A 138,626-nucleotide genomic window follows, 5' to 3' on the forward strand; every position below is an offset into this window, starting at 1 on the left:
ATCAGACGTAACATTACAGTATTTAAAATCCATAAGGTGTTGTACAGAATAAAGTTGTCATTAGTATGGGAATGCTTCATACCAAATTAGTAGACCCCTCACCTGTTTTATATTAGCCCCTGTCTTGCATAAAACATATATGGTGTTCCTGACACATCTAGTAACGACGATATTGAAGTTGCCAAATGCAATGTGAAATTACATTAAAAAGAGATGTAATCACACAAATACATTTTATATTGCTATTATGAGTCAAGACTACTTTAACACCTTTAAAATTGTGTTACTTGAGTCAATGTTAAATGTTAGTTTCCTGACTGCTGTGTATAATGGAAAGTTAGAGTGGGCACGCAGCCCCCCTGTTCTCAATAATTAATGAGACGTCATCGTGTCATCCTAAACCGTGCCTTCATCCCTGTGTGCAGAAATGAGGAACGGTTAATTATTCATATCAATTCAGCTGACATCAGATCAGTTCCCACACAACTCTGCTGTGTACACTGGCTGGATACTTGGACATGCTTGGATATTTCACCTATTCCTAAGAAGTATTTTTTTAAGCAAGTTTTCCTGTGATCCTTTCCATCTCAGACAAGACAGTGGATCCACAGGTGCCATGTCACCATGGTACTCAGACTGTTACGATTATCTAATTTATCCATAATTATTTTTCTACTCTCTCTCCTGCAAGGTAAGATGTCATAATCAGGTTTCTGTCTGAATTCAGACTTCAGTCTTGACTTTACAAAAAAAAAATTTCTTTGAGTTTTTCCCCTCTAATTGTATCATACAATAAAAAATAACTAATTTACAAAAGTTTGTAGAACTAATGACTAGACTACAGATTCAGTCACTTGCTTGCAATGCTGTAGATGTCAGTTACATGTCTCTGACATGTAACAAGCATGTTGCTTGGATATGGACATTTGAGTGATAAACATTATAAGCAGCACCATTCTTCACATAAAGGCTTCACTTTTCCCACATTGTTGTTCAGTCCACTTGTATATACAGTCTGTGATTGAAGTACATAGACAAGAGAACATAAACTGTTTCCCTATCCAATTGCATAAAGACTGTTACAAAGACTCCGACTTACTGGTGATTTGAACTTGGACTTGCTTATTAATCGCTGGCATTGGACCACTGATAAGTTGAGATTTCATCTAAAGACTGAATAAGGTGATTTGACTACAGCACTGCATTCTTGAAGGATGTGGTTAAACTCAGTAGGCAACGATTAAGACCTCAGATTAACCCTTACTCCTGCTGTACTGCAGGTTAGATGCTTGACCCTTTACACAATGTCTTGATAAGTTCATGTCAGTATTGTGCTCTTAGGGCAGAACATCACAGACCCTGGAGCAGTGTTGTACAGAGAATCCAGGACCAGTGAAGTGGTAGAACGTCGAGTAACCCTGGAATGTGGCACCACTCTCCCTGATATGTACATCTGGGGCTTCACCAAACCAGGCACAGACAAAATGCGAGTCGTGGTGTACAACTTTGGCAAAGGTCCAAAGTTTCAGCAACTGGCTAAAGATTTGGGTGACCTTAATATCATCAGTAACACTTCGTCTCTGTCCATTGAGAAGCTCCGTCTAGCTGCAGAAGGCCTGTACACCTGCCAGGCCATGTATGACACTGATGAGGGATTCAGACTCTTCTACTACTACATGTACCTACGGGTTCTAGGTTAGTGAGAGTAAGACTCTACATTTACACCTCTACTACTACTACTACATGTACCTATGGGTTCTAGGTTAGTGAGAGTAAGACTACATTTACACCTCTACTACTACTACTACTACTACTACATGTACCTATGGGTTCTAGGTTAGTGAGAGTAAGACTCTACAGTTACATTTACACCTCTACTACTACTACATGTACCTATGGGTTCTAGGTTAGTGAGAGTAAGACTCTACATTTACACCTCTACTACTACTACTACTACTACTACTACATGTACCTATGGGTTCTAGGTTAGTGAGAGTAAGACTCTACATTTACACCTCTACTACTACCACCTGTACCTATGGGTTCTAGGTTACTCCTATGTGTTTCTATGGGTGTTAGATTAGTGAGAATATACCTCTTCTACTAGCCTACTATGTATACCTACGGGTTTCTAGGTTAGTGATAAGTGCTCAGATCTGCCAGAACTGACAGGAAGGTTCTAGAAGTGTGTGATGGTGGGTGGCTCAGGATGCATAATGGTAATAAAATAGTGCTATAGTAATGAAATAGCAATTAGTGTTTCAATGTTTCTGCTCAGTTAACTTCTTAGCGTAAAGTTTAAATAAAACATATTTACTTTAGAATTGCGGTTATAATACATTATTATATAATATTAGATGAAGCACTAGATTATGCACATTCAGTCTTTACATGTCATTGTTGTCTTTTCCATGGCTTGGCCTACAGTGCCAGTGTCTAAACCCTATGTTTCACTGGGCGAGTCCTCAGCAGTGGAGGGTTCAACATTTTTGATGCGCTGTGGTCTGGAGAACGGCACAGGTCCAATTCACTACACATGGGAGCAGGAGAGTTACAGTGGGCTGGTCACCACACTGGCTGAGAGCAACAGCAGTGTACTCATCATCACCTGGGTCACCCGCAACCACACCGGCTGGTACAGATGCCTGGCCAGGAACGAGGTCAACCAGCAGCGCAGTGACCGGATCTGGGTAGACGTCTTATGTGAGTGGGAGCTGTTATACTTGTAAAAACTGTTGCCTTGTGCAGAAATTGCAAAGGGCTTTTGATAAATGTGGTTTCTGCATTGTTGTCTTCATTTAATCAAACCTGTGGTTATTGAAGTGTTCACATGATTAGACCAGCAAAAATTAGAAACAACAGACTAAAAAATCTGGCACTCCTGGTATTTGATTCAAAATTGTTTTATCTAGTTTACTCCATAGTCTGCCATACCTTCTTTATGGACACCTAAACACACGTGTTAATCTATAGGTTTTCTCAAAAAATTTTGATCCACTAACAAATCTTCAATATTAAAAGATGTTTTAAAGGTTTTTACAGGTTGATTTGGCTCATATATCACATGGATGTCATCACAACTTTTTGTTCCTCAGACATGACACCAACACAATGGTCCTATCATTTCAAACATTCCTAATGTACATGGCTCTTCTGTATTACAAGATGTCACTCATAAAGTGTGTGATATCACTTAGTTCAGCAACATGATTAAATAGTGTGCACAGTAGTATAGCATCGATCAGGAAAATACATCAAAGATAGAAGCACAGTGTGATAGGTACTGTGATTAAGTTATTTAATATAATGCATTATCTATTGTTTAGAATTTAATTGTGGGTTTCATGAGTTTAAATTTCAGCATGCACATTGATTTTCTTTATTTAGTTGGACCAGACCTGCCTGAAATACAAGCCACCGCCTACTCAGTAACAGAGAATGGCTACTCAGTCCTGGAGAAAGGGAATGTTTCCCTCAGGTGTCAGGCCTCCTCTAACCCTCCCAGCCAGTATATCTGGCTTTACAACAACTCGGAGATCTATTCTGGACCAGAGGTCACCATCATCATGGCCCTGCGCATGCACACAGGCGTATACGGCTGCACTGCTAAGAACATGATCCTCAACACCTGGTCTAAGAAAACTGTCACTCTCACCATCTACTGTGAGTGCAAACACGCCATGTTGTCCATCATGCTTCAAAAAGTATTTTCCTTTATATTATTTTTTTATCATTCCATGTCCTGTCATTAATTAACATTCTGATATATGCTTCCTCCATCACATACTCCTGTTAAGTCATAATTAAAGTTCTGGCACGATAGGATTTTGCTGCAAGTTCATTTTTAAATATGTATTTATTTACATGTTTAGTACTACAAACATTTGGGAGGTGGTGAACTTTGATATTTCCAATCACTGAAAGCAAACATGGAGTGTATTTAAAATTTCTAACTTTATTTTCTAGATGTAAGTAATGGAATATACAATATTATAAAGTAAATATCAACCAATACATTTAGGATATGTGGTCATATTGATCTACCAATACTGCATGCCAAACAACGACCAGATGGCATGTTTGTTAAGAAGTCTAGGCTCATAGGCAATAGACTATACCCATAATCTGCATTCAGCTCCTGCTCAAGAATGCTGCTCTGTAGAACATCCTGCCTCTCCGTTGACAGTCATCTTGTCATCACACTTAGTCACATTTTACTTGCAAATATGTGCAGCTAGTGGTGGGTCATATATAACTTCCATCCATATAAATGTCGTATTTGTTTAGATCCACCAGATGGAGGTCCATCATGTTCCATCCTCCCAGTGAACAACTACACTGATTTGGCCCTCTTCTGTTCCTGGGTGGGGGGATTCCCCCCAGCTACTCTGAACTGGAGTCCATATGTGAATGGAGACAACAGAGAAGGAATCGTTAATGTGACTCGGATTCAGCCAGGCCCTGATACGGCTAACAACACTGTATTCTTCTGCTATGGTTCACACGTTGCCCTAAATGTAACCCAGAGTTGTAGCACCCGGACATGTGAGTATAGTGTGTTTGTATATTTATTACTTTAACTTACAAATGAGTCCAGACCTCAAAATAATGCACAAACTAATAATCCTAACATAATACACGAGAGTAAAAAATGCTATATGGCATCACAGTCAAAAGGGTATAGATAGCTACACTCAGGGTATATATATTTCTGTTTCATTTTCTCTGCTGCAACAAGCTCTAGCTTTGAATTAATCATTTCTTTCCTAGGGCTGCCTTATGGAGAACCCCAGTGTTCTGCAAATTCCAGCAGTAATAACGAGTACCTGATGCTGTCCTGCTCCTGGGAGGGGGGTTTTCCTCGGGCTCTGCTGTGGTGGGTCTCCAGCTCAGGGGACACGCAGGGCACATCTGAGGAGAACTCCAACATCCTGGTTCTGCGCTCCAGTGCCAACTACAGTGGCAAAGCCTTCGTGTGCCACGCCAAACATCCACTGGCTAAGGAGAGCAAGCGGTGTGTGGTGAACCTGGGTAAGACCTCCTCATTAAGGATCAGCATTTGCTTACTATTATTACACGTTTGGAGTTTAAAGAACGATGCAAAGTAATGGACTGAACTGTTTTTAAAAACATTTTGGCTCCCTTTCTATTCAGCAATCTTTGATCAACTCAAGTGACATATTCTGACTTATACTGCTATATGCCGATCCTTTCCAGATGCTCCAGTATTAATAACTCGAAACAGAACGGTTTCAGTTTTTGAAGGCACTGATGTTCAACTCACCTGCTTTCTGGCCAAACACTACCCTCCAGTCTTAGAGATCACCTGGTACAACAACCTAAAGCAGAATGTGGGTGACACACCAATGAAATACATCCTGCAGCAAGGAGCAGCCTGGTCCAACCTGACCGTGCGGGAAACAGACAGCAGGGTGGACAGTGGTCAGTACTGGTGCTCTGCTGCTAATGCTGTCGGAGGAACTGAGATCCCCATCATGCTGCTGGTGATGAGTGAGTGTTTCATTTCTGTACTCAAGCACAATTTGCTCACCTTGTAGAAGAACGAAAGAGATTCTGGCAACACCAAGATCACTGTATATCAAAGCATCGTGTGTCAAACCTGTTGTCACACATACTGCAAACTACAACTCAGCCTAATGTAACTTGCTTTATGCTGCTTTTGCAATATGTTTCAGGAATAATGTTCTTTTTATATAGTATTTCTATTTTTTGTCCAGTTCCTGTGTGCACACTGACTATAGTTCAGCATTGAGTGCATTAACATAGGAGGCAATAAAAATAAAAGGCAATAACACCACTCAAATATGCAGGTTTTAGAGGTCCGTGTCTCATCTTTAACATATGAAGAATGTAGTTAGAGCGGGTGATGGGTTGTGGCCAATCCAAAATAGTCCATTAAATGTTTTTTAAGGTACTTGGTCATATCTTATACATTTTTACCATGAATTTGGAATTCATTTCCCCGAAACCCCTAGTTGCCACTATTTTTAAATGTAATTTTCTGCATAAAATAGTCATAATTATCATATTGGAGTGTATTTTAATCTGTTGTAAAATATTTCCTTCTCGGAATACAACAGTGGTTCTCAAACTTTTTCTATTATTCCCCACCTCAGAAGAAGGGGAAATTCCATGCCCCACCTGTCCCATATCACCCAAACTAAATGGTAATAAAATACATATGGGGGGTGGCGAACGTAATTTGACCGGTACAAATTCATTAAAAGGCCGAATCTAGCCCTGGTTCACACTGTTCCGCAGACATTTTAAACATCCGGGGTATATGAAAACCCTGTTAAAACGTTAAAAGGACAGGCTTAAAAAGGTTCATTTCTTCCAATTGCTTGCGCCCCACCTGCAATACCCATGCGCCCCACACTTTGAGAAACACTGGATTACAATAACAAATAATAAAATGATTCAAATTGCAACTGTCTGATGTAGAATACCCGATGCCTCCAAACGTGACCGTCACTAAGATCACATACAGCAGCCGTCAACGGACAGATGTGAATGTGGAGTGGCAGATCCAGATGGATGGTGACATCACTGGCTTCTTCATTGAGATTCAGAGGCTCTCTGGACCTGTAGGGAGGAGTGACATCGACCCTCTGTGGCAGAAAGTGGCAGTAGATCTGGAACCCAGCACCCGCAGCTACCAGATCAACAATCTAGATCCCACTGGCAAATATGCTTTCAGAGTCACAGCTGTCAATCAGCGCACCGTCGGGAATCCATCAGAATTAAAGAGTCCAGGTGAGAAATGACAATGTGGGCTTTTTACTATATATACAGTACATATATAGTACCATCTGCTAAACATCAGAGTGGCACTGACCATTTGACAGTGCCAGTGCCAGTATCCAAACCCTACATTCTGCTGAGTGAATCCACACCAGCTGAAGGCACAGCAGTCTGGATGAGCTGTGGTCTGGAGAACGGCACAGGCCCCATTCACTACACATGGGAGCAGGAGAGTTACAGTGGGCTGGTCACCACACTGGCTGAGAGCAACAGCAGTGTACTCAACATCACCTGGGTCACCCGCAACCACACTGGCTGGTACAGATGCCTGGCCAGGAACGAGGTCAACCAGCAGCGCAGTGACCGGATCTGGGTAGACGTCTTATGTGAGTGGGAACTGTTTTAGATCACACATGGTCTGCATAAATTCATAAAGATTTTGTCTCATAGATAATGATGTTAATGATGTTTTTCAAATATGAGTAGAATCAAAATATTACCTACGATAAATATTTAAAATTTGTTTGCATTATTACTGGTCTCTTTTGTTTAGATGGACCAGATATGCCTCTAATACATGCCACAGCCTACTCAGTAACAGAGAATGGCTACTCTGTCCTGGAGAAAGGGAACGTTTCCCTCATGTGTCAGGCCTCCTCTAACCCCCCTAGCAGGTATTTTTGGCTGTACAACAACTCGGAGATCTTCTCTGGACCTCAGCTGACCATTATGAGGATTATGAGAACACACACAGGCAACTATGTTTGTCAGGCTGAGAATGCTAATCTCACTACCCGCTCAAAGAAAACCATCACTCTCACCGTCTTCTGTAAGTGCTCCCACTGATTTCATAATCATAGGTTATGAGTGCCAGACCAGACCAAAGGGACTGACTGGTGTATTAAACTGCACCAACAGTAGCTGATGCCATTCCCCTATAATATCCACCTATGCCTATAACTCTGGCATAGGAATCTGGAATGTCCATGTGTGTAGATACTGGCTAACTGCATCATTTGAATCAAGGAAGGGATGGTAGGATGGAACAAGACCTTTGAACTATTTCATGACTATTGATATTACAGCTATCTGTCCACAGCAGTTTGGACTGGTCACATTGTCTTTGAACATGCAAGTACTTTACATGAAAAATGATGTGGTTGGACATGTTGGCACACTGCACAACATGTTTCCTGGTGTTGTAGAGACTCCACACAGCACAAGAGAGAGAGATCTTGAGTGGACGATGGCTCATGTCTTTCGTCTTTCTAACTGAATACAAAAAGACATCAAGTTGATTGATTCTCCCGCTTGGAGAACGATGTTAATTCTTGAGCATTTTTATACTAGAAATGGTTTTATGTGAACAGTACACTGCAGTGCAGTCTTCAAAGTCTTGCTGCATTCTGCCTCCCTGCTTGTTTGGTGGAGATTTTGATTGTCAGCACGTATTCCCTCAGTAAACCTGCTCTGTGATTCTTTTGCCCGGCTCTTTGGTGACACATGGCTTGCTGCTAAGAAGGTATATTTGCTTACAAAAGATTATGGAAGAACAGAATACCATGCCATGGTAAAGCAACATGAAAATGTAAGCAGTTATGTAGCAAGAAATTTGCTTGCTCAAAAACACAAACTAGTGTGCTAAAACTAGCAAGTAGCAAGCAAGATAACTTTAGCTGACATTGTTTTTCCCGTGTTTTGTGTCCTGTCTCCAGATCCACCAGACGGTGCTCCATCGTGTTCTATCCTCTCAGTGAACAACTACACTGACGTGGCCCTTTCCTGCTCCTGGGTGGGGGGATTCCCTCCACCGACCCTAAAGTGGACTCCGTATGAGAATGGATACAACGGCAGGACAACCACTAACATCACCCTGATCAGACCAGGGCCTCATACTGCTAATAATTCTGTATTCATCTGCTATGGTTCACATGTTGCATTAAATGTCAACCAGAGCTGCAGCAGCAGGGCATGTGAGTGAAGGACCTCTGACCCAACATTGTTATGGCGTAAAATGTGGTATTAATGTGACATTCAGACACTCATATCTGTAAATTACCATTTAAAACTCCTTAAATCTTTGAATGTTCTGTTTTTTAGGGCTGCCGTATGGAGAGCCCCAGTGTTCTGCAAATTCCAGCAGTAGTAACGAGTACCTGATGCTGTCCTGCTCCTGGGAGGGGGGTTTTCCTCGGGCTCTGCTGTGGTGGGTCTCCAGCTCAGGGGACATGCAGGGCACATCTGAGGAGAACTCCAACATCCTGGTCCTGCGCTCCAGTGCCAACTACAGTGGCAAAACCTTTGTGTGCCACGCCAAACATCCATTGGCCATACAGAGTAGCCAATGTATAATAAAGCTGGGTGAGGAATACATACATAAACACATTTCTAAAATTAGGTTATTATCAAAGCCATTGTGTACAGTATTAACAACAGTAGGTTATACAACAGTGAATTGAACATTTATATTAATGCCTGTTTGTAACATCTCTATATTCTGTTGGTCCTCAAAGCTTGTTTTATTCAAAAGAATTTGGCTGATATCATCACATTAATGTAGAATACAACAAAAATATATAAAGCAAAATTTAGAACTTAGCCATTCTATAAACCTTTCTCGATATCTGCCCCTTAGTCTAGGTAATGGAGACATTCTAAAGTGCTATTTCATATCTTGCTTGCTTCCAGAGGCGCCAGTCCTAATGACTCAGCGCAGTGAGATTTCAGCCTTTGAAGGCAGTGACGCTCAGCTTACCTGCATTCTGAGCAAACACTACCCTGCAGTCAAAGAGATCACATGGTACAACAATATGAAACAAAAGGTTGGAGACAAAACCAAGAAGTATAACGTACAGCAAGCTGCTGGTTGGTCCAACCTGACGGTGAGAGAGACGGTTGGCACGGTGGACAGTGGTCAGTACTGGTGTTCTGCTACCAATGCTGTCGGAGGAACAGAGATCCCCGTCACACTGTTGGTGATCAGTAAGTTCACTATGAACTAATGTGCAGCCATTAATGCAGACATGGAAATGTACACAAATAGTGGGTGTTAAATATATGGTGTAGATAATTAAACATATCTCCTTAAATACTTACTTGGCACATATATACACGTATATTTTACATTTGAAATAAGTATTCATTAAATTAGATACATTTTCATGATTGCCCAATGCTCCACTAATGAGATCCAGTGTGTCAACACTACTGCTTGCCTGACATTTAGAAAGCTGATGGTGAAAACGTTGGGTTACCATGGAAGTGACAGTTTAGTGAAATCTGGACCTGTCCTAATCGCATATAAACAGTTACCAAATCAACAAAATTATAAGTTGTAGAGAAAAAAGTTAGTGGTTTCCTCACACTATGCTTGTAATGCTGGTTTTGTAATCCTGCATTTGTCTTGCAGTGCCAGTGTCCAAACCCTACATTCTGCAGACTGACTCCTCACCAGTAGAGGGCACACCAGTATGGATGCACTGTGTTGTAGAGAACGGCACAGGCCCCATTCACTACACATGGGAGCAGGAGAGTTACAGTGGGCTGGTCACCACACTGGCTGAGAGCAACAGCAGTGTACTCATCATCACCTGGGTCACCCGCAACCACACTGGCTGGTACAGATGCCTGGCCAGGAACGAGGTCAACCAGCAGCGCAGTGACCGGATCTGGGTAGACGTCTTATGTGAGTGGGAACTCAGACTTCTAATAAACGATATTCCCCTTTGCAGTTCATCACAAAATTTTACTGGTTGTTGAATGACCATTAAACACTGAAAATAGCCCAGATTAACTATTTGACATGTCTGATAACGGATACTTTTCCTGCTGATAATCAGAAATATCCATTTCAGGTCTTGATTTGGTAAATCTAATTATTCTGAAGAGGTGTGAAAAAGTCACAATGTTTATAATTAAAGTAAAACTAAAATGACAACTGAAATGACAAATTGTAATTTATATATATATATATATATATATATATATATATATATATATATATATATATATATAGAGAGAGAGAGAGAGAGAGAGAGAGAGAGAGATACTATTATTATATACAGTATATACCATTTTTGCTTTTTCACGTATCATTATGTATACTTTTTGTTCTGTTCAGATCTGCATAAAGCATAATTCCAGTTTTCAAAATGTGACTGAATATGGATGTCCTCTACTTAGATGGTCCGGATTTACCTCAGATTGATGTCACAGCCTATTCAGTAACAGAGCGCGGATACACAGTCCTGGAAAAAGGCAACGTTTCCCTCATGTGTCAGGCTGAATCCAATCCTGCCAGTCGGTACCTCTGGTTCTACAACAACTCCCAGGTTGATACTGGACCGCAACTCACCATCACCAAGGTTCTGCGTGTTCAGGTGGGCTACTATGCCTGCTTGGCCCTGAACACTTACCTCAACACCCGGTCCAAGAAAACGATAAGTCTCAGCGTCTACTGTGAGTCCTGCCACAGTGCCCTGTTATTGCTCTGGGCCACCCGGACTAATCCATTTTCTTCTTACACGTATTCTAAAACACCCTGATTACCCATAATCCAGTTACACAGTGCTCATGATCTTACAGATCCACCAGATGGAGGTCCATCATGTTCCATCCTCCCAGTGAACAACTACACTGATTTGGCCCTCTTCTGTTCCTGGGTGGGGGGATTCCCCCCAGCTACTCTGAACTGGAGTCCATATGTGAATGGAGTCAGCACACAGGGAATTGACAATGCAACCCGAATACAGCCGGGTCCTGATACAGCTAACAACTCTGTATTCTTCTGCTATGGTACACATGTTGCTCTAAGTGTTAACCAGAACTGTAGTACCACAACAAGTGAGTATGGTGTCTTTGCTGAACATTTATGTCAGATTGTGTTTTTCGTAGTGTTTAAGTTTGATTAAGCATTACTAGCAATAAAACAAAAATAATGCAATATATGTGTATTATATTACATATATATATATATATATATATATATATATATATATGTCCTGTGCTCTTAAAATTATTTTTGGTTTCCAGGGCTTCCCTATGGAGAGCCTCACTGTATCGCATATACAACCCGTAATAACGAGTACCTGATGCTGTCCTGCTCCTGGGAGGGGGGTTTTCCTCGGGCTCTGCTGTGGTGGGTCTCCAGCTCAGGGGACATGCAGGGCACATCTGAGGAGAACTCCAACATCCTGGTCCTGCGCTCCAGTGCCAACTACAGTGGCAAAGCCTTCGTGTGCCACGCCAAACATCCACTGGCTAAGGAGAGCAAGCAGTGTGTGGTGAACCTGGGTAAGGAAAGGAAAAGTTTGTTTCTACATTTACAGTAGTTTCTGGGGACAAAAACAATATGGTATGTAGATACACCCTAGTGATTTTGTTACTCCACTGTATCTTCCAGAGGCACCAGTCCTGATGACTCGGCAGAGTGTGGTTTCAGTGTATGAAGGTAACGATGTTGAGCTCACCTGCATCCTGATCAAGAACTACCCTGCAGTCACAGAGATCACCTGGTACAACAACCTAAAGCAGAATGTGGGTGACACACCAAAGAAATACATCCTGCAGCAAGCTGCAGCCTGGTCCAACCTGACCGTGCGGGAAACAGACAGCAGGGTGGACAGTGGTCAGTACTGGTGCTCTGCTGCCAATGCTGTTGGAGGAACGGAGATCCCCATCTTATTGCGGGTGATGAGTGAGTGCATTGCAAAGTCATACATTTTTGCCTGTACCCTATAAGACAAATTTGGAGACATATACAGCATATGCCTCTCTGATGTAGAGTACCCGATGCCTCCAAACGTGACCATCACTAAGATCACATACAGCAGCCGTCAGCGGACAGATGTGACTGTGGAGTGGCAGATCCAGATCGATGGTGACATCACTGGCTTCTTTATTGAGAGGCAGAGGCTCCCTGGACCTGTAGGGAGGAGCGACATCGACCCTCTGTGGCAGAAAGTGGCAGTAGATCTGGAGCCCAGCACCCGCAGCTACCAGATCAACAATCTAGATCCCACTGGCAAATATGCTTTCAGAGTCACAGCTGTCAATCAGCGCACCGTCGGGAATCCATCAGAGGTCAAGAGTCCAGGTGGGAAATGATAACAGTACATACCAATTGTGTGACCCAGGTAAAACCAAAAAGACTTGCTAGACTTACTGACACAAGCGTCTACATACAGGTCCCTCCTAATTTGTGCAAATGTAATCACCAAAAGCAACCATAACAAGGAGCAAACCCACTTGTACAAACACGCACATCTGCTCTGCTCTCCTCCAGGTAACCCACCCTTCAGGGCCTATCCTGCCGTTATCGCAGCCACCATCGGAGGCATGCTTGTGGTGACGATACCCACTGTGCTGCTCTTCCTGTATGTTGTGAGGAACCGTAACAACATTCCACGTGAGTGTCCCTCTGTCTCCGTCACACTGTCCCCCTGTCTCTGTCACACTACTCTTTCTCCATGTTTATTCTCCATATTTATATATAATTTTTAAACTCATATATTAATATGGCTTTGTAACATTCGTACAGGTCTGCATGACATGCTGTTTGGCAGGTAAGCTTGTTATATTTACAAAGAGTGAAATAGAACATTAGAGAGATATCGTCAGTGCATCAATATTCTCACACTGTATCTTATAGGAGAACAAACAGGAAAAAACTGTTCATAAGCTTTCCTACTGATGTAGCAGACTTTGAGAGATGTGCCCTGATGTTTCTATGGTCTCTAAGGCAGAACAGCCAGTCCAGAGAAAATGTAAACATTCCTGAAGATGAAGTTGTTGAAGGAGGTGGAGCAGACTCAGTCCAGGGAGAGGGCAGCTCCTCATTACCAGGTTTCAATGCAGCCATTTTATTTTAGTGTTGCCTCAAATTGAAATCTGTGCACTTGCCTAGAGGTCAGTGACATGACACCTGACTGATAAAAATTCCCCTTTCCAGGACAATAACACTGCCAAGACACAAAGCAACGGCAACGTAGCCAGGATCCATGACCATCACCACTCAATCTACAAAAAAACACACCCCACATCCGAAAAACATTACTTCCTGCATTTTAAGCTGATCCACGCCCTGATTTCCTGGGAAAATGTGTCACTTCGTAAGATACGTTTATAGCAGAACATTTAAGATGCAAGCAGTAGCATCTGACAACTGTAGAAAGTAGACAACTGTAGAAGGTAGGTGGGATTTGTAGTTTAAAAGCCCTAAAGTGGAACATTACATTATTTACAGTAATTACATGCAGTATATTAAATAATGGACCAATTTATTATAAACATGTTTACCTTCACTGAAGCAGCATCTGTAAGCTGCCTATTTATTGAGAACACATTCTGTCAAGAGAATGGCTTTTCATTGGCTGTAAGCCATAATCATCAACATTAACATAAATAAACACTTGAAACAGATCACTCTGTCATGAATCTATATAATATATGCATTTCACTTTTTGTATTGAATTACTGAAATAAATTAACTTTTTGTTGATATTCTAATTTACTGAGATGCACCTGTATTTGGGGCATCACGATAACTACTTAGGATAGACAAATGAAGCATGGTGCAGTATAATTAGCAGTTGGCTTTGTTAGCCATGAAACTAGCAGACATCTCTAACTGGGATCCTTTTGTCATGAGGAGCGTGTAGAACTTCACCAGCACATCAGCTATGACTCTGGATATCTGCTTACTTTGAGCTCTGCACAAAAGTCACTTCTCGTGTGTGTTTGCTTTTGTGAGTGTCCACCACTGTTTGTTCCCATTACATGAAGCGTAACATGAGAATCTCATCAATGAATGTAGAGTGCTGTCGGTCTCATTTACCTGCTGAACACTACAGTGTCACTTGAAATAAGACTCTCTAATTGACACGACATTAGCATAGGAATGACCTCAAAGGGAGGGAAAGATTAGCCTTCAAGCGAGCAGACTTAATCAGCACCTGTGATTAAAGCACGTCCTTTCGTGACTTAAGTACTTCTTCCTTGTGACAGTAGTAAAGGATCTATATAAGCATCTCTTAAAGATGGATCTTTAATAATGGCCAGCAGCCAAATCAAATGACAAGATATAGAATCAAATTGAACTGATTTGTGATAAATATGAAGGAATTCATGATGTGAACAGCGTCTTTGTTTTAAAATAGATAAATAATGTGTGCCACACATTAGCAAATGAGAGCTAGGGAAATATAATGCGATTTGACAAAGCCTTTTTTAAACTGAGTTCTGCTTTAGTGAGTATTCTGCCTGTTGACTGTAATGGAAGGTTAGAATGGTCATCCATCCATGCACCCTAAATAATGGATGAGACACAGGTATCATGGCGTCACCCTAAACCCTGTCTCTCCTCTCTACTCCACTGCATTCCTGTAGGTGGAGAGATGGAGAGGGGGACTGGTGAATTATTTAAGCCAAATCAGTTTACAGTGACTCCATCAGACCCTGCTTCTCATTGCCTGTGTGTACTAGCTGGGATCACTGCTCGGGCTGAACACTGGAAGTTTTCAGGATATTTTCCTATTTTTTTCCATAAAGGACTGATTATTGGTCATCTGAGAGTCATGGCACCATGGTACACAGACTGTTAGGGTTGCCTGATTTCTGCCTAATTGTTTTTCTACTTCCTCTCCTGCATGGTAAGAGGTCATACACAAATGTCATTACATCGATATTTAACATTAGGTTTTTCATTTTCTGGTTGGTTGGAGAAGCATATTACAGGCAAATGAAATGATAAAAAAGCAAAATGGCAATGTATTCCAGCATTTTCATTTAAATATATTTACAATTATGGAATTTTTGCTGTTAAAATGAAAATTCTAATTCAGTAGTGTTTTTACATTTTAAATACTAACAGTGTCATTTTATTTACATAAGAGATTTGGGATGATTAGCCTACAGTGATTTTTAAATGTACTTGCCAATATTGTGATGAAGCTCAGAACATTTTCTTTGGGTGTTTAAATATCTAAATAAACAATAAGAAAAGCTTAAAAATCGCTATTTTATGGCATATACAATTTCAACATTTCAATCAAGACAATGGTTAAAAAAAGAGAAAATCAGGAATACTTCTAGAAAACAACACAACAAAAATACAGGCCATTGAAATGTTAGTTGATTAATTACAGAATTATAAAGAAAATTACACTGCATAAAAAATTTTTTGTTGCAGGTAGTTTAGTTTCAATGCATGAATGCTATTTATAAGAAAGGCATATGTCTTTATTGTCAGCATATCTCCATAACAGGAAAGTTATATCTCCTTGACAGGAAAAATATCCTACCATATTGTTGCACCATATTATTAAATTGTGTAAATGCATGCAGAACTCATCTTCTGTGTATGCAATGTGAACAGAATTCTTTTTGGGGGTGGGGGGGGGTGTCTGGTGAGCTTTTTAATATGTTTTCATCTCAGGTCTGGAGGTTTTGGACCCTGCGGAAGTAGAGTACCAAGACACCAGGACAAATGGTGTGATCAATAAAGGAGTGATTTTGGAATGTGGCACCACTCTCCCTGATATTTACATCTGGAGCTTCACCAAGCCAGGCACAGAGAAAATGCGAGCCGTGGTGTACAACATTGGCAAGGGTCCAAAGGTGCAACAGCTGGCTAAAGATTTAGGTGACCTGAATGTCATCAGTAACGGTCCTTCTCTATCCATCGAGAAGCTCCGTCTAGCTGCAGAAGGACTGTACACCTGCCAGGCCGTGTACGACACTGCTGAGGGACTCAAATTGCTCGTCTACTTCGTGTACCTACGGGTTCTAGGTTAGTGAGAATAAGACTCTACTACAACTGTTTGTACCTATGGGTTCTAGGTTAGTGAGAGTAAGAGTCTACTACAACTGTTTGTACCTATGGGTTCTAGGTTAGTGAGAATAAGACTCTACTACAACTGTTTGTACCTATGGGTTCTAGGTTAGTGAGAATAAGACTCTACTACAACTGTTTGTACCTATGGGTTCTAGGTTAGTGAGAGTAAGAGTCTACCACTACTGCCTGTACCTTTTATCACATCTCTCTGCTACTGTAATATATATGTCTTGCAGTGCCAGTTTCCAAACCCTACATTCTTCTAAGTGATTCTTCGCCAGTAGAGGCAACGTCAGTCTGGATGAGCTGTGGTCTGGAGAACGGCACAGGCCCTATTCAGTACACATGGGAGCAGGAGAGTTACAGTGGGCTGGTCACCACACTGGCTGAGAGCAACAGCAGTGTGCTCAACATCACCTGGGTCACCCGCAACCACACCGGCTCATACAGATGCCTGGCCAGAAACGAGGTCAACCAGCAGCTCAGTGACCAGACCAGGTTAAACGTCATATGTGAGTGAGAGCTGAAAATTGTGACAATTTCACCTTAACATTGTACACTCCATCAACTCTAAACACTTTCACTGAGATTGAGTAATGGTTTGGACAAAAAAAAAAAAATTTTTTACAATCTGTACATATTGACATTGATCTCTTTTATTTAGTTGGTCCAGACTTGCCTCAGATTGATGTCACACCCTACTCAGTAACGGATCGTGGCTACTCCGCTCTGGAGAAAGAGACTGTTTCCCTCATGTGTCAAGCTTCCTCAAACCCTCCCAGCCAGTATGTGTGGTTCTACAACAACTCACAGGTCTACGCTGGACCACAGCTCACCATCACCAAGATCCTGAGAATGCACACAGGCAACTACGCTTGTTTGGCCCAAAACACTTACCTGAACACCCGCTCCAGAAAAGCCATCACTCTGACCGTCTACTGTGAGTGTTCCAGACCACGCTGCCAGGACCACTGGGACTATAAGGCCATTTTCTATCTCTATTCAACATTTCCACTGAATACTTCTAGTGTGATTTAATCTAAACTAGTACTTGCTCTCATTCCTTAATTTCCTTTCTCTTACACCTTCTCTTGTTTCTGCACATGCATACACACATCCACATGCACATATATACACACATCCACAAAAGTGTCAGACATCCTCTGATGCGGACTTGGGGCTGTGCAGCAAAATATTTTCTACAGCCTGTGACAAGAATCTACTTGAGGTGATTTACATGCATTTCTGGAAACTACAGGTATATTTTCACTGTTATAAACAAGCTATGGAAGGCCTTTTTGTCCTAAACTATGACAAAAATCAACAACAATATAATTTAAAATATTGCTTTTTAATTGAGCTAATTACAGGAGTAGAAGGACAGAATGTCTCCCTGTATGCTGCATCTTTACACATTTAGTGGCATAAGGCCAATAGATTAAATCTCCACTCAGAAACATCACAAACTATGATGCCTGGTATCAGAAAGTGGAAATAGATGTAAGCTGTTCATAAAGATGATTAATGCCATGTTAGAACTTCTCCAAACTCCAGCCTTCTATAGCAAAGATATACTTTATTTGCCCAATTTGCCCAAATGGGTCTATAGTAACATTGTTCATCAAATGCTATCTGTATTGCATATCATGCAGGTATACACAAGTAATGCTGCATCAATTTCAATTTCCTACTGTGTTATGCAGTATTTCTCTTCCTACAGATCCACCAAATGGCACACCATCTTGCTCCATATCTCCAGCTAATAACTACAGTGACCTGCTCCTTGCCTGTTCCTGGGAGGGGGGTTCACCTCCAGCTACTCTGATCTGGAGCCCATATGTATATGGGGACAATAGTCAAGGAGTCACCAACATCACCCGGATCCAACCAGGGCCTGAGACTGCTAATAACTCTTTATTCACTTGCTATGGTTCACATGTTGCTCAGAGTGCTGTCCAATCGTGCAGCACCAAAGCATGTGAGTACTGTCATTCATTCAACTTCAGCAGTAGCTTATGATGTTAGTAACTGTTCTCACCAATCACATCTACAGCTCTAACCTTTTGTGTAAATATCTTGTGGTTTTCAGGGCTTCCCTATGGAGAGCCTCACTGTATTGCATATACAGTAACGAGTAGTAACGAGTACCTGATGCTGTCCTGCTCCTGGGAGGGGGGTTTTCCTCGGGCTCTGCTGTGGTGGATCTCCAGCTCAGGGGACATGCAGGGCACATCTGAGGAGAACTCCAACATCCTGGTCCTGCGCTCCAGTGCCAACTACAGTGGCAAAGCCTTTGTGTGCCACGCCAAACATCCACTGGCTAAGGAGAGCAAGCAGTGTGTGGTGAACCTGGGTAAGGAAAGGAAGTTTGTTTCTACATTTACAGTAGTTTCTGGGGACAAAAACAATATGGTATATATGTATAGATACACCCTAGTGATTTTGTTACTCCACTGTATCTTCCAGAGGCACCAGTCCTGATGACTCGGCAGAGTGTGGTTTCAGTGTATGAAGGTAACGATGTTGAGCTCACCTGCATCCTGATCAAAAACTACCCTGCAGTCACAGAGATCACCTGGTACAATAACGTGAAGCAGAAAGTGGGTGACAGTGACACACCAAAGAAATACATCCTGCAGCAAGCTGCAGCCTGGTCCAACCTGACCGTGCGGGAAACAGACAGCAGGGTGGACAGTGGTCAGTACTGGTGCTCTGCTGCCAATGCTGTTGGAGGAACGGAGATCCCCATCTTATTGCGGGTGATGAGTAAGTGCATTGCAAAGTCATACATTTTCGACCACATCATATAAGAAATAACAGATATAAGAGTTCAAAAACAGATTTAGACACTGGAGGCTTTTGTCTTGCAAAGGATCTAAAGTTAACTATAACTGAATAAAGAAGTAATTACTTTTATATACCTTGGAAATCATAATAGAATTAGGTAAAAAAAATATTAAGTTAAATTTAAAATTGGAGTTCCACAGGTTATCATATTAGGACCGCTTTTTTTTTTGTTTTGCATTTTATTCAAATCAGAAAACTGAAGTGAAGGTCTTTATGGAGCAGTGTTAATACACTTCTAAAAGCAGAGTCCATTGCTGTACTTTTAATACATCTTTTTAAAAGAATGTGGCTGCAATGGCTGTAGCTTTCGATAATTGATAAGTTTAGGAAAGAACAAAAAAATGGTTAACGGGGTATTCTACTGAAAAGGTGGTGAAAATGGTTGGGACCTTTCTGGAGTTCTTTTTGGAGCTGCACTATCCCCAGTAAAGAGTACAAAAACCTATTTCCAATTCTGCCTCAAGTTACTGATTTAAAATCTTTTTGATTCAGGCTACCCAATGCCTCCAAATGTGACCATCACTAAGATCACATACAGCAGCCGTCAACGGAAAGATGTTAACATGGAGTGGCAGATTCGGACAGATGATGAACTCACTGGGTTTTTCATCGAACACCAAACTTCTCCTTTCCCTCTGTGGCAAAAAATCGTAGCAAATCTGAAGCCCAGTACACGCAGCTTCCTGATCACTAATCTGGATCCTACTGGCACATACGCATTCCGCGTCACAGCTGTCAACCACCGCACTATTGGACATCCCTCAGAGGTCAAGAGCCCAGGTGGGAACTGCAGCAATGTTCCGCTCCATGTCCTGTGTTCAGATGGCCATAAGACAGACTAACAGACTAAGACGATTCTCACTGACAGCATGGCAAACTATCACTCCCCCTATCGCCATAGGAAATACTAGCCAATTGGACATGTGCATGTTTGATTGCTCGGCACTCTTCTCCATATTTCATATAGACTAGAGCAGGTGTACAATATTACTGCACATCCTTTACTCTACCAGTCTAGCTGTACTGCTTGCAGTTATAAATGAATATAAACAACATTCATAGCATTGACTGTGTTAGTTTAAGTGCTCTTGGCAACCCAAGAATGCCCCACTGTATTCATCACTGTTTTATTGAAACGTTTATTTTAATGCCCGGCAGTGAGCACCCTAACTTAAATGAATTTTTTTTGTTGTCTATGCAGGTGAAATTCACAATCATGATAGGATCACTTGACCACAACTGCACATTTCTATACAATCTTACCACGCTGTCCCTTTACATGATCTATCTGCTACTTTAGTCTTTCCTAATACTTTTGGACTTACTTTACTCTTTTTCGGTTTTCTAGGCAGTGTTAAGTACTGAACAAAAAAGCATTAATGAACAAATCACATTGTGAAAAATTTGTACTTTAATGACTTTTAGATAATCAAGTATCGTCCTTGTATATACATTTTGTATTGAGGTAATAGCACCCAATTTGCATGTTTAACTTTGAAGCTAAAGCACTCATACTGTTTCTCAGCTCTGCCAGGCTTCAATGCCTATCCTGCTGTAATCGGAGCCGCCATCGGAGGCATGCTTGTGGCAGCGATAGCCACTGTGCTGCTCTTCCTGTACGTGGTGAGGAATCGCAACAACGTTCCACGTGAGTGTCCCCCTGTCACACTGCAGCCAGGTTCCTCAAGCACTCAGAACAGGCAGTATATTTGACTTGCAAGTGCCCTTATACTTCATTAAGCACGTTTTAAAATCTTATTTCTGCAGGTCTTCACGATTTGATATTTGGCAGGTATGTGATGAGCTGAAAGGTTTTTCTCTTAATGAATGAACAAGATTAGGTTACAATACTATGTAAAATGCATTAATGTTGCTTTGATTTGCATATATTCAGCACTTTATCTGTGATCTCTCAGGCAGAACAGCCAGTCCAGAGAAAACATCAACTCCCCCGAGGATGAAGTTGTAGGTGGAACAGAGGGAGAGGGAGAAGAACAGCCAGCTCCTCCTACTAGTTCAGGTACCAACAGAAAGAAACTTTCAAATGCCCCAGTGATACCAGTATCAGTTTACTTGCCTATATCTAAAAAATGTACATTTCATCTGCACTTAACCAAACTTTTTGCCTCATCTGGTCTGGACTCTCTCAGCACGATTCATTTGTAATGTTTTGTGAAATTAAGAAATGTAAAAAAAAAAAAAAAAAAAAAAGTAAATGCAAGATTACCTTTCCTAGAGCCACCTGTTTCACTGCCTCGTCCCATTGCAACACCCACAAACCTGCCCCCAGGGGATGAACCCGTCAACGTCACCATAACCGTAATGGCCTCCAGCTAAAGCCCCACCATGAAATGCACATGCAATTTGTTTCATCTGGACCAACATCAGACAAAAAAGGAATTACGAAAGAGCACAATGAAAGGTTTTGTATTGAAATAATTGTGAAGTTTACTGGCTCATTAGCAAGCCACCCTCCATTAAACACTGTAAGCATAAGAAATTAAAATGCTTATTTACTTGCAAAAACCACATGCAGTGAAGCAAATTATTGTATATTAAATAAAGTAAAATTTAATTTCTGGTTCATTAAACATGTTTTGGAATAACTACATGAAGACTTCCAAACAAACTGATAAAAATAATACTCGGGACTAAAAACATCAAAATATCTTTTTTCTTATGACTGTGTAAAGCAAAATATTGGTATGTTGACAATGTAGCATTTGTAAAAAAATAATAATAATAAATATAAAGTTTTATGATTTTTTTTGTACTTTACCTTTGTTATTAATACAATCATACTACACTTTAGACTACAGTGTTTTACTGTTTTGGTTGTGCCAAAATCCTGGTCACAAGATCAGTTCCCTACCACAGGACCACGACTGCCCTGACTGCTACCATCTTAGAGGATTCTATTATTTTCTTTGTTCGTGTTCAAACTTTTGATCACAAACCATTTCCAAACAGTTTGTAAACAAATGTTTTTAAGAAAGTCTTTTTTTTTTAGGAAAACAATTTATTGTCAACTGATATGACCACAGTAAATTTGTACAAAGAGTGATGAAAAACAAGAGGTAGTCTTCACATGCTGCTTTAACATTAAAAACGGACAAAAGAATAGCCCAGTCCTTAAAATCCGGCGCGATGTTTTAACATCCCCCACTAACAAACTGAAGGTGCTGGTCATACTACACATAGTGTTACACGATGGGAGATACAAACAGGTTAAATGAGAGCTGTGTGCAGTTGCAGAAGTACAGAATGACACAGTCATTTAGTCTCGTTCAGGAGGCTAAAATGACTTCATGTAAAAGGAATAAGGGCCCTTTGGTTACTTATGACGTCAAACAGCTTCTGCTTGAATTTCAGGAATATCCTTTTGAATTCCAAACCATCACCCTGAAAATGAAACAAGTTTAGGAACTTGGTATTCAAGCAAAATCTCATAAGGGATAATCTGGTTTCATAGTTGGTGTGACAACAGGAATCCTGAAAATCATTTCATTCACTACTGTTTTCCAAAACAAACAAACAAAAAGGCTTGTTCTTACCTTTGATAGTCTGAAGTCTACTAGAATACGCTCTTCCATTTCCAGGAACTGCACTTTGAAGATCAGCTTGTTATTACGCCGATCCATTGTGGACACTGTTGCCTAAGATTCAAAGACAAATCAGAGAACACTGTTAGAGGTCCTACATCAAGTTGCTTTGATTGATGCATGTGGGTCATCTATACAGTACCAGGCTGGTGCAACTCGGTTTCCATTGGTAGCCCATAGCAACGCAGGCATCACGAAGGGCAGCATATGACGGCTCCGCCTCCAGAGTAGTGAAGAACCTGGTCATCCTCCTCACTAACCTCTGCCACGGGCTCTGAGAGAGAAGAGCATTTCATTTATGTAGAAGCATCATAAGGCAATGTGACAAAAGCCAGAGTATTAAAGTGAAAATTATTAAATGACCAATTCAAATTGATTTCACATTTCGTGCTAATTTCCACCAGACTTAGCAGCCGACAGAGACACTTATCCTCAATCTCACTCTCCACACTAACTTAGATAAATTTTTTTTTCACTAATGTGATTCTGAACAACCCTGTATAATCATCAAATGTATCATACTTCACTACATAAACATAAACTAAACAAAAAACACTACTGTTAGCATGTTCTCATATTTGGTTTTTATACAGCTAGTAAAATCTTAAAAACATCTTGCCCTGATAAAACCATATTTTTACAACAATTACTTCCAGAGCTCATGAACAGGGAAAGAACAGAAGGAGCTTTAGGTTTAAAGAGCTGCCTTGTGTAAGCGGAGTGTATTAGCACAGTCACCTGGCTAGCGCCTGGGGTGGCCAGCAGCTGACTGCCCAGCAGCATGTGGTCAGGACAGGCAGGCTGGGAGAAGCAGACCTGAGCTCCCTCGATGCCCAACACATCGCCCCGCACCTCCCACAGACCCTGGGGCTCGGGCTGAGAGCTGGAGATCTGCACCCGATCATCACTGACACACGCGCGCACACACACACACGCACACACACACACGCACACTTTTTGTCATATTCCTCTGTCGAGGCATTTGCTGAAAGTATCCCCACTACCTCGTTACTATGACTACAGGCAGACCTGTTAGCTCGTCCCAACTGCAGGCGCTCAGCGTCAGTCCTCATCATTTTGGCGAGCGGTCCAGGTACGTCAGCCTGCCGCTTCACCCCTGCGGCCGCAGCACAGATGCCAGTGAGCAGTGTGAAAGCACTGTAGCAAGACGTCACGAACACAGGAGCTACACAAGCACTTCAGCTCTAATGGTCCTAAAATGGTCACTTGACTAATTTATGACTCGTATTCAAGATGCAGAAATCATGCAATTTTTTATGTATTAATTTCATTATTGTAAATACTAGCGTTGCATAAGCTTAAAATGTATTCACATAACACTTTTCATACCTATTGGCAATAGGTGGAGACATCTTGTGTTACAATCTGTGATGTCTGTTGCTATGGGCTACCCATGGTAGCCATGGTAGCTCATAGCAATGCAGAGTTGCACCAACTAAGTACTGTACAGAGAGCTTTAAAATATCTTCAGGCCCAGGATCTGAAAACAGCACCTGATTTAAAGCTGTTGCTAAACCAGCGGTGCTTTTTGATGTCAGAAATGGTAAACCTGTTCTCAGGACTATGCAGCAGTATCTTCTTTAACAGACCTGTAGACCAGACAATAAATGGACACAGTGTAAAGAATTCACAGAAAGAACTTTGAAGACAAAGCTATTTTTCATATACAGAGTTAATATTTAAACATTACTTTAACTTGAAATTACAATGCCCTTTACCAAGAGGTATTGAATCGATTTTTTTCCATGGTGTTATGTAGATTTTGTTTTGCAACCAATCAACATACTCCTGACAGCTTTCACTTGGCTGGTCCCATGGTAACTCTGTAAAAGCAGATGTGAGATATAAGCAAAAAAGATAAACACACATAGTGGGCTGATGTGATCTATCTCAGAACCATTTCCACAAACAGAACCCAGGTGGATCCTTCTCACCTCCGGCCAGCATGGCGGTGAGCACGATCCCACAGGCCCAGACGTCAGCGGGTTGGGCGTGGAAATCTGAGCGGGACAGCAGCTCAGGGGCCACGTAGGGCAGCGTTCCGCACAGACGACTCAACTTGCGCTCGCGTCCACGGTGTCGGAACATCGTGGCCATTCCGAAATCAGAGATCTTCAGGTTGTCTGGGAAAGACAAAACCAGACAATTTCACGAAGAGCGTATAAACATCATGCTTATAGAAGACATTTTCGTTTCCGGCCCTCAAAGTAATCATTACCTTTGTCATCCAAAAGGATATTTTCTGGCTTGATGTCCCGATGTGTGATCCCAATGCTGTGGAGATATTCCTGCGAAAAGAACAATCAAGCTTCAAACAAAGCACTGCAAATAAATGAACTTTATTTAAAACACTGACATCTTTGGTAATGCCACAATACTGCCACTCACCACTCCTGCAACCAGCTGCTGAAAAAACCTGTGAGCCTCTTTTACTGGCATACCCACATCTGGCTCTGTCAAAGAGAATTCAGTTTCAATAACTCAGCTAATCTTGAGTGTGTCCAGCTCCCTGTGCACACATTAAATCAAACTGTCCTTACCTATTCGATCAAAGAGCTCCCCGCCACTGCAGTACTCCAGGAAAATGTACTGGACGGCTCCCTCGCTCCTATGTCCAAAGAATTTCACTATGTTTGGGTGTGTCAGCATCTTGTGTACACACACCTCTTTTTTAACATTTTCTATACAGTCTTTAGCACTGGCTGTATCAACTACTTTCACCGCTACTGCTTCCTCCGTCTTCTTGTTAACCAACAAGCGGACCCTAAAAATAATGCAAAGTAACTACAGGTCAGACCACAGTAAAAATGCTGAGCATAACACAGGAAAAAAGCTGGACTGATACTCACTCGCCATATGCACCCTCTCCTAGGGTCTGCACCAGATCCCAGTCTTGAACAAAAGGCACTGCCATTACCTGAACGGATACAAAATACGAGTCAGGCGGTCAGGAAGACAATCTTACAGTGACTTTTTAATTATAATTCAAGACAGACTATTGAAGTATGCGTATTAAAATTATTTTTACAAAACTGCATTTGCGGCTGTCCTTCTTTCAAAGTAAAATAAAAGCACATTATTTAAAACTGTACTTGTGAAACTGAATGCGTTTTATGTAATCTTCGTTTAAAATTTTATATGTTTTTCCAGTGATCAAAACATCTATTCACTTGATAGGAAGAATTTCTCAACTGCACATCAGTATCTGCAAATATTCCACAAATAAAAACAGGAATAATATTAACGCTAGGCAGAGACCATCAGTGGCCACTTTTCTAGTGTATCACACCGACATAGATGCCACTAGCGATGTCATGTTTTCTGTTAACCTACAATAACGTACCTTATTTACCACTGCTTTGTCAACGGAAAGTACCTATAACATGAACTTCTTCCATATAATTATAAAGGACGTGTCAACGCCGACAATACACAAAGACAAGCGTATAGAAAATGTTATAAAAGTTTAAAATGCTATAAACACTCAACGGATAAAATTAGCTAACCATTTGCATTACGAACTTTGGCGCGTTTAGTACAAATGACAATCCCCAGCGGCGTGAACCAGAAACGATGACAACAAGACAGGGATTTCAAAATTAAAGTCCCAACTGTAGGGGCGTGAAACTGCACTCAATGCGTTGTTTCTGCTCTACGTCACCTTTGAGTCCCTCCAATAATTGCGATAAACTCAACATCGAACGACATTAGCAACTAATTTAAAGTGATTATGATTAAGGATTAAAACATTTTATAATATGGATCTCTGACTCTTATTTTGAAAGAAAAAACAACAACATCAAACGAGAGAATATACGTTTAACTCCCCAAAAATAATTATTAAACAGAATGTTAAACAGAATGTGTTTTATGTAGACTTTGTTGAATATCCTTGACGGATATTTTTATTGGTTTGTTAAAGCATTAAAAAGGCAGCAGATTCTCGTCCCCTCTTGTTGCCGTAGCAACCGCGGTGTGGTTCCGTAAACCGATGTGGTCGGTTTCTTTCTCCGTGGACTTCAGGTGGTCAGTGCAATAATAAAACTACTGCTTTTGAGATCGAGGTTTGTGCCAAATATGTTGACCGGTCAGAGACACAGGACGCAATGTCGAGAATTCACCGGACCCACGCCCCATTCTGTGGCAGTGGTGAGCTGACACTACAGCCAACTTTTCTTCTGCCAGAGTAACGTTAGTTAGGTTGCCTACCTAGAGACCTAGTTAGGTGAACTAGTCACCTAGCTATAAGACAGGCCAGCTAGACTAACCATTTTCATGTCATTCTTACAGATCAACATAGTTAACTTAGTTAACAGCAAGCAAGGTGTAAATCAGCATGTAGGCTACTTAGACATATTTGCCAGTATAAAAATATATATATTTATGACGTTTTTCCCCTTTATTTAACCAAATATTTGATATGTCTTCATCTTTTTCAACTAGCATGCTATTTGTTGCATTACTTTTATTTATGATTTATTTTACTGTTATTCACATTTTCTATAGAGAGCAAAATATCCATCGTCCAGACCCTCTGATTACTTTATTTTGGAACGGAGGAAGCAGGAGGCTGCTCGGAACAATGTGCTGGAGTTTACGAAGGACCAAAGCGCCTGTGATTTCAGGATGCTCTGGGAAAGAAACACTGAACGGCAGATGGTATCAGCCACCATAGACAGGCGCGTGCAGGAGGCCATGGCTCAATACCAAATGAGCATTGATGAGAGGAGAGAAAGGTTTTTGACTCATTTCATTTTTACACCTGTATAGGACTGGCTCCTGCTTACCTTTAAAACACAGAACATTACCACTTGCGTATCTCCCCCTCACCTTCTTTTGCAGGTTGCGTGAGATGCTGGAATGTGAGGAGAGAGAATTACTGAGAGAGATGGAAGAGAAGAAAGAGACTGTCCTTGAGAGGCAGGCTAAAATGCGTGAGAGAGCAAAGTATCTGCAAGAGAAAAGGGAGAGCGAGAGACAGAAGATTGTTGCCGACAAGCTTGATCAACTATTCAGGTACTAAAAACAACCACTGATTTTTGATACACTTCAAATATCTATGTCCTTTTAACCTAAAATAAGAGCCACCAGGTGCATCACAGACTACTAAATACAGAAGAGGTGTCGCAGATTCCTAGTACTGTATGTGAAAAGGGATATTAGACTTGCTTTCATCAGACCTGCTTCATAATACTGTTCCATCCTCCTGCGTTTCAGGGAGCGGAGCGAGGAGTTGCGCACCGCGCAGATGCGCCGCAGACAGGACGAGGTGTGCGCGGAGCGTGCCGAGCAGATCCGCACACGTGAGGAGACGTGTCGCCAGCACCGGGAAGAAGAGCTGCTGTTCGCCCAGCTGTGGGAGAACGATCGTCTGGCCAAAGAGCAGCGCAACAACCAGGAGACCCAGCGGCGGCGAGAGAGCAGCCTTCAGCAGGTGGCGTTCCTGCGCGCTCAGACCGAGGCGGCGGAGCAACAGCGCCTGCGGGCCAAGCAGCTCAAAGAGGAAGAGTCTCAGCTGCTGGTGCGATTAACCTCCCAGACCACTGGGTCACGTGTCTGTAATGTATCTGAACCCTCCACGTTTGCTGAAGCCGAGTGTGCGCTTGTGCCATTTAGCGCGAGCAGAGGGAGGCGCTGCGTCTGGAGGAGCAGCGCGAGCGCGGGGACAAGCGGCAGAGTCAGGAGGGCCGGCGCCGGCAGCTGGACCTCTCGCTCAGGCTGAAGATGAAGCGCGTGGTGCGGGAGCAGCAGGAGGAGCTGGCCCTCGACATGAGCATCCTGGAGCAGCTGCTGGCACAGGAGAAGGACGAGAAAAAGGGGGAGACACTCAGGAAGGTGAGGTTGTGCACATGAGACACTAAGCCAAAGTGGAGACTGGAGTGGGGCATGAAGGCTTGAGGAGAGACTGGGTACGTAAGATGGGGCATGAGACCAGTTCAAGACACAGGCTGGCAAAGCAGGATCTTTTCATTTCATCCAGTCACAAGTTATTTATTACAAAGCCAAAAGAATGTGGTGTTGATGTTGAGAAATGTTGGGGTTGTAGTTGGAACTGCGAGAGGAGCAGCGGAGGTATCGGGAGTACCTGGCGGGGCAGCTGGAGGAGCAGAAGCGGCAGGAGGCGGAGACTGAGCAGGTGATGGAGGCGGAGCTTCAGAAGACCTGGGCCCGCAGGGCTGAGCAATGGCGACTGGAGAAGGAAGCCAGAGACCGGCTCATGAAAGATGTGCTGCACACCCTGCATTTACAAATCCAGCAGAAGTGTAAGACAGAAGCTACGTGCACATCAGATATCTGTTAAAAAACATGTATAGTGGCTCCATTTGCTTTAATCAGGCTTTTGGTTATGCCCTTAAGACTAGCCATGTTTAATTAAGTTTACCTCTTACAAGTTATCTCTTGCTATGTGTTGAGACGATTTATGTATTTGTTTTTTCTTTCTTTTTTGTTGTTTACTGTGCAGTGCAGTTGAATAATCAGAAACAAGCTGAACTTGCCAAAGAGAGAGATGAGCTGAACAGAAAAATTCAGGAGAACAAACTGTTGGATGAACAGGAACAAACCCGGTGTGTGTCAGTCAAAACCATCACCAGTCATTTTCTCTCATTCTTGCTGTCTCTTTTTTCACCGTGTGCACACACTCACATAATCACTGTTGTGCTCCACCGCTCCACAGTGTCAGGGAGGCCCGTCAGGAATACAGAGGTGACTTGTTGTCTCAGATTTTGCATCAGAAGCATCTGCGTGAGGCAGAGCAGGCTGAGAAGGATAAGGAGGTCCAGATGGGCCTGCTCTACCAGGAGAAGTACAATCAGAAGATGCAGGATATCCTATCCAGGCCTGTCTCCAACAACATCGCAGTCCACCCCTTCAGGAGAAGGGAGCGACCCACCTCGAGCTAACAGTGTCAAGACGGCACAATTAATTCTAACAATATTGGAATGGCTGTGGAAAGAGAACAATTAATAAAGTATTCTCAGCAAGATCTTATGCTTTTATTGTGTGATATTGCTAAGAAATAAAAACAAATACAGCAACAAAAATTCATATCAAAATATATCATGACAACTTTGTTGGGTTCAGCTGAGGTCAAAACAGGAACAGGAATTCTCAAAAAAAAAAGAAAAAGTCTGAGCACTGAGATTTTGTATTTATCTGCTGTATGTCTTCAGAATGGGATTGAGATTTGAAAAGCAACATTACTGATTTCCTTTGAGCCACAAGACTGTTTTGGTCATGTTAAAAGCAGCATTGACTGTCATATTATGTTGCAGTCTATTCATGTGTTCAGCTAAAGTAGCTATATTTGCTGAACTTGTCTGACTTGATTAACAAGACGTTGATAGGGTGAATTGTTTGGGGTTAAATTAAATACGCCTCATGTCAAATCTGAATTTCTTGAGACATTTTTATGTAAACGTCCTTATTTATTCAATAAGTTATTGTGTGCCTTAAGTCATGTCTTCCATAGCAACCTTTGCTCACTTTAATCTCAGTAATGTGTAGCAGCCTACTGTTACTGTGAGACAAGCCCATCCCACAGTACACAGAGTCTTACAGAAAGAGATCTTCAGTGCACACACTGCTAGACTTTAGTTTGATTCTTCTAACTTTGTTTTCATTCATTTAGAAATAGTTTCATTAACCTTGAAAAGGAATGGTATCACTATGCGCTAAATTATGTACCTAGGGTACATGAATCACAGGGCTGCAATATATGATGTAATCTGCCAATGGGCTTATCCAATAACATGCTTGCTCAAATGATTACTGCAAGTGCAACACCTTTTGTTTGTCAAGGCTTGACTATTCCGTGTCAGGTAAAGCATGTTAAAGAGTCCTACACCCCATACCTGATGAAGGTGTGTTTGGGAGTGGAGCAGTTTGTCTGATGTTGGTTCTGCCTCCCCCTCCATTTTCCCACACAGGCATGGGCAATTTTTACTCAAGTCCTTGTATGAGTCTCCAGTAGATGGTTCAGTGTCAGCTTAAGGAGCTCAGTCCTTTTATCTGAGCGCTCCATTTTACCCGTTTAAAGATGACATGAGTAGAAAGACAAGGCACAGTTGAGGCACATTTTCAATTTTTTACTTTGGAACATTTGTGTTGTGGAAATTGCTACGGTCTTCAGTTCAGAGAAGAGAGGATGGTGACCGAATATGAGCTATATGTCAAGGTAAATCCATCTGAATTGGACAAGACTATTTTACTATTGAAATACTCAGATTGTAACTGTGCTAAATGTTGAATTCAGGTTGGTGTGTGTCACTAATAACCACACAACTGCTTGTGTATAATGTATCACAAGATCACTGCAGAGATTGCAGTGCACCAATTAGCCTGAAGTTGTCACCCTCGATATCGGTACCTGCCGCGTTTGTTAGGTAGAAGCTGCTATACGTTCACAGTCAGTATCCAAGTCTGTGGACTAGGGAAGGGAATATAGGAACTTAAGTTAGATTTATGTTATATTGTTCTTTTTTTATCGAAGTAGCTCCCCGAAGACCCATTTACTCTTTGGTGGGAAACAAGTTTACTTTATTCCAGAGAGTGCAACAGAAAGAGAAATTAAATTAATTAGAGACAAATAAAAATACATGTTCAGGTTGAGAAGAAGTCCACTGTCTATAGCTAATGTTTGTATGTTGAGATCAGTTTACTTCATTCGTGTGCTTATGACAGGGGCATGGGGATTTTGACACGCTTATGGTTCCCAGCGCGTACCTTCTGTTCTCTCTTGCTTTGCAGATAACACAATAACAGAAGATGTGTTAAACTTGCTGAGAATGATTCATTCTTTTATGATTCCCCAAAGCAGTATACAACAAAAAATCCCATTAGCATAAGATAATATACCATAATTTTGAATCAAGTAGAAAGATAAAAGATAAAAAAGTATCTTTTGAATGACCTGCTTTATAACAGTGAACTCCACTCTTACAGGAGACAGTGTGCCTAGAACATATTTTAAACACTTTATGTATATATTTTTCTGTAACACTAAGATGAACAAATAACATAAGCAAAGACTTAAAGAAGGAAGAAAAGGAAGAAAAGGTGATTCATAAAAGTCTGTACCCTGGACTTAGGCTTAAAAACTATGCACCATATTAAGTACTATTTCGTTGTCATTATTTGAAATGACTATGACATGTACAACAACATTTTAGGGTCCCTATGGAAAATAAATGTGTAAAATAGGAGATTCTGAGAATAAAATTGTGTAATATTTAGACAATAAAAATGTTAAAATTACTACATTAAAGTGGCATTACTACCAGGAAGTTGTGGGAACTTGCATCAAATAAGACCATGTCAAGTGATGTCTAGTGAACCAATGTTCTAATGCTCTAATGCTCTAATGTTGCAGATTTATTGTGCAAGGTAGGACAAGTTTGTTGTGACCCACTGCCTTGTGTTAACCATTTCCTGCTCCAATACTCACTTCAGTGCACAGAGAAATTGATAATTATAATGAGCTGAAGAGGAATGCTTGACACTGCAGATCTGTGGGACCTCCGAGCTGAGGTCACTTTCTAAGAGGCTGTGTCCTGAATTAAAGTAAAACAAATGACGTCCTTATAAAATTAAACATCTAAATGACTTCGCATATGCAGTGTAGGCAAGGTAAAGGTTAGACAAAGTATTACATATACAAAATGTGTAATATAAAAGCAAAAGCAGGTGGAGTCACAGTTCATGGGTGGGAGCTAAGATGCTCCCTTTCGTCCGAATTTCTCTAAACTGGCAGCCTGTCCTATTATTGGCTTACTTTGTCCTCAAAATATTGCCACTTTGTTTTTGTAACGTGACGACTTTATTCCTGAAATCTACTATTCATTTATTTACTGGTGGCCCTAAAACGCCGGTGGCCCTTTAGAAACGTGACTTCATGGCCTACTGCATAAAATTGCTACTGTGAAGCAGTGTATTTTCAGCTCAAAACCCTGCACTCTAATGCAGTGTATTTCCAGCTCAAAAACCTACATTTTAATGCAGTGTATTTCCAGCTCAAAACCCTACACTCTAATGCAGTGTATTTCCAGCTCAAAAACTTACACTCTGATGCAGTGCGCCTATTAGCCTGTAGTCGTCGCCCTCGGTACCGGTAAAGACCCCGTTTGGCAGGTAGAAGCCGCTGTACGTTCACACTCAGTATCCGAGTCTGTGGACTAGGGAAGGGAATATAGGAACTTAAATTAGATTTACGTTATATTGTTATTTTTTTTTTATCGAAGCAGTTCCCCGAAGACCCATTTACTCTTTGATGGGAAACAAGTTTACTTTATTCCAGAGAGAGCAATAGAAAGAGAAGAGGGTAAGAGGTTAGGAGCAGGTTTCTTAACTCCTCAAATAATGGGAAAAGACGGAAAAGACACCTGCCACGAACAGGCGAGGGGCTAGCGCGGCTTTCTGTGGCATTAACACCGACACCTTTGGGATTATTAACGCAGACGGGATTTATGGCCCGGAATGGACACTAGACGTGTGAAGTGTGGCTTGTAGAAGTTGATGGGAATATAATCTACTGGATTTTAAGCGGAAAGGTGTGTAGTTATAGTCAGTGTTGCTAATGTAGTTGGAGCGGCACCATGTCCGTAAACGAACTCTTCACCAAGGTGAGTCTCTAGTTTCGCTAGGCGCTCCCGGTCACTTTACCTTTCCCTTTAATAAAAAGGTGTTTTATTGGAATATATGCCTTTGTTATTGTACAAAATGAAACTTTTACCAAACCTCGTCCTTGCATGTTCATAGCTAGCTAACCAGCTAGGATATTTATATATCCCGTGTGAGCTGTCTCACTAGCCAGCTGGATTTAGCTGTCCGACACACATTTATAACCCCAGTTTCTGTCCTACATTAGGGTACAGACACCTAGTTTAGGCTGGAAACGACGGACAGTTGAGCTTGTTTTCTCATTTTATTTTAGAAAACGGTTCTAATAAACCCGTTTACATCTGTAACAACTGTAACTTCCCTTTTGCAGCAGCCTGTGTTGTGAACAGGTAACCTACACAGGTAACGTTAAGGTGGTTTCGGTCTGTCTGCCTGTGGTGGTTTCGGTGCTCACGACAGCCTGTGTAACTTGTGCTATATCGGGCAGACTACTTACTACTTATTAGCAAATAATAATTCAGTTCAGGGGATAGGGGTATGAATTCTTATGTTGGATACCGTGTATTAGTCTATGCAAATGTTATATCAAGATTTAGTATTGAGTCATTGTCACAGCAGGTGGACTAGGCTAGTCCATGGCCATGATAAATGCTCATTGTAATTGAATGTCGAAGGTTGTTCAATATTGCTCTGCTACTCTTTTGTGGGTTTTGTGAAATATGTCAATAGCAATCAATTAATAAAAGGTTATTTTCAACTTTATTTTGGTAATCACACTACACACGAGGGCCTCAGTTTAATCAGTATAATATTTTATATCTAGAAAATAAATACAGTATAGTACTGCAATAGTAGTACTGCTTATGTTTATGTAAGGCTGCACATACTGTCCATTCTTGATCCATTCAAAATTGTTCCTGATAATGAGGAATTAAATTGAAATACATTTTACTTAAAGTTACTTAAATTTATAGTAATAATGGAAATACAGTCTAGTGTGTACATTCATTTTTAAATGCTGGCTGTAACTTATATTTTAATATATATAGTGGTTCCCTTGATGGGACAGTCAAAACCATAGGTGAACGGTGTGGAATTAGACATATTCATAATTTTGACCTGTAATTAATTAACTGTGAAATTATGTGTGATTAAGGTTTTCATTTAGCAATTAGTAGGCATATGTCTTTAATAACAGCAAAGATTAATCAGAGTAATTAGTCAGTATGGCAACCCTGGTGATGTTTATTTATAATAAAGTTGAGAAGCAACAGGTCTGTTACCAGGCTGCTGTTATTACACAAATGCCTAACCTTAGCTGAAGATGGCAGCTAGCTATAACCTTTAGCCAGGTTCAGGCAGATGTAAATGCTAAAACTAAAAGTCATATAATTTCTTCTCATGCAGTGCTTAATTATGGAATAATGAGTTGCTTAATAATCTAATCATCAATGGAGATAAAGAAGCAAATCCATAAATCTGTTTTGGTTTGAAGGGCTTTGACCAGCTGGCTTCTTTTAAACACACACACACACACACACACACACACACACACACACACACACACACACACACACACTTTGAATTAACACGGATGTGTATTTAAACAATATAATCACTTACTACCTATTATTGTGGAGTATTTTATGATGCCTTTTCAGTTTTGTTCCACTACTGGCCAATAGGACTAGTTTGTTTGACCGTTTATTGTTATTCCCCTTTGTGTTGCCTCATCATGTTCATACGGTCCCTAAAAACGGTTGTGCTTTGACACAGTTGTTGCTTACAATTTGGGCAAAAGTACAATTTGTGAATCTATTTTTTCATTTGTTAAGTTGTCATTGTTAAGCAAAAATGCATTAAATTCCAGTAGGGTGGTTTTAAAGACCCTGTTTCAAAGCCAAAATACAGAAGAGTAGATAAACAAGTAGTGTAGGTCCAGTGGGAGTGGAGCTTAGAGGCAGGTGTGTGTGCTCTCCCTCCCCCACTGAGGCTGGAGCTACCAGGCAGGGTGGAGCTTACGTCATTCAGGGCCCATTCATGCCCGAGAAAATGCTACACAACGTTACTTCAACGTTACTTTTTAATCGGCACTCATTTTGACCATGGTCCCTGTTCATATTGGACAGACACCTAAGCGCTAACCCAGCACATCTACATTTTTGTTCTTTGTGAGTACAGGTGGATTTGTGGGGTAACACCAGGGGGTGTGATCACTTCTCACATGCTCACGTGCTCATGCTTTGAAGAGTTGCACCTGAAGGAGAGATAAACGCTCTGCAAATGAGTGCTGCATCAGCTTTGCAGTCGGTTAAAGATTTATAGAACAGAATGTGACGGGGAAAAGGTCACTTCTACTTTCAGTGGGGCATGTGCTTCAAGGACGTTTGTGTGTGGGGGAAAAAAAGGCGAAAGATGTGCACCTTTGGCACATCAGCAGCAGGTTGGTGGTATCGCATTTCACCAGAGTTCACCACAGAGTCATTCCTAGGTGGTGGTCGCTCTGAAGATCAGAGGAGAAGAGAGTCAGCACTTCTGGGACACACCCAGTCTCTCTGAACCTAAGGGCATTGTCACTGTGCTGACATAGTGCTGGGTGTGGCTAGGGGAAGACAGGAGTGGAAACATTTAGTTTCTGTCTGGACATTCCCACCTTACCTACATGTAAATGATGGAATGCTAGTGTACATAACGAGCCATGAGGATGACTCTGAAACCTCATTCGTTCTTCTAAACTACTATTACATAATTTATTACAATTTCTTATTTGACATCATCATAATGTAACATGTAGTTTGTGTGCCCTGACTTGCTCTAGTCAGCCCTTTTTAAATTGATATCTCCAAAAGAGTATTATTGTTAAGGCCTTTACCTTTTAAAGTTTTATTCACATTCGTGGAAGTCTTGAGTCTGGTTCCTGACAGGCAGGATTTCAGTGTTTAAAAAAAAAAAAACAAACCTGTAGTGCAGGTTTCATCTCTGCATCTTACCAGCTACTTCCCATCCACAATATCAACGTTCTTGTTTTTATTCATCTGTGGCCTTGATTACTAGGTTGCAGAAGTGGTGTAGGGATTTGTGAGTCATGGGGTAGAAATTAAGACTCCCACTGTCCTCTTGACAACCGAACGTGGGTGCAAATAGATGGTTTAACGTGGCTTTTGAGCAGAGTGGGGGGAAAGTAGGGGAAATAGATGTGTGGAAAGATGCTACTGATTGTTGTTTTTAATTCTAGTGCTTCTAGTGATTGAGTATTTTTACATGAAGTAAACAATGTCCTGACGGAGACATTTAAACTGATCTGATCATAATCCCAAATAAAGAAACACTTCTGAAAATACCATTCAAAAATCTTCCTTGAATGTCTTTTACATGTCTGATAAATTCTGTCTGATACATGTAGAGGTTACACTATAGTAATGTTCTTAGGTGGCTCTTAAACTATCAGGGTATTCAGAAATATATAGTGTTTTGTGAGGCCTCTTACTGTTTGATAGTTGGAGAACTTGAGACTAGCAGGTTTTACTCACAGTCCTTGTGATGCTACATTAATTTTGCATAGGATTATGATATGATGAGCCTCACAGCAAGGTGGTCTGGGTTTGATTCTTGGTCCTGTCCGTTCTGTGTGGAGTTTGCATGTTCTCCCTGTGCCTGTGTGTGTTTTCTCCGGGTACGCTGGTTTCTTCCCACAGTCCAAAGACTTGTGTTAGGTTGATTGAAAACTCTAGATTGCCCGTGGAACTTTGTGATTGCAGTGATTACAAAACCATATTTGGATTCCAGGAGCAGATTTTGCTACCATTGACATAGAGTTTAGTGGATTATTTTAATGCCAGAAATCTAGAGGAGTCTTCTAATAAACGCTATAATTAATTAAGTCCTCTCACAGATGTCTTTTCTCTCATGCCAAGAATACATGTTTGTTCACATGCAAAAGCACTTACATTTATTGTGAGTACCTGGGAACCCTTTGTATACTTGCTCTTGAATATCTTTGTTTTTTTTTATGTCACATATTCTGTGCAACAACACAGCTGTCAGTCAGTCAGAAGGAGTTGCCAGTTTTGACCAGTAAAACTGCTACTGCTCCCATATCTTCCATTGAGGGAATCCAACCATAGTTCAGAAGTCCGATATCACATTTCAAGATGAAATTTGAATAGACTTCATATCCAGCAGCACAACGGTTCTGTTTCTCTAACCAGGGGGAATATTTGAGGTAATACCACCTCCCCTTGTCACCTTTGTCCTGCCTATATAACACCAGCTTGTGGCGTCCTGGGTGTGAGCGTGGTAAAAAAAAAAATACTCAAAAGTACTTACAGGCCAAGTAAAACACTATGAGCGTCTGTAACATTTGCCTGTATCCAAAAGATTCTACAGCTAATATGGCATAGGTAGCTGTCTAAGCATTTCTGCCATTATGCCGATGCATTGAAAACTCACTGTATACCAAACTCACAGAGCAGGCCTAGATTAGGCCTAGATGAATTCACTGTAGCAGTCAAGGTTACTGACCAGGTTACTATGTAGTAACATTAAAGCAGTTTACCAAAAAGTAGACAATTGGAAGCAACATTACAAAGTAAATGGTTTACTTTGGTACGTTTACCAAACATGCCACTACTAGGTGGCAGATTAAATCGGCACATTTTTTCCCCCCTTGTAATACATCTCACAAAGGATCTCTTCAGACAAACATGTACTACCACATAGTACTTGAAGTAATTGTTTACAGAAGACACTTGGACAGTGTGATTTGATGGCTGAGATTCTTGTCATTGGTATTGGGCTTTCCCTTGAATTGAGATTTACTGCTACTATGTGACTGCTACTACGTGACTACAGTACAATGGAGACAAAACGTGACAGTACTGTGTCTACCAGAACACATACGGGCCGGCCTGTTATAACTGTTTTAATCATTTTCATTCATTTATGCATCTCTGATAAGAATCAGGTCTGTTAAAATAAATGAACAAATGCTTCTAACTGAAATTCATATAATAGGTCTGAAGTGTTTTACAAAGGTTTAAGTATTGCTTTCTGTTGGTGTCCCCTGTCACTCTGCTGAAATTTCGGGAATTTGGGAATGAATGAAAAATTAAAAAGGAGGTTATGTGTCTTCATGTGAGTTAAGATTTAATGAATATTCCTAGAGCAGTCATAGCAGTGTGGTTCGATGTCAGAGAATGTGTTTTACAAATCAAATGAGCCGGTGCTGTCACAGTGGACAATTTGCATAAGACAAAACCCGATATGTGTACTCATCATGATATTAGTGCTGTCAAGTTCTCATTTAAAACCCTTAGGCTACTTCAGTAAAATAATGTTTACTTGTATAAAAAAGTTATAAAAGATGCTCTGGGTCAGTTATACTATAACAAGTGTTTCCTCTGAAGGTGCCCAAACTGGTTCTAAAGAGTAATTCTGTGACTACAAGCTTCTCATTTGGTTATCTCTCTTATATCAGTCCAGTTTCCTCCTAGTGTTGGAGGTTTCCTGAACTGAGGACGAGGGTGGGTGCCCTTAGTTCTGGTTTACCCATGTACATTGCCCAAATGTGCTGCATTAACATCCTATATGTTTTTAGCATTTCCTGGCATGTAAAGAGGCTCAAGTTGATGCATGTTCATTTTGTAATCTTAGTCAATTTCTTTCTTTCTGTATTTTGTACAATTTAGTAGTTGTAGAATTTTTCATGAGCTTTTACTGTGCATGATGCACGCTGACCCAGAACTAGACATGGTTAGTTCCCATGAATGTCTTGTATTAAGGCTGGGCATCAGAATCATGGGTGAATCCATGGCTCAATACACCTGAACAATAGAGGAAGAGGAAGTTGTTTGTCCTGCTTGAGCATAATGATGTTGCATGTGGCATTTGCACAATAATATGTAAAAGAGGAAGTAAAGCAAACCAAATGTTTGCTTTAACTCTGAAAATTAAATAACTGTAGATTTGGACAGTTTACTTCTTCTAATTGTTGGCAGATGATAAAAAGACTACAAAACTGTCTCCAGAACACGTGTTTCCTTGAATTCTACTAAACAGTCCCTCATACTGTCCTTGTTAGTCAAATCTTCCCAAAAACACCTAGAACTAATTTCTACAGCCACGAAGGAGAGCGCAGTACTTATGGTGTGTGTGGCTTTACCTTTGTGGAACTAGTGCAGAGGAGCTTTATGAAGATGACAGACCATCAACTCTTCAGGTGTTCTTCTCCCATTTTCTCATGTTGGTTCAAGAGGATCTTTTGCAGTGATTGTATTAAATTAAATAACTGACGCTTGTCTGCCAGAATGTGATGATTTACTATCAGCAGCAGTATCCAGCTCTTGCTCTGGTGATTTGACTCTTTACTTGATGCACAGTATACATATTACTTGTCCGTCTGGTATTTTTAAACTTGCTGTTTTTGTTTTGTTTGTTTAAACTTGTTTGGCAAAAGTGCAAACCTATGGGGCAAACCCATGGGGACTCCAGCTGCATGAAACTGCTACAGCTCAACCTCTCAGAGTTGGAGCCCAGAGCACGTGGTACTTTTGCTGTCTGTAGAGTTTAGCAGCTCCCTCTGTTCACTCACTCACTTGTCCTCGTTGTGCCAGGGCTCATAACTTTAATGAGGCTCAATCTAACGGGGAGCCACCTGCTGAGATCATGAGTTATTGAGATCCAGTGGCTCTCTGATCTTGGCATGAATGATGCGAGATTGTGATCTCGCTGTGGTCAATTCTTACAGATATTCTTCTCTTATGCAGTGTAGATGATCTGTATGTTCTGCCCTGGTCAAAGTTAGGAGTCAGATTTGTAGTTTCATATATTATCCGCAGTTCATCAAGCAGGGTGCTTTGATGGCCCTTTTAGATCTGTTATCATCTTTGGGAAGATGAGTAAAGTCTACTGTCAACACCTGTCAACACTCTCAAGTACACAGCATTGCTTACAAACTGTTCATATAATAATCTCTAAACTGCAATAAATGATCTCACTAAAATGTCACTAAAATTGTTGATTGGGAGTAACTGCTGTATCCTGGGGAAGAGGAAGGTACAAACCCAGTCTGTGAAAGGAGGGAGATTCTTCAGTTTGTCTGCCTGCACCTTTCTCAGGTGCAAATGTGTAGGCATTTCACACGCATGCCAGATGTTCCCCTCGGCCTTGAAGGAAGGTTCTGCTACGGTGATGAGTGTTGAAGCCAGATGCTCTTGTGTTCATGGTGGATGACTGGAGATTTAATGTCAGCCAACATTAAATAAAGTTTGAGAACAAGCAACCCATTTATTTTTTAGTGTCACTGTTTAAGTACAAGTTGTAATATCTGTGGCATAGTTTGTTTTGAGTAGTGTTTGTTGCCATTAATTTTGATTGTGTCTGATGAGGAGAAATCAAGAGGTTTATGGCATTGGTTGGAGTTTACCGCGTTTTTTAGCCTTTTGGATGTAAAAGAGGCAGCGGTGTTTTCAGGGGGATGGAGGGATGATGAGCACTGATTTATCATTCAGCGGCGTCCTGCAATAACCTGCCGCCTTTCTCACGGGGCTGTGCGCTTTTGCCTTCGTCTCCCTATTTGCGCGCGGGATCATTGTAATGTCGAGAGATTATAAGGATGCGTTCACTGACTATCCAGATCTCCTCAGCATCCGAACTTGGTAGCTGCTACATCAACAGCACTGGCTGCATGAACCACTGAACTGCCTGCACATTTTAAGAGTGTGTGCGAGTGGCAGGTGATGACAGTAGTTCTGTGAACGTCCTTGACGTTTCTTGCATTTTCATGAGCTGGTGGTTTGCCGGATTGCCTACCTGCTCCTGAAGCAGCTGTGATGGGCTAGCAGTGATGAAACATTTATAACGATGGAAAGTTCTCTTGTGAAGTTGTTTATGTGATTACTACACTACACCTGAGCATTGTCCGGTATGTCTAACGTCTGATAAAAAAACATCCTTAACACGTCTGATCCCTTGGAGAGAAACCGCTTGCAGGTCCAGTTCTAATAAATATTGCTGCTTGGGTAAAATTAATTAATAAAGACACATGATTGAAGCAAGAAACAAAGTGTGAGCATGAGCCAGACAGGAAAACCATTAAAGCTTCAGGAGATGTGTGTATGTGTGTGTGTGTGTGTGTGTATGTATGTGTATGTGTGTATGTGTGTGTGTGTGTGTGTGTGCGCGCGCGCGTGTGATCACTGGCTTTAGCTGACGTGTTTGAAAGGAAGTACTCTAAATTTTGGGCTCCCCGCCTCATTCCACTGGCCTGTGTACTGTAATGACTGTAGGTCTGAATACAGTTCTCAGTTGCAAGGCTGTGGCAGTTGGCAGACACACCACAGTACGGTTCATTTTATTATGTGGGTGTGCTCTCCTAGAGTTTTCCATTAACTCCTGGGCCCTGGGCTGAATCTCAGCAGTTTATGAGACCACATAATATGTGTAAAGTTGATACACCATTGTAGTTCTGACTCTTCATAATTTTTCTCTCCTTTAGCATATGTTCACTGAGCTGTATCTTAAATGGTGAGGGGATATGATCTGTTTTACAGAATTACTAATAGCACGAATTACAAGATGTAGAGGCTATAAAATCAAATCTAGGCACAATCCATTAATTGATAATGTGTTAATGGGTGTAGAATAGTATCTTAAATATCTAGTTACAATCTTTATACAGTAAGTGTGTGTGTATGTGTGTGTTTTAGTACACTCGGGTTTGGATCCCTGACCCTGAGGAAGTGTGGAAGCCTGCTGAGATTATCAAAGACTACAAAGAGGGAGATCCAGTCCTGCATCTCAGACTAGAAGATGAATCGGTAAGCGTTGTCCGCTCTCTCAGATATCTCCAATATAATTAGTAAATATGATTCCATTAGGCACAAGTTAAATAACTTCTAAAGCAGCGTTAATGCTGGACTGATGAAGTGTTAGTGCTGTTATATTCTAAACCAAATAAATAATTGAACACACTTCACCGTTGCCTGCACTGCTCACTCAGGAGAGCATCGTACTTCGTACCTGTGGGTCTCTTGTTTTATCGATCATGTTTATTCATCATTTATCTGAAATAAAATGATCTCTGCCTAATATAACAGGTGTAATGTTCACACACGCGACATGTTAAATGTGACTTTTATTACCCTTCAAATACGTCATCGCCAAATTCTCAGGGAATTAATCTTGACTAAAACGAATGTTCATTGTTCATAGCTACATTGTCCTCTCTTGCCATATTGTCGGTTCAGACGTTAGCATACCCGATTGGTCCCAAGGACAACCCACTTCCGTTCCTTCGGAACCCGGACATTCTGGTGGGAGAGAATGACCTCACGGCGCTCAGCTATCTGCACGAGCCTGCAGTCCTGCACAACCTCAAGGTCCGATTCCTGGAGTCCAACCACATTTACACGTATTGTGGTGAGTCTCCCAGATCCTCTTCTCATCACAGGTTGCACCACACTTCATTACAGGCATGCAATCTCTGCTTTATTCAAAGTGTAAATACTCGAATCGTCCGTTTGAAAAACTGGCCCTTTATTTTCAGTGCATGTTAAGTACTTCAGGCTGAATTGTGGCTCCTGGTTCTTTGCTTTGCGTCTTTGCTTTCTCTATTTTCCCCCTGGTAGCAAACATTTGATCTGTGGTTTCCTTCAATTTGCAATGCAGGGTTTAGTGAATGTGAACACAGAGGATGGCTCCATCATATCTGCTCTAGTCTTTATCATGTGTGGTCAGTGTTTTTATTGGTTTGTTCTTCTCTATAAAAACAAGCAAGTGGTTACTAAAAGGAGACGACACTCGTTCTAATTTTTCTACCACATATTAAGTTACAACCAAACAACCAATTTCAAGAATGCTGTTCTGATCAGGAGAGACACAGGAGTCCAATCTGTGATGCATAGGAGATGAGCACAACGCATAAATACATCAGCAAATAATTACACATTTGTCAGGTTCAGTTTGTTTTTGTTTATCCTTCTTTATTGTGTTTAATGCATTTTTACTTCAGTCTGAGCTGAAGTTTTATTTTTTTATGACCAAACATTTCCAGTTTATGGTTCATGTCAGAGCGTCTTCCTTGGTACAGTAGTTCCAGGTTTGGTGATGACCCCCAACCTCCTGTGCGCACACACACACACACACACACACACACACACACACACACACACACACACACACACACACACACACACACACACACACTTGAATGGTGATACCTGGCTTGTTGTTATCGTCCTTGTACATAGAGTCTAGGGCTGAGTCTAGGGCCGTCTTACCTTTTAAATATTAGTGTGATTTCATTGTTTCTAATGGCTTTTAAGTGTTTCTTTTCAGTTCCTTATTAATTAAATTCCCTGTCTATTCAAAATGCATTGTAAATAATGCTCCCTTCAGAAAGGAAGTTGCCACTGGTCCTTAATAAACAGTGCTTAATTGGTCTGTCATAAACCACTGGCCCTGTTGCCATTAATCATTCATTGATGAAGGCCCTTTAGAACACACTCCCCTGCAGCTTGGCCCCATGTGCTGTGGTGTCACTGTGATTTACGATGAGTTCTAGTTTTATTAGTAATGTTTCTCACTGGCTCACTCCAGAAACTCGACTTTATACACTCCAGAAACTACACACTCCAGAGACCCTACTTTAGAGTAGGGGGAGGCTGCATGACAAAAATTTAGGATTGTAATAAATATTGGGATAAATAGTACAATATTGGGACAAAATGTGTAAAAGGTTACCCATATTACCCATCTTAATTCAAGATAATTATTATTCTTGCAGTGAAAAGGTGTGAAAAGATATGTAGAATTGACCTGTAATATACGAACATATTGATTGCTGTGTGCAATATGTTGTAATATTTGTGTCATGATTATACATTGACAAATTGTTCATATGAATGCTGTGTGTCAAGCTACATGCTCTGATTCATGAGCACATGCACAGCACACAGACATTTTTACGGAGTGATCCTTTACATATTGCCACCTTCTGCAATGTTATTATTGAAACAAAGAATACATTGGGCAGGCCTAGTTCTGTTGGTTAGGTTGCGAGTTTTTGTATGTGCTATCAAAATGCTTTCATTTTTACATCTAATTAATCCTACCAATTTTCATAATGAGAGACCCAGCAGATATAATTGATCTAAAGCTGCTCCTCTGAACTCGTACCCATCCTCCCTCCATAGGTATCGTACTGGTGGCGATTAACCCTTACGAGCAGCTGCAGATCTATGGAGAGGAAGTCATCAATGCGTACAGTGGGCAGAATATGGGCGACATGGATCCTCATATATTTGCCGTGGCAGAGGAGGCGTATAAACAGATGGGCAGGTATGTAGAGTGCATTCAGACTGCAGACACACAAACGTCTTCACATCCAGTCATTACATCCAGTCTTTAGTCTATGAATGTCTGCAATAAGCTGCAGTGCTCACACAAACACTGGATATTGTCTTCATTAGATGAAGCAAGTTAAAGTGGTTTAAAACCTTAAAGTTTTTACATTTTATCTACCCTGCATAAGGGATGACTGGGAGACTGTTATTTATGCTGCATGTAATCAGTAGATGACCTCATTTGGTTCAATAGTTGGACCGTGAGTGCGAGGGCTTTGAATAATCTCAAAGTTCACCCTGCTGACTCAGTAATAGACAGAGTGGGTGGATAATTAGAGTGCTCACGTCCCCATTGCTGACGCCTTTTTGTTTTTTTGTTTTTTTCTGTGGGAAGCAAGAGCCAAATCCGTGTTCACAACAGGTTTGAGTTCGGCCTGTTTTGCACCCACAGAGCTACCGTGACTCCTCAGTGACATGCACAGAGTCACGACAACAAAGCAAAGCCAGGAGAGCGGTAGAAATGTCAGAGAGATTTTGTAGGCTTATTATTGCGAGGAGCATCATTATCTCCTCATTGTTGGGTTCTCTGGGGAGGACCTTTTTCTGCAAGTCATTAAGGGCGAGCTTGTATTTCAGCTGAGTTGAATTTACAGGTCAGTTGTTTAAGGGTTTGTCTACTCTAGTGACCTTTAGGCAGTAGTCCCATGGGGTATGGGTGTGGGTGTGTGGAGTGTGGGTGTGACTGGTGCATTGGGACTCCAGTTGGAAAAAGTCTTAGCAATGCTCTGATTGTGATTTTATATGTCAAAGGGAAGATATTCACTAAGCACACAGGCTTATCAAACACTCACATTCAGTCAAAGGGCTAGTCTTAGTGAAGTCAGTCAGGCAGGCAGAGTCATGGTCAGTGATCTGAGATTTCTAAGATGGCTGTAAAACTAGATTATGCTTTCATGCACATTGTTTTTAAGCGGTTCATTTCTGTCTCAGCAGCGTTATTATTCAGGGCCTTTAAGTGGAACATTTCAGAGTTAAAAGCACCCAAAGTTATGAAACACGTCTTTGCTTTGTGAGAACGTTTGCACTTTCCCCTGCAGGGATGAGAAGAATCAGTCGATCATCGTGAGCGGAGAGTCTGGAGCTGGAAAGACCGTCTCTGCGAAGTACGCCATGCGTTACTTCGCCACTGTGGGAGGCTCAGCTAATGACACAAACGTAGAGGAGAAGGTGCTGGCCTCCAGCCCCATTATGGAGGTACAGTAGATGATGGAACTTCTCTCCCAGTCTCACATGCCCTACTACAGTGCCGTAAGACTGCAAACACATTTCAGCTTCCGAGAGTGTGGTTATAACACGGTGTCACCACATGTCTGAACTGATGAGACCAAGGAGGCACCAGTTTGCCCTTTAGAAAGCCATTCTAAGCTCGGAAGAGAGCTAAATCTCTCACTCACTGAAGTCACTAAGTTGGAATAAGACCTGATGACAGAATGTGACTGTCAGGGTGCAGAAAAAGAGATTCCCCTTTCATTTTTAACAAATGATCTGTAACAACTGTGTTTTTGAACAGTAGATTCAATCACAAAGTTGATTGAAATTGATTTGAAGTAACAGTGTGAACAGGATCTTATGACTACGTGGAACACAGAATATTCCAATTAGAGATTAATATATTATGCATGTATCCACCCTTGCAAAAAGCTCTGATCCGTCATCTGATCTCACCCCCTTGTACTTTCAGGCAATCGGCAATGCAAAGACTACCCGCAATGACAACAGCAGTCGCTTTGGGAAATACATCCAGATTGGATTTGACAGGAGGTATCACATCATTGGCGCCAACATGCGAACATATTTGCTGGAGAAGTCCAGAGTGGTATTTCAGGTGAGTCCTGCTATGGAAGGTTCAGCCTTAATAGCAACACCAGCTTGTCAATTCACTGACATCCTTGGGTGAGCATAGCGTGGCTCCTTTAGCACTAAAGGCAGTGAATGTCTGCAGGCTGAAGATGAGAGGAACTACCACATCTTCTACCAGCTGTGTGCTTCAGCCTCCCTCCCAGAGTTCAAAGATCTAGCCCTGAGTGAGTAGCCCTGCAGCCCAGCACGCGTGACATTAATAAACATCTAGAATATACTGCTATTAAATATTATTTTCCCCCCACCAACACATGCCTAACAGTTGAAAAAGAGTACGGTGTACTGATAGTACAGTATATTACATTACATTGTATATAGTTTTCTGTACAGTAGATAGTGTGTACAGTGCTATGAATATTACCATGCATTCTTAACTCAAAGCCAGCGCAGAAGACTTCACGTACACCTCTCTGGGCGAGAACATCTTCATCGAGGGCGTGAACGACGCTGAGGATTTGGGGAAGATGAGGGAGGCTTTTTCACTCCTGGGTGAGGAGCTCATTTTGCTCTTCATTCGCCCCCCTGCAAGCTTCAGCATTTCATCTAACATTTCATCTAGCTTTGTCCATATGCTTCTTTACACACCTGTTATGTCACGCAGGTGTTAAGGAGAGCCATCAGATGAGCATCTTTAAGATAATTGCCTCCATCTTGCACCTTGGGAATGTGGACATTGTTGCTGAGAGAGATGGAGAGTCATGCCATATTTCAGTAAGTGCTCCTTAAGTGAATAGACCTCATTAACGGCCAGAGCATACTCGCGTCATCTGTCGTGAGCTTCTCTTAATTTAATTTCCTCTTTGAAGTGTATATCAGGGGCCTTGCTGGCTCTGCTGTATGGGTAAGAGGGATGGTTCTCTTGCTCTCTCCTGGGAGTTCTGCAGCGGTGCTGTCCAATCCTGGTCATCTGCCAGCTCATGTGTCTCCAGAACCGGGCAGTCAGCACTCTGCTCGCTCGGCCAAATAAGAGTTAAGCAGTTTGAGCAGAAGTGATGGTTGGCGTCAGATCTGGACTGCAGCATAGCCTCTCCTTTACTCTCCGAGAAGTAGTTGGGCCTATGCAGTAATTGGTAGAGGGCGGAGGAGATAACTGAGCAAAAATAAAATATGTTTAGATTTATACTCTTACCGCTGTTGTGATCTTTCTGTGCTCTTTACTGAAATTGCTCCTCAAACACACGGGCCTTGTTCTCAGGTGGGTCGTGTTTCGCTTCTTACGTCTTGTTGTTTTCCCAGCCGGACGACCCCCACCTGGTCCACTTCTGCCAGTTGCTGGGGGTGGAGCTGGAACAGATGGAGCACTGGCTCTGCCACAGGAAGCTGGTCACCACGTCCGAGACCTACGTGAAGACCATGTCCCGCGCACAGGCGTCCAATGCCCGCGATGCCCTGGCCAAGCACATTTACGCCTATCTGTTTGAATGGATTGTGGAGCACATCAACAAGGCCTTACACACCTCCACCAAACAGCATTCCTTCATCGGAGTGCTGGATATCTATGGGTAATTCCTCTGGGCTTCCCTAAAATGACTATTAATATGTAACAAAGTTGGTCATGCCAAGATGTAGAAATGTGTTATTTTGTTGTTGTTGTTAGATTATTTTGGTACTATGACTAGGCCGTGTGTATATGTGGGTGTGTATGTCCACATGAGTACATGTGGTGACCATATTTGCACTACTGCACAATTGACTGGGTGCTCTATGCAACACCAGCCTATTTAGCCAACGTTGTCAGCTTTCTTTCTTAGACAAGTGGCCCGAATAGTTTCCTAGAGAAGTCAAATGTTTATATATCAATACAACAACAGTGGGAAAGGAGATACTGGTCAAAAAAATGTGTGCTCCTTGGGTAGGTGTTAAATGCTTTTTTGCAGCTCTTTTTAGAGGTGTTCAGGGAAGTAAAACAATTGCCGGTACAAAGTAACCATTCTTATATTTTAACAGATTTGAAACATTTGAGATTAACAGCTTTGAGCAGTTCTGCATCAACTATGCCAATGAGAAACTTCAGCAACAGTTTAACTCTGTGAGTAAGAAATGTTCAAAGATTCGTCCCATTTTTCGTATCCTAACCCGTTCCTAATTCTGCACATTGAAGCCTACATCACACACGGCCTTTAATCAGTCCTCCCTCCTTCTGTGTCTTACAGCATGTTTTTAAACTGGAGCAAGAGGAGTACATGAAGGAGCAGATCCCATGGACACTCATTGACTTTTATGATAACCAGCCTTGCATTGACCTCATAGAGGCCAAGCTCGGTATACTGGACCTGCTGGATGAGGAGTGCAAAGTTAGTTCTCCTCTAAGCAATGAAATATAGTTCTCCACATAGTTATTCCTCAACCCAATACATATTTCCCAGAGAAACTAGACTCGTGTGTTGTTGTTGTGTATTGTCTGTACACACGGAGCTTCACACCATAATTGAGCAACTCATCCATACTTCAGCCTTTTCAGACATATTCTCTCTCGCTAATATTGTTTCACAGGTACCTAAAGGAACAGATCGGAACTGGGCTCAGAAGCTTTACAGCAAACACTTGGACAGCGGACACTTTGAGAAGCCCAGAATGTCTAATATTTCATTTATTGTGGTCCACTTTGCTGATAAGGTGGGTTCAGTTTAGATAAGCAATACTCAAAGTCTCATCCGCTCACTACGGAGCTTGGTGTGAGTAGCACTTCATAGTGTGCTGCTGTATCCCCAGCCATAATCAGCGCTCAGAACGGGGACTGTGGCGTTAGAGGCAGGGTTGTGTTCAGTAGCCAGCCTTGTATTTTGTTGTACTGAGTATCGTATTTTGCTCACTCCCAAGTTGTTGAGAAATAGAAGTGCAAAATTTACACTCCATCTCATTCACTGAATAGGAAAACAAAGAGGACAGAGTTGTGAAACTTTGAGCAGTAATTCACCATGTGAATTACACCATCTGAAGGCTCCACCAAGGGCCATTATGAGCTTATGTGCTACAGAGCTCTTCTGGGTTATTATGACACTGCGTGCAACTGCAATATACCACAGTTTTAAACTCCAAAAATTACAAGTGTAAATGGTGAGCTTCAGATTTTAAAAAGTTTTCTGATGTGAGATGTGGGTGTCTGACCTGTTGATGCAGATTTTCAGTGTCTTTATGTATTCTCTCAGGTTGAGTATCAGTGCGATGGCTTCCTGGAAAAAAACAGAGACACAGTATATGAAGAACAGATCAACATTCTGAAGGCTAGCAAGGTAAAACTAGGACGAAGCTCGCCACAGTCCTGTATCTCCCGAGGCTCGCCACAGTCCTGTATCTCCCGAGGCTCGCCACAGTCCTGTATCTCCCGAAGCTCGCCACAGTCCTGTATCTCCCGAAGCTCGCCACAGTCCTGTATCTCCCGAAGCTCGCCACAGTCCTGTATCTCCCGAAGCTCGCCACAGTCCTGTATCTCCCGAGGCTCGCCACAGTCCTGTATCTCCCGAGGCTCGCCACAGTCCTGTATCTCCCGAGGCTCGCCACAGTCCTGTATCTCCCGAGGCTCGCCACAGTCCTGTATCTCCCGAGGCTCGCCACAGTCCTGTATCTCCCGAGGCTCGCCACAGTCCTGTATCTCCCGAGGCTCGCCACAGTCCTGTATCTCCCGAGGCTCGCCACAGTCCTGTATCTCCCGAGGCTCGCCACAGTCCTGTATCTCCTGAAGCTCACCACAGTCCTGTATCTCCCGAAGCTCCATTGAATAGGTTGAACACTCACATAAATACATATTGTAAGGAATTTAAGATAATGTTGTTGTTTTTAAATGACCTCACATAAATTATAATGGGTAGATATAATTTGTGCTAATAAAAAAACGCACACTATTAGCCAAGTGCCCCCACCCTTCTGAGATGATATATTCCTCATTGACATTGTGTTGTGTCCCAAGGCTCCTTAGCACAAGGCCGAAGTGCGTTTGTACCAGACTGAATACAGAGCTCCCTGAGGTGTTTGCTCCCCTTCTAGAATGGGATGGTACTGAGGAACAAAACCTTTAAAAGCTTCCTCCTTTTAGAACACTCTGCCTTTGAGGTTTTTTTTATCAGTCTGTCAGCAGAGTCTTCTCAAACCCGACAACGGATGCTGACAATGGATTTCAAATTTTCTGATTCCCCTAAATCCGAATCCCATTACAAAAAGGTTAAACTTTTGCCATCTACAACGAAAAACATGGAAAAACAGAACTGCAGTCTTGTTGTGTTTTAAATATATTAGCATGTTTATTTTGCAAACAGAATATATTGGCATGTTTTATTTTGTAAACAAGCCACACAGCTGTCGGGGGAGCTGGGCATCACAGCGGTGGCCAGATACTCATAGAGGTGTTTCATCCTGCAGTTCCAGCTGGTGGCGGATCTCTTCCAGGATGGAAAAGACGCACAACCTGTAGCCCCTGCTGGCAAGTCGGCCAGGATCAACGTGCGGCCTGCTAAACCTCTGCCCAAAAGCCACAATCGCGAGCACCGCAAAACCGTAGGCCACCAGGTGAGCTCCTAACAGATGGAGAAGAGAACAAGGGGAACTCGTGTCTTTACAGACTGGAGTTTTAGTTGACCCCATTAATCCCCAATAGACATGAAAAGGTCTGGCCTGAATTGTGTATTAATATGCGCTGTATATATTATTGTTTATTTCAACTCTCTTTTCCAGTTTCGGAATTCCTTGCACCTTCTGATGGAGACTCTCAATGCTACCACCCCTCACTATGTGCGCTGCATTAAACCCAACGATGAGAAACAAGCCTTTATGTGAGTTGGTATACATGCGTACAAACATGGGCCTCTTCTCCTGTGTGTCTGTGAAGTCACATTAATGATCTGTGCTGTCACTTCTAACACTCATAAACTGTTCGGTGTCATCGTCACTAATCAAGTCATATTACTTACACCATGGCTTCAAATTAAAGCCATGTTTACATGGAGAGATCTGTTTATTTTTTTTCCAGGAGGATTACTTTGAATGCCTGATTATATGACTATGGAAATTAGACTTAGTGAGTTGTCTGGTGGTGGTGCTGGTGTTACTAGTTTAGTGGGATTTTTATGTTTCTAATACCTGCAGTACATGCCTACTTGCATGTAATAGGTATATTTAATATATAACTTTTTCCTCTGACAAATTAACTATACAAGCTATGCAGTATGCAGATACTGTACTTCAGCAAGCTTGAAGATGCATTTCATAGATCCTAGTTTTATTATGATCAACCTGTAAATGAAAACTCATTAGCATTCACAGTTCTGATTTCCAAAAAAAAAAAAAAAAACGGATTTTGGATTTGTATTTGTGTCCTTTATGTACATTGCCGAGAACAAGCACCTCTTAATGAAAAACTAAACTGAGCGAGGTTCCTAAATCACATGCAGCTGGGGTTCGTCTCCAACAGTGGATGGTTGAGTTCAGAGGTAGGCAAGCTCAGAGCCTCTGTGTCCCTGAGTGGACTGCAGGCTCCCAAATGCGTCTCTCACAACAGCTGTTCACAAAGCTCAAGAAGATAAGGTAGAGTTTATCTGGACTGGCCTGGTGTTCTCAAGGGAGAATCTGAATGTTGTGTGGTTTTACGGTCAGTACGTTGATTGGGTGAATGTGTTAAATTGCTCATCTGAGATTAACATTGCTGCGCTTGTGTTCTCGTCCGAGAGTTTGATTTAATGGAAGCCGGTCGATTCTGTGTACAGGTTTGACTCCAGAAGAGCTGTCCAACAACTGAGAGCATGTGGAGTTCTGGAGACCATCCGCATCAGCGCTGCAGGGTATCCGTCCAGGTAAGACCTCCACAGCTTTAACACTGAAACACGTGGCTTTGTGGAGTGTGCACCAGCCATTCTAATGCCAAACATTCATCATTCTTTTCATTGTTTTTGCTCTATATCCATAAACAGATCTTTACATTTATAAGGTATAACCATTATGTCTCATGTTGCTTGTATTACATTGCCCAGTTCTAAGTCATTCCATTAAATTCCTTGAAAGTCTAAAGAATGTATTTCTCAGTGTTATTTATGTATTGTGTGTGTGTGTGTGTGTGGGGGGTCTGGTAAGTCACATGTGCTAAAATCTTTTGTTTCAGTGTTGTATAGTGGTGTTGTCTGGATAATGGTGTTATTCAGTTGCAATCAGGTGTTTTCTTACCAAGCTTTCAAAACATCTGTCCAGAATAGTATCTACTGTATAGCATATAACTGCATATTACTTTATCTGCATGACACTGACCTCTCCTGCTGCGTGATTTCAGGTGGACATACCTGGATTTCTACAGCAGATATCGAGTACTCATGAAGAAGAAGGACCTGAATGTTGGTGATAAGAAACAGATCTGTAGAACCCTACTGGAGTCCTTGGTCAAGGTGACACCTTACGTCTCGCACCTTTGGATTTTGCACTCAATAAAATAAATTCACACCACACACACATCACTTCAGAAGCCTATAAATACACAAATGATTTAAAGTATTGCCCTAACTCCTTATATGTGCACAGTGGCGCACACACACAGTGCAAGAGTTTATCATTGTCAATCTTGATTGCATAGTTGCAATCTTGACTCCTGCTGAAATACATCACAGGTTCCTGCTTTTCAAAACTAGGAAATATGCTAGATAAATGTCTCTTTTTTATGCTACATAAGCTTTGGCATTAGAAATGCCGTCTTTCATCTCCATGGTGGCAGTGAATGTCAGTCACTGCACCCTGTCGTAGCTCAGCTGTTCTGTGCGCTGCACTCTTCCCTGAGTTGGTGGACAGCCATAAGGATTAAGCTCTGTAATCAGCCGTAAGGGTTCATGTCTGTAATCAGCCCTGGTTGGTATGCTGGTATGGAGGTTCAGGAATAGAGGCTAGTAACCTCAGATGTGGCTTCAATTCCGAGATGGATTTTGTTTGATTTTTCGTTTTTCATGCAAGTCTAATTTCACTGCATATGAAACTCGGAAGGAGACAGAAAGGACATTTAAAGCTGGTTTTATGACTGATTATTATTTGATTAAAACGTTAGGCCTGAGAGAGTCTTGTCTTAATCTTTCTCCCAGGATCCAGACAAGTTCCAGTTTGGCAAGACGAAGATCTTCTTCAGAGCAGGCCAGGTGGCGTACCTCGAGAAGCTCCGAGCGGACAAGTTCCGCTTCGCTTGCATCAAGATCCAGAAGACGGTGCGAGGATGGCTGCAGAGGATACGGTACCGCAAGATCCGCAAATCTGTCGTCACGCTCCAGAGATACGGACGGGGCTATTTGGCGCGCCGGTGAGAGTGATATAATACCTGCTGTTTTGCGTTTGTTTATTGCATCACTTAACAGAACCCCCCCCCCCCCCCTTCCTACAACATCGTCTCACGCTCTCCTGTGTTCTGTCTGGTTTTTTGTCTACCTTGCACTCTGTCGCCCTCTCTGTCTCGCTCTGTCCAGGTATGCGGAGTACCTGCGTTTCACGAAGGCGGCTCTGATCTGTCAGAAGCAGTACCGCATGGTGCGCGTCCGCCGTGCGTATCTGATCATTCTCCAGGCGGTGATCACCATCCAGGCCTACACCAAGGGCATGTTCACGCGCAGGCTCTACCAGGAGGTACCGTCCCTCTTTTAGCGTCCTGTGCTTTTCTCTGCCTTTTTTCCTTTATTATTTTCCCTTCTTTTTTTTTCTTTGTGCTTTCATTTGCTTTTTGTTTCCTCGTTTGTTTTCTCTCCCCTCCCATTACTGCATTCTGAAACTGGAAATGAGATGCAGTGTAAAATGGGGCGTTCTACAAAACACAACAAATCTGTCTGTTTTTGGCATGTCAAAATACATTTTGTCGTGTAGAACGCTGAATATTGTTTTTTTTTTTTTTTCAATATAAAAAAAATCTAAAGATTGATCTTCCACTTTTTCTTCCAAACCTTGTAATTGGTTCAGTTACTGCTCGACCACAAAGCAACCATTATCCAGACAGCGGTGCGTAGATGGCTTAAGAGGAAGAAGTTCAACCGGGCCCATAATGCCGCGGTGGTGATCCAGTGTGCCTACCGCTGTGTCCTCGCCAAGAGGAAGTTCAAGCAGCTGAAGATCGACGCCCGCTCGGCCGAGCACTTCAAGAAACTCAACGTCGGCATGGAGAACAAGATCGTCCAACTTCAGAGGAAGATGGATGAGCAGGTACCTCAGCCCTGTGCAGACACAGCAGTGCTCGTGAGAAGATCAACACAAGGACGGACTCGACTCATAATTCCTGTCCAAATGCAGAAACCAGGAACTGACACCTGCCTATTTCTACACTTGCTTGGCAATTCTGAGATAAATGTTCACCTCTCTTTGTTTCTGTAGTCAAAAGACTATAAGACTCAGAACGAGCAGCTGGTTATTGCCAACTCGAGCTTGGGCACGGAAGTCAACAAGCTGCAAAAAGAGCTGAATACGATTCGCAGTCGCCAGGGCAGCAACAATCAGCTGACCTCGCTACAGGAGGAGGTCGAGAAGCTATCGGTGGAACTGGAGGAAGCCCACAGCCAGAGGAAGAGGCTCGAAGAGGAACACAGCAGTGAGAAACTTGGACTAGAGCAGGTGAGCGAGGAGGGGAGGTGGAGCCTGTAGAATAAGAAGGTGAGTGTTGGTTGAACAACTTGAGTTGAATGCGTTTGAGTCTGTAACACTCTGTTCTGCCCTCCTTAGAGACTGGAGGAGCTGCTGAGAGAAAACACAATGTTGAAGGGGGAGAAAGAAGAACTGAATCAGAGAATTCTCCAGCTTTCCAAGAGCTCTGAGGGTGGGTTTCGCAGTTCCACAAACACACACACACACACACACACACACACACGTTAGTTGAGGTAAAAGTGAGCTGTCCACAGGGCAGGACTCATTCTGTATTGTTCTCACACAAGAGGGGGTCTGTGCAGAAGCAGGGTGAGAGAGGCTAACAGAAACTGGGTTGGATTTCAGGGCAGGAATGCAGGATCACCTCTTTACTGGCTGTTGTTGAGCAGAGTGCAGCTTTTTGCCTGGTTCTCATACAAGAGTGGTACTTAACTACCACTTTGCTCAACTGTTGCTTGTTTTTTTTTTAACCTTTTTAGTACATGTATATTATTAAATGCAGATAATGAAACTGCAAAGATAATGAAAATCTAAACGATGGTCACGTGCCTTCCACGTTGCACTTGGTTAGGTTAGGTTTATACCGACGACTGTACTGTAACAGTCAATTTAGAAAAGGAGTGTGTTTGACATTCCAACTTCTCAAATCTCTTACCCTCTGGCTGAGGTTTTGTCCCACTGAAAGAAGGATGACGTCATGGATTCATGAATCAAATCCACGTTGTTGTGCTAGCAAATATGGCACAGAAAGTTTAGTTCACAATCAGCTCAGTATTTGTGGGCGGGGACAGGTTGGGTTATCCTTATGTAAGATTGCCTCATTATCCTGTCTCTTCTTTGTCATTGCAAACTGGAACAAGCTTGTCAGCATTCTGGCAGTCATTGTAGTTTGTCACTTTTCCAGGTATTTCACAGCCTTGTTGGTTATGCAATCCTGATTTTTTTATTATATGCCAGACGGTGGAATTAAAGGATCAAAGTTAAGACTTGCAATATCATATATCCCATCATAAAATGTGATTGTTCAGTCAATAACTAAGCCTCTTGTAAATATGTCATAAGTGTTACTTTATCTTGAAGTAGCTGACTTTGGGGTGTTAAGATGTGTTGAATTTACATGTCACACAAATATGGTGACCTTCAGCTAAGCAGGTCAAGAAATATGGCTAACTTGCGGTTGGGTGTCTGTGGGTGTCCTGCGTCTTGCAGGCCAAACGGGGAGTGTTCCTCAGAAGCTTCAAGCTGAACTTGACGACGAACGGCTCCGCTATCAAAACCTGCTGAAGGAGTTTTCTAGACTGGAGCAGAGATACGACAACCTCCAGGAGGAGGTCTCCTACGCCAAGGTAGCCTATCGTGCCCATCGGAGTCTGGTGCTTCAAAATGAAGAACGTGGACGATCCTGACTGTATTTGATATGTCAGTTCCATCCAGGCCATCGGAGGGTCCCCTCCAACCAAAGCAGCCTGGGCTCTGACTCCAACTTCCCCTCCATTACGATGTCTGAGGTGGGAGACACCGAGGACACCATTCAGCAGGTGGAGGTATGACTGGTCCTCAGCACTAGGAGCAGAGACAGAGGAAGGGAATTGACACTGACCGAAGCGGCCGGCTCCCTAACACGTCCCTGTGTGAACCTCTCTGCTCCCCTGGGCGTGTGTGCAGGACATGGGAGTGGAGAAAGCAGCCATGGACCTCAGTGTGTTCATGAAGCTGCAGAAGAGAGTGCGAGAGCTGGAGCTGGAGAGGAAGAAGCTTCAGACCAGCCTGGACAAGATGGAGGAGCTGAGCAGTCGCAAAGTTAGTGCCACACACTGTGTGTGTGTGTGTGTGTGTGTGTGTGTGTGTGTGTGTGTGTGTGTGTGTGTGTGTGTGTGTGTGTGTGTGTGTGTGCGCACGCATCTCACGATAGAATGTAGATGTGTTGTCTTTGAGCTCACCTCTGTTACTGCCATTGCTGATAAATGAAACAGTTATCATATCAGGTAATCTTGTAAGAGGACAGTCTGAATCTTTTTCCTTATCACTAAAGGTGAACTCTAAGGTGTTTTTTTTTTTCTTTTCGTCTTTGTTCTTTCAGGTGAATGAGCCAAAGAGCTCTACGTCAGAGGAAGAAACGAACGCAGATGTGGCCTACAACAGTCTGAAGGTTTATACACACATACACACACACACACACACACACACTCAGCTCTTGCTCAGGCTACTGGTCACTAGCAGTATGGCTCTCTTCATGTTCATTGATCTGGTCTGCACTTTGACTGCTCTGCTGCTGTTTGCTCTGCCACTTAAGATGTGGGTGAGTAAGAAGACCACAGGTAGGAGAGGTAGACCTGCAGAAGACCACAGGTAGGAGAGGTAGACCTGCAGAAGACCACAGGTAGGAGAGGTAGACCTGCAGAAGACCACAGGTAGGAGAGGTAGACCTAGAGAACCCATGCTTACCAGGAACAATGTTTAATGTGACTTGTCTTAGTGTTTGTGGTGTTATGAGAAATCATTCTTAATGATGTATGTCATCTCTGTACTTACGTATGTTCATATTGCATAAGAAACAAACCAAATTTCTAAAACTTACTTGCTATGTAAAGCTGACATTAGGAAGGAAGATTTTAAAGAAAGAAAAAATACAAAAGTTGAATTACAAGTTTTCTTATAGAAGTGGCAAGTTACATTTTTCATGGTATTTGTTTGATTAGCTTGTTTTTTTGTTAGCAGTAATGACAGTGGTAACATAGAAGACTGCTAAAAGGGAGCTCTGTATGTCTGTCATGTTGGAATATCTACGTTTAATATTACTTCAGAGCTCTGAGCACTGTTAGCTATTCGGTGTTGTGCCAGGGAGTGATGAAACATCTTAGGAGAGCACCACTGAAAGGTTAGGGTCACCTGAACGCTCAAAGTACAAGGGCAAGCTCATTCTAGATTTTAGAGAGGATAAAGTGTTCAGTAGAAACATGCATAATGTTAAACTTCCTCAAGTTCAAATCTCCTGAATGTTTTCCTGTGTACAAACCTGTTTCTCACACACTCTTGCTCTTTGTACTTTACTCCTATATGCTACTGCACGTGTGTGTCCTGGTTCTCCTTGTAGGTAAATGTCTCTCCTCTTGTCTCTCCTCTTCTCATCCTGCCTCTTTTTTTTATTCTGCAGAGGCAGGAACTCGAGTCTGAGAACAAGAAGCTGAAGAATGATTTAAATGCAGTTAGGAAGGCGTTAGCTGATCGGGCTTCTGACAGTTCATCGTCCAATGAACTGCAAGACAGCTATAACCTTCTGCTGAGTCAACTCAAAGCGGCCAATGAAGAACTGGATATACGCAAGGAGGAGGTTCTTATTCTGAAAACCCAAATTGTCAGCTCTACAAAGCCAACAGAGAACTCCAATCACATTGTGAGTCTAAATGTTATCCATTTGCAAATACACAGGGACATCTGTCAGACCACTAAAGTGGTCTGTTTTCTTCCTCTGTTTTCTTCCTGCTTTCTACATCAATTAATTTTAATAATCTTCCCCACCTTTCAAATGCCTCAGTGCATCTTTGGTGTTTGTCCTCATATTTACGTGACGGTTGACACACACGCAGTTTGACTGTAGTTCTGAGAATAAAATCATACATCTTAATTTGACACTATTGTTATTATTGAAATGCACTTTATGAATAAACCAATTGCAGTATTCCATTATATAATTAATTTTCCTAAACATTTCCATGCTGGTGTATCATAGTATATTTACATTAACTACGAGGAAAAATTTGTTACAATTCTAGAAAATGTAAAATGCACCTTCTTCATTATTAAAGCAACTTGCAGTCACCAGTGTATTTGCAAGGAGTGTTTTTCTAATCCTTTGCCTGGTCGAGTGCACCTCCGGCAGCTTTGTATTGTGGTAAATGGCCATGGGGGTGTATGGTATGGGCGTCGTCGCTGCCTCAGCCAATCAGAAGACACTAAGTGCAGTGGACACACCTCCCATAGCTCGGTCAGCTCTCACGTGGAATGGACCATGCAGTCCATTAGCCTTCCGCAAGTCTCCTTGATTGAAGCATCTCGTTCAGTAGCTAGAGCCGGGCTGGTATGTGCCCGGTCCAGTTATATAGCAGGCGAATGGCTTCAGTGGCAGAGCAGAGCTCACTCGCATGCCAGTCTCTCCACCCTGGCATAAGGGGCATGTCTGCTTTCCTTGGGACTGTTTAACCTAAGACGACTCTTTGTCTCTCTCTCTCTCTCTCTCTCTCTCTTTTACTGTGTGTCTGTGCCTCTCTCTCTGTTTCTCCTCCGTTCTCTCCCTTTCTTCTCTTTCTCTCCACCTCTCTCTCATCTTTCTCGCCTCCAGCTTCAGGTTAGTATCAGTGTTCCCACTCTGGTGTGTTTGCCTGTGTTGAGATGTTGTGCTCTGGAAACTGTCGAGGCTGATGATTTCAGTCAGGAAAGTTCGAAAAGCCAAAAGAATGTGTACAAGTAAAGTAAACTAATGGTTTTATCTGGCAAGGCTGAGGACATTGTGCCTAATTCTCACACGCTTTTACCTATTCTCATAATCTACTTCATAATCTACTTTTACCTTAATTTACTATTCGGTAGCACCTGTAAGTCTGCTCACCTCTGCAATGCCATTAAAGCTCATCAGCATGTTTCATAACTAGTGGAGTGTAATGGCAAATGCCCGTGTAAATACTTTTCTGTTTGAAATGGTTTTATGTCCTGCCCTAACAGAGCGCCAGTGACATCTCAGAGTGTCCCAACAACAATGTGCCCGTAGACAAGGAGGAGGCCCTACAAGCTTACCAGGACCTCAGCGAGTCCAAGAAGTAAGAGACCAGCACCCTGGACAAGTGAAACCTCTCTGCTCATTCCTTCTCCACACTTTATCATCAATGTTGCCTTTGACCAAGCAGGGTCGGGCAGGATGCGCTTTGTAGTGATGATGTGATTGTCTCTTTCTTCAAAGTTTGAAGATATTCCTGGGGTCCTTCTTACATGTTACTTCCTACAACCTCTTTCATCACAATAACAGCCGGTTAAATACTTACCTATTCTCTCAGTGTCACAGGAACGTTTGTCCTTGACCTAACTTCACATCCCAAAGCTTCCCCGTGTGCTAACGGCGCTAGCTCGAGTTTCTCTGCCCGGCTAACGTCTCGCAGAACTAACTGCTCTCTTCTCTTTGCTCTCTCCTGCCTTCTCCTTCCGTCTGTGCTGCTGCCGTCGTCTCTGCTTGGCCGGCAGTAGGAAGCGGGACTGGGGTTATGTGAATGAAGACGGGGAGCTCGGCCTGGCCTGCCAGGGCCTAAAGCAAGTGGCCAGGTTGGCCTTGATGTTGCATGTTACTTTTCTGCTAACTGCTCCTTCCTCGGAGCTGACTGCCATTCACCTTTTTAGTAGCAGAGAAGAAGCATGCGGGCATAGAAAACGGAATCTCTCTTTTGTCACTTTTCATGAGGAACTTTTCATTTTTATTTTTTCACTTTTTCATTTTTGGTGGTTTTGAATATCTTAATTACAATGTGCGTGAGTGCATGCAGCCTTTATTCAGTGTATGTGGGTGTGTCTACGCACGTGTATGTCTGTGACACTTGTGTGTGTGTGTGTGTGATTTGTTTTGTTTTGTAAGGCTTTTGGAGTCACAGCTGCAGTCCCAGTCACGGAAGTACAAAGACGAGCTGGAGGCCCTGAACACCCAAATCGAGGTGATGAAGGAAGACCTGGAGAAGAAGCAGGACATGCTCAATCACTTCAGCTCCCTTCCCCCAGACGCACTGGTGGAGTACAGCATTCAGCAGGAGATCACGCGCCTCACCCAGGAGAACCTGGTGAGATGGCTCACTCCCTCTCCACACTGTCCTCCTTAGTCTCACTGGAGTATGATGTGTTTGCTTATAGACAACAGGGGTGAATTAATGTATTGAGTATGTAAAGCTCTAAATTAACTCGTGATCTTGATCTTGGTGTCATTCCAGGATCTCAAGGAGATCATAGAGAAACTCGAGAAGAATGACAAGAAGCTTAAAAAGCAGCTCAGGATCTACATCAAGAAAGTTCAGGAGCTTGAAGGTCTGAAAAAGATTTACATTTGCAATGTGTCGGAGCAGAGTTACCGCGCCTGTGCGCCCCGCCTGTGTGTGTTGTGAATGTGACGTGGGGTCTCTCTGCAGCATCGCAGGCGGCTACCCAGCAGGCCAGCAGGAGCAGGCCGGAGCTGACCAGGCAGGTGACCGTGCAGAGGAAGGAGAAGGACTTCGAGGGCATGTTTGAGTACAGCAAAGAGGACGAGGCCTTGCTTATCAGGATGCTCATCACAGGTAAAAGCGCCGGGCCGCGTCCGCACGTCTTCTGCACACGCCGCGCCAGCCGTGAAGATGCGGTGTGTGTTTGTGCCCCGGGGTGAACGTCACGTGCGTGTGTTTGTGCCCCGGGGTGAACGTCACGTGCGTGTGTTTGTGCCCCGGGGTGAACGTCACGTGCGTGTGTTTGTGCCCCGGGGTGAACGTCACGTGCGTGTGTTTGTGCCCCGGGGTGAACGTCACGTGCGTGTGTTTGTGCCCCGGGGTGAACGTCACGTGCGTGTGTTTGTGCCCCGGGGTGAACGTCACGTGCGTGTGTTTGTGCCCCGGGGTGAAGGTCACGTGCGTGTGTTTGTGCCCCGGGGTGAAGGTCACGTGCGTGTGTTTGTGCCCCGGGGTGAAGGTCACGTGCGTGTGTTTGTGCCCCGGGGTGAACGTCACGTGCGTGTGTTTTCAGACATAAAGCCTCAAGCTGTGTCGGCAACGGTCCCCTGTCTGCCAGCCTACATCCTCTTTATGTGCATCCGCCATGCTGACTACATCAACGATGACCAGAAAGTGCACTCGCTGCTCACCTCGTCCATTAACGCCATCAAGAAGGTTCTGAAGGTGAGCGCATCTGAGCCGTGTTTCCACACCAAGGGTTTGTATAGGATGTGTGTGCATGTGTATATATGTATGTGCGCTTCTGAATTAATAGGAGGAACCAGTAAATATATGAAAATGTTTAAATCATCACATGGAAACATTCCATGAGCTTCTAAAGTTCCAAGAATGTAGATGAGTTCTTTTTTGAATTTCCTAATTTCATTGCTGCCGTAGCAACAACTGGCTATGCAAACTGATATGTTGTTAATACAATGTCCATTAGTATTAAAATGTCTTGTCACTGGAAATGGTCTGAAGGTGTTCAACACCTGCAAGTCTTCTCTTGGTTTCTCCAACGTAACTAGTTGTGAGTGAGGAGTTTTTGGAATGGGAGGAATTATATTGTAGATCGTATAGAGTCTGTGTTTTATAATGGATGGTGGTATTTAAACAAGAATTAGTAAAATTCACTGAAACATCCAAAAATGTTATCTTCATGCCAGGATGTTCTATATTCCATGTATTTTGAAGAGCTGGGTAGAACTTGAAGAATGAAGAAATGAACAGTTGGAGCTCTTCTAATGTTCTAATAATTCTAGCTATACCAAAAATGCCGTCAATGTATCTCAGAAATGTTAAGGGTACAAGTCCAGTGTATTGCTCAAAAATGTTTCTCAAAAAATCCAACAAAGAGGTTGGCATAAGATGGTTCCATTTTAGTACCGATACTGACTCCTCATTTGTGAGTAGTACTTAGGGTCAAAAGTGAAGCAGTTCAGATTCAACATCTCTGTAATCTCTGTAGGAAGGCTCTTCTCAGATCTTTAAGCTCTCAGACCATATTAATTAAGGATGACTGTACAGACTTTTAATATCCGTTGAAAAATAAAGGAGTTGACAGGTAGTGTTTGTCCTTTCAGGCGTTCAAGGATTTGTAGAAAGTGTCTTTAACATATGTATGTAAGGGTTGAACAATAGTTTTGAAAAATGTCATCCAGAAACTGGGATATAATTTGTTTATTCTTATATTTTACATTTTTAGGAAATATGTGGATGTTTAAATCATAGTGTTCATTCATTCCTATAAAACTGTACTGTGCAGAAACACAACAACGACTTTGAGATGACCTCTTTCTGGCTGGCTAACACTAGCCGACTCCTGCATTGTCTGAAGCAATACAGCGGAGACGAGGTGAGAGTCCGGCCTGTCTGAACTCGCCTCCTTCAGGATTTCTTTAATGACGTATTAACAGTTGCACAGGAAAACGGCATAATTTTTGTCATATATTAATAATAACTGTTATTCTTCCTTTTTATGTAAATGTATTTTTATATGCTTAATTAATAATTGTCCCTTGTACCTTGTGAACTTGTGTGGTACAGGCATTCATGACTCAGAACACACCCAAACAGAATGAACACTGCCTGAAGAACTTTGACCTCGCGGAGTACCGGCAGGTTCTGAGTGACCTGTCCATCCAAATCTACCAGCAGCTTGTTAAAATAGCCGAGGGAATGCTGCAACCCATGATCGGTTAGTGCAGACACGGTTCTGTATTAATGTAGTTACAGTTGTGTATTCATTTCATATTGCTCCTTTGTAATAGTGTCCCAGTGCTGCGGTTGTCTGTGACCTCTCCACCCGAACTACGTCCTTGTCGTTTTTGTCTTCGTCTTCCTCCATCATAGTGTCTGCCATGCTGGAGAGTGGCAGCCTCACGGGGGTGAAGCCCATGGGCTACAGGAACCGCTCGTCCAGTATGGACTGTGAGAGCGGCGGCCCCGGGGGCTACACGCTGCAGTCCCTCATCAGGCAGCTGGGCGATTTCTTCGGGGTCATGAGCGACCACGGCCTGGACCCGGAGATCGGCCAGCAGGTCGTCCGCCAGCTCTTCTACTGCATCAACGCCGTCACGCTCAACAACCTGCTGCTGCGTAAGGACATCTGCTCGTGGAACACGGGCATGCAGCTCAGGTACAAGCCCGGCGTCCACGCCGTCTTGCGTCCCGCCGTGTCCACGCCGCGTTTTACTCATCTCTCTTTTTTGACGTGAAGTAGCGTGCGGTGTAGAACACGGCTTCCCTTCCTGTTGGTCCAGGTACAACGTCAGTCAGATGGAGGAGTGGTTGAGGGTGAGGAACCTCCAGCAGTGCGGAGCGGTGGCCACCATACAGCCCATCATCCAGGCCGCCCAGCTGCTGCAGGTCAACAAGAAGACGCCCCAGGACGTGGAAGCCATCTGTTCCATGTGCACCGTGCTCACCACGCAACAGGTAGCGTCCACCACGCAAGCTTTACAGTTCATCTCGAGATTTACAGTTGATTTGGTACATTTCTCACATCATGTGGCATCACAACATGAGACAACGTAAAGAATCATAGTGCTTTCTGTTCTGTACATCCTGACCCTCCTCTTCTGGCCACGTGTTGTCGACCATGTCACACTGGATCTGGATCTTCTTGGAAGATCTTCCTTGAAATGGAACTTTGTACAGCTTGTTTCATGGTCATCTGGTGTCATTTCAGAACACGGTCAATAGTGGAGATGCTTACATATTGAATATTTTGATTAACACTCCTGTCCTCTATAATGGCTTGCTGGATTGCCCTCAACTCTTATGGCATTGTTTGCTATGACCATAGCACATATAGCCTCCTCTTGTTGAGGTGTGAATATGGGACCTCTGCCACCCCTTGAGCTAGTCTTGCAGTCCTATATGGTATAAGAATGCAAAAATGCAAAACATAAAATTGAATAACATTTCAGAATTCATGTCAATGTGCAGCATTGCAGCAGAGTGCACGTTTCTGAATTACAAACCTGTTTCTTCTACGAAATGTTTGAACAACTGAAGACGCAGTTCTTCCATTTTTCACCAGCAACCAGCTTCAACCATTGTGAGACCATGATTAAAACACGGTTCACAGTTGCCCTTATTTCATCTGGGACAAACCCATGGGCATGGACCCTCCCACCTCTTCCTCTGTTTTCTTCCCTCAGTCTTACTCCTCTTCTTGGCTGTTCACCCTCTACACAGTCTTGTCTTTCCATTATGAGACTTTGTCATACTGCAGTGTTTAGTGTCTGTATGTTTGCCAGTTACAGTAAAGGCTAATGAGACGCACCTCTGACCTGTGGTTGAGCCCACTGTTTGATCTAATCCTTCACAAACTCCCTTTCGTAATTAAATGCCAAGATTCAATTTATTTAATCAAGTTAGGACAAATTACCAAATTTTAACAACAAAATAAAAAAAAAATGCAGAAATTATGTCTGAGTGATTATGATAACACGTTCAGCACTTTTGCATGTAATGACCTAAGGCCTGAATGTTTGAGGGGACAATTCAACAGACAGTAGAACACATTTTGATAAACATGACATAAGCAATTGATAATGCAAAAAACAGCAGACAGTTGTCCGTGACCATTTGCATGAATGGACAAAAGCATTTGCAAAATGTGAAACACGATGAGAAACGCAATTATGATGTGCACAAGTGAAAGGAGATGTGTGTACACAATAGCGAGTACTCAGTCCTTCCACTGGTTTTTCCCTCCAGATTGTAAAGATCCTCAACCTTTATACAGGAGAATATGAGGAGAGAGTCACCGTGTCCTTCATCCGAGACATACAGGTATAACTCCTCCGTTCATAATTTTACCACCACGCAGCGTTTGAGAACCAAATAATATCACCAGTGCTGGATGGGTGTTTTGATTCGGCGTGGTTGTTTGTTCACTTTCAGAATCATCTCCAAGACAGGACAGAACACAACCAGCTCTTGGTGGACACCAAGCACACGTACCCTGTGCTATTCCCCTACACGCCGTCTGCCTTGAGCCTGGAGAGTCTGCACATCCCCGCCTCCCTCAACCTACACTTCCTCACACGAGTCTGACCCGAGTGACCCGCTCTGGTCCGGCCCTGCATGAGAGCAGAACCAGCACACACCCGGCCCGAAACACGGCTGGCAGCGATGCGTCAGAAAGCAGCGGGTCTTTCAGGCACGGTGGTGTTGAGACTCTTTGTGTTTAGTGTAGGTGAAAATAAATTGACCCGGTCTTCGTGCTTCGTGCCCGCCCTGTGAGAAAGCTCACACCTCCCGCCCCACTTACTGTAGGGACTGGACCTGCGTCAACCTCTCATCACACATGTGTAAGAGTGGATCTCCACATCAGATGTGAGGCCGTGTGCTTCAGTTCTGTCCTAACATTCATCTTCATCCTCTTCTTCTGTATCCGTACACCACTTCCTTACAGTTATCAGCTAAAAGGCTATTGCAGGGATGGGAGCTCAGTAAAGCAGCACCGCCTCGTTTACAAATTGATTTCCTCCTGTTCAATCAGCCAGCAGCAGCCCGGGTCCCTCTGCTGCTCCGGGCCGAACCAGGAGGAAGCCCTGCATTGCGGTGGCTGGCCGTGACTCCCTCGGCCCAGATGAGACCCACTCTTTCCCCTTCACCCTGCCCAGGACTGCTGTGTCTGCAGCCAGTCCCTTTACTCTGCACGTCAGCAGGCTTCTGGAGAGAAGCTTTGCCTGCTGGAGCTTTGCCAGCACGCGTGTCTCACGCTGTCCTAACGCACATTTGTCCGGGAGACACACGAGCAGGACAAACCCGAAGTTAAATGGGGGAGCAGAGAAGGGTTCTGTGGTAGGGAGATTGAAGGAACTGGAGCTTAGATGTTTGATTTTCTCTTCGGAATAAGGGAATGGTGATAATATAGCGAGAGATAAGGAAGGAACCTGGTATATTCCAACAGGAAAAATTTAGCGAGCGTAGCTTTGTAGTGGGAGACACTGCAATTTGAGATGAAAGACTAACTAACTCCAGAAGAGTGCACTTAAAAAGTTTGCCATACGTTTTTCTTGTTCGCTGCCTACGTTTCATGTGACCATGTACAGTAATATGTACAGTACCCCAGCAATAACAAAAACATATTTCACAGAATCTTTAGTGAATTTTGTTTTTCTCTGACCTTCATACATACATCAACAGGAAGGATAATGCAAATCTGTTGGTTTAAAATCCAGTTTTTTTCTTTTTGCAGTAAATATGTATTTTATTTGTGTCATGAAGTCAGTTTTAAGTTCAATGGTGATATGTCTGTCTAATGTATACATCATTAGTTATTGCTTCTGTGGGTGTCTGTGAGCTTTAAACCACTTTCAATGCCAATAAAAAGACCATTGTGAATTGTGTCCTTCAGTGTTGTGTTGATACATGAATGTAATTGTATGATGAATAGAATTACTCCTTTCTTTTCTCCCTGATGACCATTTTTCTTTAACCGTTTTGGTTCTTTTCATTACTTTATGTGAATATGGAATATTATACTGTTTTTCATTTGAAGTTTAGGGGAACTGATACTGCCCATTGTTGGCGCTTTAGCATTGGTGAGCATTGAAACCAGTAAAATCAGATGTCGGAAACAACCAAAGCCCTTATTGTGAAATCCCTGAAGCTGCATAATTGCATACGTGTCATGGGTCTTGAATTCTGATTATACTGTAAAGGTTTGCTGTATGTTTTTTTTAAATGTGGGAGAGCCATAATTGTCTTTATTTATTTGTCTGTGTAGTTTGTGTACAGTAGAATCTACAGTTCACCAGTCTTCTTTTACCACCAGGGGGCAGTAATAGTTCAGTATCTCCACTATCTTTTTCATCTTTCAAAACATCTGGTGATCTTACCTCACTGATGATGGAATTATTATCTGTAGGCTGTACATTGTGTGACTAATCCAATTCCTGTCCACAAATAAAATTCCACCCAATGGTATATCTGAATAAATAGTTTGGAAAATGCATGTAATTACCCAAAATGTTTCTGGGGGGTTTCTTGTGCTGCTGTTCCAGATCTTTGCACTCTGGCATGAAGTGTTCGATTTAGGAGGATGTGTCTAAACAAAAGATTTAAGAAAATGCTGTTCACGGAGTTTAATATCTATCTCAATCTGGGCTGTGATGGCTAGTAATAGAGAGTGAAGCTCCAACATTAAAATAGAGAGCATACACTTAGAGAGCATAGGGGATGTGAGAACTAATTTGGACATTTTAATTATTCAGCGGTCTCTAAAAGCAGAAAGGATCTTTACAGTCATTACAGAAGGCTGCTTAACCAGTGACACTGTGTCATATCTCATTGCTGGTATGAAGGTTTCGTCCCTGCATGAGCTAGCAGTTTGGACTATACTTTAACACTTTATATTATACTATTGTGCTTTACGTAAAAACCGTGGAAAGATTTTGAATGTTAGCCCTCCTGTCCCCTTAAAAAAATGACAAAAAACCCCCCAAAAATCAGGTCAGTCTTGCATGAATACTCTGATTTAGCCCCACTGTCTTTTCATTAGCCTATTCTACTGTGTAGTGTCAGATGATCCTAAGAATTATTTTTTATCCAGACCACATGCAAAGAAATTTGCTGAACACTCATTTGTATCTGGGTTTTCCTTTAATAGAAAAACAAGTGAAAGGAATTCAGGAGAGGTGTTCTGCACCCCCTGCTCGACCAAATGTAAAGATGCTTCAATTAGGGGTTGGGGGTAGTTATCACATTATCATGAGCTGGAGCAGGAAAACGCCAAACTGTACGGTGATGCCCTCTGACCTACAGTGTCTCAGTGACACCATCAAAGATACAAACTGGCAGGAACAACTGCTTACAAAATTGTTTTTTTTAGATATAAAGACATCTGGAGAATCATCAGCTGTTCTAAATGTATCTATTTAACTCTGTTGTTTTTTTTATCTGTTTTGAAACTCACTGTGGTTTTCTCTAGGATTCTCTACTGCTTTGAAGGTCAAATGCTATGTGATGTCTTAAGTAATGTAGGAAGATGTTGGTGATGTGGTATCCTAGCGAGTAGAGTTGGGGTCAAACCTTTCACCTTTCACCTTTCACCCTCTCTGCTCCAGTTAACACCTTCACCCAAGGGCCCGTAACCTCTATGCATTAGCAAACGAGTCAGTAGTGTGTACATGAGTGGTTGCTGATTAACCCTAACCCTAAGAGTCTTCTGGAGCAGATTTTGAAATGTACAGAATACTACATGTTGAATGGCTGTGAGATATTGGTTAAAAGGCAGAAATACTACATACCTATGTGCACCTCTAACCTCTCGTTCTCTCGCCCCTTCCCTCTTTTTCTAATATCCTTTCTGTGGCTTTTTGCACTGTGGTCTTGTGAACTGGTTCCTGTGCTCTTTCCCATACCCAAACGCATACTGCTAACGGTCACAGATTGCTAAAGCACACTGCATGTCTGACTCGTGTTTTTCTTGGTTTGTGGTAACTAAATAACAGGAAGTCATCAGTCATATGGCTGTGCAAACACTTTTTTTTACCTGACTGAGTAAACAAAATGTATGATATCATGAGCAAGAATCCTTGCTCCCTAGTGTTTTTTGCTGTACTCTATACATTCTAGTGTCACTCAAGCTAGTCATGTTGTTTTAATCTCATTGTTGTGTTTTTTGTTGCTGATACCTGTGGATTATAAGAGCTTCAGACACCCTCAAGTGGGTCTTCAGAACCCTTGTTTGCATATCCTGACCTTTTCCTGTCTCACACTTCATCTCTCTCTCTCTCTCTCTCTCTCTCTCTCTCTCTCGCTGATGTGATTCAGTGGTGTGTGATTTGTTCCTCTTGAGCTGTAATTTTATTACCTCCATCCATTGATGTCATCTCACCATCACTGGCGAGCGTCCTTTTTCGAAGCCCCGTTCTAAAGCTGTTCTAAAGGGGAAGCTACACACGCAGGGAGAGGGGGGGGTGGGGTGGTTCACAGCGAGACCTGGTTAGCGAGATCCGTGCGCTCCCACGGGGCGCAGCTCCGTCTGCTGAGCACTGAAGCGCATGGCACAGAAGAGTGAGGAGCTCAAAGGAGGTTGACCACAATGACAGCAAAGAGATGAGAGAGCGAGAACCATCCCAGAGTTCTCAGTACGTGACTGCAGCATGCAGATAAAGCACTGAAGCTGTTGTTCAGAGATAGTGTGTGAGATAGGGGCCTCTAGTGTTGGGAGTGTGGTTTTAGGGGGTTTGTTCTCATCCTGTATCTCGAAGGCTTGTTGCCTTCAATACCTGCTGTAGCTCCGGGCCCACCAAACGCTCTTCGAACGGTCTGGTCAGCAGAACTCAAGCCACTTGGTGTGAGCCATTTGATGTGAAAGAGGTGATTATCACTGCGATAGCAGAAGGAAAACATGTCACTGCATTTCTGAAGAAAAAAAAAAGATGACAAAGCACGGTGGAACAAAACAGGAGGAGTGTGCTTCCTCCTCGTTCCCCCCGGCACGCTCGCGCTCTCGAATTCAGGCAGGTAACCGCAGCAGCCGCCCACGGGCACACTCGCGAACCCGCGGCCACCGCCCCGCACAAGAGCTGCTCCATCTAGCAAAGGCTGCCTACCTTTGCCATCTCTGTCTCACTCTGAACCCCCCCCCACCCCCACCTCTGAAACAAACATTTCCAGCTCTCACTGTCTAGAGACAGTGTAGGGTTTTTACTCGAGTATGTAAAAAAAAAAAATAATAATACAGTAAAAACATTACGCGTGCCACCAGTGAGGGATAAGCAGCTCCCCATAGCAGATATGTACCACTGTCCCCTGGCCTGTTACACAATGACTCATTGTGACTCCATTAAAGCACACGTACACTGTGTGTTGCTCTTTAGGTGAAAAGTATTCATAAGTATTTACTGGCTTTGTAGAGGTTCACGTTGAAGGGGAATTTAATGACTGAAAAACAATGAACCTTCATGAGAAACAGGCTTGTCGTAAGATCTGTTGCTTTCTTGCCTTGCCAAAGAGACCAGAGGGGTTTGTCACTGGATTTTCTCAGGTGAACTTACCGTTGTGATCATGAGTTGATTTTCTAACAGCTGCCATCCAACTCCATACCACAGTTACAACTGTGGTTGACTGACAGACAGAAAAGTAGATTACCAACCATGATGGGTCTGTCTGCTCACATCCGTGCCTGCATCATTTTACAGGGTGACATTGAACTGAAAGATGTCCTTATTTGTTGAATGGACAAATATATATTTGCCGTACTATCAAGGATGAATTCTGTGAACAGATGTCAATATATATATTTTACAAAGATTACAAAGATAGTTAAAGATCTAGATAGATAGATAAATAGATAGATAGAGAGATAGATTTTGTGCAAAGGTTTCCTCATTGTTTTGGAGTGAGCACAGCAATAATCACCATCCTGTGTTTGTGCAGGAAGTGTGCATGTGCAGGTACACAAGCCAAGCAACCACAGTCTCTCTTCTCTGCACTTTGTAAAGCACTGGAAATAAAACAACATTTATGCTTCCAAATTTCCTTTAGTTGGCCTGTGACTCATGTTATCAGTGTTACGTCCATGGCTCGTGACCCACAAATGGATCAGTGCTCTAATCAGACCTTAGTCCAGACGTGTGCGATCTTTGGAACAGTGAAAATACTACACACTCAAACTCCCAGAGCTGCTGGACTAAGGCCCAGAGCAGAGGCCAGACTAAACCCCACAGCTGCTGGAGAAAGGCCCAGAGCAGAGGCCAGACTAAACCCCACAGCTTCTGGAGAAAGGCCCAGGGCAGAGGCCAGACTAAACCCCACAGCTGCTGGAGAAAGGCCCAGGGCAGAGGCCAGACTAAACCCCACAGCTGCTGGAGAAAGGCCCAGGGCAGAGGCCAGACTAAACCCCACAGCTGCTGGACTAAGGCCCAGAGCAGAGGCCAGACTAAACCCCACAGCTGCTGGAGAAAGGCCCAGGGCAGAGGCCAGACTAAACCCCACAGCTTCTGGACTAAGGCCCAGAGCAGAGGCCAGACTAAACCCCACAGCTGCTGGAGAAAGGCCCAGGGCAGAGGCCAGACTAAACCCCACAGCTTCTGGACTAAGGCCCAGAGCAGAGGCCAGACTAAACCCCACAGCTTCTGGACTAAGGCCCAGAGCAGAGGACAGACTAAACCCCACATCTGCTGGAGAAAGGCCCAGGGCAGAGGCCAGACTAAACCCCACAGCTGCTGGAGAAAGGCCCAGGGCAGAGGTCAGACTAAACCCCACAGCTGCTGGACTAAGGCCCAGAGCAGAGGTCTGACAACTAAACCCCACAGCTGCTGGAGAAAGGCTCAGAGCAGAGGGCAGACTAAACCCCAGAGCAAATATTGAGGAACCTCACTAACAGTTAGTTCCCCATTCACTTTTCCAAGTGTAACTGATTAGCTGGCCTCACAATTTAAGCTATATGTTGAGAATCCATGCAGTCCGTGATCCAGATGCGAGCATTCTTAAACAAACTTTAAAATGTCAACATTTCTTACAATAATTATTGCTGTTAATAAATGTATGGGTGTAATGACAACAGCACATTACTAGACAGCACACTAACCGCCCTCTGATTTGAAAATTACCTTTACTTTACCTCTCTGTTTCACTCTCTTAGTTCTCACTGTCAGTTCCCTTAAACTTGATATAGTTCATTTCATGCACACACACACACACACACACACACACACACACACACACACACACACACACACACACACACACACACACACACATATATATATACAGTATATATAGTAAGTAATAGTATATATAGTAGTAAGTACTAGGATATATAGTAAGTAAGTACTAGGATATATAGTAAGTAATAGTAAGTGCTAGGATATATAGTGAGTAATAGTGTATATAGTAGTAAGTACTAGTATCTAGAGTAAGTAATAGTGTATATAGTAGTAAGTACTAGGGTATATAGTAAGTAATAGTATATATAGTAGTAAGTACTAGTATCTAGAGTAAGTAATAGTATATATAGTAGTAAGTACTAGTATCTAGAGTAAGTAATAGTGTATATAGTAGTAAGTACTAGTATCTAGAGTAAGTAATAGTGTATATAGTAGTAAGTTCTAGGATATATAGTAAGTAATAGTATATATAGTAGTAAGTACTAGTATCTAGAGTAAGTAATAGTGTATATAGTAGTAAGTACTAGTATCTAGAGTAAGTAATAGTGTATATAGTAGTAAGTACTAGTATCTAGAGTAAGTAATAGTGTATATAGTAGTAAGTACTAGTATCTAGAGTAAGTAATAGTGTATATAGTAGTAAGTACTAGTATCTAGAATAAGTAATAGTGTATACAGTACTGAGGCCTATGGGGAGCGAGTGAAGATGCTGGCCTCATTCTGATGTAACCCCAATTACCAGAGGTGAAAGGAAGTGGGCTGAAGCACGTTACCACTTGTTTTTGTTTTTCTAGATTGTAGGTATGTGTTAAGATTTTTTATTTCACTTTTGCTTCAAAAATGCATTGAAATTGCAAACACTTTAAGTCAAAACATACTGACAGAATTGATTTTAATGTAGCCAATTGTTGGTTTAAACTGATAATTTCTTCATTCTTTATTTGGGAATTAAGACATTTTTCAGGATGTATTCTATCAAGTGGGCATATTAAAACGCAAAGCAATACAAAAAGAAACTGCAAACTAGTTTGCATTTTTAAGTGAGACAAAAAATTATAAAACAAACATCCTTTCAAAAGTCTATCCAGTCTGCACTTCTGTTTTGTGTCTTCCCTTGCTTTTCATACTGATGAACCTTCTTTTTGTTTTAAACCAGTCTGACTCGTTTAACCTGTTTCTCCAATCATACTTCTAAACCTTCTCAATGGATATCAAAAGCTAGGTGTGCTGTATTTTTAAACATTTAACATTATTTTTTTTTATCACACATCACCACGAAAATGCAACCAACCCTCCCTCCCCCTCTGTACTGCGGTATAAATACAGAGGAACACAGTACACACGCACTCGTCAGTTGTCTTGCCCACGTCTGCCTGCAATGAAGCGTTGGAACGCTGTGCAATGCTGGATCATTAATACAGTCACAGGCCAACAAATGGCATATGTTTTATGGATATTGTCAATACTGTGTCCCTTTTCTGCATATTCTGACAGTGGTGATTATGGTAAGAGATCAGCTTTATTTTACTGAAATGTTTCACATATAAAGCCGTGAATAGATGTTTGTAGGTAGTAAGGAGCATGTTATGAATATTTATAAATGACATGTTTTTTTAATGTAATGTTCTTTCTGATCTCATTCCTACTGAACTCATACATCCCATTATTCCCATCTTTTATGTATTTTATATACAAAATGCTTACACTGTTCCTATTGGCATCTTTAAAAATCTTTACAATGTTGACAGAAGAGCATAAATTAAACAACTTTTTAAATACTACTACCTTGTATGAACGGACTTCTTAAATGGGTTCTATACATTGATTAAGCAACACATTATTAGCAACAGCTGTTCATTGCTAACAAGTGAAGGTCCACCATATCTCCTAACAATGTTCTCTGAGACAGATGACACTGCTCAAGAGGTTTTCTGCTCATCCTCACTGACCTTCAAACAGTCGGACCTCACCTGCTTCTTGGCTAGTGGAGACACTGATGACATTGAATTTGCATCGCTTTGGTAGTGCTCCATTACTGGTAGTTAAAAAAAATTATTTACATCTTGTTGTTAAAAACCATATCTGAGGCAACCTCTTTTCTTCTTCAGCTCAGATTCTGTCTGTTCTAATGGCACCTTGGGGCGTGATAGTTTTAGCTTTGAGAATCTGAGTATTCTGGGACGCTATAAGCTGAAGACCCACTTTAAGGAAGGGGAAGTGCATGTTCAAGATATCAGCTTGGCGAAAATGGGTATGTGGTGAAAATCCCCCTATTTGAAATCAATACTGAGTCAGCATTGTCAGTCTTTCAATTCTGTCTCAACTTTGTATTATTGCTTACAGTAAAAATCCCAACCCCTGAAATAGTCAATGCTACATTCAAGATTGATGAGGCGGTTATAGTCATTAAATACAACCATATCTATGTCACCAACCCTGAATTTGAGATGCAAATCAGGGGGAAATCAATCAACAAGGTAGTCTTAATTATTCATCCACATCAGCTTAATTATGCCACAATCATGTTAATTTCCAAAACCATAGTTGTGCATTTTTTTTTATCAGACATTGAAAATTAAATACCAGCAAGTGACCATAGGCAAAGAATTGCTGACAGACAGTGGGGAATACTATGTGCGTGTGAGAGCCAAACCCATCGATTATTTCAATGGCAGTTGGACTAACTGGAGCCCAGAGAAAAGTTTCCTCGTGAATTCAGGTGGAATTTTCAGATCAGTTTGTGTATCATGTGTGAAACACATCACAATTAGCCATTTGTACATTCAACATTTGTGCATTCTTTAATTGTCTAAAATTTGTACTTAGACCAAGCAGACCAAGCTCCAATTATCATCCTTCTGTGCACGACTGTCGTTGTGCTGATCGTCATCTGGTTGGTGGTCCTACAACACAAAGAGTAAGTCTCATCTCTTATCTGAAATTTTAAGAAAAAAATAACCTAATACACGTTGGTCAACCTAATACACGTTATCTCCCCCAGAATAAAAGCCTTTATTTCTCCAAATGTCCCGCACCCAAAGGACACTCTTGCTCAGATACACAGGTTAAAAGAGGTAAGTCATTTTAGTGATTCCCTACAATAACCATATACAGTATATGTGTCAAGTTGGAAATGCAAAAATGGGTGTAAAAAATGATTTAAACAGAAATGCAAACACTTTTGTTACAGCACCCACCTGTGAGTTTTAGCCCAGAAATGTTCAGTGATGTCAATATTAATCGTGTGGATTATACGGAAGAGATGCACCTCACTCCTGTCCTCAGTGAGGGTCACACTGCCATCATAGGACGTTGCACCAGTGGAGTTATGAATCTAAAATGTTCTCGGCCTGCATCGCTGACTGAAACACAGGATAGAGATGATCTAAGCCTTGAGGCGAAGATGTCCCACCTGAAACTTAAGCTGCTGGATCAGACGGTGTCTGCTGAGGAAGAAGACAATAATGTTGGCTGCCAGAGTCTAGCTGCTCTTCACAGAGATTATAAGGATGAGACCTATGTCACTATGTCCAGCCTTTATAAAACACAGTGAGGAAAATGTGCTGCACATTTTAATCTTTATCCGTGGAGGTCTGCTCTCCTTCTCAGGGTTTCATATTGCCAAATTTGCTGGATGACTATCAGTGGCCAGTGGCCAACAAATATAGATGTTTTGTTTGGAATGGAAGACATTTGTGTGTTGGATGAACTTGCAAGAGAAATATAATACAAGTGCATAGACAACCGTACAACAGGTGTCAAATGTCCACTGTCACTTGCTGCTAAGTGTTATCTTTGAATGTTAAAAAAAAGTGTTATTCGGCTGCTTGGATTTGTAAAAGCAATACAAGTTCTATTGCCATCTTCAGCGCAATCGGCCATTTCTACTAACAACAGGACGACATTCCAGAATAACGATCACGCTCATTTGTGTTTCTGTTCTGTGACCTCACGCTGCCACGTCATGGATCTTCACCACTGTGTTTGACCTTTGAACTGTAGCTGTTATCCCAGTATGTATGCAGTTAGTTATGTTAGTAATGCATTAATGTTAGCAACACAAACTATGCAGAAGAGAGTTGGGGCTGCTCATCTGACAGGTTCTGTTTACACTTACATCATAGCTGAAATGCTTAAGCTGCTTACACAATCGCCAGGACGACAGCACATGTGCCCCGTGACCTCAGTGTTACTAGCACCACGCTCTACTGTAGCTCACCTTCTAAGATATTACTGCTGATGACATAAAATAATACCATAAGTGCTGCTAGCTTTGACGCATTTAATATTACAAAGCTTCCTAGCACAACGACTTAATATGGTGAATGGTATATAGCATTTTTTCATATTTGTGCTTGCATATGTTTAATTATGTATCAGAAGGCAATGTATTCTTATATATTTGCCCTGAAAGATAACTCATAATAAGACTCAAGTATATGTTTTTGAGAATTTTTGTTTTATATTCAACTATGTATAAGACATTTTATATTTTCAGACATTAAAGTGCAATGGGAATAAATGTAGGAATAAGTGGGGATAAATAAAGGGCAATAAAGGGAGTAATTATTGTTTTACCACAAAGTATTTACAACGTAAGTTTTCAATGTTGTACAATAAAAGTCCTACAATACAATCATTACTTTTCTGACTGCTTTTATTAATAGTGTGTATATAAATACATTATTTTGCCAAATGTATTCACTCACCTTCCTTGACTCACATATTCAATATAACATTGGTTCAATATAACATTGGTTCAATATAGCATTGGTTCAATATAGCATTGGTTCAATATAGCATTGGTTCAATATAGCATTGGTTCAATATAACATTGGTTCAATATAGCATTGGTTCAATATAACATTGGTTCAATATAGCATTGGTTCAATATAGCATTGGTTCAATATAGCATTGGTTCACCCTTTGCAGCTTCATCTCTTCTGGGAAGGCTGTCCACAAGGTTTAGGAGTGTGTTTATTTTTGACCATTCTTCCAGAAACGCACTTGTGAGGTCACATACTGATGTTGGAAGAGAAGGCCTGGCTCTCAGTCTCCGCTCTAATTCATCCCAAAGGTGTTCTATTGGGTTGAGGTCAGGAGTCTGTGCAGGCCAGTCAAGTTCATCCACACCAGACTGTGCCATCCATGTCTTTATGGACCTTGCTTTGTGCACTGGTGCACAGTCATGTTGGAAGAGGATGGGGCCAGCTCCAAACTGTTCCCACAATGTTGGGAGCATGGAATTGTCCAAAATTGCGCCTCCACTGCTCTAGAGTCCAGTAGCAGCACGCTTTACACCACAGCATCTAACGCTTTGCATTGCACTTGGTGATGTATGGCTTTGATGCAGCTGCTCGACCATGGAAACCTATTCCATGAAGTTCTCTGTGCACTGTTCTTGTGCTAATCTGAAGGCCACATGAAGTTTGGATGTCTGTAGTTACTGACTCTGCAGAAAGTTGCCGACCTCTTCACACTATGCGCTTCAGCATCGCTGAGCCCTCTCTGTCAGTTTACGTGGCCTACCACTTCATGACTGAGTTGTTGTCGTTCCCAAACACTTCCATTTTCTTATAATACAGCTGACAGTTGACTGAATATTTAGGAGGAAATTTCACGACTGGATTTGTTGCACAGGTGGCATCCTATCACAGTTCCACGCTGGAGTTCACTGAGCTCCTGAGAGCGACCCATTCTTTCACCACAAATGTTTGTAAAAAACAGTCTACATGCCTAGATGCTTAATGTTATACACCTATGGCCATGGAAGTGATTGGAACGTCTTATTCCAATAATTTGGATGGGTGAGCGAATACTTTTGGCTATATATATATATATATATATATATATATATATATATATATATATATATATATATATATACAAAGATAGATAAAGATCTAGATAGATAGATTTTGTGCAGAAGTTTCCTCATTGTTATAATCATTTACTGCCTGCCTGCTGTGCTCACTCCAAAACAATGAGGAAACTTTTGCACAAAATCTAACTCAATCTTTATCTAATTCTGTAATAGACAAACAGACAGACAAGCAGACAGGCAGGCACTTTGTGACATTTTGGTGCAGTTCCTACCTTTAAATCTTTAGACTTAAGACTCACCTATTTAATCCAGCCTTCAGTTAATATTTTACATGTTAAGACGTGGAGCTCAGAGGCCCCCAGTCATTGAGTCTTCTGGTAATCTGAGGTGTTGATGCTGTCATCCAGCCTTGTCATGCATTCAGTCTAGGTATGATAATGACTCATAATGAAAAGCAATGGCTCAGTGAGACCTCGTGACTGTGGTCACCCCCAGGCCCCTCCCATTAGTAATGCTGCTATAGATAAGCCTGCTGGAGCTATATGCATGTGTGTCTGGCATGTGTGCTATATATATATATATATGGTTGTTTAAATTGATATTCACATATTTAACCTGTATTTTATATCCTGGTTACATGCTTCTACCAAAGACAATTATGTACAAGTGCATAGGATTTGATCTGGCTTGCCAGTGGATGTGTCGACGCCGTGGATGGATGTGTCATTACCGCCAGTGAACGGACCAATGTCGACTCCTACCTACCATACATACCTGAGGCCCAACATCTACACTGGAGGGACTGTGACTGCTCCGCCTGGAATTAGAACTATAATTGGAACTATAGAACTATATTAGAACTTTAAATATGGACTTTTACTTGCAGGCTGCTCAATGGAGGATGGGTTCCCTTTTGAGCCTTGGTCATCCCAAGGTTTCTTCCGAATCCCTGCCTAGGGAGATTTTCCATGGCACTGCCTCTGGCTTGCTCATTATTGATCTGGACCTGTGCCAAAGCTGCTTTGTGACAACATGTTGTACAATGCGCTATTAAATACATTTGACTAATATACACAGACACACACTGCAGTACACTATGAACTTAAGAAAAAAAATTGTAGTGAAGTACACACACACACACACACGTGTTTGGATGCTACAAAACCATGGGAAAAAAATAACCAAAATGGCATTGTATTCTGCAGTTCCCATCCCTACATATAGTAGCTAAATATAACTTTGATAAGATATTCTTTCATCTTTTTCATCCTGACATTTATTGTCAGTATATAGTATTGACAGGATAATGTTTCCATTACATAAACAGATATTTAAGACATTGATTAACAGAATTCAGCAACTGCATGTAGATTTTCACTGTAACTGTGTTTCAAATAAATACTCTTTCCATTCTATTTTAATTATAGTAAAACATCTCAAATTCTAGGCTAATAATCAACAATAAATTACATCTCATTTAAAAAGCTAAAATGATTATAGGTGATAAAAGATACTATCAAACAAACACTTATCTTAACCTTGTAAATCCTGTAAAGCGCTTTGTGACAACATGTGTTGTGAAAAGCGCTATAGAAATATATTTGATTTAATTTTGATTTATCTATATCAAAACATTAAGATCTATTATTTAAATATAGGAGTTAGGAAGGTAGGAGAAAATTCAAGAAATTATTTCATTATTCATGATCTACATGGTTCACAAATATTAAATAGTAATTCTAAAAAATCAATATCTTAAAAATGTTTAACCAATTAGTTAAAGCTTCCACGCAGTCTTCATCATTAGAATAAAATATACATCACTGTCGATGGAGGCACTGACTCCACTGTAGTAGTTGAGAAATTCTTCTTTTGTTACCTAGAGGCAAGTCAGCCAATGAGATTACTATTATAAAACAAATTATACCACTTCAATATACAAATATATTATATATATAGCTATAAAACAGAAGAATAAAACACAAATGGTGAAACTACCCAAGATCAGAAAGAGGGGTGAATCTATGTACATTTCTAAATGTATATTTCTGGCCTCGATGGGCTAAATTTGTATTTCTCATTTCAGAAATCAAGCAGGTGCAAAAGGTGTCTTTCATACAGCCAAACGCAGTTTTAATCCAGCAGGCTCACCACATCACCTGTTTCTACAGATCACAGAGATGCTTGTGGAGCAGACAAACACCATCAAAGCCTCTGCTTGCCTTGAGTGAGAAATACTGTTCTGTTAAGAAGTCACTAAGTATTATTAATCTATTATTTGAGAAACAGGATAGTTGATCCAAAGCCATTTAGGACAGGTCTGTAGGTTCCCAACCGACAAAGTATTTTAGTGCTGAAAAAATTAAAATCACAGAAATAGATTTTAAGTGCATCCCTCTGATTTGCATGTAACTTCCATCCAATACCTGCGCCTTGATTCTAGCAAAACAAGTTCCTTAATTTCCTTTATAAATTAAGCAACATGCTTAATTTGGCTTCACTATAAAGTGAAGCCATAATGTTATTTTTGAGTTATTTAATAGTTCTAAAGCCACAAACAAACTTGTCAAAAGTGTCCCACAGAACTTTTACTTAACTCCTCAGTGTAAACAGGACAACACCACAGGAAACACCCTAAAGGTGTTCACTTTTCTTGATGTTGTGGTCTGTACATTAAAATTTTGTGTTACAGAGAAACCGATTTGATAGATTCTGGGCAGGTATATTTGCAATTAATCATCCTGGTGCTGATTGGTTAAAAATATTGTTTGCAGCACTCATTGCTTTTAGGAGAATGAAGGAGCTCAATCTGAGCTCTTTACCCTAGAATGAATGTTTGAAGACATTAGTTAAGTTTCCAGGCATTTTTCATCATTACTATAAAGTAGACATCTGTGTCAATGGAGGCGCTCACACCAGCGTAGTAATTGAAAAACTCTTCTTGTGTGACCTGATGTATAAAACAGGGTGTAATTTAACAGTACTCATTACTGAATATGTACTCATTATTATTCATTTAATACTTTACATAGTTAGTAGCGTAGCGAAAGAAATCTAAAGCTTAAAGTTGCACTGACAAGATCTGAACTTATTTAAATCTGAAACAGAAATATAAGACTTATAAAAATAAGACTATTTCTCATCAACTCACACTGATGAACAAGATGATGTGCTTTAAACAGACAATCCCTGGCCTGGTGGAATAATGCCATACCTGTCCATCTTTGTCATCAGGAGAGTCAAAGCTGTCCAAGAATTTCCGAAAGATTTGCTCCTCTGTCCACTCCCCATTCTGATATTTTGGGTGATGTTTGACATTATAGACTCCCCTCAAATCTTCAATGGTGACAACACCATCACCAGTCTTATCAAGCTTTTTAAATGCTTGCAATATGACCTCCTTCCTCGCATTTGACATGGGTGGCTGTAATTAAAAGCATAAAGACTACTTTCACCCAGGAACGAACAAACAGACCAAAGCTTAGCTCCTGCCAAGTGTACATTTACCCTAAGTGTGAGGAGAAACTCATCGAAGTCAATCTGCCCACTGCCGTCCTTATCAAAAATCTGAAAAAGCGTCAGGGCCTCCGTTTTCTCCATAAGCACACCATAGTCGTTCAGACCCTTAGTGAACTCTTTCAAGTCCAACGAGCGATTGTTGTCATCATCCATGATCCGAAAGGCTCTAACAAAAAGAGAACAACAGCCAGACGGGTATTAAAACGCATTAGAAACAGTCGAGAAGAAGTCGAGAACAACACCCAGCATGGTGGGGCTGAAGCTCACCTGCTCAGCCCTTTAATCCCAGCCGATCCTCGGGACAAACACTGCAGCCGGAGGCGCTCCACTGGATCAGTACAATTAGACAACTGCTTCTTGGCATTTATCGCCATATCCCTGTCATGACGAGACGTCCCTGCCATGACCTAGAACCAGATTAGACACAACATCAACACAACACCAACACACAACACAAACACACATAACACCAACACACACAACACCAACACAAACACACAACACCAACACACATAACACCAACACACATAACATGAACACACACACATAACATGAACACACACAACACTAACACACATAACACAAACACACATAACACCAACACACAACACAAACACACATAACACCAACACACACAACACCAACACAAACACACAACACCAACACACATAACACCAACACACATAACATGAACACACACACAACACCAACACACATAACATGAACACACATAACACCAACACACACAACACCAACACACATAACATGAACACACACAACACCAACACACATAACATGAACACACACAACACCAACACACAACACCAGCACACACAACACAAACACACACTACACCAACACACACAACACAAACACACACAACACCAACACACATCTGAACTGTACACGCCAGGCAGCTAACACAAGCCACATCCTGCTGCCCGCTGGCCAAATTGATCAAGTTGGTTGTTGGCTAACTAGCTATTGAATTATATTTCATTCTTTGGAGATCATTTTCTTTAATATCATCGGATTAAACCCTATTTTCCGTCTTTGATACAGCTGCTCCGTGTGTTTACTGTGTAGCCGGTGTGGATTATAATCCCAGTGTCGCTGCTCTGACGGATCTAGATAGATAGACTACCTAATGGGAAGTCTACACGACGACAATGATCGTCAGTTTACTACCATCGTCGGCGGGTATTAATTTTAATCAAGTGAGAAAGAAAGATCTATTTGGAGACACATCATATATATCTATTTGGAGAGGTGGAACTGCCTACCTTACCTCAACTTCCGTGCGCTCTTCGATGCCAAAGCGTCGCAGTTGCCATAACAACGAAATGCCCAGGTCGTTCCGGCCTTACGCCGCAACAGTTGGACTTGTGGCCGTAGGGGGGCGCTCTTCCGCACTGTCTGTGGGTAACGCTCAACTATAGTGTGTGTGTGTGTGTTACATGAGTAACCATACGCTGGCCTTTGAAACAGGAAGACACAGACGACAGAATTTCTGCCCACTGCCTGTCAGAAGAGATTTAAACAGCATCACTGAAAGTACAAAGATTCACTTCAAAATTACAATGAAGCACACAGGTTCCAGAGAAACATGATCTTTCTGAGAGCCAGATGAGCTGGGGCTGTACCCTTATATATTCAGGCTGGTACGAAATCTCCTCCCTTCCTCCTTCTTTGGACTATATGTTACCAGCTGTACAAGCAAAATGACACTTAGTCTCATCAGCAAGTCTCAATTTTTTGTCAAAGCTCTGATTACAACATAAGCTATAACAGCACTCTTTTCACATAAAACACACACACATAAAGCATTGCTTTTTTCTTTTATTGACAACTTCACAATTAAGCATTAGGTATTCTTAATATATTATATATAATATATATATATATATTGTGTGGTGCAACTATTAAAAAACACTGAAGACCAACACCGGGTAATCAATCATAACAATCTCATCAGAAGGATGTGGTCATAATTAACATTTTCACACTAGATAAAAAACATTATCATTGTCTTACTAATTACGATAAATAGCAAAAATCAATACAGTATTCTCTGAAATGTGCAGTGAACCAAGGAATGAAACAAGAAAAATATTTTGTAAATAAGAACGCAGTGAGGGCAGAACATTGCAGTGTGAATTTGTCTTAAATCTCAAAACTTTTTCTGAGAAGAGACACTTTTTGGAAATTTAAACGTGCTTCATTGGCAGGTTTTACCAGATTCAGAGCATTTTAACAGATTCCGTAGTATAGACATGATGACAAACGTGAACTGAACTGAGGTATACATATGTGAAAAGAACTCTAAATTCTCTTAGAAATGACATTCTCCTGGGATCAGGCCATCTTTAAAGCCTATGGCATAGAAAAGTGTTGCTGACAGCTAAGGTACTACATTGCAATTCTGACAAAGCGCCATGTTAGTCATTAAAATAAAAGGAGAAAGGGAGGGAAGACAACCTCTACTTTCATCAACCAAACAACTGTAACCTTTCTCTAATATAACATACGTTTACACAACTATGTCATAAATATTTCGTTCACACAACCAGTAGTTTGAATTTCACTCTTGCATTACTTAAAGCAATGGAAAAATGGCATTTAACACAATCCTCAAAAGGTCCCTTCTTTTGGTGTGGACACGTCACCATAATAATTAACACAAAGCCACTTATCACTATCCTGACACACAGCACAAACAAGAACAACCCAACAGCTGAGGTACAGTATGTCTTCAAAACAACTTTAGATATCCATAAAAAGAATATCAACATAAAAAAAAATACAAATCCACTGTCTGTGTGTGGACACCTGAAAAAAAAACTGCAGTATCACACTGTGTGATTAGTTCTTTTTTTAACTCTGCACCTGGCAAAGATAATTTTGGAGTTGCACACTACCCACAATCCCTTGTCTACAAACCAACAGCCTGTAGTTCTACAGGGTTAAAAATACTTGTCAAATAAAGACAATAAATGTACATGTGCACTAAGGAAGCAGTTTTTGACATGGATGAATTATGAAAACAAGCTCAACTTCCTGCATCTCCTCCTTTAATGCACGACCTTCAGACCAAACCCACATCAGCAGGTTCACACTCCAGTTACTTCCATGAAAATACACTCATCACAATCATCCTCTACCCAAGAGATAGATAGATCAAGATATTAAACACCTTTCTCAATATTCTCAAAGTCCTTATCATAATCGTTATCTCAAATGAACTGTAAGCTCTACAAAGTGGTGGATTGCAGAAATCAGGCCCGAGGAATCTGTTCAACCCCCTGCATCATCTTGCTTTATAATAAAACAGTTCAGTTGAAAAATCAAGACTAAGGATATAACATAGTCCAAGTTAATGTTCATTGCTTCATGCTTCGGCAGTACATGAATATGCAATCATGATGAGGTTGATCAAGTTTTTTTTAGATTACCTATAAAAAGGGCCATGCTTGGCATGAGTCAGTGTTATGGCCGTTCAGGTTTGTACAGTAACTGTCCTTTAATACCTGAAACAAAGAGCTACTCTGGTGGACTGAGACAATTCCATTATTCACATGCAGCAAGCTGACAGTGGTGTGGCACTTGCGATGTGCGTGTGTGTGTATATGTATGTTCCACACAAAACCGACAGGTACATAATGTTACATTCAGGGATACATCAACAGTAAAACATGAGTGCATGGAAACACCCCATGCCCGTTGTGTCTTCTTAAGGTACTGCAACGTTCTCCATTCAGAGCAGACAGACACCTTGACAATCCAGAAGCGCTGCTTAAGTGAAGGTTCGACCCAGCAGGAGACAAACACCTCACTACTGCCCCCTCTCCTGTCCTCCGCCTGGCTCGTCTTTCACACGTCGTCAAAGATTCGGCTCTGAGAGGAAGACATTGACAGGTACCTCCCTCCCGCATGCCTAGAGAGCAGAGAGAGGCAGGGGGAACTCGAGCGCCATTTGTAAGAGAAACCATGAGATATGATGGTGACTACACAGCTGTAAAAAAGTAAACAAGGCTTGGAGATTGGCCTTTGCAGCATGTGCGCTCATATCAGCACACATCTACACGTTCCAGCAGCCGCGTGTTAAATGACACCAAGCGTCAGCTGCATTTGTGACAATGTTCACACACAATAGAGAAATACTCAATCGCCCAATGGTCAGGAAGAGAATAACTCCAAACCCGATTAGAACACTGACAAAACGGGCCGTCTGCCTAACCTGCTTGCATCCAGCGGGTCTTCTGTGAGAGTCTCCGCGTTGAAGTCCAAGGGCTCGGCGTCCTGCAGGAGCTCCACGCTGTTCCTCTCCGAGTGGACGCCACCGCGAGAGTATTTGGCTTCTGTGGAGAAAGAAGCAGGGCGCTAACAGCCTCCATATCAGCACACACAGCTACAAACGAGGCTCAAGGCACAAGCCATACGTCTGTTTGCGTTGGCACCGAGTGTCTCGGCGTAATTGGTTTCCTTCATCTCGGAGATGCAGGGCCTGTTGCGGGACGCTCCCTCATCCTGCTGATGCCCGTAGCGTTCTCTCCATTCCTGCCAAACAAAAAAGGAGTGCCAAGAATTTCACAGGTCAGTTCAGGCTTTCCTGCTCCATTGTAACCAGGTCTTCCCATTAGCTGGTTAAAATTAAACCCTTCAATGCTGTTTTAGAACAAGGTGGGGGGGTGTGACAGAGAAACGAACTCACCCGTCTCCTGTTCTCCCCATCCTCTATACGCTGCCGTTTTCTTCTCTCTGAATCCAAAGCAAATTATGGAGGATCAGGCTTCTTCACCCCGTCCGGATAACCACTCAACATAATTTTCCCCCCGACCTCCCAAAACTCACCACGACGTAGTAGCTCCCTGCCTTCATCGATCAAGTCTGAAGTCAATTCATTATCTCCCATAAACTGCTGGAAGCCCAGGAGGTTCAGACAGCGGGTGCCAAGGCTGCCCACAAATCAGATACGTGTAAGGCTACGTTCACACAGCAGGGACATGTGGACAAGTCTGGTCTTATTTTCTCAATGCGTGACACAGATTTGTCATTTGGATCGTTTTTCAATTTCGATTTGGGCCACTTTCATATGTGATACTAGGACCCAATATGTATCTAATACACAGCATTGTGACTTGGGCTTAACAGTCAGACTGGAAATCATGCAACTTTTACATCAATAAACTCGATATTTCATGAAAACACTCAACAACAGTGAGTGTGGATTTCAGTGGCAGGATAGCTAGACAACTATTGTGTGGTCTATTTTTGTTAACCACATTTGCTATCTAATCATTACTAAGACCAAGAACCGTGTGGCATGCCATGTTCTTACAAATTGGTGGGAGGAGTTTATATTAGCATATACATGTGTTGATCACTGTCATGCCACGTGAAGCACTGCTCATTTGCATATGCAGATTCAGTCTAAGAAGCTTGATCTGTTCATCTGTTCAACTTGATCTGACCAATTGTCAGGCACAGGTCACATTAAGATACTGTGAATAGCCTAGAAATAAAACTAGGGCACTTTTGGGCACTTCTATCTTCTATAGAGGGTTTTCCATCCACCGAGTTTTTGCGCATTTTGAAGTTAGACTATCGCATCGCCAAAATTCGGAAAAACTGGATGGAAAAGGGTTTTTTGCATAAACGATGACATATCATGCCTCAAGTCATGTGGTTCTGTACATGATCGCAATGTAAAGATGGCAAATGCATACAAAAACAGTTCTGGAGAGAGCAAAAATTTAATTTAACTTCACCATGTATAGAAAAGAAAAAGAAAAAAATATTTCAAAACCTCAACATGCAAAAATGCGTAACTGCCAGATGGACGTAAAACCACTATTGTTTGGCGTCCTCTCACGTGATCCAAAGTTTATTCGCATAACTGTAATGAATGGAAACAAAGCTTAATTCGCATTTTTTTCTGCCGAAACTTGGAAATTGCGCATTATTTTTTCGAAAGGTTTGGATGGAAACCTGGCTTACGTGAACACAGCCTCAAAGTTAGAAGATACAGGATCAAAAGAGTATAATAACATTAACTGTTGCTGCAAATGTCTGCATAATAATGAATAGTCCATTATACCCTTCTCATTGTTTTGAGCATTTTTAGAACAAGGTGGAGAGGAAAAAAACTTACCTGAAGTATGTGGCAATGCAAAGAATGACTATCAGCATGGGGTAATAGATATAAAAGCCATTGGCAATAAACGATAGGACCCTCATGGAACCCATGATCTGAAACACAGCAGAACCACTGGACAACATGAGGGGAAACTCATGGTTAAATCTAGTTTCTATAAAAGATGGCAAAGCATGGTGGCACTTCAGGTCTACTTATTTTATAAAGAACAGTGGCTTCCACGTGATGGGATGGTCCTAATGTTTTACAATGACCTCCATAGAGAGGCAGACGGTGGTGGGTGGGGAGACTTACAGAAGTGTAGGCGGTCTGCTGCTTGTCCTTGTGTGAGATAGCAGAGTCCATGTGGATCAGTCCCAGGAAGTTCAGACAGAGGGGCGGGGTTAAACGGCAGAAGAGCCTGGTGAAGAGGATGAGGCATTACAGCACGCTCGGCATCACACAAGACCGAGTACAGAGTGTTACGGCATTTCTTGGACCACAGCGTGGTTTCTGACCAGCTGCAGACGGTTCCTTTTCTGATTCACTTGAACAAAACTGAGTTGATTCTTTTAAAAAGAACTACATGTGGAAACACCTTTAAAAGGGAACCTCTCCGACACCATGAACTGCAGTTTCTCTCAGTTATATCCAGATAACTTACATGCCACTGAACTGTAGGCTATAGGCATCGGTTTGGTGGTGAGAGGCCAGGTAGTAGTAGTTGAAGACACGGATGCGAAATACAGTGGAGTACACGCAAGTGCACAGGAAGAAGATTGTGATGAAGCATGCCATCTAGAGGACAAAAAGAAGAACAGCAATTTCATAAGAAAAAACAGAGACATACCCTCGGGCCTCCTGGATACAGGCCAACTCACTGAAGAATAAACCAACCATGAATTTGCCCATTCACAAGTCATTAGGTTCAGGTTAGAATTTCAGTTAAACTAGAGTTTGCTCCTTTTGTGTTAGAATATCTGATTATATTACAAGTCTATAAGCTCTCATGGCTTGTATATGCTTACCTCAATATACAGGTAGTCGTAATCTCTTTCAGCGAGCTGGATAAACACAGCAAAGAGCGAGAGGACAGGACGGGTGCTGAAGAAGGTGCACTCAGACCAGACAACCGCCACGGAGAAGAGAGAGAGAAGAACCGCCAGCCCACGGTAGAACCACTGCTTCAGCATGCACTCCCAGTACCACTCTAGTACAGAAAGATACGACAGAAAGGTACAAAGAACACAAGAACAGATAGAGAGAGGACAAGCAGGGTTGATCATCTGCATCATCACAGAAACATCTCAGAGCCTATTCTGAAGCTTAGCACCAGCTTGGTCAGATGATTGACAGGTGTCTCCTGGAGTACCATCTTGAGGGTGTACCATCTTACACTCATACAAATCTGAATCATCCAAGACTCTCTGGACCCGGCGCACTAACCTACAGTAGGGGTGTAGATGTAACGGCCAAACCAGCCTGCAGGCTCCGCTGGAGCAAAACTGTGAACGAACTGGTGTGTTAAACTGGTCTCGTTTTTAGCCACGTCCTCCAGATGGAAGGCCTGGTCAAGGAGAATCTGCCACTGAACACGTGTTCGATTATTCCTCTGTACAGCATAAATCACCTAATGAAAGAAAAAAAAGATTAGCATAAATATGTGTGTATAGAAATAATAATAAATAATAATGACCTGAATTCCACAAATAAGTGTCTGAAAGTAGAATAGAAGAGTTTGTTTTCCCACACCTGCTTGTGAAGTTTCTCTAGGCTCCTTTCACTAGGATAAGTGTTTTGTTTGTCATCAAAATCTTCGTAGTCGTCCATATTCCTGCCCATCTTCTCTTGATATTCAACAGGGCACTTGAACAGAAAGCACAGTCACAACATTCACTTCACTGTTGATTGTTCATGGTGGATATAATTTCCCCCACATTTCTCTGATATGTTCCTTCACATTTTCTCCGATTACCTTCCTAAGGATCGTGTCAATGTATTTCCTGAAAGGGTGATTATATTTTATGGATTCATTGGCTTTTCTCACCTCCTAAAATAAAACATAAAAAAGAAAAAAAAGTAAAAAGATCACTCAGTTGTGGAAAATCACAAAATTCAAGTTTCACCACGCACGCCTTGCACCATATGTTGCTGGGATGAGCTCCAGGCCCCTGTGGTCCTCTACTGAACCAGGTTTGAACCTTCTTCTCTCCCACCTCCATCACGTCCTCCAGGTTCTCCTCTGCATCTGCTTTCTCAGCCATCAGCTTGGCAGCTTTGAAGTAGGTCTTGATCAGCAGGTGTCCCTGGCGAGAAGCTTCCCAGTAGGAGCGCGGGATTTCCACCAAGCCGTAACCCATCAGTAGTACCAGGAGGAAAAGGCCCCAGGTGTTGGCTGCTGTGATACCTATGGTCTGCAGCTCGTACCTGGTTATGCGGCATCACACAAGACACAAACGTTAGAGCTCAATCACAAACTAGAGTGGTGCTGCATCGAGTCATACACTCACCGCTCAAACACAAGTCATACACTCACCGCTCAAACACAGCCATACACTCACCGCTCAAACACAGCCATACACTCACCACTCAAACACTCACCACTCAAACACTCACCACTCAAACACTCAAACACTCACCACTCAAACACTCACCACGTGAGGTGCCACTGAGGATGCACTGCCACGTAGATGAGGAGTGAGCCAAATATGAACAGGTAGGTTCCATAGTAGATGGCGTTTTCGATCAGAGCTGTCTTTATTTTGCCTGTGATGGAGAAGCCTCCCGATCGAGCGTAGGACTGCATGAAGGGCAGAAGAAGCCTGGAAACACATGTATGCAGACATGTCAAAGCACGCATCAGGCGCCAATCACACAGCATAATATATGCAAAAGATCAAGCAAGCCCATAATGGATTGAGATCATTTATAAGGAAACAGCTTCTCACCACGTGAGACACTGTGAGGTCCAATACACAACCCTCCAGAACACAGGCATGATCCCATCTGGAATGTAGCCCCACGGCTTGTGACACACCTTTGGAAGGCTATGTGGAAAAACAAAAAAACGAATTGATGTTCTTCTTCACTTCTTCTTGTGTGTCTATGTAGGCCCTCTCTACAGCAGACAGGTGACAGACGTAAGACCCAGGCAGAATGAAGACAAACCTCATAGCGGGAGGGACAGACATGTTTCCTTTTGTCTGGTTGAAGATTCCTGGGCCCACAGATAGTGAAGGAGCATGTTCTTCATGGTCCTTTACGCACTGTTTGTATATTGTCTGAAATATACAATCAAACTTACACTGTTCCAAGCTGTATACACCACAAAACTATTATACGAGCACATCGATTTTGAAGAGTGGACTGCACAAACCGTGCTGACATCCAGTGGGAGGATGAAGACGATGAGAATGCACAAATACCAGGCCAACAGTGTGCCAAAGAGAACCATGCGCTGTTGCTTTCTGAAGTCTCCATAACGGTGCAGAAGGAACAGTGCCAGAAAAAAGACGACTGCTACCTCTATCCCAAGCTCAGCTCCACTCATTCTCCTCCACTGCAGTCCTCGGGACTGATGAACACTGGTACATATGTGGGAAGGCATAAGCCACAAATCGCTTGCATACAACATAGAACACGTGACCATGTTAAATCTTCACTTACATGAAGTAATTAGCTGCAACTTTTGCCTCGAGACTCCAAACCACTGGCCCCTGACAAAACCCCTCTTTGTTATTTCTTCATTATAAGACAGAAATAAGTCATCTTATCCCAGAGCTTAGTCTAGTGTTCACATTTTAATTTTAGCATTCATTTAATTTTAATGCATGAATGTTTCCTACCAGACAATATAAATGTACTGTTGTCGTTTTAAAATGAGCTTGCTCTTTAAATGTAAGGCGATGCTAATTGATCTAAACTGGTTGACCTACTGTGTAAACAATGCCTCTATAAAAAAAAGAAACCCTAATAGCACACCATGATACATTACAATGATCTACGACATATATTTTAGCTAGCTAACAGTTTCATTACAGCACTGCAACACTTACATTACCAACAACCTGTGAAAAAATCACATATTTAATCTATCGTGTCCATCATCATGTTTGTTTGGGTACACATACAATACAAAGTAATATGTATGACTGCTCGTACCTCAGCTGTATTGAAAGATATAAATGCTGCTTAAATGGCAATATCCCGTTTTACTGCTCACTAAAGGACACGGTTAATGAAGGATTATTCCAAAAACAACGTTATTTGTATTTCACCCATCACGACGGTATTTCTAAAAGCACAAACGACACCTAGCTACCAAACTGAGGAGCTAAGTAGCGTAACTAGCGTTAGCTGCGCTGCGTTCGCGCATGCGCCGTACAGGCGCCCGAAATCATAATGGGGTTGACTCAGCAATGCCATCGTATTTAGACGAAGTTTTTGTGAAATATGTGAAATTATGACATCTGTACATTATCCGTTATTATCTGCGTATTATATTTTTAACAAAAGTGGGGAAAAAGATTTGACCCATTAAAACGCAGTGGAAGGTGTGGTGCATATATTCACATCTTACTTTACTACATTTAAAGAAAACTGATTTTGTGATTTTACTAATTTTTATGACTGCAACTACTGATTAATAGATCAGGCGTGTTGCTTAAGATGTTAAAATGTTAGTTTGCTTATATTGTTCAACTAAACCACTACTTTTTTACTTTTAATACTTCCTAAAACTGTGAAATATGTAAACAAAATATATAATTTCTTGGTCCCGATGTTTTGCTGTGCACTAACACGCCCAGCCAACAGGGGTCGCCACTGAAAATATCGCCACTCACGTTCTCAGACGCCAAAATGTTATTGCGTCATTTCCGCCCACCGCAGTCTCGGCCAATGGCGTGGCGCCGGGGCGAGGCGGTCAGGACGCAGGTTTAAATGCTCCCGCTTGTACACATCGGGGGGATCTACGTCCAGGCTGCTGTCTACCGCCGGAAAAGTCGCTCGGTAGTCTGTTGTGTAAATATGATGTCAGCCGAAAGGTAATTATTATTTGCAGAAACGTCTGCCTATCGAGACCATTTATGCATTTAGTTATTTAGTTTAAATCAGCCAGATTGGTGTTCTGCTCTTTGCTATGGTGCCTAACTTAACGGGGTACCTAGGAGGCCTTTCCAAATATTTATTTAAAAATATATCTATTTTTAACCTGTAGCGTCTGTGTTTTTTTATGTTTAGTACAACTGCAGAAGAGCAGGTAGAGGTACGCTGCTGGTTAAGAGGAAGTTGGGTTATTCAGCTTCACGCTATACTTGCGCGCCATGTACACGAGAACAGTGAGAACTAACTAACTATTTTAAAAGTGTTATAAATAAAATATTAGAGCAGATAACTTCACGATGATCGCTCGTGTATTGTGCCACGTTTCTCTCGCGTCGTGCCGTGCGCGTCTGTCGAGATGGCGCGATCAGAGGGAGTTCAGCTCCAGCCCCGGTCACGATATGGCGGGCACCAGGTTTCTAGTTAGTTCAAAAGTTAGTTAGCTAGCTGAGTTGGCCACTCACACCCCTCACTACTGTATTAACTTGGCTATTTTGTTAAATATCCAGCAGTCTTGCGAATTTTTGCACATAACTGACCAACTCGCTGTCGAATTGGGTCTTTTCTCAAACTTAAAGCTTTCATTTGTGGTTAGCGAAAGTAGCTAGCGGGCAGCCCACCCCTCAACTAACTATCTATTCCCTCCAAAAATTTATTTTCCAGGCCTCTTCAAGAGCTTCCGTGTGTAAGTGAGAATCTGGAGGGCTCTTTGTTGAGCGTGTCCCAGACGAAGAGGAGGAAGAGTCCGCCGTACGGAGACGGGCTGGCCGCCGAGAACACGCCGCACGAGCTCATCCAGCAGTGGTCGCCCCCGCGCAAGCAGGCGCGCGCCTGTGCCAAGGGCAAGGAGAACGGGTTCGTCATCGCCAGACGTCCCAGGAAGAGCAGGGACGCATCGAGTGAGTCTCGGTCTGATCGAGGTTTGGCTGTTCCGTATGCATGCATTGATGCATGTAGGAAAGGGTAAACGGGGTGGAATAAATAACGGTGACTCATTTTTGTCTATCTCTCTTTTTTTGCCATCTTGTACAGGTGTCCTGTGCTGGGACAGTCTCCCAGATGAGTTACTTCTGGGAATATTCTCTCGTCTCTCGCTGCAAGACCTCCTCCGGACATCCCGCGTGTGTAAGCGCTGGCAACGACTGGCGTGAGTTTCATACCATTGGTTTCTTGTTTTCTGTTTCCTCTCTTCTGCACGTGTGTGTATAAAAAATATATATACCTTTCAGTATGGACGAGTCCTTGTGGCACAGCGTGGACTTGGTGGGTAAAGCTCAGCTCGATGCAGAGCTTGGCCAGGTGCTCTCAGCTGGAGTCTTGAGACTGCGCTGTCCGCATACCTGCATCGGTCAACCCGCTTTTAAAAACACTGGGTGAGTTGCAGCTCTGTCTTTAAATGCATCCTCAGCTTGTATCTTGGTCGCTTTGCATTGTTTTAATTCAATTCATTCCTGTGTCCGTCAGACTTCTTCGTGTCAAGCATATGGACTTATCCAGCTGTACCATACAGACTTCTGTTCTGGAGGACATTTTGTCCCGCTGCAGGCAGCTACAGAGTCTCAGTCTCGAGGGGCTGATACTTTCTGACAGCATCTTACAGTATGTCCTCCTAAACTGATCACGAAAATGTCCTTATCTAAAAACAACTATTCCTGAGACTCACACTTTAATGTTTTGATTATGAAGGGTGTTTGTGTTGACATTATTTATAGCTTATTTTTATGTATGGAAATTAGTTTAAAATCGACCTATGAAGACCTGAAGATATAGTTGCATCTCATTTTGTGGACGATAATTATTTCCACTTTTCGCGTCCTGCCTCCTTTTTCAGATCTTTGGCTCAGAATGTAGAGCTCGTCCGGCTGAATTTGTGTGGCTGCTCTGGCTTCTCCGCTGATTCTCTGGCTGAGATGCTTAAATCCTGCACCCTGTAAGACAAAGTGTCCACATGAGTGTCTTCAGCATGCTGTTGAGACTGAAATGGTCCAGATGCAGGTTGTGTAACACCGCAGCCCTTCAGTGCTTTCTCCTCTCTCCTGACTGATCCAGGCTTGAAGAGCTGAATGTGTCTTGGTGCGACTTCACTAGTCAGCACGTTCAGGCCATCGCTAACAATATTCCGTCCAGTGTTACTCAACTCAATATCAGTGGTTACAGGCAAAATCTGACAATGGAAGGTAAGGAAGATTGGTGATTAACGTTAATGGTTTACATAATAGATATTTTACTTATTGTAACATCTGAAGTACTTGGATGAGTGGCAAAACTATTCGTTCCCCCAATTGGTTACAAAACCTTCACATATAGGCCCATTATTTTAGAGATGTTGACTTCCTTATTATATAATAATATTAGATTTTAAAACACATGAATCTGAATTGGAGCAATACTAGAGGTGCAGAGTAATTTCCTTTTCCCTCCATGCATTAGATGTAAAGGAGCTAGTGGAGAGATGCCCACATCTAACAGACTGCGATCTGAGGTAATGACCGATTAGAGAAGGAAGATTGTGGGCAGGTTAAATCCCGTTTGGATGTCTGGGTTTTGACGCTACTCTCTTTCGCTGCAGTGACAGTGTGCTTGTGACTACGGATGCCTTCCCATTGCTACAGCAGCTGTCTTCACTGAGGCATTTAGCCCTGAGCCGTTGCTACCAAATCCACCCAGCTGCCCTCATGTAAGATCACATGCACACTGGTGTACTGTACAGCAATGGCCATTTTAAAAAATACTGAGTACTTTTCTTCAGTGTATCTACAGTGTGTCTTTCTTTCCATTACAGAGATTTTGAGAAATTTCCAAAGCTACAAACCTTGGAGGTCTTTGGCCTGATACAGGATAGCTATCTGCCCATCCTCAGTAAAGGATTGCAGCATATTCAGATCAACACCCAGCCGTTCTCTAGAATAGCACGGCCCACTGCGGCTAGCAGGAAGGACCGTACGATCTGGGGGATTCTCTGCCGGCTAGTATTTAAACCGTAACCTGTTATCCCAGGACATTTCTGAGATAAATCATATTTGAGTTAATGGGAGAATATGAAGATGTCTGAAAAGACTACTGGAAAGAGATGGCGTTTTTTAGTGACCTTCATTAAATGTTTTTATAGATGTTTTAGAGAAAATGGAAATGTTAGACCAAATTCATTATTGCAACCTTTTTACATTTTTCAACCTTTTTAGCCTTTTCAAATGATCATTCTTACCGTTCAATGAATAACATTGGTTAAAGTGTTTTGATAATGGTTTGTTAAAGTTATGTAATCACTTTTACATGATGACTTCAGTAGTTTTAAGAGGTCATTTATCATGTTTAGTCCCAGAACATCATACAGCATGTGAGTACCCTCGTTTGGAAGAGCAGATTACTGTAGATATTATTGGGTTGTGTTTTTAGACCTGCAATGTTCGTGAAGAATTCAAATGAGAAACTACAGTGACTTGATATATTGAAGCAGTTTAGTTCAAGAATGTGTTGAATGTCTCCTTAAGTAGACTACAATTACCACTGTGAAAAATAACAATTTTTACCACGAGTCACAAGTTTGGATGCTTTATTATGCACAAAGCAGGGACCCTGGTCCTTAAAGCTGAATTACTGACTTGGGTGGTATGATGGCATTATTCTGAAAACAATGTGAAATCCATCCTGTACATTTAGCTTGGATACTCCCCAATCCAGGGGTTCAAATATTCAAAATTTTTTTATGCAGTCGTTTACCTAGCATGTTGGACATTTTGTTACAAAGTAAATGTTGCCTATCTAATCGTGACAGTTTAAGTAGTTACTGATGCATTAAGTAACAACGCAAACATTCTGCACAGAATCTGCAAAAGTGTAATTAATTTAACTGCACCGAAGCCCTTCTTAAAGAGATAGTTTCACATTTTAAAAATGTCAAGTGTTTGTGACCAAATATCTGAAATCTTGAAATCTGTTGGTATTTTCTGACCCTTTGTGAGAATATTGAATGATTGACTTTTCTAATGAGAACTGATACATTATTTTTATTGGAGTTTGTGTTCATTTAAAATAAATATTCTGCTTTGTATTTATTTTTTTCTGAAATTCTTGCTATACTGCTGTCCACTGGGGGAACCAAGGGTAATCACTGCAGGTCCTAGAAATGATTCCAGACAGGTTCCAACATTTGACGTTTTAATGAAGTAAACAAAGACATTCTAGTGCTGCAATCTCTCCAAGAAACCATGCCGGCCATTAATCAAAATAAGCACTTTAATACTCTGACCTGCCAACCGAACATTCTTCCACCCGTTTTTTGTTTGATAATACAAGAACACTGAGTAACATGATCCCCCTCGGTATTCATGGCCACTAAATTGTTTAAACGTTACAACAAAAGTTTGTTTCCCTGGTCACTTGAATCAACCTTGGCGCGGTAGTGTTTGAAATGCAAAATGGAGTTCATAACCATGAGTGTTCAAGCATAAAGATTGATTGTTCCAAGTTTACCATGTACATATATAATGTATGTAGGTATAACTACAAGTAGATTCATTTAAGGACTGCAAAGGCTGAATATGCAAATGGAACCACTTGCAAAATGTATTAACACTATGGCATGTGTGACATTACCCACACACCAGTTCCTGCTGAAAACGTAAAATATCTTTCCAAGGATGGCAGTCAAGCTAGGAAAAAAAACACATTTTACCAGAGCTGTAAAACTCCTTCAGTTCAGCATTTTACTTAGAACACAAATGAAAAACTAAGCTAGCTTTGGCCATGTGTCAGTGGTGATCTCCAACCCAAGCTTGAAAGCAGTAATACATGTCCAACACCAGAAAAAAAGTGTGATGGTTTAGTAACCAGACATTCAATCAAGGATAACAGTTCTTAGCAGGTCCTCGTTGTGTAAACTGATCGTTGCAATTGCTCCATCATTAAACTCAAAGGATGTTCCCCCATCCACCACCATGCAAGCATCCCAGCATCTTGAGCGGACACATAACCTTGAAGTAATAAACATGAACAATCAACATGATTATTATAAGCGTTAATAAACCTTTAACAAACTAGGTGCCTAGCTCTATTCCTGGAGATCAATCTTGTAATTTTCAGGTCCAAACCTAATCCAATAAACCAGATTTGGTGAAAACACATTTGATAACACTTGGGATTCATCATTGGTTTTCTTTAGCAAGAATATTAGACCCATAGTTAGTGTTGCAAATATGCAGTGCTGCAATGTCCAATATTGGGGGGTTACACCATATGATATTTCTTTTTGGAACAAAAAATTATGTTCCAAATGCAATGCAACAGAAACAGCAGGTAGACACACCAGATGTTTTAAGTGTGCCCAAACTTCCATTTAGTCACGTTTCTGAAATGATTAATCCTGAACATTAGTGATTTAAAGAATAACATTGTCACGTTACTTTAGTTCTTTGTATAATTTTATAATAAAATAATACATTACAATATTATAATATAATTGTATAATATAAGAAAAACAGTTTAATGTATATATATATCATTTCAGTATACACAGCAATACTCACTTGCTTGCAAACCCTCTTTGGCGACTATTAGAAAATACTCTGTTAACAATTGGCTCCCTGACACTGAAGAAAACTTTTTTTTCTTCTGGACTGAAGATGAGAGACTCGTTGTATGCCTCAGTCACTACAAAAATCCCAAAGAATGACGGTCACAAGACTTAGCTATTAAAATATTTAGCATATAACGAAGTAACAAAACATTCATTTTCTAACAGCAAAAAGGAAAAGGTTGTTCTCACCACTTTCAATGACTTCCTGGTTTAGTGGAATATTCAAGCCAGTTTTTGTTTTACCTATGATAAGGATATTTGAATGATGGTTAATTCTAAGTTGTGAATGGTAACATTTTTGTTTTAGTTTCTGTTTTCTTATTGCTAAGGGAGAGTAAAGGTCTCATCAGCATCCTCCTCTAATATGCATTAAATGCAATGGATAAACACACACCACTATTTACAACATGGAGACCATCAAACGCTACATGACAGTTACACAGAATCGCTAGAAAGCCATTTCCAGTCTGCGGTTTTCATTCTGTTCATACCTATTCTAAGGACATCTTCCACCGCCTGAGCCACCAGCTTGTTAATATTATAAGACCTGCATTCAAACACAAGAAAATAAAGCAGTTAGCAGGATATTTAACAAAATCAGCATGTTTGGCAAAATATGAATTACACCAGCAGTGAGAAGATGCCCTCACATACCACGCTTTGGATCCGGTTCCAGTGCAAATACTTAGTCCTGAGCTCTTCTGTTTCTCCCATGGGCCATCATCGATGGAGATCTCATAGTAGGAAGCCCTATGGTGCGAGAGGGTAAGATGGGGTTTGAAGGATTTATACTTCACCCTGTGGCAGACAGAGATCCACAAGAAAGGGGAGATGGGCGAGGGCAGGTGAGGTGAGGAGGACACGGGCTACATGAGACTACATGCATAAGGGACAAACTGACTGCATACATGAAAACAAGTTAAGAGAACGGAGACTGTCATGGCTGGCTAACATACCTGGAGGAGAGGGACTCTCCGATGAAGATTTCATTGAGTCCTCTGACTGGAAGTAGGCATGGTGTTGTGTAATTGTGTGTTGCACCTGTTTTGAAAACAACATGTTGCCTCAGTGACTCATTTTTGTTGTTTGTCTGTATAATACATCTTTTATAAACACACGAGGAAAAACACCATGTAGAAACAATTCTGCTATTTACCTGGCCTACAGCTAACACACTATAGCAATGTTTATGCTAACATTTGAAGTTCTGACCTTCACACTAGTAATTAAAGAAGTTTCTGAACCGATTCATTTAATTATCTTTTAATAATTATTCTATTATTTCAACTTCAAAGTGCAGCAGTAGAGTGCCCCAAACTAGCAGTAAGTGTGTAAATCTTCTTGGGGTCAGGAGGGTGGGGGTGTGAGTGTGAGTCCTACTGCGCTGGGCTTCGGTGGTGACACGGTGTGCCTTGCTGTGCTGCTCCAGACTCAGCTGCTGCTCGTGCAGGTCCACTGGGGTGGGGTTGATCCCCGTGCCCTCCAGGTGCATGCGGATCCGCTGACGCCACTGCCAACTGCACGGGGAGAGAGATCTGAACAACACGCGTCTTCCAGCAAAACACAACCCAGCCTCAACACCTGGATGTGAGCAGGGCTGCTTAAGAACACTGCTCGCTTTAAGAGAGGGTATTTGCAAAGTGAGGGAACAATGTCATATGCTTAACAAGAGCCAAGTCTGAAACCATCGGAGAAATCGGGAGACGCACCTGAAGTCCCCCTTCCTGAGTTTTTGTAATGCATCAGAAAATGCATGTGTGTAGCGTACAGGCAAGCAGAGATGGCCCTCTGACCTTTACAAAAAGAAAACAGATCACAATATGTCACAGTTGACTTAAAAGGGAAAAGTCCTAATTTAATGTGCTGCTTGTTTTTTTTTTGTTTTTTTACCTTTCTGGGTCAGTATTAACTGCTATCACAGGTTTGTTTTTATCAAACACTTTACTGGCAACTAGCAGCATTGTGCCATCACCTAAAAAGGAAAGAGGGAGAACACAAAACTGACTGGAAGCCAAAATTGTTGCACAGTCCAAAGTAAACAAGCACCCATATCTGCTTAAAGAGGAATTGAAATATAATGGTGGCTAAAGGGTCTTTGTGTTACGCCATGCCTGTATGTTCCTCCCCTTTAACCTTCCCGTTTCAACCTGACCTTTCCTGTTTCATGCTACTTCGTAGAACCATCAGGTATTAGCAGGAAATAACGAACCTCCAGCAGACACGATTGCATCTGCCCATCTCACTGTGTCTTCATCATACTCTCGTCTCTTAACAACTCGTACCTCAATACCTTCTTTTCTAGAAAAAAATAAAAACATTGAAAATTAATTTCAGTGTTTCTCATAAAAAAAAATCCAAACAATACCTTAAGCATTTTCATCAATATCAACAATTTGACATATTGCAATGTTCATTGCTTACTGTAGATTGTCCACAATATGTCCAACATTGTGGGTGTGTATGTTGTGTCTTTCTAAAAGCCCAAAGTAACTGGATCCTTTCAAGGCAAGCTGTAAATACAAATTCTTTAACAAAACGGTGCCAAACACAGGAAACAGATACACATGCAGCGATAACAGCCTGGCTTATCAGATTTGTGCCTACATGTGACTGGCCAAGATTATTACACTTAAAATATTTGTTTTGTTTTAGTTCAAATTTTAAAAACACCATAAAAATGACACATTCAACAGAAACCTTTAGCATGTACCTATGGATGTGTTCCTTGTAAATATATGATCATCCATATAACATTTGAGCGTACTAACCAGTTGTTTAAGCTCCTCTTCTGACAGCTCTGCATAGAAATATCTCTGTTGCTCAAATTCATACCTCGTGGTCTTTGTCACAACTGCAACTTTTGAAGGTTTGAAGCCGGTTTCAGCTTGACACGCAACTTTACACACACCGGTCTGATGAAAATAAAGGCGACTACAACAACTCACAGCTGCATTTCCATGGCTGAGAAAGTTCCTTAAAGTCCAGGATGTCATTCTACAGACAAAAATACGCCACTGACCGACTAAACAAAATCGAAGACTGTCCACCTAGCTGGCGAAAGTTCAGCAAACCGGTTTGATGAGATCATTCAAAGTTTGGATGCCTTCGTGTCCTGACACTACCACCCCACTCCACACGGGGCTGGCAGGGGACTCTCTAATTTCATGACAGGTGCCTATAGAAGTAGAGGCTCAGTTCAAGTGTGAACTCCAAAACACAGTCAAGAGATGTAGCAAGCATGCAACGACTATCGATTTGTAATAGACGAGCATAAACATGAAATACAGAAACAGTTTCTTTGGCCACACACACACAGCTAATGACTCGGCTGGCCTAACACGGGTGAGCTGGAGGACTAGCTAATCTGAAGTCGCAGGAACAGGTTCAGGACGGTTTCTCCCTTTACATCTGCACCCACTTTATTACATCCTCCCGTAAGTGTCCAATAAAGCAACGTCTCGACATAAAGCGTGAGTGTTATTGTCATAGACGATACTTCCTGAATTTTAGACGTACTACGAGCGTGTGCTAATAAAAGTACGTCCCACGCTCACTAACGCCGCCATGTTTAAAGCACGTAGCGCGCGTGCTTTTCACGTCATTCAGTATGGACTACAGTGTGCGCGCGCGCGTGTACGCAGGCGACGAACGATTACGTAAGCGCAGACAAATAAATAATAAACGAAAGGAAAGTCACATTTTTTCGTCTAATAGCAGGTAGCCTGGATTACAAAGTGCACTTTGTGATCTTGAGAATGGGATTGTGCAGTGAGACACTGAACATTAGCCCATGTTTCTTATTTTACACCTTGTGTTTGCAGATGAGTTTGCAATTGTCAAAAATGATCAAAACATTGGTTACTCTACTCAGGCTACGTAGCCTTTATTGTTAATATTGTCATCCATATTTAATTTAGCTTTAAAAATATAAGTGATGCAACTGGTTTTAGTTCATGATTTTGATAACACACAAGACAGGGCTTCATTACGTTTTCTTGTTACATCATACCATGCATATACAAATGAAGAAATAGTAAAAGAATATTGTCCTAAAAATAAACCATGAACAATATCAGTCAAAATCTGTGATAATGAATGTTTTGTAGTCGGTGGTCGTGTGTCACAGACACAATATTCACATCGGGCTCATACTTTACAATGCCAATTTAGTTTTTTAGTACTATTATTGTTATTTTAAACATGCTACTTAAATATTACTTATATCAGATGGTTTCCTCAGATTTTAGTGACTGGTATTTTTCATTGTGGCTACAGCGAAATCTATGGAAAACGTGTGCTTGCTTTAATAACATTCACATGTACACTCTGTGATAGATTCTGTAAAACCTCCATATTTGAAGCTACTCTAGAAATTCCTTACTCTGTTTTTTTCCATATGTCATAGCACCATGCTTGTTGGGAGGAGTCATTCTAGTGACTACCTGGGCTTGGCTGCTAGATTTATGTGTCAGATCGTGAAAGGCACGTGTGCATACCAATATTGTTTCCTATCCTACAAAATATGTCATGTTGTTTTCTTTCTATTCTTTGTCTCAATGGAATCTGTAACTTATAGCACTGTACTGACTGTCATTTAGTATGGTTTGAGGTTTGAGATGTTTGGCTAAATCACTGAGGCAGATGGCCATATTGGTGTGTGTATGGGGCAGATCTCACATCTCTAACGTGTTGCATTCAGAGTGGAACACGAGTGTGATTAGTGGTTCTTTGGCTGGTTGAGGACTTGAGGCTTTTTCTAGTCTGTGAGCAAATTGGTGCATGTCATTAATTGTTGTGAAATTACGCTTCCTGTTTAAATTCCAAAACTGCCCAGTTAAGAGCTTTTGGATGAGAATGTAACATCTTAATGAAGTAGCATATTATTTTTTGCAAAACTGTTTTTAGGATATGTAATATGGCGATTTGTGTGATACCCTGTGCCCAACGAATCATCTTCGAATGACATGCACATACACAGTTGAACTGGAATTCTTTATGTACTGTTTTGAAAAGTATTTTATTTGAATGGTGGCCTCTATGTGTATGATTTCAGGAAGTAATCTACTCTGACCATCAAACCTACATGTGGGTAGTGGACGTTGTCTGTACCTGGTGCATGGGTGTCCACTCTGACAACCCTTATTAATTCTCACTTCACTGTTCTGAACACAGTTAGCTCCCGATGAAGCAACTTCACTCCATATCCCAGCTGTTGTTACACATATGCAGGTTATTAACATAAGTTGTTAACATTTCAGATGGGGGAGTCAGGTGTGCTGGCTTCCCCTCGTAGTCACACGGTGCATCAAAATGTTTGTTTCTTCTGTTGACAACACCATGCATGTTTTATAGTGAAAATTAATTGAGGTAGAGAATAAATATTTTGCATAGTCTGTGAATGGAAATTCTGTATGTAGTATGTAAATGTTGATGATTTATCATTTTTATTCGTTTATTATGTAACAGTGTAATACAGGAGTTGGATTTCAAGGTACATCCATCACATACTCTCTTATCCAATATAATCTAATCATGTAATCATAGTCCTGTCATGTTACTTGCATTATCAGGAACTAAAGGATATTTTTTCTCCCTAAACACAAACAGATTCCCTAATGCAGTGTGTGTTACATGCTTAATACAATACATGCTTACTTCAGCCTCTGTGTAGTGCAGACTTCATCCTCTGTGTAGTGCAGACTTCAGCCTCTGTGTAGTGCAGACTTCAGCCTCTTTTTCATACGAGCACTTTCTATGGTCTAGTGTGCACAGTCTGCCATTAAGATTATACGTCTGTGTCCATTGCTTTGTACATAGTAGCTGAAATGTCTTAATCTTACATTTTATAGATGTCTTTACAAAACAGACAAAACTTCATCCTTAGAAAATTACAAGATTGTACAATACAAGTAACCTCATTCAAAACTACTTCCAATTAAAATCTACTACATGTGTGTTCGTATAGGTAACTTAATAAATACACTGATCAAAATCTAAAGATTCAGAACTGCAGTGGCTTGATTGTTTCTCCAAATATATATTTCTGTTTGCAATTTTTTGATCAATCATTTACATGGGAAAAGATTTGTAACCTCTGTTATAACATGTCTTGCAACCTCTGTCCAGAAATATGTATTTTTATCATACAGTAAATATAGCTTTAGGGATAGTTCAGAACCCTTTTTGACTTAAGAATGCAGTTGAAACAAGAGTCAAGTGCAACTGAGGTATACATCTACACAGTGTACTGAATCCTTGTGCACTGGGGAAATTAAAATCACAATGTTCTAGAAAAAAAAACTTTTGCTTGATGATGATGCATTATGTATTGCTCAAAAGGCACTGATTACATTGAAATGAGGACTAAATGTGTCTTACATGTACTCTCATTTAGATGTATTCCTATGTAATAGATTAAACCTATGTAGTTAATACATTTTCAAACAGTTGTATAGTGCATTTTAATGGCATAACGATTGCATTGTAACTTAGTAAATAAATAGTATTGTCACGGGGTCATCACCCTGTCGGTAGCCATCCGCGTGGTTCATGACGCGCCATCACCTTTGTTCTTGTATTAGCTTTGGCCACGCCTCCCTCCGGTGGTGTGTGTTGTGCCTCATTTGACACCTCAACTCAGGGTTATATCGCTATTTGGCAGAATGTCGGAATAACTATAAACTACAACTACAAATGCTTAAACACTTATATTAAGCTTAAGCTTATATTCTTACACATGAATAAGAAAAAGAAATACTTTTCAGTGTTCAGTGGTCAGAATGAGTTGTTGAATAGCAGTGCATAATGAACAATTATGTCTTAAACTTCACACCATGGATTACTTGCTGTTTCCATGGGAACTGTGATGTTTTGTCATGGTAGTTAACTTCTGACTGATGTAAGAGGTCAGAAGGTCATCCATTTTGTAGCCCTGTTATCAATCAATAAAAAAAAGACTTCAGAACTCTTTTTGGTAGAGTAGAAAATTTTGTTTTTGGTGGTTGTGTTATTGTGACCAAGATAAAATATTCAATCAATCATTCAATCAATCAATCAATCAATCAGTGCTCTCCATATGGGACTGTGACTGCTGCTTCTGTGACTCACCAGTGATGTTTCACAGAGCAGCTTGCTTCCTCTCACCAGGTTACCAATTGTAATGTGGAAATACGTGTTCCCACTACTCCAGTTAGAGATTTTGTTGAAGGGATGTGTTATCAGAATATCCTGCAGAGAGGAGGGTTGATGAGAAAAAGAGGCAGGAACACATCTCCTGGATTCCTTGAATGAGCACAGTCCTACCTTTGTTCTGGGGTCTATAAGACTAACCCCATGTTTGTTGATAGCTATCAGTAGGATCTCTGGGAAATTGGGATCTGTGGCTTGCTGTAACAAAGAAGTAAAAGTTTTCTTTCACTGAATCAGTACCAAGTGTTACAGACATAAACACAAAAATCTGTTAATCTGTATTGAAAAATGTATGGCAATCTTTATGTAGTTAAGATAAAAATGTTATTGTATAACAAACTTTGACTTCAAAAAAGGCTGATCCAAAAGTGGGCCACTTGTAAATAATGTTTAGGAACATGAGTTTGGCGTCTTCCCGGGTTTTTCCTGCATGTCTGTTGAAATGTACCACGATGGACTGCCAAGAAAAGACAATTGTGGAGTTCTCAAGCACTGTTCCCTTCTGGTGAATGAGCTGTGCTTATATTTGACATGGTCTTATTTACAGTGAGTTGACACCGTGTGCAACATTCTGTCTTCCTTACTCGTTTCCAGTCATCAGCTGAGAGCTGTCCAATCAGATCTCGAGGGAGGAGCTCCTTTAGCATCTTGGGGATGGAGATGAACTGGGACTTGTCCTCTTCAAACTTAACCCGGTAAATGAGAGCGGCCAGCTGGAAGACCTCCTCACGACTGCACTGGTGGTAACCACGTAGATATTTGGGAAGCTCCTGAACCAGGGGAAGCATATTACACAGACAGGTAAACCAGGATCAAATAGATAGTGTCAACACAAACAGTTGATCCTTTTTTTCACCTGGTAGTAGTGAAAGATGGAGTCTGCCATTGAGTCTTGGCCTGGCACTGTACTGGTCCACAGTTTTTTCATGAAATACACCTGATATGTCAGTGAAGGCCCTGTGCCTGTAACACAATATGTTTATTATTCATACCTTCCTTTACTCAAAAGGTGTCTGATAAAATATGTGTCGATAGCAAATTTGTACATGTACATACAATATTCTTACCATCTATTATAGGCCTGGCTTTTTTGATCCAGTCAGTGAGATGTCGAACAAAGTCAAAAAAGAAATCTCCATCTGGCACACTGATGACCTGAGAAAACCCAAGTGGTGCAGAATACTCACTAGAACATACAGTGCACACATGATTTAATCTCTGAAAGACATTGTAAACTCATAACATAGTTAACTCATAGTTACAGGTCATGCTCTCATCAACTGTAGTTCAAAAAGAAAACATAAGACTGCTGAATTAGGAATCTCTCCCTTTTCCATTCAATAATCCCTCAATAGTGCTTATTACATTAAAATAATCTAACTCTTGTCCGAGAGGTTCACTTACACTAACAGGAGGTCATGAATAAACCCCCACACTGAAAGCGCTGTTTAATAGGAGGTTTCTTCTACCTTATCAGATATCTTGACAAATAAGCTGAAGCCTTCTGAAGATTTCAGCAGCATTCTGCCAGAGATGTTTAGACAGAAGTCTTTGGCCTTTGTACTTGACTCCACCTCAAAAGCCTGGAATAAATGTGTACTTTAGAGAGGCATGTTATCAGACTGCGGTCAGAGGAAACACAACTGGAGATCTATCTCAGGTTTGCTGTTTTTTAACTGATTTGTACTGAGGGTTTAGTCAAACGTGTTATTAGCAGACTCTTCCCAGTATCCTCCAAATGAGAAAATGGCTAATCACGGCATGGACACTTACTTAGTCTTTTATAAAGTATGTCATGAATGTTGCAGGGGTTCAGCATATGATGGATTAAACAACCAGAAGAATACAGTATAGATATTATGCAGCTCTGTATGTACGCAGTTTTTCATATTTGGTTTCAACCATTACCTTTCTGTTAGTCCTCATTATGTATTTATTTCTCCATTCCCCACTCCCCTTCATGAACATCACTACTCTATAATTCTCCTACTGAAATGAGGTAAACTGATCATTCTTGAGCCAAACAGAGCACTGGTCCTGCCAGCTTACACATTAACAATTACGGGCCTGCACAGGCGTATGAGAGAGCCTATTACTTTACCTAGGGGCCCAGAAGAGCCAATAGAAATTAATCAAACCAAAAAGGCAGTGGATGGACGCCCAAAAATTAGCCACTTTGTAATTGAATTTGGGTGAGATGAGTAATGTAGGGGGTGTTAAAGAACATGCTGTGAAGTTCATGGTAGTCCCTACCTCATCTGAGTCATCGGGGAAGTATACTTTGTGAAAGATCTGCGTGGTTTTGTGCTGGATGGCTTCAACTTCCACCAGGTGAGGAGGGTACTTCCTTGAGCCATTTCTGACAGACCAGAAGACAAAATGTCTTGTACACATGCACCATGTTGTGAGCTATCACAATGGATGGTCAAGCATGTAACTGAATGTGTTTACCGCAGGGCTTTCTGCAGCCTCTGCATGCAGTCCGGGGCCAGTGGATGGTGTTTTCTGGACTGCAGAAACTTCTGCACGTGCGGGAGGAGGATGTTACTGGGTGGAAAGAGGCCAGTGCAAAGCCACAGTAACTCCCAGCCCTTCTCCTCACTGCACCTGCATGTGTCAAACACATGGGCTCAGCTAAGTAAGTAAGCGATCAGGGAAGATGGGTGAATTAGTTCTTCACAATAATGACTCGGAACAGTGGTGCAGGTACAGCGTTAACTAAAAGACGCCACTTACTTCACATGGTTCTCGGTGAGCTGCTTCATGATCTGGCAGAAGACCTCATCTTTCAGTGTCTCCGCTTTCAGAGCTCCCTCAAAGATCTGATCGGTGAGCTCATTGACTGTGCATGCTCTCTTAGACGGGTGGTCTCCCATGTACTTCATGACGGGTGCAGGATTGAAGTCAAGTATCAAATGCATAAATGGCATCGGCCAATGGTTAAAGGACAGTGAAGGACACAGAGCTGAGTGAGCACGTGAAGGATATCGGTGAAGGCGGAGCAGGCGGTCTGCGAGAGCTCCTGATGGTTAAGAAGTTTTTTCAGCAGTGGCTGTTTGAGAAGCTCTCTGGTGCAGCACCACAGCCCGTTCTTGCCTCGGCCTTTAGCGGTCATCACCCGACTCAGAGTACTCTTAGGAGGAGGTCTGGACCCACAGAGGGTGCACCAATCAGGGCAAAAGGGGCGACACAAAACATGTTGGTGCTGGTTTTTAAGGGCAGACAGAAATGTGGAGGAACATGTCAAGGTGATCATGACATAACCGTCACCCTCGGCCAACGTATGATGAGTGAATGGTATCACCACACATAGGGTACGTTGGCTGCCATATGTTCAGTTGAATAATGAAAAAGGAAGTAGGTATGACAGCTTACATACCTAAAGTGACCATATGAGAACTCCTCTAGAGTGTACGGCTTTACTCTCTCTTCAGGCTCTGTCATGTTCAGCTGTGACAGATTTATAGAGTCCTTATGCTGGCTTTGAGATACAGTTACCAGGGCCTGAAATTAACATAAACAAGTGATTCAGGATAGAGGATGCAGGGCTTGTAATTATCCTCTCCCCAACATGCAGAAATGTAACATCACCGGGGCTTGAGTGGTCCTTAACCGTTATCTTTTAAATTAAATTTAGGAATTGTTACACACAAAAAAGCTAGCAGCCTCACCACAATATCATAATGTGGTCTGGTGACAGTGGGCAGCACATAGACGCTGTCTGCAGAGAAGCCTCCTCTCTTCTTGGTTCTGTCGTTGACCCCACTGGCCCAGCCGGAGTTCAGTACATGTTCTCCTGTGTGTTCGTCCAGCAGCATCAGATCTCCTTTTGAGAAACTCAAAAACGTCTCATGCCCAGCTGCAGAACCACCCACACGAAACAACAGAGCCAGCCATTAAAGGGCAGAAGGGTTTTGCCCAGGAAAAAGAAATAGAATACACCACGCAAGCTCCTCCTGATTTCTTTATGAACATCTTCTAGATAGGCTGAGCATACTCATTCTGACTATGGTCCAGGTTTTCAGAAAAGCAAATTCTGTCCCTTTACAACTCACCAGGGTTATGGCTGTCCACAAGAGCCACCACAAACTTAGATCTCTTGCGCAGGCCATCCAGGAAGGTGATGACCAGGTCATGAATGTCCTCGGCATTGTTGGAGGTAAAAGTATATTCGTCTCCTTTAATGGTGGCTAGTGTGAAACTCTGGCCCTGGAGTTTGCAGCCTCTGTAGATAGGAACAGACAAGAAACAAAGTCTTCATTCACCTCATATTCATACAGATAAGTAGTCAAAGTCAAGCAAGTGGAATATATGCGTCAATGTCATGGATACACAGATACTTGTAGTCCCTTTAACTGTGAAGATTTTTTTTTTCTTAAAATATATCAGTTAAACAGTGGTGTAGTTATTAGAACGCTCATGTCCTGTGCAGTGGTTCTGTGAAGAGGTCTCCTGGATCACTGGACCTGCTGCAGGACACTGTAGTGATCTCAGGGAACGAGACTTCCAGGAGGACCTGCTCTTGTTCGTCCATAACGTAAACTCCAGTCCAGTTCACTGCCACTATCACATCGTTCTTCGGCAGACTGGGCCCTGTGTGTGTACAACGTGGACCGTGAGCACAAGGACAATCCTAATAAGACATTAGCAAGACATACGCCATAACATGAGAGTTGCCACAGTAACCATACCTGAGAACTTAAAGGCCTCATAGAAGCGTGAGAAAAGCATCGGCCACTTGAAGCGAGCAAATTCCACCACGTCCTCTTTCACTCTTTCTTGCTCAAACCTCTTCTGTGTGTAGATTCCCTATAGATGTTAAACAGCCAATAGCATGATAGTGTAGCCTTGGACACTAGCAGACCTCTGCAGAACAGTTCATATGCATGAGCTATAATAAGTACATGAAATAACAGGCCATTAAACCATCTATAATATAAATCTCCAGCCTCATTAAATATTCATGTCTCTCCTTAGCCCATGGGAAGCAAAGGGGTAAATAATTCTGCCTTCCCCTTGATAGCGGGAACACAAAATTAATGTTGCTGCAGTGATCATCAGTCAAACCTCACCATGCTCTTTCATTTCAGTTGTGAGAATTAGTACTATGTGTGTGTGTGTGTGTGTGTGTGTGTGAGAGAGAAAGAGAGAGAGAGAGAGAGAGAGAGAGAGAGAGAGAGAGAGAGAGAGAGAGAGAGATCATCACAATACTTTGCAAATGCCTCAGACTGGAGGTACAATTCCAGCCATCAGTAGCAGAACTAAAATTTAAATAAACTCTTGAAAATTGGTAAATTTGCAGACAGAAATACAATTGTTTTTTAGGTTTATTTAACGCAATATATTCGTCTATCTTTCCTTTACTTCCTTTTGTTCCTGACACTGTGTGTACCTGCATGTGAATGTGTGTGTGATCGTCACAATATTAATAGCAGTATTGTCTAGGGCAATAGGAGTAGGGTTACTACCTGGATAATCTGCAGTTAAGTAGCCTGAACTACCAAAAGTTTAATCAGTATCCAATAATTCTTCTAAAAAATTGAATTATAGCAATTATAGCACTAATAGCAATTAAATCATACCTCCTAATTAGCAGAGGTTGATATTAATTCTGTTCTATAGGAGGTAAAACAAGACAAACCTGGTCATACCGCAGCATATCTGTTTAGTGATTTCAAACAGTAAGTTATTTACATTGCTGTGCCTTAATAAAATGATTTACTCTGTGTTTAAAAATCGTCCAGGCAATGTCACAATATAAATTAGCCTAATGACAGAGAACCTGAGACCACACCATGGTGACTGGGACCAAGTCTAAACTCTGACTGCAGCCCATTACACCATGTACAGTGTGAAGGGGACGGATCATGATGAGACCGCTGCCCTTGGCACAACCAGAGATTAGACAGGAAGTCATGGTCATGTGAGACTTTAATAGCAGTGAGTAGCAAAATCGGCAGAATACAGGCCTAATGGCCCAGATGCCCTTGAGAACACAGTGACACTTGCAGATACCTTTTGAGACACCTGCAGATCAGGGTTAGAAACAGATACGCCAAGAACATTACACCACTACTGACCTTTAAGACACGAAAATGTAAACAATTACTTTAATCCTATCAGCAAATGCTCACAAGATGTGTGAATTACTTCTGTTCCAAATAAAAACCCCTTTGACATTGCATGGATCAGGAGATACATTTATTAATGTTTCCAACCATAATAGTAATTTATTGCCTCTTCGGTACATTTGTTTTGATTAGGAGATACCTTTTTATGAGCGGCTATGATGGCCTGGGCCCACTTATCCATGGTTCTGGTGGAGGTGATGTCCCGCTCTGGGATGTAGGAGTGGATCAGGTTAAGAAGGCGATCATGTACAATTATCGGCCCATAGTCTACATAGTACTGCTGAGAGGCCAGCTCAGCCAGGTCTTCCTCCTGATACACACACACACACACACACACACACACACACACACACACACACACACACACACACACACACACACAGATACACACACACACACACGCGCACACACACACACACACACACACACACACACACACACACACACACACACACACACACACAGAGTCTTGTATCATTATGATGTAGGGACACTCCTTACTGACTTCACATACAAGGTAGCAAAAATTATAGCATTCCAAATTTAATGGTTTCCCACCCTATCACAGCAGTACTCCCCAAACTTGACCCCACGGACAATCTGCTGGTAGATGAGGTTAGTGGCCACGCTGTCATCAGCAGGGTTGTGCCAGGGCGTGAAGATCTCTTTCCTGAAAAACAGCCTCCAGGGGGCGTTGCGCTCCTGAGCACCCTGCTCTTTGGCATACTGTTCACACTGTGACACTGCATCCATCACATGGTCCTTCCCACTGCCCAGGGATGACACCTGTGGGGCAGTTTATGTTTTCACCTTGGCTTGTATTTATATAATAAGTCACCATTTCTTATATACACATATAATTAATGAAAAGGCATAGATATTGTAGAATTGTTGTAACAAAACTAAGGATGTCCTAACTGGAAAGAAGATGTCCTTAATAGTGGGAAGAACGTACCTTATCGAACAGAGCAATGTAGAGAGAGAAGCCAAAACGATCCCGTAGACAGATCTTATCTGCCAGAGCATTACACAGCTCTTTAGCTGTTGTGGCAGAGTCTGCCAGAAGAGTCTTAGTAGTACCATCCATAAAGGTCACTGGCAACATGATGGGCTTCTTGGATTTAGTGGCCTGAAGGAAGAGAGAAGGATCCATCTAAATCCATCGAATTCCAGTGACTTGTTTAACAGACCAGGCTAATGGCTACAGGGAGGGTTGTAATGGAGTTAACGATGGCAGCACCTGTAGCTCGAGCCAGGAGGGAGGCTGAGTTCTGGTCTCGTTCACAAATGTGCGTCTCAGTCTTTCCTCGCAGTATGGGGCATAGCCAAGAGGCCCAGAATTAATAAACGTCCGCAGATACTGAGAAAGCAAACAGGAAAAGGAGAGTGAATGTCACAATAGCTTGGGGCTTTAAGCATTCTGTTTTGGTTTTAATATGTCTAAATAGGAAGGATTCTCACTTTGGCAAATTTCTCAGATGGGGCAAAGCAACCCACACAGAGCGAGAGCAGGATCCAGCCACGGGCTTGGCTGCTTTTGGACGGATTCTGGGTCAGCTGCTTGCAGATCTGACAGTAGATCTCATCTCTGTTCAAGACATGAACATTGAGGTGCTGCAATGTTCTGGGCTAAGACACATTAGAAGCTACACCACCTCTAAAAAGAACTCATCGATCTATTCAATGACCTCAGGGCGGTGCGTAAAATCCCGTTGCCCACGATGAAGTGAAGTTTTTCCAGGTTGGAAGTAGGCCGGTTCTCCAGCATCCTGTTTCCCTGTAGACCGTCGTCCCCGTCGGCCAGCCGTCTGGTCATCTAACACAGAAGGACAAACTGTGCTATTGGTATTTTCTATGCTTGTCAGTAAAACGAACACCTGAGGAAAGTTTAAACTCCTCAGATGAAGTCCCTGGAGCTGCTCAACAAGTGAGTGTTCTCACCTCCTCTGTGATTTTTGATTTCTTTTTAAGCGTGAGAGACACCAGCTTGTGTCTGATGGTGTTCCGCTTTTGGCTGTCAGTAATGGAACTCTGAAAAAAAACCAAATAAGCAATTTTCAGGCAGTGTGGAAAATGAAAGTGAGGTTTGTGTTGTATTCAAATCATTGCTCCCAGTTCCCATTAAAGTCCTTCAGCAACAAATGATCCCATTTCTGTTGCATTCTCCTCAGTCTGCCTGGTTATCACCTCTTCCTCGTCCTGCAGGGCCTGCAGCTCTGCCCTGTAGCTCCTCTTGCCCAGTGTCTCGTAGATCTTGGTCATGACAGGGATCTTCTCACTGCCGTCACTGATGCTGATCTGATATTTAGGCTCTGGTAGGTCTCCCATAAACCTCAGTATAGTAATCCACACAGCCAGTGCTGCCTACACACAAGATGTACAAGAAGTTTCTATGGCTACAATATGTTGTGTCAAAGCTTAACATTTTAGATTATGAATGAGACTAACATAATTTAGGTCCAACATCTTCTAAGTGACTTCATCAAAATGAAAGTATATAAGTCTGAGTTTCTAGATGAAAGGTTTTAGTAAATAAAATAAATGATTTCTCACCAGCTGGTCACCTTCATCCTCATGGAAAAGCAATGGATGTTTCAGTGGTCGACGCACATATGTGTGTGTTGTGTTTCCTTGGAAGTAAGTAGCAGCAAACTTTGCAAACTTGTACTCAGACAGATCCTCTTGTTCCTCATGAGGAAGAGGGAGAGCCTCATCCATGGAGTCATCGTCAAGATCACTGGGAATATGTTCTAGATCCTATTACACATAAAACATTATTACATAGTCTCAGGTTTAATTGTTTTTATAAAATAGATCTAACACAGACTACAGTGGGCACAAGTATTTATTAAGTATTTATTAAGGATTTCTTAAGATGCCTCCAGTTCTCAACCTCAAATCCTGCGGGTGCCTCGCCCTCCAAGTTCGGGAGGGAGTGAGGATTGTCCAGAAATCCAAACATCTTGTCCACCATGTCGGAATGGCTAACAGGCTCCCGTTTGGCCTGTTCCATCTGCTCGACGAGCTCCTTCTTCCTGCGTGCCTGCGAGCGCTCTGCCTGCTCTCTCTCCTCACGTTCGCATGCCAGCCGGGCCAGACGTTCCTGGTGCTTGCGCTCAGCCTCAGCCCGGGCCCCGCGTGCCGTCATCCTGCACTTCAGCCTCTCTTCCTCAGTGAGGCGCTGCCGCTCAGCCTCCAGACGACACTCCCTCTGCTCGAACACACACACACACACACGCACACACACACACACGCACACGCACACATGCAGGTACGTGCACACACGCACCCAGATCCATGTGCAGTCATACAAGCAACAAGCGAGGAAGGGTCAAGAAGAAAATAAACAAATTTTACAGTGTTCGGCACTTTTATTTTTAATTTTAGCTAACAATCTTGCATTTGTCTTGAACTGTACCTCCAGTCTGAGGCTCCTGCAGTGTCTGCGTGCGATCATGCCCCGCACGTGTGCCTGGATCATGCGAATGGCATTTAAGCGCTTCCAGAATGTCCGTCTCACCAGGAAGCCACGGGACCGGCACTGCAGCATAATGACGCGGGACCTGGTCTCCCGGTATGCTAAGTAATGCTTGCGGGACCGGTACAGGGCCTGAAGTCGCAAGAAGCCTGCAAGCATCTGAAAAACAGGCATGTTTTCTCACTGTTGTTTATATGCAAATAATTGCAAAAAAGAAATTTAATGTAATGGGAAAAGAGCACATACCACTCTGTAGTTCTTTCTACAGATGTAGCTTCTCCACAGTGTCTGGATTAGAATAGCTGACCTCCTGACCTTCAAGAAGTTGGCCCTGGAGGTAAAAGTCACCACCCAGATTCCAATGCGTTCTAAAGGTCTCCACCATCCATCATCCCCAGTGCCTCTGGACATTACCTGATCTTCTTTCCACGCACTGTTTTCTGAATGAGAACAACCTTTTCTGTGATGGTCTTGTCTCTCTCAATCTCCAGCTGCATGTCATGGTAATCCTAAAGTATAAGGAGACCAAAGAAACATTCACACTCTGTTCCCACTCTCAGAAAGACTTTCTTTCTTTAGGAATGTTTTAAGAATCAGCTTTTCGGTGTCCAGATTGGAATGACTGTGCCAATCCTTATGTAATAATGCATGAAAAAAAAGTTTGGAAAATCCAACCTTGAGAAATATCTTTGTTTTCCCCATTTGCCAGTCATTGTTTTGGCCCAGCGCTGACTTTGCGATGCTTTGGCATGTACCACGTAGATTCTTCTATAAAATGCTTAAGATTAGTCACATAATAAAGCTAAGACAATACTTCAAATACCCATTATGACTTACAAACATACAGCATAGATTGTTTGTTAACTGCAACTTTTGAGCAGCAGCTTTTGAAGTATAGCTTGTGCCAGTTAGTACTGCTATGGTACTGACCCACCTGTAGACAGGCTGGTTTCACTCCGGGCATGAGAACCCTGTAACGGTCCACAAATTCTGCAAAGGTGTAGCGTATAGGATACCCAGTCCTGCGGATCTGGATGGTCTCCATCATTCCAGAATACCGCAACTGCCGAACGCATAGCGCTCTGTCAAACAGCTTCAGGAGGAGGAAAGAAACGGGGACTTACTACACTGTGGTAAACATACACAGTCAGTCACAGACGGTGAAAGGCTGTCCGACCCACCATTGGCCTCTTGAGCTCGTTGGGTTTGATGCAGCGTACGAAGAAAGGCTCACATGCACCCAGAGTTCTCATCAGCAGCTCCAGAGAGCGCTTAAACTGACTGCTCAAGGTCAGAGAACGCTTCCTAGTCTCCATTCCCTAGCAAGCACACACACACACACACACACACACACACACACACATGCACACTTCAAACATGAGTGTCAAATTCACAGAGATTACCAATACACATACATATGCATAAGTCACAAATACAAATAGTGTACATTCTAAGTCGAAGGATTTATATTTTCACCTCAACAATTGCTGTTCTCCAATCCTTCCAACGTTCTACAACCCCACTTTCATATCTAATCCTTTCATGCTTTCTTGCCCTCTTATTCAAACTCCTGTCTTGTTTTGAAATTTTCATTGGTCCCAAAGAGATTCTCCGTTGTCTACCTCTCACACTCACTTTCTGAGCTTTGGGTCTAAATAATGAGAAAAATACATCGGTGGAGAATTTAAAAAAAGAAAAAAGGCTTTTTCCCTCTGCAGCCTTCCATGGAATCAGGAAAGCCAAGTTTCTCCCTCACAGAGAGCCTCAAATTACTGCAGAGCCCCAGTGAAAAAAAGCTATATTTAACCAGAAACTAAAGTGTCTTTCTTTTGATTTTTATTTTTTTATTTTTTTTGATGACTAACATTTTCCCAGAACTCATTACCCCATATAATGCCACTGTTAGATCTATTAAATTACTCTGTGTTGAAACTTACTACTCTACCAGAAATGGTTTCCACTGAGAAAAGAACCGCAGGAATGTGTTTTGGGAGAGAGACTGCTGAGAGAACACTGGTTAATGGGGCAGAGACATTCACTGTGAACACTGAGGACAGGAGACTTTGAGGGACGGACACTGAAGATTGATTACCTCATGAGAGGATGTGGTGGGCAGAGAAACTGAATCCAGGAATTAGACAGAGAGAGACAGAGCCAGACAAACAGAGGGAGAGAGTGAGAGAGAGAGAGAGAGAGAGAGAGAGAGAGAGAGAGAGAGAGAGAGAGAGAGAGAGAGAGAGAGAGAGAGAGAGAGAGAGAGAGAAGACTGGTATAAGACAAGACAGAATAGAACAAATCTCAGCCAAGAAAGATTAGGCTAGCATCACACAGAGAAAAGAAGATGTGTTAGCCAAGATATGGCCTGTGACCATTAGCACAGAGAAAATAAAGTATAATATCATATTACAAAGTTAGAGAAAATTATCAAAATCTCACAATCACATCACAGAATGTCCAGAGATATTCTAAAAAACAATACAAATGTACATGCCCAACAACTCTTGGGTCTTTGAGCTTTTAATATGCAACTTAATAGCAGACAAATGCATTCCTGACTATTTGAAACTGAGTGATGTGTCTGTCCAGTGGAATATATGTGGGCATATTGATTAGAGATAAATATGAATTTATTATTATAGAAGAGCATCACCATAGCAACATCAGTCTGAAAGATCTGCTTGATGAACTTGTTTCTGGAGGAGTGCACCAGCTGGATGATGTCACTGTGGAGACTGTCTCTGTTCTTCTCTAGAAATCCTGTTAAAAAGACAAATAGATTTAAGTGATGCTGTTCATCTCAATTGTAGACAATAAGGATAATTTGGCTTAGATACTTGTCTGTTGTATAATGTTTTGTACAACAATACAAAAAAGACAGATTAATTCTTGTATATGAGATACCTTTGGATTGGTAGTGGACCGCACCAGCAAAGTGCTGGATGCCAAACTGAGTCTCATGAATATGTTTGGGAGGAATGTAGTTGATGTTGAATTTGTGCTGGGAGTTTAGTTTGTTCAGCATGGTAGCATCCGTTCCCTACAAACAAAGCAGGTGCTCACATCTATGCAGTCTACACAGCCCCTTCCCCAGTCTACACAGGCCTTTCCCCAGTCTACACAGCCCTTTCCCCAGTCTACACAGGCCTTTCCCCAGTCTACACAGCCCTTTCCCCAGTCTACACAGCCCTTTCCCCAGTCTACACAGGCCTTTCCCCAGTCTACACAGCCCTTTCCCCAGTCTACACAGCCCTTTCCCCAGTCTACACAGCCCTTTTCCCAGTCTACACAGGCCTTTCCCCAGTCTACACAGCCCCTTCCCCAGTCTACACAGGCCTTTCCCCAGTCTACACAGCCCTTTTCCCAGTCTACACAGGCCTTTCCCCAGTCTACACAGCCCTTTCCCCAGTCTACACAGCCCTTTCCCCAGTCTACACAGCCCTTTTCCCAGTCTACACAGGCCTTTCCCCAGTCTACACAGCCCCTTCCCCAGTCTACACAGCCCTTTCCCCAGTCTACACAGCCCTTTCCCCAGTCTACACAGGCCTTTCCCCAGTCTACACAGCCCTTTCCCCAGTCTACACAGCCCTTTCCCCAGTCTACACAGCCCTTTTCCCAGTCTACACAGCCCTTTCCCCAGTCTACACAGCCCCTTCCCCAGTCTACACAGGCCTTTCCCCAGTCTACACAGCCCTTTTCCCAGTCTACACAGGCCTTTCCCCAGTCTACACAGCCCTTTCCCCAGTCTACACAGCCCTTTCCCCAGTCTACACAGCCCTTTCCCCAGTCTACACAGGCCTTTCCCCAGTCTACACAGGCCTTTCCCCAGTCTACACAGCCCTAGGAGGTTTTGTTCATCACAGATCACTCATTCATACATGCGAGACAGCTTAGTCAGAATGAGCTTAATCAGATATAAGCCAGCTTATTCCCCACACACCACAACACAGGGAGCCAAGCCTCTATGTGGTTTTCTCCTAGGTGAAATACGATCAACTCTAGGTTTGCTATTGACATGTTAGTCTTTCAATGGTTATCTCCATGTCCCTGGTGTAGTTACCTTGGGGAACTTGCTCTCTTCATCAATAAGGGAGATGATGTTCATGGGCTTGTTGGCGATCATGTCCAGGGCGTCCTGGTTGTCGGTGAAGTTGAGATGCTGCCAGATGATGTTCTCCAGGTTGTATTCCTGCTGCTCCAGTTTGAAGACGTGCTGTACGAAGAACTGCTGCAGGTTCTCATTAGCGAAGTTGATGCATAACTGTTCAAAACTGGGGAAAAACAAGGAAGACACAGTGATAAAAGCTCAAAGGTCAATCACGTAGCTACAAACGCTGACTATACAAATACAAATAAATGAAATTTATGTGAATATGTTCTTAGGCAGAATCATGAACCTGTTGATGGTAAAATTCTCAAATCCAAAGATGTCAAGCAGACCTATAGATCTGCAGTTAACTCTGTCTTCAGTAGAAAGAACTCTGCAGATGGCAGCATTGATTTTGTCCACTATCCACACAAACATCCTTCCATATATTCCCTGCAAAATATTATTAGCTATCATGTAACACGTTGCGTATGAGCCGTCATTATTAACAATAAAAAAGGCAAAAAACTCAGTATGTGGAACCAGCATTTTGCCTAAAAGACAAGAAGTGTTTAGAGTTTAAATATTTTCAGTAGAAGTCTGAAACTTTCAAACCTTGACAAAAGCATCCCGTACATCTAGTCCCTGGTCCACGCTGAGAGGCATAGACACGCTCTCTCCTCGAGTGATGAGGGTACGAGAGGTCAGACACATCATGACAGCTTGAGGGTCAACCTACAGAAATCAACCATTTCACCATTTCAACCTAGTTTTCAGTTTGGTTCTGAAATGGTACATATTCTCCTAAGTTATCATAAAATTTTGAATTTCTCCACCAGGGGGCAGATACACCACTACATTCTGCAAATGCACAGGGTTTTCTTTGAAGCCCAACTTTCCTGAGGCTGGCTGTGAGCTTGAGGTACAGCACTAAGACAAAGCAGCAGCGTGCTGCAGGCAGCCAGAGAGAAGACTGTGGCCATGCTGCTCGCTCACACCGATAACACCGTCTGAGGCTCCATAATCACTGTATTTATCTCCAGCACCCCTCCACTCCCTCCTCTAACAGCACTGATAACACCCTCCCACCAGGTTAATGAGAGAAATCAGGGAAAAGACAGCAAGGGGGAAAAACAGAAAAGAATCAGCCAAGCCCCCCTGCAAGCTGGTGCCAGCTGATTGACAGAAACAGGTGATGTGAAATATATTTCAACCGTTCCGAGTCACTCACTGCCATAGCAGCAGCTAAGCTCAGATGCAGTGGCTTAAGTAGTATTGTGTCCTCACGCTCTTACACTCTGAGAGTCGCACCAAGCCCTCGTGGAAATGCCCCCCCTCACCTCCAGCAGAGCTGCGGCTGTAGCCAGGGCCGGCGTGGACCCCACCATGCAGGCATCCAGGTTTTTAAACATCCTTGCTATGGAGAGAGGAATAACGCACGTGTCAGTGCATCGCGTTGGCTGTGGAACTCATGACTGTCACGGCTGCATCTTTTGGTCCGTTCTCTCGTGGCTTACGTTCAAAGCACATGTTGCCCATGTGCAGAATGGCTGCCAGCAGTTTGAAAATCTCCCAGTTCTCAGTATCTGTAAACATCAGGACCTTCATGGCCGACAGGATGCTGGAGTATTCCTTCATGTCATTTCTCCCATCACACATGGTACAGCGTCCCTAGGGAACACCCAAAAAAACATTGAATATTGATTATTGATTATGAATACGGCTTACATCACTAGTATTTTGTGAGTATTATGCTTATTCGGTCTCTCACCATGGTCAGATATGTGTAGTCTGAGGCCAGGCCTAGTCCCAGCTTCTTCTTCTGGTCTGCGATCATGCCGTCCAGCATGCAGTAGAATATGTGGTAGTTCCTCTCATGTGGAGCCTGCAAAGAAACAGCCTTTTTGATCTTCAAAGCAATCTCTGTCTACAGATGCAGACCAGGACGTTGCCATAAACAGGACTCCCTGTCAGAAGGTATATTAATATTTCTGTGACGTAAAAGGTATTGTAAGCCATGCAGAGACATGCAGTGCGACCTGATTGGCCAGAGTCTTGAGTCTGCTTCTCTTACCTGTCTGCACACTCTGGACTTCTCAAGCAGGTACTGTTCTATCTTTGCACCTTCAATGGCTCCTCTCTGGTTGAAGTAAATATCGATGTATTTCCCAAACCGACTTGAGTTGTCATTGCGTACAGTCTTAGCATTTCCAAATGCTGAAAGAACAGAAGTAATTTCTTTATAACTGAATTTATGCACAAAAGAACTCTCATATACAGTAACAGATTAAATAGTTTGCTTAAGGCAACAGATGCATTAGCTGCTTGAAGATTAGCAATATATACGAAGATATTGATTACTTGGGATATGATTAAAAATGTGTTCCCACCAGAATGTAAACAAGTTAGACTGTAAAGACTATGAAGTTTGGTTCAAATAATAACTGTATCTTTGAACTGTACTCAAGTTCAGTTGAGTTTGGAAATTAGGCTCTGAAGAAGAAAGAAAAAATGGTTTTGTGAAGTAACTCTCCCTGCAGGTTAGATGGCAGGTCTACTGGGAACTGAAGCCTGCCGAATTCTGCTCAGCACTGTAGACGAATCTCTTCCCACAGGAATGAAGTCTATTATCAAGAGCTCTGTGCACATTGGAAGGCAAGAGCAAATCTCTGAATAAAGCTCCATCATGTGGCTGCGATCCTTTTACACAGAAACGCAAGTGGCCTGGCACACTTGCTGAGAGAGTCCTCAGAACCCCTGTTCAGATGAACAATGTGGAATGATCTCACTGACCTTCTAGGATGGGGTTGGCCTCCAGAACCTGCTGTTCGATCCAGGAGTGCTGCCCACTTACTGCAGCCAGGAACTGCAGGATGAGTTTGGTGCTCTCAGTCTTCCCTGCCCCAGACTCACCACTGCGGGACACACGTCACCACACAGTGGTCTAAAGACATGGTCTGAACAGAGCACACACACACACACACGCACGCACACGCACGCACGCACGCACACACACACGCACGCACGCACGCACGCACGCACGCGCGCACGCGCACGCGCACACACACACACACACACACACACACACACACACACACACACACACACACACACACACACACACACACACACACACAGGCAGGTACCTGATGATGCAGCACGGGTCCTTCTGGTTCCTCTGCATGTTGTAGTAACAGTTGTCAGCAATGCTGAAGATGTGGGGAGGCATTTCTCCAATCTTCTTCCTGGTGTAGAGGCGGATATGGTCCGCTGTGTAAATGGGAAGCAGCTGGTAGGGGTTCACCGCCACCAGGATTGACCCCGTGTACGTCTGCACAGCCGAAGAGGTAAACAACTGCTGATATAATAACGTTATGGCTATTATATGGTTGTGGTAATCTAAACAGTGATTTATTTTATCATGGAACCTACTTTTCATAATCACATAGTTAGACAGTTATCAATATTTGAGGGTAATCAATCTGTTACAATTGCACATACTATATCCTATGTATCCTATCCCCTATAATGCACATACCATCCTATCCTATATCCTATTTAATATACACTGGGACATGACCTGTTAAAGCATACAACATAAGTAAAGTGTTATGAGACTCAGTGACAGTCCATCCAGGTATTTGGGCTATTACATATTAGATATGTGAACATATACTGTACATACAGAGAGGGGACCATACCTAAAGAATTTGTCTACTGAACAACTCATACTTAGTAATGTGAGATATGTCACAAAATAACAGTATTTTTACAGAAAGTATAGTTTGGGTCAGACGTCATACACCAAATCCCTTATTGTAAGATGAATGTCAGCTGATTTCTCAGCTCTAAGTTCTCTGACAGATCCCACATCATTGTGTATTCAAGTGGTGAAAATGGCTGACAGGATTTGTTGATGTGCCAAGAGAAAATGTCAGATTTTAGCAGAGCAGTTTGATCTGAGCATACTCCCTGGCAATACTGACTAAACAAATCTCCTTTAAGAGGTCAGAACAAATCCTTCAGAAAATCTCTGACTGGAAGGCTCTACTCAGACTCAGTATGGAATGTTTAATGCCTCATTTTTTTGGTACAGTGCGTGGCACATATCTACACAGGAAAAAAACAATGTGTTTAATTAACACCCAGTGTGATGATATTGCAATAAACCGTATGAATTAATTCATACTGCAGGTGTTAATTGAACAGCTGTCTGAATAAGTGAATGAGTTCTAGTTGTGAATGAGTCTAGTTGCTGTGTATTTATAGGTTTGATGATGTTAACCACATGTTTGCACAACATCAATAATAAACACATTCTGATGTACTCAAATGATGTTCAGTACAGCAGAACTTGTAAACTGTATTCCAATTCAGTTGTTTATGAAATCTGCATGCATGAGAATTTAGAACCTAATTATATCATGGACTTAAAATACCATAGAATAAACATGAATTGATGGGACACTGAAACAAAAGGCTAATTTTGTGAAAAAGCTTCCTGGTACAGTGTTCAGTGCTCCGAACTGCCCTCATGTTATTTAAATATCAGGGGATTAAACAGTATAATCTTTCAATAAACAAAGGCTCAAACTGAGTTGTCATATTTGATTTAACACAGGAGAAAAATAAGACTGGAATAGAAACTCACATATATTTCTTTCTCATTGTAGCGGACAAAGAGGTTCCTGAGGATCCCGGCCTCGTTCAGGTCTCCAAGGTGAATCATGTCCTCCACGCCTTGAATGGAGGTGGGGTGCATGGGCTTGATGTGGGCTGCATCCTGGGGACAGACCCAGTGTTCCTGCACAGAAGGACAGTTAACTCCTAGTTACCTAGTTAACTAACTAGGTAAAAGCAAGGTGGCCTCAGGCATTGCGTTTGGTATTGTGTTGCTCAAAAACTCACATGACCCTCATCATCCAAGACCTGAATCTGTCCCGAGTCACAAAGCTTGACCACAGCTCCAATTGGAATGTCAAACTCCTGACGGGTCTTGAAATCCAACCAGACATAGTCCCCCTGTTGGGACACCCAGTTAAAAAATTGACACATCTACCCAACATCTCAACAATTTCTGGCTCATAAATTGAACTTTCTGACTCTGGGACTCGTTATTGTTTGGATAGTCATTTGGTGTGATTTGGCACATGTAGATGAGTTTGAGTCTGTAAAGAGAATCCTACCTGCTGCAAGATGACCATGGTTCTGGTTTACCTCTTGACATTAGAAGACAGCATGCAAAAAGCCTGTATGAAGTGCAGAATTCATGAATAAGAAAAAGGAAATGCAGATAGAATGCAAGCAATAATGTTGAAATAGTACATTTATCTGTAGGTGACATTGTTTGCCCATGATAAGTATCAGCACAGGAGAGAAGAGCAACACAAATGCATTGATCTACAGACGAGAATAAAACAAACAGATAAAAGAGCACAAACAAAACCAGTTTTCCAGTTTGCTAAAAACTAATGTGTTTTTTCAACAGACAAAAACATGTCAGAAAGGTACATGTGTCTGACTAAAACAAACTTGTACAGCATCAAATAGAGCATTAATCTCGGTGCACGGATGGCATAACAATAACCATATCTCTTGCAATAAAACATCCTAAAATGACGCTGCTTTAATGAGATGGAATTAAATCTAAATTACTGAAGATTTCTGCTCCTAGCATACATATTCTTTTCAAAGTCCATTAGTGTAACGGATTACTGCTGTATCTAGTAGGAGTAGCCTAGCTTGGGTGTGAATATTTCTGAATCCACAAATGAAATGTTTGTAGTTGTTGTTATGCACCACATGACAGGATTCTTCCTTTGGGGGTCATATATTCATTACTATCTGACATGGTGACTCCATAAAATATTCTATACCAATGGCACAATGCTTCATAGATTTTATTATATTACTCCTCTCTCTTCATCTACTCAAATTATGTTTTATTCCAAGACCCCTAGAGAGAAACCATGGTAACCCATGCAAACCTGGCAATGTATTTAGACAAGATGATTGTTAGTTCAGCAGCCCTTATTAACACAAAAGGCTGAAATCTCCAACATGTTCAGACTCAGCTGCCATGAAATTAAGCCAATTTCCTAGCAAATTTCAAATGACCCATGCAAGAAAAGAACAATTGCGCCTGAGAGCAGGATCAATGACAAAATTTTGGATAGATCAAATGCTACATAGCAAATTCCTGAATCTAAATACACCTGAGATGTTTACAATACATTATGTTACATTACTTTACATGCCTTGGCACTAAAGACAATTACTGGCCTACTCTCCGTCACTTGCAAACCAATGTGTAATGCGATACAGCAATAACACTGGTCTCACCCAACCAGATCCTCTAATCCCATGAGAATTGTCATTAATATATTCACAATGTATAGTGCATTTCAGATTCACAGAGGTAAGAACTGGCAGAAGCAATAAATTACTTCTCTCAATGGAGACATTAACAGGCTAATAGGCTAGTAGTCTGTGTGTTAGCATGAGCCACCCCATTGCTCCACAAAGTAGCTACTGCAAGCAAAATGCCAAAAAGAAATTAATGGATTTTGGAGTGTGAAAGCAATGAGATGTGGTTGCCCCACTCCGTGACAGAGAGAACTAGTTGTTCTCACATGTCTAAGTGAAGCTAATCAGGATTTTTGTGCTACACAGCTTCGCTACTTGCCCGCAGTGTCTGTAAATGGCTCGCAGTCTGGCTGGGTCAGAGCGACAGCTCAGGTATACAGATGTGGCACTGCAGTGCATCATGGGGGCTGTTAAGAGCTCCAACAACACTTTCTCAACCCTTTGGGAAATAAACTTTTGTTTTCTTCTAGGCATTGGGGGATTAGCAGATTAGCAGAAAACCTGAACATTAAGAAGAGAATCAGCACCAGGTCTTACTTGCATAGCTGTGTAGTATATATTTAATTCATTTTGATAAATGGAACAACTACTTGCTGTCCTAGACAGCCCGAGATGAAACCAAAGTAACCATTGCTCTGCTTTTAGCTGTGACAGGCATTAGTGGGACAAGCAGGAGTAGCACAGTACAGTCACATGTCCAAGACTGTTGGGAGAGTGTATATGCACGCTGCTCTCTTTGACCCTGTCGTAATGTGTCCACTGGTTAGGGTATAAGAGTCCTCAACACAGAGTGTTAGGACTATAAACCCTAACCCACCCAGGGGAAAGGAGTCCTGGACACACAGACCCTGACCCTAACCTTAACCCTAACCCTAACCCAGTGTGATAGCTACGACCCAGTACGACAGCTTTTCAATGGTTAGGGATTTTTTTGGTTTGTTTTATTTTCTCTAAATATAAATTTCTCTATATATAATATGCCTAATTGCCACGTGGCCCTACTTGCATGTTACTGGTTTTAATATGTGATTTCCATGGTACAGGAAAATGAAAGTGCAAGGTTTGAATATTGTTAAGTAAGCTGAGATTTCAAGGAGTTTGTTCCTCTCAAAGAAGCTCAGTGCATTGTAAACCTGGAAGACAGCAGTTTGGGACACAGACATATGGTGTGTCATGCTGTCGTAACAGTATGGCCAGTAAGAAGATTAGCTTGTGCTTTGCAGATCTCAGATTTTTTGGAAAGATTATATTTGAACATCATTATTAAAACCTCAGAGAATGTTTAGTCATGGTCTTTTTAAAATTTGTTTTTATTAATACTCGAACCTATTGTTAATTGTAGCTTGAGTACTCTGCTAATATATGCTTCACATACTGATATTTAGTTTGCAAACAGCAGCTTACCCATAAACAGCAGTTATCCAGACCAAGCTGCACACCCACTAGTGAGCAGCTAATCTAAGTCAAAGCCAAGGTTGCCAGCATCCTTGCACCACATTGGCCAAGAGAGGCCTACAGCTAGATCCCAGTGATCATCATTTCACCAACCAGTCGTATACAAGCCTTCCAGAAGCATCTAGAAGTGTGTGTCAGTGTCAGTTCTTAAACATAGTGAATTAATGCTAATGCTTCTTGCTATAAAAAACTTTAATGGATGTTCAGTTCAATACTGAGAGAGAATAAGAAAGACATTAAAATTTGAATAAATGTTTGCTAACTTTACTTTAAATCTAAAAGCAAAAAGGGCAGTCGAATCTCCATTTAGAAATTGCTGCTGACTGAAAATTATACATGTACCGCTCTGGGTACGTGTGATCCACAGCCCCCTAGTAATCACTAGTGTGTGTGTGTGTGTTCTGACTGCACAGATGGGTTAAAAGCGGAGGACAAATTTCGATTGGGGTGTAAAAAATCACAATTGACAAATATGGCACATTTCATTTCATTAGACTGGGGATTTTAAAGCCTTCACATGCAATCAACTGTGGTGGATGAAAAACTGAAACAAGGTTCAGACTATTTCTGTATACTGTAAGGTATTAGAAAGATTCAATGCAAGCTTGCTCCATTGATTTTCACAGACTTGGCATTTATCAAGAATAACTGCATGACCACCCAAACTGTATTGTTATACGAGTTCACTATTTTCTTAACCTTTTCGGTGGTAATTGGTTATTAAATCTTACAAAACTTACTTACAAAAACATAAAATGTTCTAAGTTCTGTTTACTGAGATTCCAAGAATTAGCAATAAATTGAGGTTTACTTTAATTTGGGTTAAAATAACAGTGTTAATGGAACAGGTTTTACTAGTTAGAGAAGGTAGCACAGGCACAGAGCTTGAGCTGTCTTGTGTTGGTTATGGCACTGGGTATCAGGAGGATAATCTGGCATTGGGCTGGGAAAGATATTTAAAAAATGCAAGGCTTGTCCTAAAAACTGCAGTTACGGGATGAATGTTTCTCTGCTCTGGGACTTCTTAGAAAGCTTTTAATTTGAACTGCAAAAAAAGGTCATTTGGATGAAGAAGTGATATACAAAATTAATGGTGATGACTACATACAATGCACATAACAGATATGACATATGTTCAGTGCCTGACACCAGAACCCCCGCTACTCTCCAAGGTTTGCTAAAGGTGTCCATATTTTGTGTTGCTCCAAACTGCTGTAGCTAAGATTTCAGAAAGTGTCATGAGCTGGGAAGACAGCGTGGTGATTTTGGTCCTCCATTTCAGAATCTCCCAGGGGGGTGAAGGCCTGCTCATGCAAAATCTACACCAGGACAGCAAAGTGTCTCCTAGTGGATCACTCTCTCCTCTGAACCATAAGATGGGTTGGGCTTGAGTGCAAAGCGTTGTGGGATTTCAAACTTTAAACTCCAAACTAAGTGACTGCAATTTTTTATTGCAGTTTTTTTTTTTTCTAATCTGAAGTCTGGCCTGGTCGTGTTCTGAAATACACTGCAGCCTTGTGTAACAAAAGGAATCAATCCTAGAGGGTGGATGGGGGCTTGAGATGGGTTAAGGAAGATCAGCACAGCACAGATACAGAGTATTTTTCACTGTCATTCAGCCATCACACACCAGCAGGTCAGTCAAACTACCAAACAAATACGCATACCGTATTTCTGAGGCAGCAAAGGGTAGATTTCAGAAGTCTATCGTGCAGTGTGTTAGAGCAAACATAACCATAAGAGGCTTTGAGAAAAGTCCCAAGAGACCATGTGGTGCCCTCAAGCAGTTAAGCTCCATGTATGAAAGTCTACTTACCTCTCAGCGACAGAGAAATACACCTCTTTTCTTTCTTTTTTTCCTCCTTCCTTTTTCTCCTTTAGGTATGTCCCCTGGCTAGGCTCAGGTGCATGTGCAAAGAGGAGGGGAAAAAAAGAATGAGAAACAGATTTCAGCAGGCTGTGAAAGAGTACACGTGTATGTAACTCCTGTCGGTGACTCCCTCTCTATGTATGTGTAGTTGCTAGCTGTGACTACCTGCCTGTGGAGAGACGCCGGGCAGTCAGCCGCAGAGCCGTGACACAGTCTCTCTCCCTCATTCACACTCAAGACCCTGCTGGGAGGGGGGCGGGGTTATGGGGACACACACAAGGGGGCCTCCCCTCAGGAGACAGACGGCTGACGCAAAGGTCTGCAGGTCAGCTGAGCCAGGAGGGGTGGACATGTGTCCCGCGGTCGTCATCGTCCTGACCCTCCCCGCCCCACCCCCTCCTGTTTCTCTCTTTGTACTTTCAAATTGTGCACTGAAAAGGTCAAGTTTTGTGTCTAAAAATAGAAACAGTGCATGGCTGATACGATCAATGAACAATCTGTTTAGGGAAATGGCAGTAGTGTAACAATCTAACATTTAGAACAACACAAGAGTCTCCAGCCAGAGAAAATAACAAATATGAATCACTGAAATACAATAGGAATTAAGTAAATTACAAGTCAAATGACTATTGATATTCAAAGGCCATATGGAAATATCACAACAAATATTTTATTTTAATATTTTATTTCAAAGTCATGCCACAAGTTGACATAAAATACAAAATAGAGAAAATAAATAGCCTAATTCAAGAAAAAATATAAAATAACCACAGTGTAACCCAGGAGAGACAGTAACAAACACACAAAAACAAAACACACATCTAAACATAAATAAGATACAGATTTATGAACTCATACAATCAGTAAACATACAGTATTCAGTTTTGTTGAACACAAGACTCAATGGATAGATATAAAAGATTAAACAAAGAGGTATAAAATGTTGATAAAAGATACTTGTTATAAAGTTCCCAGTATCTGCTACCGTATACAGAATGTCATCATGCAAGAGATTATTCATGTGTCAGTTTCAAGTTTAACATCAGCAGAAAAAATACAAGAGTATCACAAGCTCATTCTCTGGGGAAGAAAACAGGAGCAAGAGTGAGAAGTCACGCTCTCTACGAGCATCCGCTTGTTCTTAAGGCTGTGCTGCATCATGATGCTTAGACAACTGAAACATGGCGCCATTAACGACGGTTCGCGTCAAGATGGAGCAGAGCGCTTCCAATTGGACACAGTGCATGCAGCAGTGCAGGCCGAGCAAGCTGGAGCCTTGCGGAGAGGGGGCGGAGCTACGGGGCGGACGCCGCAGTGCCATTCGTCAGAAGCAGAAGGAAACGCTCAAGAACAGGATCTCGTTGGTGGAAATGCAATAGATGCTTTAAAAAGCAATCTTGTCCTGTATCTTGTGAGTTACGAACTGCTGAAATCCCCCCCCCCACCCCATATGCAGTCATTCATGTTGATGTGCAGTTATACATGATGATATCTTCAGGAAATATTGTAGTAATATCAACATCCCTGAAACTGGATGTTCTGCAGGTAATTGAAAATATACTGGCTACTGCCACTTTCACACATACCTGGGCATCGCCAGGCACACGTTATACATATAATCCTAAAATACATGCAACACAAGCTTAGACTTGTGGGAGCAGCAGCGACATTAATAATGAATCTTACTGAATCTTACAGTGAGTCTTAATGAATCTTACTGAATCTTACAGTGAGTCTTAATGAATCTGTAACAATGGAAAAATGCCCAAGCAGGAAAACGAAAGTTAGACAAAGCAAACAATGCTGAGTATCAGTGTATCAGCTGATGGGAAACATTAGAATAGGTACAACAACCAGGCTAGTCTTGGCATGGCTGGACACAACACTAGAACACTGAAGATTGAGAGCTTTGTTAAACCTTGTTTGACAAAACTGACAGATAATACAATTAAAAACAAACAGAGAATACAACTTTAAAAAACTTATTCAAAGCTCAAACTGGGATGGCACATTAACAACCTTCATGGCATTTGATCTGTGTCAGCACATCTAAATTACGTGGAGCTGCCAGTGTAGAAGAGAACGCAGAAAAGAAGACTGACAGAAGGATATTACCCTGGTAACAGACGTCACTTGAGCCTGAAGCCATGGATCTTGGAATACATGCAAAAGTGCAACAACATGATGCTTTCAATAAAGTTTTGTTGAACAATGCCCAAGCAATAGGAACTGGATGGATAACCATTTGTTCCTGACTCATATTTCATTGATTCTATTAGATTATTATTCATTAGATTATGGAAAAAAACCCATATTGTTTCACATTTGGCTGCCATCAGTGGGAATGACTATGTTGATGTGGTGAGAAAACTCACAATCCCTGTAAAGTCTTTAAGAACTTTCTTTTTTTCCTCTTAATTTGGAAAATGGAACAAATAACACAGAGAGACTGAAACACTGGTGGATTTAGTTGGCTTAGGTTGTTAGTCTGGGTGATATAAAACCAAATCTCTTTCCTGAATGACGTCACATTGTCTCTGGCTCTGTCTCCAGTGTCTCCCAGTATGTTTTAGGCAAGTCTGTTTGAAACGAGCTCTCTCCTGCTTTGGAGATCCAACACTTGTAATCTTCTTGGCACTGCGTGTTCAAACCAGTAAAATGACATCCCTCCCTCCAAACACATGTCCTGTCCGTCAGAGCTCATGAGCCTTCAGACCAAAGTCATCACATGTGCAATCAGGTAGGTCATGAACGTCACTGTTCACAGGAGGTCATGATGCAGATTCGACCCTAGAGCTTAATCTACCATTTCATATAACGATCAAGACTGTAAACACAGTGACTATAATGCTTGTAACTCTTGGTTATTTACTGTAAAGGAAAGATACACATCTTAAGACAATGTGAAACATCTTAAATGATAAAAAGAACAGTCAGGAAAATGCCCTCGCTCAGGAAATGAAACGGAGTGGCTGAACTTGTTCAAACATGTGCCTTGACAAATAAAACCGGTCAGCTACACCACAGCTGACATTCAAAAACATCTTGGAGAATTTTCCATTATAAGAGAACACCAGAAATTGTATCATATGAAACTATATTAAAATAATTGTTATGAGCTTCTTTCATCTGTGCTAAGCCCATTAAGTCCAAAGCAGATGAAGTAATGGTAGAGTATAAATAGATTTGTAGCAATTCTTAGTGAAACAGCACACTAGCCATTAGAGATGACACAAATCTGGTAATCATATCCAGCAAGTGTCTATAAGTGGTTCAAGGGAGATAATCTACAAACATACCAGTGCAGTGCCCCCTAGTGGAGTGGAAGAACAGTTTTAATAGGACCCACATCATGTCACATACTGTTTGGCAGTAGCTGAGAGACCTTAGCTATAGAACACACACATCCTCACATCATCCTCGGTGCCAGAGTGAGGTATACATGCAGAGTGTGTCTGCGTAGGTGTGTGTGTGTGTGTGTGTGTGTGTGTGTGTGTGTGTGTGTTCATAGAACCACTTGTCACTGTAAAGCACTACTGGCAATGGTGGAGTCCAACTTCTGTTTACACATCCAAGACCAAACGATCCTTTAAGTATGTCTGAGAGACTTGCTCAGCACAGGCATACATATACAGACACAAACACACACACACACACACACATGCACGCATGCATACACACACACATACTCACACATGCTCACGCAGTAGCTAAACAGTAATTTTCTGATGAAACCATCGCTCCGGCAGTGGCATTACCATGGAGATGTCATGGCAGAGAGGCTGGGTAGGCCTTTGGTCCCCGCAGGTGACTGGCTGAAGCAGGAAGCCGTCACCCATCCTCTGCTTCTCTCTCCTGTTGCTAAGTTACTTCAAACATGCTTCCGCGCATCCATGGAGTATCCAATGAAGCGCAGTGCAGGAGTCCACACAAGTACCAGGTGCCAGACTCCTGACAACAGCGTGTGGAGAAAACCAGTTCCTCAGTTTTTTTTTATTTTTATTATTATTCTTTTGTATTTTGTTGTTTTTTTCTGGTAGTGATAAGTCGGAGGAGTGGGGTAAGCACACCACCAATTAGGTCACGATCTGCGTAAACGATGTCTTCAGGTTGATCGCTTGACTGCAGGGAGGGAGCAGGGGCAGGACGGAGGGGCAGGATGGAGGGGCAGGATGGAGGGGCAGGACGCAGGGGCAGGACGGAGGGGCAGGATGGAGGGGCAGGACGGAGGGGCAGGATGGAGGGGCAGGATGGAGGGGCAGGACGCAGGGGCAGGACGGAGGGGCAGGATGGAGGGGCAGGACGGAGGGGCAGGATGGAGGGGCAGGATGGAGGGGCAGGACGCAGGGGCAGGACGGAGGGGCAGGATGGAGGGGCAGGACGGAGGGGCAGGATGGAGGGGCAGGATGGAGGGGCAGGACGCAGGGGCAGGACGGAGGGGCAGGATGGAGGGGCAGGACGGAGGGGCAGGATGGAGGGGCAGGACGGAGGGGCAGGATGGAGGGGCAGGACGCAGGGGCAGGATGGAGGGGCAGGACGGAGGGGCAGGACGGAGGGGCAGGACGCAGGGGCAGGACGCAGGGGCAGGACGCAGGGGCAGGATGGAGGGGCAGGACGGAGGGGCAGGACGCAGGGGCAGGACGGAGGGGCAGGACGGAGGGGCAGGACGGAGGGGCAGGACGGAGGGGCAGGACGGAGGGGCAGGACGGAGGGGGGAAGATTTCCGCTGTGGTAATTTGGCAGTGCAAACCTGTGACCAGGACTCCATGATGCTCCCGTTACTGTGGCGACCTCAACTGCTCAGGCATAGCCCTTACGCACACTATCAGAGCAGTGTAAAATCTTACAGAAGGGGAGCTTAACTCATTAACCGAAGATTAATGAATACATGGTAAATAACTGATGAAGAACAGTGAGAGAGAGAGTGGGAGAGAGAGAGAGAGAAACTGAGAAGGAGGAATATAGAAAGACAAAGGGAGGGAGAGATGAGGATTAAAGGATAGCATGGGTGAGGTCACGATCATTGAGTGGTCAGATGTTGGTTAAATTAGTGCAGGTGATCAATCGCACTGTCAGCGTGCCTGGGAGGTCGTTGTCTTGGCGACTGGCTTTATCTCTCAGGTGAATCGTGTGCTGCTCCTGCCGGTCGTTAGGGTCACTGAAGAGGGTCACCTGACCCAGGAAGGTGTCAACAATCACGTTCTTATTGTAGATCTACCATCACGAATGGGCCAATCAGGAGAGAAAGGTGATGCGTTAAAGGAGCGTTGAAGGGAAACGTGTAAGACAACGTAGAAGCAGACCGAGATCAGAGCTGCTGACTAGAGCCGAAGAAGAGAGCGACACACTCACCTCAATGTGAATGCCCTCTTTGGGCTTCTTACGGTAGAACACCCCCTTCACGTCAAAGTTAGGGCAACGTGTGTCCTTATGCACAGGAGACCGAACCTTCTCCCCCTCACAGCTTATAATCACATATGGATCAGAGGCTGGAAAAGACACCTGGCAGTCACACCTTCAGACCGTGAATGCATTCAAACTGCCAGTCATGCATTCAATACTTTCACGCTTTATCTGACGTCTTGGGCAACTCTGCAGCTATGCACTAAAAATGGAGATACAGCTGAATCTGCATGGAAAATAGGAGACAGGCAAAGTACTTTCTATTTTTGGATAAAACTAGCATTGACATCTATAACCAGGACTGTGATGCTGTATGAAAATCCAGTTAAAGGACAGATGCAAGGGCATTTTCTTATTACAAATAGCACATTAAAGCCAGTTTATAGACATGGATGACTATGCAATATTGTAAAAAAAATATCTTGCTCCAAGCAAGGATTTTAAAGACATTTTGATTGTGAAACACGAGTGCCTCACATTTACTAGTAACTGCAATTTGTCTGACAAACTGTGGTACATCAGAATAAATCAGGTACTGTGCGAAAGAAAATGGCCACATTGGAGTTATGTGGCTGATTAATAGCAGCGGCACCCTGGAACACTGTGTGTTTGTGTGTCTCTAGGGTGGAAGGTATTTATGCTCATTGCCAATTTTCAGGATCTCAGCTGTTGATGTCATACTACGTTTTGTAGGGAACCAGGCACTGCAGTTTTCTGTGTACCCAAAAGAGCTGCCTGTATGTTTAAGATAAGAAGAGCAATTTGAACCCACTTAGTATCGAACACATAGCAGTCTAAATGCGGCATGTAATAGTAATACGAAATAATAACACCCAGACCCAATCAGATTTGAAAACGGGAAGGGACCAGAAGGAGTGCATCCTAACCAGAACGAGGGTGGATTTAGGCCTCTAGATCATTAAAGGGCAGGTACATAGGGGCGTAGCCTGGACGCCTGCTAGCTGTTAGCAAAGGTTTACCTCCATTGGAGTCTTGGCCCTGAAGGCCTTCAGCGCTCAGCACGTGCACCTGGGTGACCAGCTGAGGATATCCACACATGCCTGTCCAGCAGGTCTGAGGAGGCTCATCCAGGGTCAACTCTCTGAAACGACACGGTGACGTCAGCAGAGAATCAGCACCTCCAGACTACTAATAACCCTTCAGGCACAAAAGCGCTTATGAATGTAGAAACTGCCACTGAAGAACCTGAATACAGTTGAAGATTCCAGGGTGAAGATTAAAGGAGCTATTCTAGCCTGAGAAAGCACAAGCGTGATGGAGGCATTAGCAACATGATTTACTTGCAGTCTGAAGGCACGTCAGTGAAAACACGGAGTAGGAAGTCTCCCTGCTGGCCAGGATCAAACGTTGTGGGAATGATGACATAGCGGCCCTCTTTCAGCTCTTTCCTCAGGAAGACGCACCGAGAATTAATGTAGATTGAGCCAGCAACCTTCTGTTGGGCCGAGTGCATACGGTACTTTCTATTCAGCTCCACCTGGTGGGAGGGGGGGTACACTGCAACTAATGAGGCTTTTATCAGGACACAAACTTATTGTTCAGTATTACCTGTGACAATTAGCGAATGATGTAGGTATTTATGAAGGGTTGTAGAATCTATAGATCTCTATAGATCTATCTAATGATTTAACCACGTCATAGTATCCTGATGGCATTTGTATGTCTCAGATCAATGACGTCTGCCCTGTTCGTTATTAGTATGTGATAACTTTATGTTCCAATACCCGATGGATGTCAAATCCAATCGCCAGATTCTCCCCTTTGCCTTCCTTAGGAGTCGCTCTTCTCTCATTCTGCTGCAGGCAGATCAAAACTTCATCCTCCAACTTCCTCACGTCAAACACATACTATAGAGAGGAACACAATACCAACAACAAATGACACTTGCAGCCTCTCAAATCCTGATGAATGACCCACACACACACACACACACACACACACACACACACACACACACACATGAACACAAACACACACTTACTTGGGGGTTCTGCAAGAAAGTGGCCTTGTGATTGATGCAGCCCCCGGAGCGGTTGCGGAGAGGGTCGTCCCGGTAGACCCAGGAGCCTCTCATCACCTCCTCCTCCCAGGTCTTATGGATGCTTAAGTAGGATGTGTTGATCAGCCGGCACAGAATCAGGTCGGTGAAGTAGTGAGAGAAATCCTCAAAGTTCATCCTAAGGTCATAGTTAGAGTCAGTGGGGAATTAAGTCAGCAGGTCGGTAAATGAAGTGTTGACAAAAAAGTTTTAACCAAACACATACAGTACACTACACGTGGTAAACTATGAAGCAGAATTCATTGGTGAGCAGAATTCTTTTTTTTTGCTTATCTTAATTTTATCCCAACTCATGTCTGTGGCTCCTTTGGTGATATGTTACTTTAACCTGAATCCAATATTACCCATAAAATCAGCTTGACCATATACCTTCCAGAGTGCAGTTTGGCATGGCCAAATGTAGACACATTAATAGTTGCATAATTGTCATGGGCTTAGAGCAAGGGTGGAGAACTAATGCATGGTTAAAAAATCAAAGCTCTCACCAGAACTCTCCGTCGTCCTGAACTGTGACACCTAGCTTTTCCCTCTCACTCTTGCTCACCTTCTTCCACTCCTCAGAGCTACAGAACACACACACACACACACACACACACACACACACACACACACACACACACACACACACACACACACACACACACACACACAGACAGGGTGGTATTCATCAGACAGAGACTGAAGTAAACATACATGTTGTCTCAGACAGCATCTGTGGCTCTGTTGTCTGAGGATTTCTACAAAACAACACAGTATGGCTCATCAAGCCCTCAAATAATATTGCATCTGGCCAACATATGAAGAACTATGGCTTCCCCCTCAGTAATATCTGTCTGGCTGCTTGGTAAATAATTCAGAGACCAATATAACCATAGCAGAGCTGCTATAGAGCTGAAAGCTTAAAGCTTTGCAAAGGCTGGATGTATTAGGAAAAAAGTTCTTGTTCCAATTACAACTGCATCTCCATTTCACAGCCTGCCGTATAGTATAGGTAATTTAGGTTGGCTCTGATAAAACAAGAACCCAATTATTTAAAGATGTAAATATGGACGCGTAAGCACCACAGAACCCCTTCCCTTCCACCCAAGAGACGTCCAATTTTACACCCACCTGCATGGCTTGATTTTTTAATTTCATGCTGATTAGAGATAAGAATAGACACTTCAGCTGAATCTGTGTTATTTACACTTAAAGTGTCTCATGAGAGGGGACAGAGATGGTTTTCTCTAATCTCTATGGATATTCACTACTACTGTACTATATTCATTACTGTGCTATAATAGGTAACAGCATTTGTGTGCCTGTGATAAGAACAATGCTAGAATTAATAACACCTACACACATACATTTTACATTTTGGAGTGTTTAACATCTAGTCAAGTCATGCATTAATATATGCCATCGTATGTATGCCATCCCTGCATGTCATCACATGGATTTCTTCACAGAAGTTTGTGTTTTTTTGTTTGCTGAGTAAAGTCAGTATTAGTCCTCCAGTCCAGTAGGGGGCACTCTTACCTATCGCTCCAGGGCCCACTCCA

General features: G+C 42.2%; 13 protein-coding genes across 20 annotated transcripts in view; 7 read left to right on the plus strand and 6 right to left on the minus strand.

The window, feature by feature from the left end:
• The first annotated feature begins 624 nt into the window (after positions 1 to 624).
• Positions 625 to 6,788, plus strand: LOC143481519 (V-set and immunoglobulin domain-containing protein 10-like 2). Its single transcript, XM_076979556.1, has 8 exons — positions 625 to 691; positions 1,342 to 1,695; positions 2,428 to 2,703; positions 3,388 to 3,663; positions 4,288 to 4,545; positions 4,771 to 5,031; positions 5,218 to 5,511; positions 6,466 to 6,788. The coding sequence occupies exons 1-8, from the start codon at positions 625 to 627 to the stop codon at positions 6,786 to 6,788; spliced, it is 2,109 nt and encodes a 702-aa protein (XP_076835671.1).
• Positions 6,789 to 6,790: 2 nt separating this feature from the next.
• Positions 6,791 to 14,136, plus strand: LOC143481520 (V-set and immunoglobulin domain-containing protein 10-like 2). Its single transcript, XM_076979557.1, has 15 exons — positions 6,791 to 7,151; positions 7,319 to 7,594; positions 8,481 to 8,738; positions 8,866 to 9,126; positions 9,454 to 9,747; positions 10,175 to 10,450; positions 10,948 to 11,223; positions 11,350 to 11,607; positions 11,797 to 12,057; positions 12,167 to 12,460; positions 12,548 to 12,859; positions 13,049 to 13,171; positions 13,304 to 13,328; positions 13,505 to 13,608; positions 13,715 to 14,136. The coding sequence occupies exons 1-15, from the start codon at positions 6,791 to 6,793 to the stop codon at positions 13,720 to 13,722; spliced, it is 3,387 nt and encodes a 1,128-aa protein (XP_076835672.1). The 3' UTR covers positions 13,723 to 14,136.
• A 1,046-nt stretch (positions 14,137 to 15,182) lies between these two features.
• LOC143482245 (V-set and immunoglobulin domain-containing protein 10-like 2) lies at positions 15,183 to 22,149 on the plus strand. Its single transcript, XM_076980556.1, has 12 exons — positions 15,183 to 15,413; positions 16,199 to 16,552; positions 16,834 to 17,109; positions 17,262 to 17,537; positions 18,318 to 18,575; positions 18,687 to 18,950; positions 19,064 to 19,363; positions 19,937 to 20,224; positions 20,970 to 21,092; positions 21,212 to 21,236; positions 21,361 to 21,464; positions 21,681 to 22,149. The coding sequence occupies exons 1-12, from the start codon at positions 15,347 to 15,349 to the stop codon at positions 21,779 to 21,781; spliced, it is 2,436 nt and encodes an 811-aa protein (XP_076836671.1). The 5' UTR covers positions 15,183 to 15,346; the 3' UTR covers positions 21,782 to 22,149.
• chek1 (checkpoint kinase 1) lies at positions 22,126 to 26,604 on the minus strand. Its single transcript, XM_076980555.1, has 13 exons — positions 26,411 to 26,604; positions 25,917 to 25,984; positions 25,608 to 25,831; positions 25,456 to 25,520; positions 25,286 to 25,355; positions 25,002 to 25,190; positions 24,786 to 24,890; positions 24,561 to 24,656; positions 24,076 to 24,163; positions 23,785 to 23,953; positions 23,189 to 23,320; positions 22,999 to 23,100; positions 22,126 to 22,846 (listed from the first exon to the last, which is right to left on the minus strand). The coding sequence occupies exons 2-13, from the start codon at positions 25,979 to 25,981 to the stop codon at positions 22,751 to 22,753; spliced, it is 1,401 nt and encodes a 466-aa protein (XP_076836670.1). The 5' UTR covers positions 25,982 to 25,984; positions 26,411 to 26,604; the 3' UTR covers positions 22,126 to 22,750.
• A 293-nt stretch (positions 26,605 to 26,897) lies between these two features.
• On the plus strand, positions 26,898 to 30,032 carry cfap53 (cilia and flagella associated protein 53). Its single transcript, XM_076980087.1, has 8 exons — positions 26,898 to 27,216; positions 27,574 to 27,803; positions 27,910 to 28,083; positions 28,285 to 28,588; positions 28,684 to 28,902; positions 29,114 to 29,330; positions 29,531 to 29,633; positions 29,744 to 30,032. The coding sequence occupies exons 1-8, from the start codon at positions 27,145 to 27,147 to the stop codon at positions 29,967 to 29,969; spliced, it is 1,545 nt and encodes a 514-aa protein (XP_076836202.1). The 5' UTR covers positions 26,898 to 27,144; the 3' UTR covers positions 29,970 to 30,032.
• Positions 30,033 to 30,977: 945 nt separating this feature from the next.
• Positions 30,978 to 68,213, plus strand: myo5b (myosin VB). 3 transcript variants are annotated; one of them, XM_076979716.1, is made up of 40 exons: positions 30,978 to 31,243; positions 42,390 to 42,500; positions 42,930 to 43,101; positions 44,877 to 45,021; positions 46,124 to 46,280; positions 46,768 to 46,911; positions 47,029 to 47,110; positions 47,328 to 47,435; positions 47,548 to 47,657; positions 48,183 to 48,448; positions 48,894 to 48,975; positions 49,100 to 49,240; positions 49,440 to 49,562; positions 50,096 to 50,179; positions 51,303 to 51,449; positions 51,615 to 51,712; positions 52,643 to 52,729; positions 53,200 to 53,311; positions 53,993 to 54,204; positions 54,368 to 54,524; positions 54,852 to 55,091; positions 55,260 to 55,496; positions 55,605 to 55,698; positions 56,736 to 56,872; positions 56,951 to 57,070; positions 57,192 to 57,326; positions 57,607 to 57,675; positions 58,681 to 58,920; positions 60,246 to 60,340; positions 60,759 to 60,836; positions 61,144 to 61,342; positions 61,490 to 61,583; positions 61,685 to 61,831; positions 62,271 to 62,422; positions 63,504 to 63,593; positions 63,785 to 63,935; positions 64,091 to 64,376; positions 64,501 to 64,675; positions 65,966 to 66,040; positions 66,152 to 68,213. In XM_076979716.1, exons 1-40 carry the CDS (start codon positions 31,214 to 31,216, stop codon positions 66,302 to 66,304), a joined length of 5,535 nt encoding a protein of 1,844 aa, XP_076835831.1. In that variant the 5' UTR covers positions 30,978 to 31,213; the 3' UTR covers positions 66,305 to 68,213. The 3 variants fall into 3 exon arrangements, with proteins under 3 accessions (XP_076835831.1, XP_076835833.1, XP_076835832.1); XM_076979717.1 differs by lacking the exon at positions 30,978 to 31,243 and adding an exon at positions 33,225 to 33,686; XM_076979718.1 differs by lacking the exon at positions 60,759 to 60,836 and having other exon boundaries at positions 30,979 to 31,243.
• A 6,014-nt stretch (positions 68,214 to 74,227) lies between these two features.
• On the plus strand, positions 74,228 to 77,518 carry il7r (interleukin 7 receptor). The gene is made up of 8 exons (XM_076980290.1): positions 74,228 to 74,381; positions 74,786 to 74,897; positions 74,985 to 75,127; positions 75,220 to 75,353; positions 75,442 to 75,595; positions 75,703 to 75,793; positions 75,878 to 75,950; positions 76,067 to 77,518. The coding sequence occupies exons 1-8, from the start codon at positions 74,255 to 74,257 to the stop codon at positions 76,427 to 76,429; spliced, it is 1,197 nt and encodes a 398-aa protein (XP_076836405.1). The 5' UTR covers positions 74,228 to 74,254; the 3' UTR covers positions 76,430 to 77,518.
• On the minus strand, positions 76,102 to 83,805 carry capslb (calcyphosine-like b). Of its 2 annotated transcripts, none has more exons than XM_076980292.1 (5): positions 83,508 to 83,803; positions 82,487 to 82,626; positions 82,208 to 82,385; positions 81,915 to 82,124; positions 76,102 to 76,238 (listed from the first exon to the last, which is right to left on the minus strand). In XM_076980292.1, exons 2-5 carry the CDS (start codon positions 82,621 to 82,623, stop codon positions 76,203 to 76,205), a joined length of 561 nt encoding a protein of 186 aa, XP_076836407.1. In that variant the 5' UTR covers positions 82,624 to 82,626; positions 83,508 to 83,803; the 3' UTR covers positions 76,102 to 76,202. The 2 variants fall into 2 exon arrangements, with proteins under 2 accessions (XP_076836407.1, XP_076836406.1); XM_076980291.1 differs by lacking the exon at positions 76,102 to 76,238 and adding an exon at positions 80,616 to 81,650 and having other exon boundaries at positions 83,508 to 83,805.
• A 294-nt stretch (positions 83,806 to 84,099) lies between these two features.
• On the minus strand, positions 84,100 to 92,734 carry lmbrd2b (LMBR1 domain containing 2b). 3 transcript variants are annotated; one of them, XM_076979431.1, is made up of 19 exons: positions 92,514 to 92,734; positions 92,019 to 92,068; positions 91,729 to 91,936; positions 91,521 to 91,633; positions 91,301 to 91,399; positions 91,007 to 91,174; positions 90,569 to 90,779; positions 90,328 to 90,402; positions 90,105 to 90,218; positions 89,799 to 89,982; positions 89,381 to 89,562; positions 89,017 to 89,150; positions 88,668 to 88,773; positions 88,371 to 88,468; positions 87,071 to 87,174; positions 86,931 to 86,977; positions 86,659 to 86,776; positions 86,457 to 86,577; positions 84,100 to 86,153 (listed from the first exon to the last, which is right to left on the minus strand). In XM_076979431.1, exons 3-19 carry the CDS (start codon positions 91,900 to 91,902, stop codon positions 86,090 to 86,092), a joined length of 2,112 nt encoding a protein of 703 aa, XP_076835546.1. In that variant the 5' UTR covers positions 91,903 to 91,936; positions 92,019 to 92,068; positions 92,514 to 92,734; the 3' UTR covers positions 84,100 to 86,089. The 3 variants fall into 3 exon arrangements, with proteins under 3 accessions (XP_076835546.1, XP_076835547.1, XP_076835548.1); XM_076979432.1 differs by having other exon boundaries at positions 92,019 to 92,093; XM_076979433.1 differs by lacking the exon at positions 92,019 to 92,068.
• A 510-nt stretch (positions 92,735 to 93,244) lies between these two features.
• Positions 93,245 to 97,439, plus strand: skp2 (S-phase kinase-associated protein 2, E3 ubiquitin protein ligase). Its single transcript, XM_076979434.1, has 10 exons — positions 93,245 to 93,397; positions 94,119 to 94,354; positions 94,488 to 94,602; positions 94,685 to 94,828; positions 94,920 to 95,054; positions 95,287 to 95,385; positions 95,505 to 95,632; positions 95,886 to 95,937; positions 96,025 to 96,132; positions 96,238 to 97,439. Exons 1-10 carry the CDS (start codon positions 93,294 to 93,296, stop codon positions 96,437 to 96,439), a joined length of 1,323 nt encoding a protein of 440 aa, XP_076835549.1. The 5' UTR covers positions 93,245 to 93,293; the 3' UTR covers positions 96,440 to 97,439.
• A 27-nt stretch (positions 97,440 to 97,466) lies between these two features.
• nadk2 (NAD kinase 2, mitochondrial) lies at positions 97,467 to 102,617 on the minus strand. Of its 2 annotated transcripts, none has more exons than XM_076979435.1 (12): positions 101,799 to 102,617; positions 101,452 to 101,540; positions 101,240 to 101,328; positions 100,921 to 101,002; positions 100,740 to 100,823; positions 100,411 to 100,547; positions 99,987 to 100,071; positions 99,685 to 99,828; positions 99,522 to 99,577; positions 99,220 to 99,273; positions 98,981 to 99,104; positions 97,467 to 98,428 (listed from the first exon to the last, which is right to left on the minus strand). In XM_076979435.1, the coding sequence occupies exons 1-12, from the start codon at positions 102,021 to 102,023 to the stop codon at positions 98,293 to 98,295; spliced, it is 1,305 nt and encodes a 434-aa protein (XP_076835550.1). In that variant the 5' UTR covers positions 102,024 to 102,617; the 3' UTR covers positions 97,467 to 98,292. The 2 variants fall into 2 exon arrangements, with proteins under 2 accessions (XP_076835550.1, XP_076835551.1); XM_076979436.1 differs by having other exon boundaries at positions 99,685 to 99,780; positions 101,799 to 102,616.
• A 1,838-nt stretch (positions 102,618 to 104,455) lies between these two features.
• myo7ab (myosin VIIAb) lies at positions 104,456 to 129,811 on the minus strand. Its single transcript, XM_076980183.1, has 49 exons — positions 129,768 to 129,811; positions 129,549 to 129,626; positions 125,098 to 125,160; positions 124,820 to 124,933; positions 124,563 to 124,715; positions 123,058 to 123,242; positions 122,705 to 122,826; positions 121,986 to 122,128; positions 121,683 to 121,796; positions 121,429 to 121,582; positions 121,252 to 121,328; positions 120,527 to 120,646; positions 120,222 to 120,364; positions 119,885 to 120,095; positions 118,729 to 118,864; positions 118,478 to 118,584; positions 117,009 to 117,146; positions 116,762 to 116,920; positions 116,503 to 116,595; positions 116,242 to 116,336; positions 116,074 to 116,158; positions 115,768 to 115,986; positions 115,243 to 115,560; positions 114,903 to 115,106; positions 114,537 to 114,713; positions 114,291 to 114,380; positions 114,038 to 114,165; positions 113,811 to 113,937; positions 113,590 to 113,709; positions 113,305 to 113,478; positions 112,908 to 113,135; positions 112,489 to 112,659; positions 110,910 to 111,027; positions 110,685 to 110,811; positions 110,274 to 110,443; positions 109,890 to 110,077; positions 109,598 to 109,722; positions 109,207 to 109,364; positions 108,955 to 109,108; positions 108,670 to 108,825; positions 108,472 to 108,577; positions 107,688 to 107,801; positions 107,286 to 107,373; positions 107,075 to 107,181; positions 106,803 to 106,988; positions 106,559 to 106,675; positions 106,333 to 106,416; positions 106,138 to 106,257; positions 104,456 to 105,961 (listed from the first exon to the last, which is right to left on the minus strand). The coding sequence occupies exons 3-49, from the start codon at positions 125,113 to 125,115 to the stop codon at positions 105,869 to 105,871; spliced, it is 6,534 nt and encodes a 2,177-aa protein (XP_076836298.1). The 5' UTR covers positions 125,116 to 125,160; positions 129,549 to 129,626; positions 129,768 to 129,811; the 3' UTR covers positions 104,456 to 105,868.
• Positions 129,812 to 130,283: 472 nt separating this feature from the next.
• Positions 130,284 to 138,626, minus strand: part of capn5b (calpain 5b) — a 20,253-nt gene continuing 11,910 nt past the window's right edge. For both annotated transcript variants that reach the window (XM_076980331.1, XM_076980330.1), the window contains exons 6-13: positions 138,604 to 138,626; positions 137,571 to 137,648; positions 137,008 to 137,203; positions 136,751 to 136,873; positions 136,307 to 136,503; positions 135,986 to 136,107; positions 134,955 to 135,091; positions 130,284 to 134,816 (exon numbers count right to left, since the gene is read on the minus strand). The exon at positions 138,604 to 138,626 is cut by the window's right edge and continues 171 nt beyond it. In XM_076980331.1, the coding sequence (XP_076836446.1) occupies positions 134,634 to 134,816; positions 134,955 to 135,091; positions 135,986 to 136,107; positions 136,307 to 136,503; positions 136,751 to 136,873; positions 137,008 to 137,203; positions 137,571 to 137,648; positions 138,604 to 138,626 (1,059 nt within the window). In that variant the 3' untranslated portion in view covers positions 130,284 to 134,633. The remainder of the gene's footprint in view (positions 134,817 to 134,954; positions 135,092 to 135,985; positions 136,108 to 136,306; positions 136,504 to 136,750; positions 136,874 to 137,007; positions 137,204 to 137,570; positions 137,649 to 138,603) is intronic.

This window comes from Brachyhypopomus gauderio, chromosome 18 (assembly GCF_052324685.1).
Source record: "Brachyhypopomus gauderio isolate BG-103 chromosome 18, BGAUD_0.2, whole genome shotgun sequence".
NCBI lineage: Eukaryota > Metazoa > Chordata > Actinopteri > Gymnotiformes > Hypopomidae > Brachyhypopomus > Brachyhypopomus gauderio.

Excerpts from the sequence above, each read along its gene's own strand:
- LOC143481519 (XM_076979556.1), top strand. The coding sequence starts at position 625 with ATGGTACTCAGACTGTTACGATTATCTAATTTATCCATAATTATTTTT. Across the intron at positions 5,032-5,217 it reads GCGGTGTGTGGTGAACCTGG|ATGCTCCAGTATTAATAACT; the intron begins GTAAGACCTCCT and ends GATCCTTTCCAG. Across the intron at positions 5,512-6,465 it reads CATCATGCTGCTGGTGATGA|AATACCCGATGCCTCCAAAC; the intron begins GTGAGTGTTTCA and ends TGTCTGATGTAG.
- LOC143481520 (XM_076979557.1), top strand. The coding sequence starts at position 6,791 with ATGTGGGCTTTTTACTATATATACAGTACATATATAGTACCATCTGCT. Across the intron at positions 10,451-10,947 it reads GATCTGGGTAGACGTCTTAT|ATGGTCCGGATTTACCTCAG; the intron begins GTGAGTGGGAAC and ends TCCTCTACTTAG. Across the intron at positions 11,608-11,796 it reads GAACTGTAGTACCACAACAA|GGCTTCCCTATGGAGAGCCT; the intron begins GTGAGTATGGTG and ends TTTGGTTTCCAG.
- LOC143482245 (XM_076980556.1), top strand. The coding sequence starts at position 15,347 with ATGGTACACAGACTGTTAGGGTTGCCTGATTTCTGCCTAATTGTTTTT. Across the intron at positions 16,553-16,833 it reads CGTGTACCTACGGGTTCTAG|TGCCAGTTTCCAAACCCTAC; the intron begins GTTAGTGAGAAT and ends TATGTCTTGCAG. Across the intron at positions 17,538-18,317 it reads CATCACTCTGACCGTCTACT|ATCCACCAAATGGCACACCA; the intron begins GTGAGTGTTCCA and ends CTCTTCCTACAG.
- chek1 (XM_076980555.1), bottom strand. The coding sequence starts at position 25,981 with ATGGCAGTGCCTTTTGTTCAAGACTGGGATCTGGTGCAGACCCTAGGA. Across the intron at positions 25,832-25,916 it reads GGAGAGGGTGCATATGGCGA|GGTCCGCTTGTTGGTTAACA; the intron begins GTGAGTATCAGT and ends CATTATTTTTAG. Across the intron at positions 23,101-23,188 it reads AACCGAGTTGCACCAGCCTG|GCAACAGTGTCCACAATGGA; the intron begins GTACTGTATAGA and ends TTTGAATCTTAG.
- cfap53 (XM_076980087.1), top strand. The coding sequence starts at position 27,145 with ATGTTGACCGGTCAGAGACACAGGACGCAATGTCGAGAATTCACCGGA. Across the intron at positions 28,589-28,683 it reads AGGAAGAGTCTCAGCTGCTG|CGCGAGCAGAGGGAGGCGCT; the intron begins GTGCGATTAACC and ends TGTGCCATTTAG. Across the intron at positions 29,634-29,743 it reads GATGAACAGGAACAAACCCG|TGTCAGGGAGGCCCGTCAGG; the intron begins GTGTGTGTCAGT and ends ACCGCTCCACAG.
- myo5b (XM_076979716.1), top strand. The coding sequence starts at position 31,214 with ATGGTGACCGAATATGAGCTATATGTCAAG. Across the intron at positions 57,327-57,606 it reads AGGAGCTGAGCAGTCGCAAA|GTGAATGAGCCAAAGAGCTC; the intron begins GTTAGTGCCACA and ends TTGTTCTTTCAG. Across the intron at positions 57,676-58,680 it reads TGGCCTACAACAGTCTGAAG|AGGCAGGAACTCGAGTCTGA; the intron begins GTTTATACACAC and ends TTTATTCTGCAG.
- il7r (XM_076980290.1), top strand. The coding sequence starts at position 74,255 with ATGAAGCGTTGGAACGCTGTGCAATGCTGGATCATTAATACAGTCACA. Across the intron at positions 75,128-75,219 it reads TATCAGCTTGGCGAAAATGG|TAAAAATCCCAACCCCTGAA; the intron begins GTATGTGGTGAA and ends TATTGCTTACAG. Across the intron at positions 75,951-76,066 it reads AGATACACAGGTTAAAAGAG|CACCCACCTGTGAGTTTTAG; the intron begins GTAAGTCATTTT and ends CTTTTGTTACAG.
- capslb (XM_076980291.1), bottom strand. The coding sequence starts at position 82,623 with ATGGCAGGGACGTCTCGTCATGACAGGGATATGGCGATAAATGCCAAG. Across the intron at positions 82,125-82,207 it reads AGTTTCTCCTCACACTTAGG|CCACCCATGTCAAATGCGAG; the intron begins GTAAATGTACAC and ends TTTTAATTACAG. Across the intron at positions 81,651-81,914 it reads CTGATGACAAAGATGGACAG|GTCACACAAGAAGAGTTTTT; the intron begins GTATGGCATTAT and ends TTTATACATCAG.
- lmbrd2b (XM_076979433.1), bottom strand. The coding sequence starts at position 91,902 with ATGAGTGGAGCTGAGCTTGGGATAGAGGTAGCAGTCGTCTTTTTTCTG. Across the intron at positions 91,400-91,520 it reads TCTGTCCCTCCCGCTATGAG|CCTTCCAAAGGTGTGTCACA; the intron begins GTTTGTCTTCAT and ends TTTTCCACATAG. Across the intron at positions 90,403-90,568 it reads ACCTGGAGGACGTGATGGAG|GAGGTGAGAAAAGCCAATGA; the intron begins GTGGGAGAGAAG and ends GTTTTATTTTAG.
- skp2 (XM_076979434.1), top strand. The coding sequence starts at position 93,294 with ATGCTCCCGCTTGTACACATCGGGGGGATCTACGTCCAGGCTGCTGTC. Across the intron at positions 93,398-94,118 it reads AATATGATGTCAGCCGAAAG|GCCTCTTCAAGAGCTTCCGT; the intron begins GTAATTATTATT and ends TTTATTTTCCAG. Across the intron at positions 95,938-96,024 it reads CTAACAGACTGCGATCTGAG|TGACAGTGTGCTTGTGACTA; the intron begins GTAATGACCGAT and ends CTTTCGCTGCAG.
- nadk2 (XM_076979435.1), bottom strand. The coding sequence starts at position 102,023 with ATGACATCCTGGACTTTAAGGAACTTTCTCAGCCATGGAAATGCAGCT. Across the intron at positions 101,541-101,798 it reads AAGAGGAGCTTAAACAACTG|CTTGCCTTGAAAGGATCCAG; the intron begins GTTAGTACGCTC and ends TTGTATTTACAG. Across the intron at positions 100,824-100,920 it reads GTTAATACTGACCCAGAAAG|GTCAGAGGGCCATCTCTGCT; the intron begins GTAAAAAAACAA and ends CTTTTTGTAAAG.
- myo7ab (XM_076980183.1), bottom strand. Across the intron at positions 118,865-119,884 it reads AAGAGAGCAAGTTCCCCAAG|GGAACGGATGCTACCATGCT; the intron begins GTAACTACACCA and ends CTTTGTTTGTAG. Across the intron at positions 110,812-110,909 it reads TGAGGCCTTTAAGTTCTCAG|GGCCCAGTCTGCCGAAGAAC; the intron begins GTATGGTTACTG and ends GTACACACACAG.